Source organism: Phalacrocorax aristotelis, chromosome W (genome assembly GCF_949628215.1).
Source record: "Phalacrocorax aristotelis chromosome W, bGulAri2.1, whole genome shotgun sequence".
NCBI classification, from domain to species: domain Eukaryota; kingdom Metazoa; phylum Chordata; class Aves; order Suliformes; family Phalacrocoracidae; genus Phalacrocorax; species Phalacrocorax aristotelis.
In genome coordinates, this window is record NC_134310.1 from 9,615,714 (window position 1) to 9,759,892 (window position 144,179).

Consider the following 144,179-nt stretch of genomic DNA (forward strand, 5'->3'; position numbering starts at 1 on the left):
ACATACACGCTCAGTGTCTCCTGGATATCTCACCCTACAGTTTGTTGAACTTTTTCTGGCTAGAAAATTAAAAAAAAAAGGCCTATATTGGGTTTTTGGTAATAGTGTTGCCTTGAGGTGAATGCTTACATGCAGTTATTTTAGCGCAGGTTGGGTAGTGCATATATTTCTGGTTTCTTGCACTACACTGGCTGTTTAGGATGTAAAACCCTGTAATATTTCTTTTTAATGGCAGCTTTTTGATTATCGATTAACAAAACAGAGTATTTCGTATATGCTTTCATTGTTTGGCATGTTATTTGTAGTACGTTCACGGGTAAATAAGCTGGCTAAGCAGCAATGTGCCGCTAGTGTTTGAAATCTAGACATACCAGCAGATCCAAATATTTGTCCAAAGCCTGCAGAGATGGTGCCTTTTTCCATTTCCAAAAATAATCTCTGATGTTTTTAAAAAAAAATATGTGTAAGGGCTGCATCTTCAGGAAAGGAGGACATTAGTATTAGTCTAGAAGAGAACAGGAACTATGATCAGAACTATCATCAGAGGTCCAGAAGACATCAGCAACAAGGAAAGATTAATCTTCAGGTATTTTATCTAGAGTGTGGTTTCCCAGCTGGCTGGCAGGACATGAAGCAGTGTCACACGAACAAGCTCTTTGGCTTTTCGGGTTAGGCTCTATGCCAATGCTTCTACGCAGGATGGAGAGAGAAAGGATGAGAAAAAAGTGAAGGTGGCTCAGAAAGTATGAGAAGACAGTGAAAAAGAATGGCAGTGGAAGAGTTTACTCCAAAGGGGTCTGAAACTACTACTCCAAAGAAAAGACCTAAGGACATGTATGATGAACATCCAAAAATCTGAAATGCTACTGCAGATTGGAAAAACAAACTATTTTTTTTCTGTTTCAAGTAGGGATGACATTAGAATTAATGACATTAGAATTAATAGATTTAAAATACAGTAAAGGAATTTTGGGGCTGGTGGTAGAAAAACCTCTAAGAATGGGAAGCACATGTAAACCTCTGTGGGGTAGGGCTAGCGCAAATGCATGCTATTGCTGAGCTCATATTGTTCTGTGTGCTGGTTTTGGCTGAGAAGGGGTTAATTTTCTTCACTGTAGTGCCTGTGGTGGTAAGGGATCATTCCAGCTTCACGTGCTCTGTCACGTGGGCAGGGCGCTGGGAGGGGCAGGGCCATGGCCGGGGCAGCTGACCCCGACTGGCCAATGGGATGTTCATTCCATACCATGTGACACCATGACCAGTATATTAATGGGGGCAGTTGCAGCTTGGGGACTGCTGGTGTTGGGTTGGTGAGTGGCTGTGTCATGTGTGGTTTGTTTCGGTGGTTAATTGCCCTTCCCCTCCGACCCTGCCCCAGGTTTCGCGCCTCTCATTGTTTTCCTTTACATTGCATTTTTGTTGTTTTATTTTAATTATTAAACTGTTCTTATCTCAACCCACGAGCGTTACCCTTCTGATTCTCTCCCCCATCTACCGGTGGGGGAGTGAGCGATCGACTGTGTGGGGCTGAGCTGCCGGCTAAACGACAACAGTCCTTTTTGGTGCTCAATGTGGGGCTCGAGGGTTGGAGATAAAAACAGCTGCTGGTCACAGCACCATGTTGTCCTTTTTGCAGTTGGTGTTAAAGATTGATGTTGGTTTGTTTAGTCTGCTGTGTTCTGCTGTGATTAGTAATGTTTTGCCTAAGAGATTTGTTATGCAAACACTGGTTTTCAGCTTTATCTGGTATTTGGGGTTTTTGCTGAAACCGTTACTGTACTTTGGATACCACCTTGTTGAGGCAATTAGCAATTATACCTCATCCTCTGAGAGATTTTATATGGAGGAAATAGAGAATAGTACCTTTGCAACTTTGTTCTATGATGTCTGTGCCTTTATTACGACAACCTTTTTGTATCTTGAACATCCTTGGGTGGTTACGGTGCACTTACTGTTAGTTTTTGGGCATGTTGTTTTGGTTTTGACTAAGCAACTCAAGAATATCACCCAGAAAACTGCCCCAAGGCTTGATAGTTACGAGTGGCAGGGCATGTGGGATAGCATGGGCAAATGCCTAGGGCAGTGGGCACCCCCAGTGTTTTGGAGTTTCACCCCGAACAAGTGCAGAATCCTGAAAAACTAGTAGATTATTTGGACAAAGTATGTTGTTACGCTGGGAACTCCAGAGAGACACAGATAACTGCAACATGCTGGGGCCTGGCCCATGCATACCGAGCCCTGCTCAACAGTATTCAGTGCTCCCAAGAGGAACAGAAGGTCTCTGGATTAAAAGGCAAAGTGACAGGCACTGCGGCCACTCAAACCCCCACAACAAGTACTGGAACTGGTTCAGAAAATAAACCCGTGCCAGTATCAGTTGCCCCCATACACAAGATGAAATATTGGAAGCAGATGTCAACTCGTTTAGAACGGGATGATGAAAAAGCAGGTTCGTCACAGGGAGAGGAGGAAGAACTCATAAATGAAAGAAGGACCAACCGATCCCTGTCCTTGAGCGAGTTGCGAGATATGCGAAAAGATTTCAGCCATCGTTCAGGTGAGCACATTGCCACCTGGCTGCTCCAATGCTGGGATAATGGGGCCAGTAGCCTGGAATTAGAGGGAAAAGAAGACAAACAACTGGGATCCCTTTCTGGGGAAGGGGGCGTTGACAAAGCACTTGGGAAAAAACCACAAGCCCTCAGCCTCTGGAGGCGACTCTTGTCTGGAGTGAAGGAAAGGTATCCCTTTAAAGAAGATGTTACATATCGCCCAGGAAAATGGACAACCATGGAGAAAGGTATCCAGTATCTAAGGGAATTAGCTGTGCTTGAGGTGATTTATGGTGACCTGGACGATCAACAGTCATCCAAAGATCCAGATGAAGCCGAGTGCACACGACCCAAGTTTGTATGGAGCGCACCATCCTCATATGCAAACTTATTGGCAGTAATGTCCTGGAAAGATGACAAGGCACCAATGGTGGCGGAGGTGATTGATAAACTCCGGGAGTACAAAGCAAATATCTCTTCCTCGCTCGTCTCTGCTGTGGAGAAACTGTCCTGGGAGTTCCAGCAACTCAAAGAAGATATGTCCTGCTCCCCGCCTCGACAGAGTAGTGTCTCAGCTGTTAGGAATAAGCGTCCTTTGGCTCAAAGATGGGGATACACACCACGGGCCACCCTATGGTTCTACCTGCATGACCACGGAGAGGACATGAGGAGGTGGGATGGCAAGCCTACCTTGACCCTACAGGCACGAGTGCGTGAACTGCAAGGAAGAACAGTCACTCAGGGAGGCTCTTCCAGGAAAGCTGCTGCTCCAACTTCCAATGAGCAAGTCCCCAGACAGAGGAGTAGAAGAACTGATTTTATTTCTAAGCGTAATAGAGGGACTCCTGATTCACATTTACAGGAAGTGAGTTGTGACTGCCATGATCAAGACTAGAGGGGCCCCGCCTCCAGCCAGGTGGAGGAAAGGGATAACCGGGCTTACTGGACTGTGTGGATCCGATGGCCTGGCACATCCAACCCACAGGAGTATAAAGCTTTAGTGGACACCGGCGCAAAGTGCACCTTAATGCCATCAAACTATAAAGGGGCAGAACCCATCAGCATTGCTGGAGTGACAGGGCGATCCCAAGAGCTAACTGTATTGGAGGCCAAAGTGAGCCTAACTGGGAATGAGTGGCAAAAGCACCCCATTGTGACTGGCCCAGAGGCTCTGTGCATCCTTGGCATGGACTGCCTCAGGAGAGGGTATTTCAAGGACCCAAAAGGATACAGGTGGGCTTTTGGTGTAGCTGCCTTGGAGACGGAGGAAACTAAACAGCTGTCTACCTTGCCTGGCCTCTCGAAGGACCCTTCTGTTGTGGGGTTGCTGAAGGTCAAAGAACAACAGGTACCGATCGCCACCACAACAATGCACCAGCGGCAATATCGCACCAACAGAGACTCCCTGATCCCCATCCATAAACTCATTCACCAACTGAGGAACCAAGGAGTCATCAGTAAGACCCACTCACCCTTTAACAGTCCCATATGGCCAGTGCAGAAGACTAACGGAGAGTGGAGGCTAACAGTAGACTATCGTGGCCGGAATGATGTCACGCTGCCACTGAGGGCTGCTGTGCCAGACATGCTAGAACTTCAATACGAACTGGAGTCAAAGGCAGCCAAGTGGTATGCCACAATTGATATCGCTAATGCATTCTTCTCAATCCCTCTGGCAGCAGAGTGCAGGCCAGCCACAGTTTGCTTTCACATGGAGGGGCATCCGGTACACCTGGAATCGACTGCCCCAGGGGTGGAAACACAGTCCTACCATTTGCCATGGACTGATTCAAACTGTACTGGAACAGGGAGAAGCTCCCGAACACCTACAATACACTGATGACATCATTGTGTGGGGCAACACAGCGGAAGTTGTTTTTGAGAAAGGAGAGAAAATAGTCCAAATCCTTCTGAAAGCTGGTTTTGCCATAAAACAAAGTAAGGTGAAGGGACCCGCACAAGAGATCCAGTTGTTAGGAATCAAATGGCAAGATGGTCGTCGTCAGATTCCAATCGATGTGATCAACAAAATAGCAGCCATGTCTCCACCAACAAGCAAAAAGGAAACACAGCCTTTCTTGGGCATTGTGGGTTTTTGGAGAATGCATATTCCCAATTACAGTCTGATCGTAAGCCCTCTCTATCAAGTGACCCGGAAGAAGAATGATTTCAAATGGGGCCCTGAGCAACGACAAGCCTTTGAACAGATGAAACAGGAAATAGTTAATGCAGTAGGCCTTGGGCCAGTGCGGGCAGGACAAGATGTAAAAAATGTGCTCTACACTGCAGCCGGGGAGAACGGCCCTACCTGGAGCCTCTGGCAGAAAGCGCCAGGGGAGACCCGAGGTCGACCCCTAGGGTTTTGGAGTCGGGGATACAGAGGGTCCAAAGCCCGCTATACTCCAACTGAAGAAGAGATATTGGCAGCATATGAAGGGGTTCGAGCTGCTTCAGAAGTGGATGGTACTGAGGCACAGTTGCTCCTGGCACCCCGACTGCTGAGGGTGGGCTGGATGTTCAAAGGAAACATCCCCTCTACACACCATTCAACTGATGCTACATGGAGTAAATGGGTTGCACTGATCACTCAGGGGGCTCGAGTAGGAAACCCCAGTCGCCCAGGAATCTTGGAAGTGATTATGGACTGGCCAGAAGGCAAAGATTTTGGATTATCACCAGAGGAGGAGGTGACACGTGCTGAAGAAGCCCCACTGTATAACAAACTGCCAGAAGATGAGAAGCAATATGCCCTGTTCACTGATGGTTCCTGTCGCCTTGTGGGAAAGCACCGGAGATGGAAGGCTGTTGTTTGGAGTCCTACACGACAAGTAGCAGAAACTGCTGAAGCAGAAGGTGAATCGAGCCAGTTTGCAGAGGTAAAGGCCATCCAACTGGCCTTAGACTTTGCTGAATGGGAAAAGTGGCCAGTGCTCTGTCTTTATATTGACTCCTGGATGGTGGCAAATGCCCTGTGGGGCTGGTTACAGCCGTGGAAGCAAAGCAACTGGCAGCACAGAGGCAAACCCATCTGGGCTGCCACATTGTGGCAAGATATTGCTGCCCAGGTAGAGAACCTGGTTGTAAAGGTACGTCATGTGGATGCTCACGTCCCCAAGAGTCGGGCCACTGAAGAACATCGAAACAACCAGCAGGTAGATCAGGCTGCCAAGACTGAAGTGGCTGAGGTGGATCTGGACTGGCAACATAAGGGTGAACTATTTCTGGCTCGGTGGGCCCATGACACCTCAGGCTATCAAGGGAGAGATGCAACATACAGGTGGTCCAGTGATAGAGGGGTGGACTTGACCATGGATGTTATTGCACAGGTTATCCACGAATGTGACACATGCGCTGCAATCAAGCAAGCGAAGTGGGTAAAGCCTCTGTGGTATGGGGGACGATGGCTGAAATATAAATATGGGGAGACCTGGCAAACTGACTATATCACACTCCCACAGACCCGCCAAGGCAAGTGCCATGTGCTTACAATGGTAGAAACAACGACTGGCTGGCTGGAAACGTATCCTGTGCCCCATGCCACTGCCTGGAACACTATCCTGGGTCTTGAGAAACAAGTCCTGTGGCGACATGGCACCCCAGAGAGAACTGAGTCAGACAAGGGGACTCATTTCCGAAATAGCATCATAGACACCTGCACCAAAGAGCATGGTATTGAGTGGGTGTATCACATCCCCTATCGTGCACCAACCTCTGGAAAATTGAACGGTACAATGGATTGTTAAAAACTACACTGAGAGCAATGGGGGGCGTGGAACATTCAAGCCCTGGGATACACATTTAGCAAAAGCCACGTGGTTAGTCAACACGAGGGGATCTGCCAACCGAGCTGGCCCTGCCCAGTCAGAAATCCTACATACTGTGGAAGGGGATAGAGTCCCTGTAGTGCACATAAAAAATATGCTGGGCAAAACAGTCTGGGTGCTTCCTGCCTCAGGCAAAGGCAAACCCATTCATGGGATTGCTTTTGCTCGAGGACCTGGGTGCACTTGGTGGGTGATGCGGGAGGATGGAGAAATCCGATGTGTGCCTCAAGGGGATTTGATTTTGGGCAAAAACAGCCAATGAACTGAATGGCATAATGCGAACTGCTATATAATATTGTGTGTCACCTCTGTGTTGTATCAATGATATCATAGTACAAACCTCCCAATCCATGGAAGATGAACTGTGAAACAAACAAAGTGCAGCAGTGATGGAACGGTGACTGACTTGGTATGCAGCAACCCAACTCCACACACACCATCTCTCCCACCCTGAAAGACTGATACGACAGATGGAGCCCAGAGTCATGGACTGCGTGAACTCAATGGACATTTTAACGGACATTTTATAGGGAAAGTCCATGAACTAAGGGAATGATGTCTGTGTATTATGTTAAAGGATGGGAAGGGGAGGGGTGGTGGTTGGTAAGTTTGTATTGGATGGTATGGGACCTGGGCATGGTGTAGATGGTATGGAATAAGGGGTGGAGAATGTGCTGGTTTTGGCTGAGGAGGAGTTGATTCTCCTCACTCTAGTGCCTGTGGGTGTCAGGGACCTTTCCAGCTTCCTGTGCTCTGCTACGTTGGCAGGTGGGTGGGAGGGGCAGGGCCATGGCCAGGGCAGCTGACCCCGACTGGCCAATGGGATGTTCATTCCATACCATGTGGTGCCATGACCAGTATTTTAATGGGGGCAGTTGCGGCTTTGGGACTGGGAGCATCGGGTTGGTGGGTCTTGAGTGGCTGTGTCATGTGCTGTTTGTTTCCGTGGTTCGTTCCCCTTCCCCCCCCCCCGCCCCGGGTTTTGTGCCTCTCATTGTTTTCCTTTCCATTGCCTTTTTGTTGTTGTTGTTTTATTTTAATTATTAAGCTGTTCTTATCTCAATCCCAGAGCGTTACCCTTCTGATTCTCTCCCCCGTCGCACTGGTGGGGGAGTGAACGAGCGGCTGTGTGGGGCTGAGTTGCTGGCTAAACCACGACAGTAAAGAGTTGAACCACATAGACAAGGGCCACTTGCGTTAACGGCTGGCAAACAAGCCCTAGCCTGCTTCAGTCCAGGTGTGGTGTGAGCTTTTTGTAATAGAGTGCGTGAATCACAGAATCCCAGGTTGGAAGGAACCTCAGGGATCATCTAGTCCAACCTTTCTAGGAAGAGCAGAGTCTAAACAAGATGGCCCAGCACCCTGTCCAGATGATTCTTGAAGGTGTCCACCGTGGCCAGGTCAACCACTTCCCTGGGGAGATTATTCCAATGGTTGACTGTCCTCAGTGTGAAAAATTTCCCTCTGGTGTCCAATTGGAATCTCACCAAGAGCAATTTGTGTCCATTCCCCCTTGTCCTTTCCATGTGACTCTGTGTTAAAAGGGAGTCTCCATCTTCTTTGTAACTACCCATTAAGTACTGGTACACGGTGATGAGATCCCCTCTGAGCCTCCTTTTCTCAAGGCTGAACAAACCCAGTTCTCCCAGCCTATCCTCATATGGCAGGCTTCCCAGTCCTTTGATCATCTTGGTGGCCCTTCTCTGGACCCCTTCCAGCCTGTCCACATCCTTTTTGTAGAGCGGGGACCAGAACTGTACACAGTACTCCAGGTGTGGCCTGACAAGCGCTGAGTAGAGTGGGATAATGACTTCTTTATCTCTGCTGGTGATGCCCTTTTTGATGCAACCCAGCATCCTGTTGGCCTTCTTGGCCGCAGCAGCACACTGTTCGCTCATGTTGAGCTTTCTGTCCACCAGGACCCCCAGGTCCCTTTCCACAGAGCTGCTCTCCAGCCAGGTGGATCCCAGTCTGTGCTGTACTCCTGGACTATGTTTTCCCAGGTGCAAGACCTTACACTTGTCCTTGTTGAACTTCATAAGGTCCTTGCTGGCCCACTCTTCCAGCCTATCCAGATCATCCTGCAGAGCAGCTCTCCCTTCTGGAGTGTCTACTTCCCCACTCAACTTGGTGTCATCAGCAAACTTCATCAGGCTACACTTGATGCTGTTATCCAGATCACTTATAAAGATGTTGAATAACATTGGGCCCAATATCGATCCCTGGGGGACTCCACTAGTGACAGGTTGCCAGTTTGAGAAAGAGCTATTTACCACCACCCTTTGGGTGTGGCCTGTCAGCCAGTTCCCCACCCACTGCACAGACCACTTCTCTAGGCCGTAACACATCAATTTCTCCAGGAGGAGACTATGGGGGACCGTATCAAAGGCCTTGGAGAAGTCCAGGTAAACAATGTCCACTGCCCGCCCCATGTCAACCAGGCAAGTCACTTTGTCATAGAAGGCCACCAGGTTTGTCAAGCACAATCTGCCCTTAGTGAAGCCATGTTGGCTTTTCCCAATCACGTGCTTCATTTGACTTGTGATGGCCCCCAGGAGGATTCGTTCCATAACTTTCCCAGGGATTGAAGTAAGGCTGATGGGCCTATAGTTACCCGGATCCTCCCTCGAGCCTTTCTTGTAGATAGGGGTAACATTTGCCTTCCTCCAGTCCTCTGGGACGTCCCCCGTTCTCCATGACTTCTCGAAGATTATGGAGAGTGGCCTTGCGATGATGTCAGCAATCTCTCTCAAGACCCTCAGGTGGATGGCGTCAGGGCTCATTGATTTGTGGGGGTCAAGCTCCTGTATAGTTCATATACTAACTCTTCCTTCACTGATGGTGGGTCGGTGTTTGGTTCAATTGGCAATTTTGTTCCCAAAGCCTGGGACCCTACAGTGCTGGTAAAGACCGAGGTGAAGAAGGTGTTGAGGACCTCTGCCTTTTCAGCATCATTGGTGAGTGATTCTCCTTTTCCATTTAACAATGGGCCTATGTTTTCCTTCTTTTTCTGCTTGTGGTTGACATGTCTGAAGAACCCTTTCTTGTTATTTTTTATGTCTACAGCCAGTTTCAATTCAAATTGGGCTTTTGCTTTTCTGACTGCGTCTCTGCACTCTCTGGCTATGCCCTTGTAGTTCTCGGTGGACAATCCCCCACTTCTCCATCTCTGGTATGCTTCCCTTTTGGATTTGAGTAGACCCAGGAGGTCATGATTGAACCAAGGGGGCCTCTTGCTCTGCTTACTTCCTTTTCCTTTGTAGGTGATAAATTGGCTTTGTGCTTCCAATAGAGAGTTCTTGAAGAATTCCCAGCTCTCACTAGCTCCTTTGTATTCCATGGAAGCCTCCCATCAAATCCCTCCCAATTGAGCCCTGAGCGCACTGAAGTTTTCTCTTCTAAAATCAAGAATCCTTGTCTTAGAGCTGACCTTCAGCACACTCAGCAGGATCCCGAACTCCACAATATTGTGGTCACTGCAGCCAAGGCTATCACTAACCGAGATATTACAAATCAGGCTTTCTCAGTTTGTGAATAGCAAGTCCAGCAGTGCCTCCTTCCTGGTTGGCACAGCTAACATTTGTATCAGGAAACAATCCTCTACACATTCCAGTATATGTTATCAGTGCTGGAATGGAGTTTCGCGAGCGTTGTGACTGACAGTTCAGATCTTCTATTACAAACACTCTCTTGGCTTTGTTTTGCGAATTTAAAGATTATAAACCCTGTGGAAAGAAACTACATGTTAAATAGATGCAGTGTTCCTTCTACTGAGATAAATTTTTTTTAAAATGTTTAATTTGTTGAATTGTGTTTAATGTTTCTGGCACCCTGGAATGTTTTCGGAATAAGACAGCCTTGTGTGCTATCAGAAGCTTCCTTTGGCACTGGCACAAGAGAATAGTGTCTTCACTGATCCACTGTATCTTTTACCTTTATCATTTATATGCTCTTCTGTGAGCGGTTCAACTTTGCCTTTTGCTCTTGAAGTTTTTTTAGGTAAATATTCAACTTATGTGGAGTAAAGATGAGGTTTTTGCCATCTGTAGATTAGTGATAGTTGATAAATAATGTGCTTAAATTGGATTTTCTGGAATTGGGAGCTAGTATCTTGTGCACAGAGTCATCTGTAATTTCAGGAAGTAGTAGAGGACTTTGTGTGATGCAGTGACTCCATTTTGGTTCTGTTTTCCCAGCAGTTGTTGGGGATATTAAAACTCTTGGTCCTGTTGTTGATCTGCTGGTAGCCCAGGGTTGCAAGTGCCCATGCTCCTGGGATAATTTGAAGCCACCTTTCTTAGCTGAAGGCAGCATCACAGTTTATCAAGTCTCTCACAGTATTTGCCTGCATGTTAGCGTTCAAGTTGAGCTCCAGATGGCAAACTTCATTCTTTGAGATTACCTGTAGGCTAGAAATTTTTGGTTGGGAGCTGCTCACTGCTGGCACACACGCACTGTATGTTGTGAGCTTTCTTTGGGTGTTTGATGGAAACATTGGTTAGCTGGAAATATGCAGAGACATGGTCTCAAAGTAAACAAGCTCATCGTATCTCCTAAAAATAACAATTGGTGACTTGAGCTGGTCGGGTGCCCTGCAGCACCAGCTAAACACCACCTGATAGTCAAGTACTGCTGAAAGGTTCCCAGTGCTGAGAGTGTGATGCTCTTTATGGACAGCAGAGCCCTGTTCAGACTGTGCAGTGAGTTCAGTGGTGCTTCCAGGAGACCAGCCCTTCAGTGGTGGGCTGTACACAAGAGCCATAGCTGATACTGTTTCCAATACAATAACCTTTTCCTTAAGCCAGAAGTTTGTAAAGGCCAGAATAGCTCTTTTCATCTTAAAGGTGTAGCTGTAGTCAGGAAAATGCCATAAACCTGCTGCTTCTCCATTGTGGATCCAAGCTTTAAATGGCCGGGATGGTCGGAAGCTGGCGATGTCTGGGAGGAGCATGATCCTTGACATGCCTTTTCCACAGCAAGAAGCCAGTTGGGTTTTTTGTTTGTTTGTTTTTCTATTATTATTCTGCTCTGACTGAAGTTGTTCACATTGAACAAAAACCACAAAAAAGTGTTTCAGGTTTAGTTTAACAAAAAAACCACAGTCACGCAGTTCAGTCTGGTTTGGGTCAGAATTTTTTCATAGCCGACAGTGGAGATCTCAAGAAAAGGAGCATGTCACGAATGTTATCACAGACATCTGTGGTATCATGGCAGCAAGCCTGCAGGGGGATAGCCTGATTTCTCTCTAATTGCTGGTTAATGGCAATGACCTCCATGTGCTGGTGTGAACATCTATCGCCTGTTTGTCTTCAGCTCGTGCTTTGTTGCTTGTCCTCTCCAACAACCTTTTGACTCTCAAACTTTCATAGAGTCAGCAGAGGCTGTGGGGGGAGCAAAAAGAAACCTCTGTTTCATAGTGCACTTCTAGTGCTGTCTGAAAAGTGTGCGACTGGGAATCTGTCACTGTAGCCCAGCCTGCCGCCTGGATCGCGTGTTGCATTCATCATGGGGCAGGTGTCACATTTTAACACTAAAAATTAATCTTTTTGATCCTAGAAGTTGCTGACAGTAAGTATGAGCTCTGGTACTTTCAGCATGGCAACATACAAAAGCAAAACATAACTGTTTAAAGAAAAATACCGCTTTAAGGCCCTGACCATGGATGGTCTGCTCATTTTTAGCCATGTTCCTTCGGTTTCCATCCAGCCCAGTGCTGGAGGAACTGGGACGCTAGCAACATCCTGGCAATGTGCAAGTCCTGTTTGAATGACGCTAGTGTTACTTTACTGAAACTGAATTAGTGGTGCCCTGTATGTGGATCAGATGGGAGGCTGGAGGCAGACGTTTAGAGCAGTATAAAGAGGATTTATGATATGATTTGCTTAATGCTAGTTTCTCGGATGCTTGATAGTAGTTGCTTTTAGTGAGGAAGTTTATTCTTGGGAGGTAAGAAAGAGAAGTAGAACAGTTTTAAATGTCTGATGTCTTTGTGGAAGGACTTTGTAATAATGTTCAAGTAATGGTGTATAGGCTAGTGTTATAAAGAGTGCAAACTCTAAAGGTTGTTCATTTTAGCACTTGCAAATACATAAGTAAGTTGAACTCTGGATATGTACGCATGAGGAATGAACTTTAAGCCCACTTCATACGGTGCTGAAGGAAGGATTTTCTTGTGATCCAAAACCTATGGTATATTTGTGCTATTTGAAGATCTTCTATGCAGTTTGGCCCCTTAATTTAAAAAAAAAAAAACCAAAACACCAACACACTCAACAACAGCGAAGAGAGTTGGCCAGTGTAGGAAGACTGGTGTGAAAACTCAGTTCAAGTATTTTTCCTGCACAGGGGCTACTAATGCCAAACAAACCAAAGCTGTGGAAATGAAGTGCAGGCGGGATGTAAAGACTGAGGGATTTGATTCTCTGTAAGGGTGTAGTCGGTCATCAACAGCTGTGTCAGGGATGCTGATAAAATGAATACCCATCTCTGATTCCCTGATTTTTATCTTGCATCTCCTTTCCCTTGTCAGTTAATCAGTTGATCACATACACTGTGTGTATTAGTTTCATAGTTTCAGTTCACTGAATTGCTCAATTGCAGACCCCCTTGCGTGAGGAGGGTAACTCCTTTCGCACAGGCTGTAGAAGGTGTATGTGCTAGGTGATGACTTGCAAAATTGGTGCATGGTATCTACAAAGATATATAAATCAGTATTTTGTGACGTTTAACAATGATAGAAGTATCATATCTATGGTACAAATAAGATTATTTTTAGTTGTTATCATTTGCAAGTAATAACAAAGAACTGAACATGTCACCCTACTAATATCTTCCTGCGCTGACAATAGGATAGAGCCAATGCAAAGACCAAGAGAAAAAGCAATGTCGTTTCCAAGTAGTAAAATATGTTTTTGGTAAACATTCCTGTTTTTCCAAAACTGTAGGTCTTACTGTAATACATGCATCAGATTTTCAGTTCAGTCTGGGTGGGTTCTTTCTGCCCTATGTCTGTAGAGCTCTTCATGGGTTTGATATCAGCCCTCCCTCTGACAGAATTACAGCCTTGTAGCCAATTGCACAGCATTGCATTATATATATATGTAAATACATTGTAATACATAGCATTTCCAGTGACCAAATGTAGATTTGCTTTTTTCCTTCTGTGATGTAATGTGGGGGGAAAACCTATTTCAAAATTAACAGTGGGAGGAACAGACTCTTAGGACAAGAGATGAGAAATATCCCAAGGGTTTCTGCAGAGTGAATTTTCCATGGAGTAATTAAGCCTATTTCAAGCATACATAGATATGGTGAAAGAAAAACTTGAAAATTATCAGTCTGCAAATTGCAGTGAAATTGCAGTGTTTTGGGATTTTTTCCCCCTTCTGGTTTTGTCGTGGTTCAGCCTCAGCTGGCAACTGAACACCACGCAGCCGCTCGCTCACTCCCCCCCCACACCCCTGTGGGATGGGGAAGTGGGGAAGAGAATTGGACGAGCAAAAGAACTTGTGGGTTGAGATAAGCACAGTTTAATGATTACAATAAAATAATAATAATAATAATAATGATATTAATGACAATAATGTTAATATAATAAAATGGAGAAGGAAGGGAAAGGGAAAATAAAAGGAAAAAAACCACAGAAACACGAACAATACAGACGCTCACCACCCGCCGACTGATGCTGCCCGTCCTCGAGCCGTGATTGTTGCCTCCCTCCCCCGGCCAGCTCCTCTCAGTTAACATACTGGGCAAGACGTTACATGATATGGAATATCCCTTTGGTCAGTTTGAATCCGCTCTCTTAGCTGTGCCCCCTCCCCTCCCGGCTTCTTGTGCACCCAGCAGAGCACGGGAAGCTATAAATGTCCTTGACTAGTACAATCGCTACCCAGCAACAGCCCAAAACATCTGTGTGTTATCTCAACATTTTTTTTTCCATGCTAATTTCAAAGCACAGCACTATACCAGCTAGACTGAAGAAAATTAACTCTATCCCAGCTAAAACCATGACAGTTTTGCTTTTAAAAAACACTGGAATCTACTTTCCTTTAGCCTGTTTTAGTTTAAAACTGTAAAAATTTTCTAAAACTGTAAAATAAAGATACTTAATTTTGGAATTGAATTTTGCTCTTTTGTTGTACCACCTTTCTATTTTAAATCCAGTTGTTTACTACTTTTTTGTTTGCACCAGGATGTGATAAAATGTCTTTCATGATCTCGACGATCCCTGCACGCAGCTTCTGTCTTGAGCTGGATTCCACATAAAATTCTTAAAACTTGCCCATGGCCTTTTCAAGTTTTCCGTTAACAGGCAAGACTCGCTACCAGAAAGTGTTTCACATCCCCAAGTCGACTGCTTTCCCTGCTTTTATAACTCTGGTGTTGTCACCAAAATCAGGAATAAACTTCGTAACACCAATGTAGTGTTAAAAGGGAGGCATTCTTTATTTACAGTGCTGGATGCACAGGGGATTCCTCCTACTAACGTGCATACTGTCAGATCTAATTGTGCCAGTTAAGTACATGCTCCATATGCATATTCATTAGTTTTCCAATAAAAGATATACATATTCATCATATGCAGATGTCATTTGCGCATGCCTGTTGGTGTCTCCGGGTGGTCGTCAGGGGTCTCTGGATGAAGGATATACTCTTCCTCACTGTGTCTGCTAGTTAACCCTTGTGTTCACGCAAACTCAGTTCTGAGATTACATATGTACTGCCCTTGAGGGATGGTCTGTTCTGGTTTAGTGTTTGCTCTGCAGTTCCTTATCTTTATGGCTCTGTATGTCTGCTTTTCTTAAGGCCAAATGTCATCGTATCTTTGTTTAGGTACTTCGAATCTTGAGGCCTCTTTGACTCCCTAAAGCAACAAGGTTTAGTCATTGTGCAGGCTGTTCTTGTTTTGGCTGCCTCCTTATCTTGGCTAAGTTTCGGCTCTGGGTCCCAGCCTTAGTTGAGCTACACTAGATTGTATTTGTAACTGCCAACCATTTATACCCTGAATCATTACTACCTTCAAGACACCTTCAAGAGTCATCTGGACAGGGTGCTGGGCCATCTTGTTTAGACTCTGCTCTTCCTAGAAAGGTTGGACTAGATAATCCCTGAGGTCGCTTCCAACCTGTGATTCTGTGATTCTGTGAAATGCAGCTTTAATTTAATCCTTAAAACAGAGGTTTGGACCCTAAGCACTAGGAGTGAGGGGTTTGGGATCTAAAAATTAGGCTTTGAGCCTTAAGAGAGGGGTTCTGACAGAAACACATTGTCTAGTGCATTAATAATTAAAGAATACACTGATTGTCCCCAGACTTAATGTTCAGTTGGATGATATAGCAGCAATCATGTTTGGTTAACTTCATCACCCTGGTTACATTTCCCCCCCTTTGAAAGTTTTGAGATTAATTTTCTCAATACTTTCACTACAAACTAGTACTCAATATCCTACCTATAATATTACTGCTCATTAACCTCTAAGCAATAGGGATTTCTCTATCAAAATTTTCTGGACCATATTTTCCATTTGCCAATGCAAGAGTGACCTTTCGATCTATTACCATCGCCTTTGTAAGAACCCTCTTTAAGCAAGAATAAACAAGGAGGATTATCAAAACTACAATCAGCAAGAGCAACACCGTGCCCATGATAGATCTTACCCACGAGTTGAAGTTTCCACAATCCTAATCGTTAACATTATCCATACCCCTTTCCCTGTCATTTTATAAAAATGATCACCTCCTCTCCTATAGAAAAGTTTCCACCCCAAGACAAACACCCATTTACAGAAAGACTTATACATATTTTAAAGTCAATTTAGCAGTCTCAGGGTCTCTATTGATGATTTTCCATGATGGTGCTTTCTTCACTCGAGTGTAGTGTATCCATTGTTGCAGTGTAGGTTGTTAACAGTATCTGTGAAGGTCCTTTCCACGTCTCCTGAAGTAGTTCAGAGTTCCAGGTCTTTATGTACATGAGATCACCTGGCTGGTACTGATGTATAGGTCTATCCAAGGCAAGCGATCTAGCCAACACAATATATCTCCAGAGAGCTCCAAGAGTTTTTCCTAAAGAAGCCAAATACACTTTTAAATCTGTTTCCCCTGCTACCTTCATATTCCCTGGGATGAGAGGAATTTGATAAGGTTTGCCATACAAAATCTCATATGGGCTTACACCATCTTTAGATCTTGGTTGAATTCTAATTCTCAAGAGAGCCAATGGTAAGGCCTGTGGCCATTTTAAAGACACTTATTGACAGATCTTACTTATTTGCCTCTTTAGTGTTTGGTTCATCCTCTCAATTGTCCCACTTGATTGTGGTCTCCAGGGGGTATGTAGGTCCCATTTTATACCCAAAATTTTACTAATCTGTTGGACTACATCTGCCACAAAATGTGGTCCTCTATCAGAGGACATTCCCATTGGCACCCCAAACCTTGGTATTATTTCCTTCAGCAATATTTTAACTACTTCTCTAGCCTTGTTGGCGCAGCAAGGGAAAGCTTCTGGCCATCCAGAAAATGTATAAATCAACACTAACAAGTGTCTATATCCCTTTTGTCTGGGTAACTCAGAAAAATCAATTTGCCAATAATCACCAGGAGAGTTTCCTTGTTTTGTTACTCCTAAAGGTGGCTTCTTTTGGTTCAGGGGATTATTTCTAGGACAGATTGGACACTTAGCTACTATGGATTTAACTATTCTTGTCATGCCTACACACACTACAGATGTTATTAAACTTGAAACCATAGCATCTACAACCCAGTGTGTTTGCTCATGCTTTTCTTTTGCAAGTTCTGTCATAACTTGCGGGGTTATTACCTGTTTTTCTGGCGTTACCCACCATCCTTCTGTATTTTGTGATGCTTCCTATAGTTCTGCTAATTGCTCATCCAATTTATTATATCTTGGTTTCAAGTTTGGAATTTTTATCTGTTTTACTGGTACTAGTGCAAGGATACCTTGTTCTGCAGCCTCCTTTGCAGCTTTAGCTGCCAATCGATTACCTATGTTTACAACCGTCTGACCAAATTGATGAGCTTTGCAATGCATTACCACCACTTCTTTTGGTTTCTGCACATCTTCCAGAAGTTGGAGAATTTCTTCTTTATGTTTTATCGATGATCCTTGGGCTGATAGCAGTCCTCTTTCCTTCCAAATAGCTCCATGAGCATGGATCACACCAAGTGCATATTTGGAATCAGTCCAGGTATTTACCCTTTGTCCTTCTGCCATTCACAGAGCCTGCTTCAATGCCACCAATTCTGCTTTCTGTGCTGAGGTGTTTGCAGGCAGCATCCTTGACTCCATTACCTTGGTGGAGGTAACAACAGCATATCCAGCCATTTGCTTCCCTTCTTGCACAAAGCTGCTTCCATCTGTAAACAATTCCAGATCAGGATTTTCCAGAGGTTCATCTCTCAGATCCGGTCTGCTGGAATAGACTTGTTCAATAGTTAGCAGGCAATCATGTTCTAAATTTCCTGTTGGATTTTCTGCTGACAAGAACATTGCTGGATTAACAATTTCTGTGGTTTTAATTCTACATCATCTTGTTCCAATAAGACAACCTGATATTTCAGCATTCTACTGGAGGATAACCAATGACCCCCCTTTTGCTCTAAGACAGTTATTACCATGTGTGGTACATATACCACCATTTTTTGACCCATGGTCAGTTTTCGAGCTTCTTGGATCAGCAATATTCTTGCTGCCACAGCACGCAAACATCCCGGCCATCCTTTACTCACATTATCAAGTTGTTTGGAAAAGTATCCCACCGGCCGCCTCCAGGATCCCAACCATTGTGCCAGCATTCCAAGGGCCAGATGTTGCCTTTCATGTACAAACAACTCAAAAGGTTTGGTCAGATCAGGTAAACCCAGTGCAGGGGCCCTCATTAGTGCCTTTTTAAGTTCTTTGAATGATTTCTGACACTCAGGTGTCCAAGTCAGATACCGATCTTTAGATTCTCTTAAAGCTTCATATAGTGGCTTCACATACAGTCCATAGTTCAGAATCCAGAGTCGACACCATCCAATCATCCCCAGAAAAGCTCTCAGTTTCTTCGGGCTACTAGGTTCGAGACTTTGACAAATAGCTTCTTTCCTTTCATTTCCTAATTGTCTTTGTCCTTGGGATATCTCAAATCCCAAATAAGTAACTGCTTCTTTTCCTACTTGGGCTTTGTTTCTGGAAACTCTGTATCCTCCTTGGCCCAGAAAATTTAATAAGCTGATAGTAATTTCAGAACATTTTTCTTTACTTTCTGCCGCTATCAGAATGTCATCCACATACTGTAACAATATGCCTCTCCCTTGGTTCTGTTTTTTCCATATCTCTAATTCTTTTGCCAGCTGATTCCCAAATATCGTAGGACTATTTTTGAATCCTTGTGGAAGTACAGTCCATGTTAGCTGCGTCTTTCATCCTGTGGTGGGGCTTTCCCATTCAAAAGCAAATATGCTTTGACTTTTTATGTCCAGAGGTATGCAAAAGAAGGCATCCTTCAAATCTAGTACAGTAAAGCATTTATGCTCCTCTTTTAAAGAGGTCAGTAAAGTGTACAGATTAGCCACTACTGGATGTATATCTTGGACTGTCTGATTTATAGCCTTTAAATCCTGAACTAGTTGATATTCCTTGCCTCCAGATATCCTTACTGGCAATATAGGAGTATTATATTCTGATTCACATTCCACCTAAAGCCCATATTTTAAAAATTTTGTAATTATTCCCTCTAACCCTTTTTGAACCTCCCACTTAATAGGATATTTTTAGTCTTACTGGCTTGGCTCCAGTTTTTAATGTTACTTTTACCGGCTCTGCCAATTTAGATCACCCCAGAACTCCACTCGTCCAAACCAAAGGAATTACTGCATTTTCCACTTCTTTGGGAATCTGTTCCTTCCTGGAGGGATCCTGTAATATAAACACTCTCGCCTCTATGGCTTTTGATTCTGGTATCAGTAATTTAATCTCTCCTGCTTTAAGTTATTTGTTCATCTAATTTACTTAATAGATCTTGTCCTAACAGAGTGTCAGAGAAATTTAACTCTATCCCAGCTGAAACCAGGGCACAGAGGTAGTGGGCATTCAGGCATATACAGAAACTGGTGACTTACCCATTGTTTCCCCAATATGAACTGTAATGGCTCTAAGAAAGGCCAATTTTTGTTCTGCCCTGTCGCACTAACAACATCTACTGATTTATGACTAAATTTCCCTTTACATGTATGTAATACCGAATAAGTGGCCCCTGTATCTACCAAAAATTCTATTTCTTCATTCCCTAGCTTCAAGGTAAGCAGGGGTTCAGCTAGGGTTGATTTCCCTGGTCTCCTTCATGCCAAGCTACTTCAAGCATTTTACCCAAATCTCTAGGTTCAGGTCCTTCCAATTTCTGAAGTTTCTTTCTAATATCTAGGGCTGATTGTCCCATGAATATAGAGGCTAATTGTATTGCTGCTTCTGGTTTTTCTGGGTCCAAATTAGTATATTTTCTGGCAGTCACCTTCAGTCTTTCCATAAAGGCTGAAGGGGACTCATTTAATTCTTGTCTCACTTCATAAATTTTTGACCAATTTATTGCTTTTGGCATTGCATGTCTTACTCCAAATAAATCCACTTCTGATATCTAGTCAACATTCCCCTGGGTCCCGTTTGATTAGGGTCCCACTCGGGATTTGTAGTTGGAAGATTCTGATCCACTGTCCCCTGTAAATTCCCATTAGCATGTGCTCCCTGCACCTGCCTTCTGGCTGTATTCAATACCATCTTCTTGTCTGTTTCATCAAGCAAAGTATCCAATATCACAAGTAGAACAACACTTTTTCAAGTTCTCACCACATTTTCCTCCTTTCAAAACCATTGCCATAGAATTTTGTGGCCATATCCCACACTGTTTCTGCCACTCTGGATGATTCCACAGTGTAAAGAACAAATCAACATATGCCACTTCCTCCCATTTGCCTTCCCTTTTTACAAAACAACATTAACTGCAAGATGGCATTATATTGCAATGTCTCATTTTCTGGCCATTTCTCCCCACTTTCCAATAGATACATTGGCCGCCAATGATTGCAATATTCAATTGTTTCCGAGTTAAAGGATCACCCCCTAGATCTTTCCAATGTCTTAAGATACATCCCAAAGCTGTCTTTTGTGGGATGGGTTTCTTGCTCGGAAAAGTTCCCATCTTCCCAAGAGACTAGTGGTTGTGATCGTGCACTATCACAGGCACTAGTCAGAGGGACCCCAACCCCTGTTGAAGCTCCCTCTGGGATTCCAGCCGCAGGACCTCAGCCCTTTGCCACAAATCCCTCCCCAATTGCCCGGGACCCTAGCCCAACCCTGTGAGGCTTTCTGCCGTGTCTTATAGGCAGGCACCACTTATGGGGCTTCCTACCCCGTAGAGGTACCTCTCAGCCCTACTCTGCGTAGCTTTCGCCGTGTCTTATAAGCAGGCTGGTGGGCCTTGCCCACATTACTCCCTTAAAAGAATGCCTTATTACCTTTCCAGGGGACTTGCTTGGAATTCTTTGGTCCGGGGGTCAGAGGTTCTCCCCGAGAATCCCTCAGTGCCAGCTGGAGGTCCCGTGATCCCGCGGATCTGTTGAGATTCACAAGCAGGGTCCCATCTGGGTCACCAAAAACTGTCACCAAAATCGGGAATAAACCTCGTAACACCAATGTAGTGTTAAAAGGCAGGCATTCTTTATTCACGGCACTGGATGCACGGGGGATCCCTCCACCTAATGTGCATACCTTATACACCCTTCCCATGTAATTTATATAGACCAAAAATATACATATTCATTTTATCCATACTTATTCAATATTATTCTCTTTGGTGATTGGAACAAACTTGCTCAGTTCACATGTAAATTATTGCGCAGAGTCAGTTGTCCTTTCCCATTGTTCTCTTTTGAGTAGGTGGTATTACTTGGGTCGGTGGTCCGTGAGTCGGTGGTTGCGATCTCCTCCTGCCGGAATTACCTTTTACTTACTTGGTTCTTAATCCTGGCAGTCTTGGCCAGTTTTCTCAGTCCACTACATGAAATCACATTTTGTCATCCTCTTCTGACAGAAGCACATTGTCTATTATTTCATTTGCATTAATGATTATCTAGAGACTAAAATACAGATCAAAGAATACACTGATTGGTATACTCCATGTCCCCAGACTTAATGTCCAGTTGGATAGGGCTGTACAAGGAGTATAGCAACATCCCTGGTTGGTTAATTCCATCACCCTGGTTACATTATCAAAACCAGCTTCAGAGAAGTCTGTGTGATCATTTTATAATTTAAAAATCTCATGTTCTTTCCTTGCTTTGCTCTTTAAACACACTGCTGAAGTTTGCCGGTGATGTTGAAGCTTCTTAGGCTCAGAAGTGGTAATTGGGTGAGAGCTGTGTCGAAAAATTCAAAATTCAGATTAAAGCAAAAGCAGTTCTCAGTTTTTCATGTGGTTGTTTTTTTCTTTTTTGTCTTTTCAAGATGGCAAAAGGGTAATTTGTGGGCTCAAATGCCAACTTCAGCACAATGAACCCTGCCCAGTTTTGGACTGTGCCGTAGGTGTATGTGATGTTAGACAATCCCTGCCAGTCCCTGGGCAGCAGCTAGGATGTTTTCCTTGCACCAAGATTGTTATGATGATACAGTGTGGACTGTAGGGGCCATGGATGGCTGACTGAGGAAATGAGTGGCTTTTTGCAAAAGTGCTCCCCTTTACAGTTTTCTGTGTGCATGGGCCAGTGCTTGTTAACCCATCGCCCACAGGGTTATACTGTGGGGCTGACAAGTTCTGGTGAACGGGGTGAATTCAGCACTGCTGGCATGAATCACCAGCACTTCAGGCAGCAATTTTGCTTTCTGTCCTGCTGGTGGAACGCTGCTGAAGTGGATGGGAGCTGCACAGTGACTGCAGCACCCGTGCCATGGGCTGGGGAGAGGCAGGAGCTGGGGTGTCTCCCCTCGACTTTCCAATGCAGGCAGCTGGGATGGGGGAAAGTGCTTAAACCCAACGGCCGGTAAAGGAACAAACCAGGTGAATCCTTTCTGCGTCTCAGCCTGTGCCTTTAAGCTCCCTCCGCAACCTCCTCTGTTCTCCCCCCTCCCCTCTGGCTGCCCCGGGTGGGGGCCCGCGGGCGACACCCACTCCCCGGGAAGAGGCTTCTGGAGAAACCACCAGGGTGGTGATGGGAAAAGCAAAGCAGGTGAGTTCCTGTTCCTTCTTAACAGTCCTTTTTATTTCTTTCAAGGTGTCGGGCTCTCTTGTCTCTGGGAGGGGGGAGAAAAACCTGCACCTTGATGACTGCACCCACCCCTTCTTGCCCCTGTGGTTTCTGAATTTATTACCTGTTTGGGGAAACATCTAACCTTTTATTTAAAGTCATAGATGCAAATAGCTTCAGTGCTTCCTTTTTAGTCACTTATGGATAAATAATTCTCCTTACGTGACCCTGGAGTGCTTTTTAGTGTTTTTCGGTTCCGTGGGGCTCCCAAATGATGGGGGGTGGGGGGTGGGGTTAGGAGCGCTTTGCACAAACGAGGTGATGCTGGAGGGGATTTGTTTTGCTCATCAGACCAGAGGAGCCAACACTGGCCACAGAGATGGGCTCCCCATTGCCTGCTGTGCCCTGCGGGCTTGATTTCTGTAGGGCATTTCATCTTCTGTCAATGCACCGGTGGGTCTTCAGCTACCCCAAATGTGCAATCGTGTGGATGAGCCTTGGTGGAAGGTGATCTCTGGACCCTCTTCTCTGCAAGGTCTGATTAGGGAGGAATGTCTTCGTTTCTTTAATGCTCTGGAAACCAAATGCAGAGAATGATCTACAGTATTTAAAAGCTGTAATGAATTATGAAATATTCGAGAAAGAAAGTTCAGGGCACTTCATGGGAAATAAACAGTGCAGCATTTTACTGCTTATTTATATATGTATAAATATACAAACAATATTTCAATTTTATAATTTAATAATAAAGATAAGTATTATAACATACTTATATTTGTATATACTAATATATAACCTATACTTTATATAATACTAATGTTTACATTTTAATACTCATGAATAATGCAGTAATGCAGACCTAGATGCTAAAATAAGCAGCATTATCTTTACACGAAATATGCTAGTGGCACAGCCGTGGCTGTGAGCAGTTTTGACCTTGGCATGCGACAAATCTTGTAGCAACCTCCATGGGCTTGGACCAATACCATCATTGGAGCTAAACTAAGTGTTTCTGCAGCTGGGTGGTGCTTTGCTCCCACGGTTGAAGGAAAAGGCTTGAGAGTGCTGTCACGCTGCTTTGCACCCATTTGCGTTCCAGCCGTGAGGCTGCCCTGCAGAGCCCAGGCACATCCCCTGTATCCTGCTCCAGGGAGGGCCCCATGGGGGAAAGTGCCACATGAGGCAGCCAGGCCAGTGTGGGATTTGAGCCGTCCGTGTGTGCCAGCGCCCCACAGCCTGTGCTTGGGGATGGTCTCCTCAGGCAGGAGGGACTGAGCGAAGCTGTATGTGGTCACACAGCCTCAGCGCTTGAGTTTAGCAGATGGCACCATCCCGTATGGATGTGTGTAGAGTTTCATTGTGCAGCCTCTGAAGTCCATGACAAAAATCCCATTGACACAGACAATGCGAGTTTCCTGCTTGACAGATATCTTTCATCACTGGCTAGTTTCTCTATGTGAATTCTTCCTTTGAGGGCGCATGCATTGCAGATGACTGGTTTCAGGGCAGCGTGGGGGGTTTTGTGCCTGTGAACATTAATGCCTACCCATCACACTGTAGTAAGGGCTGAAGCTAGGTACAAAAAAATGTAATTTACATATTGCTTCTGTTGTGGTTCAGCCTCAGTTAGCAACTAAACACCACGCAGCCGCTCGCTCACTCCCCCCACCCCTGTGGGATGGGGAAGAGAATCAGAAGAGCAAAAGCACAAAAAAAAAACCCCACTTGTGTCCTCTAAATTTCAGCTAACTAATTGGTTTTTAAGATTTCTGCATTGCTATGAGTGTGGTATTTCTGTTCTCACACTTACTGGTGACCTTACCCCTAATGTTATTCTTGCCTCAGTTTTGTCAACTTGACACTTGTGCTGGTTTTGGCCAGGATAGAGTTAATTTTCTGGGCACCAATCTTTAACACAAACTGCAAAAACAAGAGCATGGTGCTGTGACCAGCAGCTGTTATTATCTCAAATCCTCTGAGCCCCACGTTGGGCGCCAAAAGAGACTTGTGGTTTAGCCCCAGACGGCAACTCAGCCCCACACAGCCGCTCGCTCACTCCCCCACCAGCAGGATGGGGGAGAGAAACAGAAGGGTAATGCTCGTGGGTTGAGATAAGAACAGTTTAATAATTAAAATAAAACAATAATAACAGCAACAACAATAATAATGTAATAAAAAGGAAAATAACAAGAGAGAGGAGAAACCCTGAAACCCTGGGGTGGGGGGAAGGGGGAATGAACAACCAAAAAAACACATGACGCAGCCGCTCACCACACACTAACCCCATGCCACTAGTCCCCAAGCCGCAACCGCTAACCCATCCATCTGCAGGGGAACTCCCCCACTTAATATACTGGTTATGGTGTCATATGGTATGGAATATCCCGTTGGCCAGTTTGGGTCAGCTGCCTTGGCTGTGGCCCCTCCCCTCCTGGCTTCTTGCCTATGTGGCAGAGCATGGGAAGCTGGAAAGGTCCCTAACTACTATAGGTGCTACTTAGCAACACTTAGCTGCTACATGCAGTTGGCATTATAGCAGCTACAGTGAAGAAAAATAACTCTATCCTGGCCAAAACCAGCACAACACTCTGCTACATTCAGGAGTAACCAGGGGGCTACTTGTCCATTCTCAGATCTCTTCAACACTCTGGTAGAAGTGATAAAATTTACCACTGTTGTAGCACTTCTCAGAGTTTTTTACCAACAGTGAATTAAACTAACAGCATGGAAAATTATGACATTTGAAAAAGCCAAGCGAAAGGGCTGAAGATACTGGCTCTTGCAGGAGAAAATCTAAAGTCATGGCAAAGTCTTTTTTTCATTCCAAGTACAGGATATTGGGAATTTATCACCTAGGATTCACCTAAATGCATTTACCTTAACAGCTCGTTTCACAGAAGTGGATATGATTTTTGTATGTAGGTGGATTTTAGGTTGGTTCCTGCATGATAAATATAGTGCAGATAAAGGGGCTAGGAGACCATGGTAATCTGTAGTTTATCAAATATATATTTCAATACTACAATAACAGTGATTCACTCTATTGTACCCCAGAGAAAGACTGAAGCTTGACTTCTTGTTTTACCTTTCAGGCCATAAATGGATGCTGACAGTAATTAGTAGACAGTAGGTAGTTTCTGAGCATGCCTAGTGGGAAGGCTTGCTTTTTCTGAAGCACAGTTTCTATCTTGAGGAGAGAAGGAGGGAACTGAGTTGTGCTGCATCACTATCCTTGCAGTCTGTTCTGGCACAGCTCCCTGTGCTGCGTGAGGGAGTTCAGCCATCCTCCAGCATTGCCTTCAGATAGGAGTTAGGACTAATGAAGACTGAGGACTGAAAGCATTACAGCAGAAAGAGGTGAAAATATTGTAATGTTTTTAGGAGGTGAAGGATGAAAATACTGTAATATATAGCCCCTTGTTTTGTATGAGGAATGAATTACTAACCTATTTTCATAGCAAGATACATGTGAGAAGCCTCGAGGTCCCCCATTTCCCTGGTCCAGATAAAATGTGAGAAAAGCAAAAAATACAAAGGAAATATTAAGAGCTACTGTTTGAGACAAGCAACCTTCCTTGCCTACATTGAAGAGATTACTCTCCATGTAGCTTATCTGATTGTAACCTTTGCTTTATCATCACTGCTGAGCCTCCAGTTGGATGGGATCCTAGAGCTAAAAGCCTGAAACTTCCAGAGAAGGAGCACATTTGGCAGCAGTCGCTGATCGTATAGCATCTTTCAGGGCAGCTTGCTTCTGAGCAATCAAACTGGAAATTTCTTCAGAGCCTGGTGGTACAGACTGTGCTTGTCTTTGTAGCCACCTGTAGAGCTCTGGTTTTAAACCAGCTTTTGAGCCCATGATGCCACCAAGGACAGTAGCACAGTGGGAAAATATTAATTTATCTTCTTTTTTTCACTCCTTCCCCCTTTATACTTTATAGAAAACTCCATGGATGGCATTTTCCATTGATCTTACAATAGCAAATTAAAACAAAGCAGGGTTTGCTGTGTTTGTCTGTGCTCTTCAGTGTTACACTGCATGCTGAACATTTTGTTAACAAGAAGCAGAGGCCATGTTGGGCTGGCAGCAGTATAGTCACAGGCCACGTTTCTTCTAAACTGCAAGGGAAGCAAAAGGAAGCATAGCTATTCAGGGCAGGGCCAAATCTGGGAAAAGGAAAACTGTGATAGGTCCACTTGTCTTGTTTAGCTTGGCTCTTGGAAACACAGTTCCCAAGCCTCTGATGACAGTGTTACAATGCCTTGTGCCACTTGAGCTTTTACTGCAGTCAGCAACTTGCGTGAATAAACTCTGCCAAAGGATTTCTGCTGTTTTCGCTAAGATGGAGGGTTTATATGACATGTAAGTATACATTCAAAGGCTCTCCTTATTAATCTTTACATAGAAATTTTTCAGGTTCCTGTTTTCTCAAAGTAGAATGTCAGCTCTGCTAGATTTTTTTTTCCTTCATGAGATTGATTTAAATACTGTACTCCCCCAACTTGTGTATGGGCTCAGAACTCTGCCTGCAGCACTTATCTATTTTTACTACAGCCCAATTATTGATCAGTATTATGCTGATTTTTTTTTGCCATGGAATTTTTTTACTAAACACTACATCAAGTACAATACAAGCAAACCAACAGACCAGATAGTTACAGGTGAGAAATCAATCTTCTGTCCCCAGCTGGTCCCTCTGCTGTATTCCACCTAAGGCATGTGCAGGAACGAGTCATTAGATGGCCACCTAAACTGGTCTTTCGCTGAGCCAGGCAACTAAAATTACCATTACATGTTACAAATTCCCTTCTGTTTTTCAGTAAATTGCAGAGACTTGTGGAATTCAAGCTGTGTTTCCAGCTGGATCTCGAAGGGCATGGGACTGGTGTAATCAAGCTGTCTGTCTGTTGGCTTCCCTCCTTCCTCCTCCTTGTGACTAATGGACAGGTTTCAACCAAGTTTGAAAGAGTGGAAGATGTCACAACTATATTTAAACTTCTGGCATATATTATGAACACTAGTGGCAGGGTAGAGAGAGCCAAAACAGCACCTCCTGTTTCAGAGAAAGTCAGTAAAATGTGATTCTTATTGTCGTGGTTTAGCCCCAGTCAGCAACCAAGCACCACGCAGCCGCTTGCTCAATCCCCCCTGGTGGGATGGGGGAGAGAATCGGAAGAGTAAAAGTGAGGTAACTAATGATTTGAGATAAAGACAGTTTAATAGGTAAAGCAAAAGCTGCACGTGGAAGCAAAGCAAAACAAGGAATTCATTCACTACTTCCCATGGGCAGGCAGGTGTTCAGCCGTCTCCAGGAAAGCAGGGCTCCATCAAGTGTAACAGTTACTTGGGAAGACAAACACCATCACTCCGAACATCCCCCCCTTCCTGCTTCTTCCCCCAGCTTTATATACTGAGCATGATGTCATATGGTATGGAATATCCCATTGGTCAGTTTGGGTCAGCTGTCCCGGCTGTGTCCCCTCCCAGTTTCTTGTGCACCCAGTAGAGCATGGGGAGCTGAAAAAGTCCTTGACTAGTGTGAGCACTACTTAGCAACAACTAAAACATCTCCACATTATCACCACTGTTTCCAGCAAAAATCCAAAACATAGCCCCATACTAGCTACTATGAAGAAATTTAACTCTATCCCAGCTGAAACCAGGACACTTATACACTGTTTGGCAGTAATCTGTGGCTAGTCCACAGTTGTATCATGCTCAGCTGTACGTATAACACTTGGCTAGACTCAGTAGGCACACTCAGATGGCAGCACCACATAAAACATAGGGAGGGAAAGCTAGTCTGATTTAGTAGGATCAAAATAAAGAAGGCAAAAGATGCCAACAGGGACTGAAATAATTCTTAGACTATTTAGCTTTTTTTTAAAGGAAAGTACCTGCTCCTGGAATCCTGTGAATATGAGACTCTTTGCTTTCATTTAACAACAATTTCTAGCTGTTGTGATTTAGCCCCAGTCAGCAACTAAGCACCACACAGCTGCTCACTCACTCCCTCCAACCCAGTGGGATGGGGGAGAGAATTGGAAGGGCCAAAGTAAGAAAACTCATGGGTTGAGATAAGAATAGTTTAATAATTAAAATAAAATAGTAATAGTAACAATGGTAATAATAATAATTAATAATAATATAATTAAAAGGAAAATAACAAGAGAAAGAGGCAAAACCCAGGAAAAAACCCCAAGTGATGCAACTGCTCACCACCCACCAACTGACACCACCAGTCCCCGAGCTGCAATCACTGCGTCCCCCAGCCAACTCCTCCCAGTTAACATACTGGGTATGATGTCATGTGATATGGAATATCCCTTCGGCCATTTTGAATCCGCTCTCTTAGCTGTGCCCCCTCCCCTCCCGGCTTCTTGTGCACCTGGCAGAGCATGGGAAGCTGAAAAAGTCCTTGACTAGTGTAAGCACTGCTTAGCAATAACTGAAACATCTCCACATTATCAACACTGTTTTTAGCACAAGTCCAAAACATTGCCCCATACTAGCTACAGTGAAGAAAATTAACTCTATCCCAGCCAAAACTATGACAGTATCTTGCATGCTTTTTGAGAAAAGCTTGGAAACAAGACTTCTAATTTCAAAAGGCAAATTAAAAAAAACTTTAAAATTTTCTTTTTAAAATCTCAAAATATTGAAAAAAAAGTTATAATCTGGGGTGAGAGGACAGAACTTATGCCTAATACGGTAAATACACTTGTTTTACCTTCATAAGACAGGATTGTTAATGCTCTGCTAAGTATGGTAATGCATCTGCAATCAAACTGTTTGTCCATTTACTTCCTTGAGCTGAAATCTGCTGTCCTGTGTGGTGCTCTACAAGTAGAATAATTCATATCCAAGGAGCTGATCATATGAGAAGAAAAATTTAAAGCAAGTAGTGAGCGTGTTTTTCAGAGACTGTGGTTCTAAAAATAAATTTTAAAAATCAGTTTAATGAGTTGGTGGAAAGCAAGTCAATAACCTTTATACATAAAATATTGGGATAATGCTTATGGTTAACAACTACTGTATATAGATGTAATAATGAACTAAAAATTAGAAGTTTGGGCTCTAAAGACAAAAACAATATTTTACTGTATTTAAGCTTCAGTTAACTTCATGTTTGGAAACAATATTTTGCTTGCATGTGAGCTGCTTTTAAGTTACAAATTTTAAAAATCTTTCCAGCTTTCAAAGTGTGTTATCTGAAGACTGAAGGTGCTGAAAGGGGTATGCCTTGTTTATAGTTTTTATGTACACTTAGAAATACAAAGCCATCACTGATAAAAGCAAAGTGCATATAAGTTTAAAGCAGTGAAAAAAAAAAGGAGTTTCCTTTATAACATTAATTTTTCAGTGGTATTTCCTCTCCATTTTGCTACTTAAAATTGTTTTATTAGAAGAACAAAATTTATCATGCAATTCAGATTTAGAAAACCACATCAAACTAAGGAAGAAAATCGTAGGGAAAGCATTGCTACCAGAAGGAACAAAGTGTACTATTCATTATCTCTGCTGACAGCATAGTTGAAGTGTGAAGTTCTTATTAATATCTTGAAGATGGCTGAGACAGAGTCCCAAAAGACTGCAGGTGCACAAAACCCATGGACACAAACCCATTCCCTCACTGTTTACTGATGCTTCTGTGGTGGGTTGCACCTGGTAGACACCAGGTGCCCACCAAGCTGCTCTGTCACTCCTCCTCAGCTGGACAGGGGAGATAAAATATAACAAAAGGCTCATGGGTTGAGATAAGGACAGGGAGATCACTCAGCAATTACCATCACAGGCAAAACAGACTCGGCTTGGGGGACATTAATTTAATTTATTGCTAATTAAACAGAGCAGGATAATGAGAAATAAGACCAAATCTAAAAACACTTTCCCCCCAGCCCTCCCTTCTTCCCAGACTCAACTTCACTCCCTACTTCTCTACCTCCTTCCCCCGAGCAGTGCAGGGGGACAGGGAATGGGGGTTGTGGTCAGTTCATTATGCATTGTCTCTGTTGCTCCTTCCTCCTCATGCACTTCCCCTGCTCCATTGTGGGGTCCCTCCCACAGGAGACAGTCCTTCATGACCTTCTCCAATGTGGGTCCTTTCCACAGGCTGCAGTTCTTCACAAACTGCTCCAGTGTGGGTCTTTTCCACGGGGTGCAGTCCTTCAGGAACAGACTGCTCCAGTGCGGGCTCCTCTCCACAGGGTCACAGCTCCTGCCAGGAGCCTGCTCCAGCATGGGTCACAGCTTCCTTCAGGGCACATCCACCTGCTCTGGTGTGGGGTCCTCCACAGGCTGCAGGTGGATATCTGCTCCACCATGGACCTCCATGGTCTGCAGGGGGACATCCAGCTTCACCATGGTCTTCACCACAGGCTGCATGGGAATCTCTGCTCCAGCACCTAGAGCACCTCCTCCACCTCCTTCTTCACTGACCTTGGTGTCTGCAGGGTTGTTTCTTTCATATATTCTCACTCATCTCTCCCAGCTGCTGTTATGCAGCAGTTTTTTTCCCCTTCTTAAATATGTTATCACAGAGGCACTACCACCATTGCTGACTGGCTCAGCTTTGGCCAGCAGTGGGTCCATCTTGGAGCCAGGTGGAACTGAGTCTGTCCAACATGGGAGTAGCTTCTGGCATCTTCTCACAGAAGCCACCCCTGCAAGCCCCCCGTGCCCCCCCACCCCACTTCCCCCACTACCAAAATCCTTGCCACAAAAATGCCACAAAAATGCAGCTTCTTTCATGGTCATGGTCCTGCAGACGTTTGTCAGTGATTGTCCATTCTGCATGTTGGGTTTTCCCCCTTGAGGTTCACTGATCACGCATACAGTTAAGCCCATAGAGAATAAGACCAGGGCTCCAGTCAATAACTAAGTACTTTGGTATGTTGTTATATTATGGGTTAAACATCAGGGAGGGTGTATAGCAAATGGCGGACAATTGCAAAAATGTTCCCATGCTTGGGTTGAATATGTGACCCAGCAAGCTGGGAAGGTTCAAATGTTGGTCTGCATTTCAGTTGCATTGTATTGTGTAATAAGTGGGGATTTATATTTCTCTACATTTTATTTGGGAATTATCTTGATTTACTATACATTCCTTTGTGGATCTATGGCATACCTACTATTACTCTGTTACTTAGTGCTGTGTTCATTTAAATCTGAAAAACAGATTTACAAGATTAGAAAATATAATGCAGGGAGACAACTGTTTTGGCAGTGGGATATATTAGATCTGTGGTCTTTTCTGATTTTAGTGTCTGTAACTGTGTCATGGTTTTAGCTGGGATAGAGTTAATTTTCTTCACTGCAGCTGGCATAGCGCTGTGCTTTGGACTTAGTATGAAAACAATGTTGATAACACACAGATGTTTTGGTTGTTGCTGGGTAGTGCTTGTACTAGTCAAGGACTTTTCTAGCTTCCCGTGCTCTGCCGGGTGCACAAGAAGCTGGGAGGGGAGGGGGCACAGCTAAGAGAGCGGATTCAAACTGACCAAAGGGATATTCCCTATCATGTAACGTCATGCCCAGTATGTTAACTGGGAGGAGCTGGCTGGGGGAGGGAAGCAGCAATTGCGGCTCGGGGATGGACAGCGTCGGTCGGCGGGTGGTGAGCGGTTGTATCATTTGTGTTTCTGTTTTTTCCCCCTTTTTTTCCTTTTCCATTTTATTATATTTTCATTATTGTCATTATTATCATAATCATTATTATAATTATTATTTTATTGTAATTATTAGACTGTGCTTATCTCAACCCACAAGGATTTTTTTTGTGCTTTTGCTCTTCCAATTCTCTCCCCCGTCCCACAGGGGTGGGGGGGTGTGAGCAAGTGGCTGCGTGGTGTTTAGTTGCCAACTGAGGCTGAACCACAACAGTCCATTTTGGCACCCAACGTGGGGCACGAAGGGTTTGAGATAATAACAGTTGCTGGTCACAGCATTGATTCATCTGCTCTCAATATTAGTTTGTCCAGTCTATACCATACTGACTGTAAAGTACATGTTAAAAATTGCTGTTGTTTTTTGTAGTTTGCTATGCTCTGCAGTGATTAGAGATGTTTTGCCTGGGAGATTTGTTATTAAAACACTGGCCTTGACCGTTATCAGTTATTTAGGTCTTGCATGGAAGCCATTACTGTACTTCGGCTACCACCTCATGGAGACAATTAGCAATTATACCTCCTCCTCTAAGAGGTTTTTTTATGGAGGAACTACAGAATGGCACCTTGGCTACCATCTTATATAATGTCTCCTCCTTCATTACAACAATTTTTCAGTATCTTGAACATCCTTGGGTCGTTAAGATACATCTGTTGGTATTGCTTTGGCAGACGGTTTCAGTTCTGTCTAAGGTTAATAAGCAATTTAAGACTATAATCCAGAGATCTGCCCCAAGGCTCGATAGCTATGCGTGGCAGGGTATGTGGGATAGTATGGGCAAATGCCTAAGATGGTGGGCACTCCCAGTGTCGTGGGACTTCACCCCTGAACAAGTGCAGAATCCTGAAAAATTAGAAGAATATTTGGAGGAAGTATGTTGTCACCCTGGCAATTCCAGAGAGATACAAATCACTGCAATGTGCTGGGGCCTGGCCCATGCCTATCGAGCGCTATTTAACACTATTCAGTACCTCCAAGGGGAAGAGAAGGCCTCTGGATGTAAAAAGACAAAGACAAGGAAAGCGACAAGCACTGTGGCCACTCAAACCCCCATGACAGACACTGCAGCTACTCAAACCCCGGTAACAAGTGTTGCAGCTAAATCAGAGGACCAATCCGTGCCAGTATCAGTCGCCCCTATACTCAAGAAGAAATCTTGGAAGAGAAAGTAAACTCGTTTAGAAAGAGATTATGAAGAACCAGGGCCATAACAAGAATAGGAGGAGGAAGAGGAAGAACTTGTACAAGAAACAGAAACTACCTGATCCCTATCCTTGAGTGAGTTGCAGGGTATAGGGAAAGATTTCAGGCATCGTTCAGGTGAGCACATTATCACCTGATTGCTCCAATGCTGGGATAATGGAGCCAGTAGCCTGGAATTAGAGGAGAAGGAAGCCAAACAACTGGGATCCCTCTCTAGGGAAGAGGGAACTGACAAAGCAATTGGAAAAGGAACACAAGCCCTCAGCCTCTGGAGGCGACTCCTGTCAGGTGTGAGAGAAAGGTACCCCATCAAAGAAGATATTGTATTTCGCCTAGGAAAATGGGTGACCATGGAGAAAGGTATCCAGTACCTGAGGGAACTAGCCATGCTTGAGGTGATTTATAGTGACCTAGATGATCAGCGGTCATCCAAAGAGCCAGATGAAGCCGAGTGCACACGACCCACGTGGCGGAAGTTTGTACGGAGCGCACCACCTTCGCATGCAAACTCATTGGCAGTAATGTCCTGGAAAGATGACAAGGCACCAATGGTGGCGGAGGTGATTGATAAACTCTGGGAGTACAAAGCAAATATCTCTTCCTCGCTCATCTCTGCTGTTGAGAAACTGTCCTGGGAGTTCCAGCAATTCAAAGAAGATAGGTCCTACTCCCCACCAATACGGACCAGTATCTCAGCCATTAGGAGTAAGCATCCCTTTGCTCAAGAGAAGGGATACACACCATGGGCCACCTCATGGTTTTACCTGCGTGACCACGGAGAGGACATGAAGAAGTGGGATGGAAAAACTACCTCGACCCTAGCGGCACGGGTACGTGAGCTGCAATCACTCAGAGGGGTTTCTCCAGGAAGGCTGCTACTCCAGTTTCCAGTAAGCAATTCCCCAGACAGAGGAGCAGAAGCACTGATTTTATTTCTGAGCTTAATAGAGACACTTGTGACTTGTATTTACAGGACATGAGTGACGAATATTATGATCAGGACTAGAGGGGGCCTGCCTCCAGCCAGGTGGAGGAAAGGGATAACTGGGCTTACTGGACTGTGTGGATCCGATGGCCTGGCACGTCCGACCCACAGGAGTATAAAGCTTTAGTGGACACCGGTGCACAGTGCACCTTAATGCCATCAAACTATATAGGAGCAGAACCCATCAGCATTGCTGGAGTGACAGGGGGATCCCAAGAGTATTGGAGGCCAAAGTGAGCCTAACTGGGAATGAGTGGCAAAAGCACCCCGTTGTGACTGGCCCAGAGGCTCCGTGCATTCTTGGCATTGACTATCTCAGGAGAGGGTATTTCAAGGACCCAAAAGGGTACAGGTGGGCTTCTGGTGTAGCTGCCTTGGAGACGGAGAGAATTAAACAGCTGTCTACCTTGCCCGGTCTCTCGAAGGACCCTTCTGTTGTGGGGTTGCTGAAGGTCAAAGAACAACAGGTACCGATCGCCACCACAACAGTGCACCAGCGGCAATATCGCACCAACAGAGACTCCCTGATCCCCATCCATAAACTCATTCACCAACTGAGGAACCAAGGAGTCATCAGTAAGACCCACTCACCCTTTAACAGTCCCATATGGCCAGTGCAGAAGACTAACGGAGAGTGGAGGCTAACAGTAGACTATCATGGCCGGAATGATGTCACGCTGCCACTGAGGGCTGCTGTGCCAGACATGCTAGAACTTCAATACGAACTGGAGTCAAAGGCAGCCAAGTGGTATGCCACAATTGATATCGCTAATGCATTCTTCTCAATCCCTCTGGCAGCAGAGTGCAGGCCAGCCACAGTTTGCTTTCACATGGAGGGGCGTCCGGTACACCTGGAATCGACTGCCCCAGGGGTGGAAACACAGTCCTACCATTTGCCATGGACTGATTCAGACTGTACTGGAACAGGGAGAAGCTCCAGAACACCTTCAATACATTGATGACATCATTGTGTGGGGCAACACAGCGGAAGTTGTTTTTGAGAAAGGAGAGAAAATAGTCCAAATCCTTCTGAAAGCTGGTTTTGCCATAAAACAAAGTAAGGTCAAGAGACCCGCACAAGAGATCCAGTTGTTAGGAATCAAATGGCAAGATGGTCGTCGTCAGATTCCAATCGATGTGATCAACAAAATAGCAGCCATGTCTCCACCAACAAGCAAAAAGGAAACACAACCTTTCTTGGGCATTGTGGGTTTTTGGAGAATGCATATGCCCAATTACAATCATAAGCCCTCTCTATCAAGTGACCCGGAAGAAGAATGATTTCAAATGGGGCCCTGAGCAACGACAAGCCTTTGAACAGATTAAACGGGAAATAGTTAATGCAGTAGGCCTTGGGCCAGTGTGGGCAGGACAAGATGTAAAAATGTGTTCTACACCCCAGCCGGGGAGAATGTCCCTACCTGGAGCCTCTGGAAGAAAGCGCCGTGGAGGCCCCAGATCGCCCCCTAGGGTTTTGGAGTCGGGGATACAGAGGGTCCAAAGCCCGCTATACTCCAACTGAAGAAGAGATATTGGCAGCATATGAAGGGGTTTGAGCTGCTTCATAAGTGGTTGGTACTGAGGCACAGTTGCTCCTGGCACCCTGACTGCCGAGGGTGGGCTGGATGTTCAAAGGAAACGTCCCCTCTACACATCATGCAGCAGATGCTACATGGAGTAAATGGGTTGCACTGATCACCCAGCGGGCTCGAGTAGGAAACCCCAGTCGCCCAGGAATCTTGGAAGTGATCATGGACTGGCCAGAAGGCAAAGATTTTGGAATATCACCAGAGGAGGAGGTGACACGTGCTGAGGAAGCCCCACTCTATAATAAACTGTCAGAAGATGTGAAGGAATATGCCCTGTTCGCTGATGGGGCCTTTTGCCCTGTGGGAAAGCACTGGAGATGGAAGGCTGCTGTATGGAGTCCTACATGACAAGTAGCAGAAACTGCTGAAGCAGAAGGTGAATCGAGCCAGTTTGCAGAGGTAAAGGCCATCCAACTGGCCTCAGACTTTGCTGAATGGGAAAAGTGGCCAGTGCTCTATCTCTACACTGACTCCTGGATGGTGGCAAATGCCCTGTGGGGCTGGTTACAGCCATGGAAGCGAAGCAACTGGCAGCACAGAGGCAAACCCATCTGGGCTGCCACATTGTGGCAAGATATTGCTGCCTGGGTAGAGAACCTGGTTGTAAAGGTACGTCATGTGGATGCTCACGTCCCCAAGAGTCGGGCCGCTGAAGAACATCGAAACAACCAGCAGGTAGATCAGGCTGCCAAGACTGAAGTGGCTGAGGTGGATCTGGGCTGGCAACATAAGGGTGAACTATTTCTAGCTCGGTGGGCCCATGACACCTCAGGCCATCAAGGGAGAGATGCAACATACAGGTGGTCCAGTGATCGAGGGGTGGACTTGACCATGGATGTTATTGCACAGGTTATCCACAAATGTGAAACACGCGCTGCAATCAAGCAAGCGAAGCAGGTAAAGCCTCTGTGGTATGGGGAACGATGGCTGAAATATAAATATGGGGAGGCCTGGCAAATTGACTATTTACACTCCCACAGACCCGCCAATGCAAGCACCATGTGCTTACAATGGTAGAAACAACGACTGGCCGGCTGGAAACATATCCTGTCCCCCACGCCACTGCCCGGAACACTAGCCTGGGTGTCAAAAAACAAGTCCTGTGGCGACATGGCACCCCAGAGAGAATTGAGTCAGACAATGGGACTCATTTCTGAAAAAACATCATAGACACCTGGGCCAAAGAGCAGAGTATTGAGTGTGTGTATCATATCCCCTATCACACACCAACCTCTGGGAAAATTGAACGGTACAATGGACTGTTAAAAACTACACTAAGACGAATGGGGGGGTTTGGAACATTCAAGCCCTGGGATACACATTTAGCAAAAGCCACGTGGTTAGTTAGCATGAGGGGATCTGCCAATTGAGCTGGCCCTGCCCAGTCAGAAATCCTACATACTGTGGAAGGGGATAGAGTCCCTGTAGTGCACATAAAAAATATGTTGGGCAAAACAGTCTGGGTCTTCCTGCCTCAGGCAAAGGCAAACCCATTCGTGGGATTGCTTTTTCTCGAGGACCTGGGTGCACTTGGTGGGTGATGCGGGAGGATGGAGGAGTCCGGTGTGTGCCTCAAGGGGATTTGATTTTGGGTGAAAACAGCCAATGAACTGAATGGCATAATGCGAACTGCTATATAATACTGTGTGTCACCTCTGTGTTGTATTAATGATATCAGACTACGAGCCTCCCAACCCATGGAAGATGAACTTTGATGAAACAAGCAAAGTGCAGCAGTGATGGAACGATGACTGACTTGGTATGCAGCAACCCAATGCCACACACACCATCTCTCCCACCCTGAAAGACTGATACGACAGATGGAGCCCAGAGTCATGGACTGGGTGAACTCAATGGACATTTTAATGGACATTTTACAGGGAAGGTCCATGAACTAAGGGAATAATGTCTGTGTATTATGTTAAAGGATGGGAAGGGGAGGGGTGGTGGTTGGTACGGTTGTATTGGATGGTATGGGACCTGGGCATGGTGTAAATGGTATGGAATAAGGGGTGGAGAATGTGCTGGTTTTGGCTGAGAAGGGGTTAATTCTCCTCCCTGTGGGGGGTCGGCTACCTTTCCAGCTTCCCCTGCTCTGCCGCAGGGCGGGGGTCTGGGAGGGGCAGGGCCATGGCAGGGGTTGGCTGACCCCGACTGGCCAATGGCATGTTCATTCCATACCATGTGACACCATGACCAGTATATTAAGGGGGGGCAGTTTGTGGCTGGGAGAGGTGTGGCTTAAGTCAGTGGGCGGTGAGTGGCTGCGTCGCGTGCGGTTTGTTTCAGCAGTTCATTCCCCTCCCCCATCCCTCCCCCCCCCCCCCGGGTTTCGTGCCTCTCGTTGTTTGCCTTTTCTTTGCATTTTTGTTGTTGTTTTTTAAAATTTTAATTATTACACTGTTCTTATCTCAACCCATGAGCGTTACCCATCTGATTCTCTCCCCCATCTACCGGTGGGGGAGTGAGCGAGCGGCTGTGTGGGGCTGAGTTGCTGGCTAAACCACGACAATGCCATATCAATGGTATCATGGTGGGTATCTGCTAAATTAATAAATAAATGAACTTTCATTGAACAAGGACAAACAGTGCAGCAGTGATGGAACAAGGACCGACTTCAGCATACAACAATCCAACACCACATACACCATCTCTCTGAAAGACTCGTACAATAGATGGAACCCGAAGTCATGGACTAAATGAACTCAATGGATATTTCAGAGACATTTTACAGGGGCAGTTCATAGACTAGGGGAATGATAAATGAAATCTCTATACTCTTTTAAAGGATGAGAAGGCGGGTAGGGGTTACAGAAGTTATGTTGGATGTAAATGATATGGCATAAGGGGTGGATACTTGTGGAACAAGTGAATGTGGCCTCCCGTGACAGCACTGGAGATCTCATCACCCTTGTTGGACGCAAGCTGTGGGGTAGATAAACAACCCACAAAAACACAGAACTGAGGCCTTGATAAGAGGGACAGAAGGTCAGGGGCACAGCTGGAACACCGAAGCAGGAGAGTGCGCTTATCTATGTTTATACCATATATGGAGCTAATGTGATAGAACACATTCAGAGGCGGAGAGAGGGAAAAATACTAGCTCAGGAATCAGACTATATTAAGGCTGATCTCTTGCTAATAGACAGATTTGCTTGTGCATGAATACAGAGTCCGTGTCGTGAAGCGCCACAAATGGTGCCCCGTGTGAGGAGCAACGAATCGACCTAAGAAGGTGAACCGGTGGCAAGCCCCACAGGACTGAAGTGCTGCTGAAAGGAAGCAGGAGCCGGCTGTAATCCCTCATCGACTGAGGTGAGCTGTGGGGAACTATGGGGAGTAATATATCGTCCGAGGAGAAGTCAGTACTGAGCCTAATGGAGGGACTCCTACGAAAACACAAGGCTGATATTGACCCGCAGTCATTAAAGAGAATTTTGAAGTGGGTATCGATAAACTGTGAGGGGGTTGATGCAGTTAACGTTTTTAACTCTGAAACTTGGGACGAAGCAGGAGTTAAATTGTGGGATAGAGCAACAAAGTCAGATAAAATTGCTGCAGAGCTCTTAACTCCCTGGAGACAAATATTAGAGCTTATGTGCAAGCAGGAAGCTAGTTACCGAGATGCCGGAGAGTGAGTCCGCCGCTCCCCGTGACACCGCCCTACCCACTGCCCCCCCAATGCCAGCTAAGTCCGAGGTCCCAGAAAAAAGGAAAGGCACCTGATGTAAGACTCAAGTTTACCTAGGGTTCTCGAACAGTGATGATGACCCCGATTACCCATTTGATCCTGGACCCATTGACCCAGAGAACGAACCTGATTTGTATCCCCCCAACCCACATGAACAATGGCAAGCAATCCGTAGAGAGGCATTAGCTGCTGGGGCTCATGAGCTGGCCGTGAAGATCATAGCCCCTGTCATCTATGATCCCAATCAACAACCGAGATGGGAAGGACTTAATTTTTCCATTATTAAGGAAATGTGACGAGGAGTGATAGAATATGGACTGGGATCCCCATATTCAAGGAACATGTTGGGGTCAATCATGAAATCTTTTACCCTGGTGCCCCATGATTTTCTACAACCCTGCAAGGGCTATTTTTTTTACCCAACGTTATTGATGCAGATTACTCTGGTGAAATCAAAATTATGGCCTGGACTCCAACCCCACCTTGCACTATTGTGCAAGGCTCACGAATAGCCCAGTTAGTCTACTTTAATGCCCACCCCCCACAAACCACTAACACAGTACGAGGGTGTCAAGGCTTTGGATCAACAGGGGCCCCACATTTTTTGTGGGCCCAAACAGTGAGTGCCACGCGCCTCATGCTGCACTGTACCCTGACGACAAAAGACAAGAAATCTAGCCGATTAGCCAGTATTATTGACACTGGTGCTGATGTCACCGTCATTGCTAAAGAACTGTGGCCCAAAGACTGGCCTCTGGTGCAACTTGGGGAAGCTTTAACTGGAATTGGCGGGAATGCTTTACCTTTGCAGAGTGAAAACATGATATTAATCAAAGGGCCTGACAAACATGTAGCGTTGGTGCACCCGTTTGTATTAGCAACACCAATTACATTATGGGGACGGGACTGTATGAGTCAGTGGGGGGTGCAAATTGGGTCAAATCTATCCTGAGGGCCACTGCGGCGCAAGCCACCTTAGAATTGACATGGACAACACAAACTCCAGTATGGGTGGAACAGTGGCCCCTGCCTGTTGTCAAATTGTGCCATTTACATGAATTAGTTGATGACCAATTACGTGCAGGACACACAGTACCTACCACTAGTCCATGGAATTCACCTGTGTTTGTAATTCAGAAGAAAAGTGGTAAATGGCGTCTCTTACATGACCTAAGGAAAATTAATGCTGTAATGGGGGATATGGGTGCGCTACAACCAGGCATGCCGTCGCCTGCCATGATCCCCTGCAATTGGCATCTTACTATTATTGATTTAAAAGACTGTTTCTTTACAATTCCTTTGCATCCTAACGATGCCCCTAAATTTGCGTTTTCAGTCCCTTCCATTAATACTAGTGAGCCCCACAAATGCTATCATTGGGTAGTGTTGCCACAAGGCACGAAAAATAGCCCTACGATATGTCAATGGTTTGTAGCGAAAGCCCTATCCCCAGGACGTGAACAATTTGCTGAAGCACTTATCTATCACTATATGGATGATATCCTTATAGCCGCAGAATCTGAAGAATATATGCAAATGACCTTAGCGTTTGCATCCCACCAAATAAAGCAGGCCGGTCTGCAAATTGCACCAGAGAAGATTCAACAGGCGAGCCCATGGCAGTATTTAGGGTGGAGAATAACAGAACAAAAAATCAGGCCACAACATGTAAAAATCCAAACTAATGTCAAGACACTTCATGATTTACAAAAACTCTTAGGTACTATTAATTGGGTTCGACCTCTGTTAGGTATTACGAATCATGAATTAAGCCCTTTATTTTCTCTATTGAAAGGCAACCCTGAGCTTTTATCACCTTGCGTTTTAACCCCTGAAGCGATGGTGGCACTTACAAAGGTTTCTGACGCTATCGCTTTGTGTCAAGCAGATCGCATCTGTCCTGAACTACCCTTTCAACTAGTCATCTTGAATCCATCTACCCAGCCATATGCACTGCTTTATCAGTGGGATGCAACACGCAATGACCCCTTAGTGATAATCGAATGGATATTTCTTGCTAATCAGTTACATAAGACCGTTGTGACGCGTCCTGAAAGCTTTGCCCTGCTAATTATGACTCAGAGTATTAGCAGGACAAGATATTGCCAGAATCATTGACCAGTGTTGTCACATATGTTACAGTATTTGATGCAAACTTCTCTGGACTTTCAAACAGCTTTAGTAGACTTTCCTGGTCAGCTAGATAATCATAACCCAATCCACAAGTTGAGCCAACGCAACTTTATATTATATGAAACCCTAAACAGAAGCCATATACCTCTATCAGCCCTCACCGTATTTACTGTTGGATCAGGTCGAACCGGCCGGGCAGTTATTGTGTGGAAAGATCCATGTACTCAAACTTGGTTGTCAGATGTCAGCCATGCTGATGGTTCTCCACAAATTGTGGAACTCGCTGCAGTAGCCTGAGCTTTTCAACTTTGGCAAGAACCCCTCAATATTGTAACAGACTCAGCTTATGTAGCCGGGCTAGTCTCTTGTTTAGAAAATGCATCTTTGCGGAATGTTTCTCATCCTCTATTATTCCACTATCTATTCCAGCCGTCCCATCTTTTGAACCTTATTTTATTATGCATATTAGAGCACATACGACTCTCCCCGGCCCTTTGGTTGAAGGCAACCGGCGAGCAGATGCTCTGACCATGCCTGTTCAAGTACTTCCCAATATGATGGAATCCCACTTGTTTTTTCACCAAAATGTGAAAGCATTAAAAAAAAAAAGTTTTCTTTAGACGTCTGTACAAGTCCGTGACATTATTAGTGCTTGTCCAGACTGCCAACGCTTCTTTAGCACAACATCACGCGCAGGCATTAATCCTAGGGGATTGACTGCCTTAGAATTATGGCAAACAGATGTTACCCATTTTCCAACATTTGGTCACTTGAAATATATTCATGTTTCTGTTGATACCTTCTCGGGAGCAATTTTTGCTTCTTGACATGCCGGAGAAAGAGCCCGAGACGTAATCAAACACTACCTGTGCCTTTGCATCCTTAGGTATCCCACATATAATTAAGACTGATAATGGCCCAGCCTATATCTCATATTGTCTGCTAACTTTTTTTCAAGATTGAGGGTGTGTGTGAAACACATCACAGGTATTCCTCACTCCCCCACAGGGCAAGCCATCGTTGAATGAGCACATAACACCTTAAAACGCATGTTGTTACAACAAAGCGGGGGAGCTGGAACCTTAACTCCACAAGAATGTTTAGCAAAAGCACTGTATGTCCTCAACTTTTTGAATTTTTCCGATACAAGTCCCCCCATTAGCCGACACTCTCTCTCTCTGCAAACAGATCGGCAGAGCACTGAAGGAAAGGTGCAGGTCCTCGTACGAAATTTAGAATCCGAGTTAATGGAGGGTCCCTTCCCTCTAATAACATGGGGAAGAGGTTATGCTTGTGTCTCCACAGGGTCAGGACCTTGCTGGATCCCAGCCCGTTGTGTTTGACCGTATCGGTATCAACCCTCAACAGAAAATTCCGCATCGGAAGAACCAAACCCTACTGAAGGAAAATGAAGATGCTCTGTTCGTTGATTGTATTTATAATCTGTTCATGTAACTGGGTATGTTCTTGGCCAGGGTTACCCAAGCTGCCATCGTCTAACAATGTTTGGGTAACCCTGGCAAAAGCCATAAACCAAGACTCTTTCATTCTGAATCTATTCACAAAAGTATTCAGCAGCTAGAAAAAATAAAAATGCAGAAACTGCAAATAGATAAAGATTGGAGTTGGCTTGTTCAGGTCTTTAGTGGGCTAGGCCTGGGTGGATGGGTAAAAACCCTTGTGAAGTATGTAATCTTTTGCATTGGAATGTTTTTGTGTATTGTTATCTGTAGCCCATACTTATTACAATGCTTACAACATTTAATAGATAAATCTCTGAAAACCATATTGAGAGTTGAAAAAGAAGGGGGAATTGTGGAACAAGTGAATGTGGCCTCCCGTGACAGCACCGGAGATCTCATCACCCTTGTTGGACGCAAGCTGTGGGGTAGATAAACAACCCACAAAAACACAGAACTGAGGCCTTGCTATGCGGGACAGAAGGTCAGGGGCACAGCTGGAAAGCACGCTTATCTATGTTTATGCCATATATGGAGCTAATGTGATAGAACACATTCAGAGGCGGAGAGAGGGAAAAATACTAGCTCAGGAAGCAGACTATATTAAGGCTGATCTCTTGCTAATAAACAGCTTTGCTTGTGCATGAATACGGAGTCCGTGTTGTGAATCGCCACAGATACTGTCCTGGTTTCAGCTGGGATAGAGTTAAATTTCTTTGTAGTAGCTAGTATGGGGCTATGTTTTGGATTTGTGCTGGAAACAGTGGTGATAATGTGGAGATGTTTTAGTTGTTGCTAAGTAGCACTTACACTGCTCATTAGTGGCACTTTTGGCTTTTACTGCTTGCTGTACTGCTTATCACCTTTCTCTGCTGTACCTGGGAACATTCTGATAACAGCAAAGGCCAGGTGCCTGGGCTGGCAGATGGCCAGGGCCCCGCTGCTGTACTAGACAGGCTGGAACTCCAGTGTGAACTTGAATCAAAGGGACTGAGACCTGTGGATGAGTCCATGTGGGAGCAGGACACCCCAAAGCATCTCTGTCTGTGTATAAGCCCATGCCAGAGCAGGTATATCTTGAAGCATCTGTGGTCTTGGTTATGTCTGTGACTGTGCCACAGCAGGTATACCTCTGAGGCAATTGTGGCCCAAGGATAAATCCATCTTGGAGAAGGTACACCTCAAAGTGTCTGTGGCTGTGGATGAGTCCATGCTGCAGCAGGTACACCTTGAAACATCAGTGGCTGTGCTTGAGGTCATGCCAGAGCACCTAAAAGTGCATGGCCATGGATAAGCCCACAACAGAGCAGGTTTACTTCTGAGGGACTGCAGCCATGGGCAAGGTCGTGTTGGAGCAGGTTTACTTCTGGAGGGACTGCAGCTGTGGGTAAGGCCACACTGGAGCAGGTATAGCTCTGAAAGCATTGAGGCCCATGCAGAAGGCCACGCTGGAACAGGCGCACCTCAAAGTGACTGTGGCTCTGGATAAGTCTATGCTGCAGCAGGTGTACTCCTGGAGAGACTGTGGCTCCTGGGTAAGGCTCCACTTGGAGCAGGTACAACCCTAAAGGACTGCAGTCTGTGGATAAGTCCAAGCCAGAGAAGGGGCAAGGGGAGGAGTTCATTACAATGTTAAACCTGATGGTCTGATCCAAATGGACCAGGGGTGGAGATTGTAATGGAAATACCTTTAAATTGTTGTAAGCCAGGATTTGAGTTACATGTTATGGAAATTACTATAGCAGAAAAGCCTTGTTGCTAGCCAGGCTGGGAGCAAGGGGAGGAGTTCATTGCAATGTTAAAACCTATAACCTGGCCCAAAGGGGCCAGGGGTGGAGACTGTAATGGATATACCTTTAAATTGTTGTAACCTGTGATTTGAGTTGCATGTTATAAGAATTACTACAGCAGGAACCACCTGAACCAATGCCTTTCAAGGAGCAGTGCAAGTGCAGCAGTGACCCAACCTGAGCTGGCTTTGGTGCCCAGTAACTCCACACAACACACCACCTCTCCTGTCCTGAGTGACCACAAGAACAGATGGAGCCCAGTGCCGTGGACTAAATGATATCTGTATTTTATCAAAGGATGGGAAGGGGGGGTGGAGGTTAATGAGGTTGTATTGGATAGTGTGGAACCTGAGCATGATGTAAAGGGGTGGATACTGTCCTGGTTTCAGCTGGGATAGAATTAAATTTCTTCGTAGCTAGTATGGGGGTATGTTTTGGATTTTTGCTGGAAACAGTGGTGATAATGTGGAGATCTTTTAGTTGTTGCTAAGTAGTGCTCACACTAGTCAAGGACTTTTTCAGCTCCCCATGCTCTACCGGGTGCACAAGAAGCTGGGAGGGGACACAGCCAGGACAGCTGACCCCAACTGACCAATGGGATATTCCATACCATATGACATCATGCTCAGTATATAAAGCTGGGGGAAGAAGCAGGAAGGGGGGAATGTTTGGAGTGATGGTGTTTGTCTTCCCAAGTAACCGTTACACTTGATGGAGCCCTGCTTTCCTGGAGATGGCTGAACACCTGCCTGCCCATGGGAAGTAGTAAATGTTTTGCTTTGCTTCCACGTGCAGCTTTTGCTTTACCTATTAAACTGTCTTTATCTCAAATCATTAGTTACCTCACTTTTACTCTTCTGATTCTCTCCCCCGTCCCACCGGGGGGAGTGAGCGAGCGGCTGCATGGTGCTTGGTTGCTGATCAGGGCTAAACCACGACAAACACAAACTGCAAAAATGACAACATGGTGCTGTGACCAGCAGCTGTTATTATCTCCAACCCTTGAGCCCTACATTGGGCGACAAAAAGACTGTCGTGGTTTAGCCGGCAACTCAGCCCCACACAGCCGCTTGCTCACTCCCCCACCAGTGGGATGGGGGAGAGAATCAGAAGGGTAACGCTCGTGGGTTGAGATAAGAACAGTTTAATAATTAAAATAAAAAAAAAAGACAACAACTAAAATGCAATGGAAAGGAAAACGAGAGGCACGAAACCCCGGGGGGGGAAGGAGGGGGGAGGGGAACAAACCACCGAAACAAACCACACATGAGGCAGCCACTCACCACCCCCTGACCTGACACCACACTGACCCGAGCCGCAAACTGCCCCCCTTAATATACTGGTTATGGTGTCACATGGTATGGAATTAACATCCCATTGGCCAGTCGGGGTCAGCCGCCCCGGCTGTGGCCCCGCCCCTCCCAGCCTCCCGCTGATGCAGCAGAGCAGGGGAAGCTGGAAAGGTACCCGACCACGACAGTGAAGGGAATTAACCCCTTCTCAGCCAAAACCAGCACACCTTCCTTGAGTTTTGAAGACTAAACTATGACCTTTTAAATGTGGAATCTAAAAAGTTGTTGGAATGAGCATAAATAGAAGTTGGAAAAAAAAAACACAAAAAGTTCAAGCTATCTTGGGTAAAACTGTATGAAATATTTGGAAAAGAACATTAAAATAATGCTCCTTTTTTTGCATTTGTGGAACTATATTTTTGTATTGGAAATCATACTTTTCAGCAATGGCTTTAACATTGCCACTCTACTGCATTTGCATATAACAAAGAAGAAAACTTTCTGTATTTCAGAAATATGATAGCAGCACTCTGGCATTACCCAAAGTTGTCATGCAACATCTGGCAAATGGGATACTTGACAAAATTCAGGACAATTCTTAGGAAGAAATTGTGGCGGACCCTTGCCTGTCCCCTGGCACGGTTCCAGCTCTACAAGGGCTTCTGGGGCACTGCCATGGCAGGACCAGCAGAGACTCCCATGGGAGCAAGGTAAACACCGATTGTGACCCCCTGTATATCAGAATGCACAGTGGTGGTATCTGCCTACTCCCAAAATAGGGACCCTTGAGCAAAATGCTCTGCTTGCTGCTCTCTCTGGGCAGCACTGCTGCACACCATCTACTCAGGCCATTGACTAAATTCTGTAGTGTGACCCTTAGTCAGCAAATCCCAACCTACTGCAAAATAATGATGACTAGGAATGACTTATTAAATTAAAGAGCAGATAAAGTAGAAAGAAAGAAAAGAACAGAGGAAAAACATCCTTAATCATCTTTACTTTGTATTGAGCCTATTGGAGTGCATGGTATAAACAGATAAATAGACAGAAACCAAAGGGAAGCCAAAAGCAAGCCAAAATGATGCTGCAAAATTGTACTGATAGTAATGTTGCTATTAAGCTACAATAGAAAGTGCAAGAAGGTGGAAACGAAGGAGATGGTCGGTCTTGTAGGTGGTCTGAATGAACAACTCTGGTGTTTTGCTTTGAGAAACATGTAAAAGGAAGTTTACCATTCCTGCTCTTTATTCTGTAAGCGTATCAAGTTCTATAGAAAAAGTACGAGGTTTTTTTGTAGTTGAAATGGTTAAAGAATTGGATTATTGTGGTAGTAAGACTAAAGGGTACATTTGTAGAATGACTAAAACCTGTTTAGGCAATATCAGAGTCACAAAGTATTCTCATAGAAACAGGCCACATTTCATTGTAACTTACTACACATCTTTAGGTGAAATCCAGAGTCACTGAAAGAGAACTAGAATAAAAGGTCGCATCAAGACCTTTGCAGGAATGTAGTTTGCATGCATAAAAAGTCCTGAGCAAGGGTGCAGAATAATGTACTACCCTGGTTGCAGCTACAGATTATGTGAAATCGCTGTGGCCTTGAAGAACTGGGATGTTCCCAGTGCAGGACCATGACCTGCTGGACCTGCGCAGTAGGCAGATCCAGCAGTTGCCCAGTTTCCATGTTCACAAACCTGTCAGTGCACTCTATGAAATAATGCTTGCCTGGATTTCTTTCTGCGTGTTCTCTATGCAGTAGCAATATGGCATTTCTATTGTAGCGTGCTCAAGGCAACATGAGAATGGACTCTTGTAAAATAATTAGTTTTAAATCCTACAGAACTAGCAGAGCTAGGCAACATCTGCAAAGTATTTTAAGGCAGGTCTTAAAGATAGATAAGAATATCATGTAAAATATCTACTTGCTGTTGGGTCCCCAGAAGCAGCTTTAGATGATTCAGCCAGGAAAACCAGAAAACCACCCTTTGCTCTAGAGCACCTTCATGTGCTTTTGCCACCCAAGTAGCTAGGATACAGTAGCGTGTGACCGAGAGCTCATAGATATTTTTCTCCTCTGTGCCTGCTATACCTGATATACAAGAGAGCTGATGGTCTTCCACTGGGGCCACTGATAGGGCATGCTGCAAGGGCAGATGGATTTCAAGCAGCCTGTGCCCAGGCTGAATGTAGGCTGCATGGTGGCCAACGCCACCTTGCAGGAACTCTCAGCTTCCAGCCACCCCCAAAATTAAGCAGATGATAGTGTAAATGTAGCCATTCAAAACCTATGGCTTGATTTGTCTCCCTCTTAATTTGAGGGAGCTCTAAAACTGGCTTGAAAGGAAGCATATGTTGAGCCTCTGCACAGCAGTACTCATCAGGCTGGTGTAATAGGAGAGAAATTATATTTTGTCCTTAGAAGCCAAATATAACTCTGTAACTTGTAGTCCTTCAACAAGAATTAAAAACCAGCAGAACCCACTGTCTTAAACCCAAGCTATATCCCATATCAACAGACCATTATTCTCTCTCTTGTTCAGAAGGGTTCAAAACTGCTCAAAGGAAACTCAAAAATACTGCCTGATGCTGTTTCACACTCTCTTGCCATTAGTTTTGTTGATGACAATGTTTTAATTATACATCTAGCTTTGCAGTACAATGGATAACATTACTTTCAATATCTTTATTATCATTTATCACTGATTTTTAAGTGCCATCCTCATTAGTAAACAGGATCTAATTACTTAAAACTGCTCTATTTTCTCTCCAACAGTGGAGAAAAAAATAATTTTATTTTCATGTAAAACTATGTGTTTTTCATAACAAATCTCAGGATAAATTTTTTCCAAATCATTCATTTCTAATTTGCCTTTTTATAATAGTCAAGAGGAAATTCCTTTTTATTTCCATTTCATTCTCACTGAAGTGAAATAAAGTATTTTTTCACTTTCATCCTTTTTTTTACTTCTAACTTCTTTTTCCACTGAACAAAAAGAAAAAATTACTCTGAAAAAAACAACTAACTTTTTCCATTGGAAACTAAAGCAAAATGTTACTTGGTGTTATTTTTATCTCACTTCAAGAGAGAAAGTTGAAAGTGAGAGAAAATGTTATTTTTAAAAGCAAGTGTTGCTTTCCTCACTTTTTAAAAAAAATATTTAACTCCCCCTTTTCTATGGGGAAAGTGGGAGGAGTGGGAAACAGCAGAAATACCGAACAAAATGGATATGTCACCACAAGCAAATAAAAACATTCTTGCTTTTCCTGTTTAAAAAATAGCCATTAAAATTAAAGTAATATAATTTAAAATACTTGAATGTCAGCCAAGTACTTTTTATTTAGCATGTAGTAAAACATAAAATTTGCCATCTTAAAAAGTAAAGTAATTATTTCCCTTCTTAAAATGTCTTTCCCTGAGTCTGAGTCCCTCACTGCTCGCTCAGGTACAGCACTCTCATGCCCCTGGCTTTTGCTATATCACTACTGCAGGAGAAGCTCCTCCAGCAGTGCCAGCTTGAGGGTGCTTTTGTTAGGGATGAGGATGCCTCCCTGTCTAAAAAAATGGGGGAAGGCAAGAGGAGTTGTCTTTATGAACCACACATCCTGGTTCTTGCAGGGACGTGCAGGGCTCCTGACTAATCACGTCACAGCCAGTGGCTGCAGAATGACACATCTGCTCTGCTGGGGTCAGGGCACGTGCTGATTGTCCCTCCATGCCTGCGCTGCTGCTGTGTGCTCTGCTGAATTGCTGTAAAGAAGCAACACAAGGAGGTGACTCTGGGAGGCAAAGGCTGAACTATGTGGGGATGGTGGAGCTGCTGACTGCAGGAAATGAGGAGTGTAGGGTCACATGTGAGGGAGCGGGAGTATTGAGAGTGACAATAGGTCACGCTGGGAAGACATCAGGTGAGGTACAAAATGTTATGGGTATTATTTGCTATAATATTGGTGGCATATTCTTGACTTCATCGTACATCAGGAAACACATTTTCACTGTGAGGGTGATCAAGCACTGGCACAGGTTGCCCAGACAAGTTGTGGAGTCTCCATCGTTGGAGATATTCAAAAGCCGTCTGGACATGGTCCTGGGCAACCTGCTCTAGGTGGCCTTGCTTGAGCAAGGGGGTTGGACAAGATGACCCCCAGAGGTACCTTCCAACCTCAAACATTCTGTGATATCTGGTGTAGGCTGGCAAAGCTTCATCTCTAAAATATGTTGTCTTATTGCCTCTCCTTATGAAAACCTACACACTTCATGAACCCACTTCAAGACTCATTGTGCAGTCTTCATATTAACATTTCACTCAGTGAAGACAGACTATCTAAGAGCCTTCTGAACCACTTCACTATCATTAAAGTTGTTAAATAGGTCTGAAGTAACTGTGCTGGTTTTGGCACATGGATATGTATTTCTTTTATGCTAGGAGTGACATCTTGCCTTGAACAAAGGGCCAGCCTATGGGTTTGTGCATCGCTGAAACCTCATTTAAAACTTGAAGATAGGACTTGAACAAAACCTGAATATCAGTGGGTAACAAATGGTATGCACCATCAGGAAGTATGTTCTAGTTTTAGGCTTCAAGTGCTTTATTTAAAATGGCCTGTTTACTTCAAAAAAATACCAGATCTGGAAGAAAAATACAGCTCTATGTGTAATGTTTGACTATATTAAATTGTGGGATACCAATTTGGTATTAAACATACTAAAGGAACAAAACCAAACCAAAACAAAGCAAACAAAAAGCTAGACAGCAGTGGGTATCAATCATTATCAATCTCTTTAAAATAGCAAGACATATTCCATAGTCCACATGTGTTTTGCTATTTTTTTCTACTGAAGTGGCATACCTATGTGATTTAGCTGCAGCTAGGAAGCTGGTATCACTTTCGAACATTGAGGGTCACATGACACTGAGTCAGCTTTATACAGCACATCTCCACATTTCACCCAGCAGCAGATCTGTTGATATGCTCCATACTGCAGAATAAAAATGGGTTTCCAGATATGGAAAGATGATGACAAACAAGACTACTGTAGTAAGACTCCAGCAGGGCAAGTTATAGCGTGAACACTGACCATGGAGCTGGGAACCTGCAACTTTCTCAGACACACATCCATGAGGTTAAAGCATCTTTTCTTGTCTGACTTCCATCCCAGATGAAGCAGCATATGCTTGTGAATACATGAGGGCAAAGGTCTGCATCCCTTAAAGAGTTTAGCGCAAGACCATTTTCTTCCAAAGGCACCCCCTTGTCCTTAGGGTTTTAATGTGTGAAACGTCTCCCATCACAATACAGTTTAATTGTAACAGTTCATCTTTTATCATACTACATTCTAGCTGCATATTCTTTTACAGAGCAATATAAAATAGAGGACTACCTCAGCACTATTTCAAGTATATCTGTATTACCTACCTGTATGTAAGCATTTTCTTCTTTGACACAATACATTCATTTCACCTTTTGCTTTTCAAATCCACAGGCAATTTTGCAGTTATGTATTTATTCATTTTTTCTTAAAATAAGAAAGTGCTAAAAAGCACATATAATGCATTTTGTATACTGGCATGCATTTCTCAAAGTAATAAATATAACCTGCTGTGCTTGTGAGGCAAGTAATTGTTTTACCTTTATGTCCAGGAACCACTACCAGTCTATTCTGCAACCAGTTAGCAAATGCCCTTGGAAAGCCCCTTCCACATTCCAAAGATCAAATGCTCTTGTTGGTGATTGAAATAAAGGCATATCCCAAAGCTATGTATTGCAGTGGGAGAAGCCAGAAGCTGGCTTCCTCCAGTGGGCACCATGTGGCAAATCTTGAGGGCATCTATAATTAGAATACAGACTATTAGGGTGGGGGTCATATAGGACATGACCACAGAGGAGTGGACATTATTTCTAGGTAGACATCTACACTATCTCATGGAAACTTTCAGGCTCAGCAAAGAAACGCCAAAGTCACAGCTGGGCTCAGACAAATGGGGCACCCAAAGAGCAACATTGCACCCATGAATACCTCGCCAACTTTAGAACTGCTACTAGTTCTTCTGCATCTATGCCACTGCATTTGTTCTATTAGCAGTGTCAGCTCTAGTGAAGAATGAACACTATCACTGGTGTCATCTCAGCCACCTGATCTGGCTTTAAAAATGCTTTTCCACAGTCTACAACCTTCAGTGTAACAGCAGCTCAGAAAAATAGTCTACTTTGGATGCAACATCCAAACACATCACACCATATTAGTCAAGGCTCTCAATGTTGTATTTATGCAGAGGAACTATTAATATAAAAAACACTAGGTGCTATAGGCAGATATAACATTATATAACATTTACTAGCACCTACAACAATGGGGTTTCAATTTTTGTGGGTTCCTCTAGGTAAATAAGACATGTTAATTAGAATGAGTCTAGTGTGCCCTGAAACAAAGTACATATTCTAAGAAAACAGGGCTGATGTATTGGTTCATCCAGGCAAGTACTCTGTGTTTCTGAGGAGCAGGCAGGGAATTTGAGCAGTCAGTACTGGAAGGAGCTGCACACAGTGCAGCTATGGAAGTGTCTTCTCAGTCAGGGACCAGAGGTTATCTTAAAAACCAGGCTATAAAAGTTTATATCCTTTCCTAGGTCACAATGAGATTTCTCCCACATCACTTTAGCCATATAAACAAGACGCTTAGTGTAAACCAGTGCCTGGCTTCTGTCAGTAAAGTGAGAGGAACATCTTAGCAAGGCTGATTTATCTGTCTGCTTTATCCCAATTTAGGGGAGGATAGAACACTTTTAGGAGGCGATTGAATTTCTCTCTTGAGTATCGGGGAGCAGATGTCTAACTTCTAAGTGGTAATCAAGAGGAATCAAGCCTTTGTTTTGGTAATTGTAGATGTTCTGATATCATTGCCCCCTGGAGTTGCTTGAGCCCGGTCAAAATTAGTTACCCAAAGCCCTTTGAACTTCTGGAGCCTTCAGAGTATGGGTTTTAGCAGCTTGTCCAGAAGCAGTGCTAAGTCATATAACCATGGGCCTTGAATATGTGCAGACAGCCTATGTTTGAAGTATCTTATTAAGCGAACTGCTTTCAAACAAGCAAAAAATAAAAAGGTAACAAGAATATTTAGATCGCCAGGGTGGGGGGGGGGGGGGAGGGCGAAAATATGGCTCAGATTTTGCTGCAGTGCTACAGCAAGATGCAGGAGACTTGACTCTTGGTCTTGGACAGTGGAGCTGCTTTTGTCATTCAGTATCAGGGGTGCAGCTGGAGCCCTGATGCTGGCTTTCCCAGATGAGCTCACCAGGTCTGCCAGGGCATCACCTGCAGCTCCTCATGGCACAGCCACCATGCTTCAAGGCTGAGACCCTGGGAGAGCCTCGGGGAGCAGGAAACGGCCAAGCCAGCAGAGTGAGGCCCTGGGGGTACAAGGGATGTGGGATGACCAAACCAGTAGAGTAAGACAGCAGGAGGGCACAGGGGAAGGGTGTGTGTGTGAGGGACGCAGGACCCGCGCCGGCCGGGGCAACACAGGCAGAGGGGTCACGCGGCCGGCCGGGGCGCACCCCGAAGCCGCCCTCGCGGTGGCCCCTCGAGGCATTGTTCGCACCCCGCGTCCTTACTGCTTCCGAGGGCCGCCGCGGGGAGGATTTGCCGCAGATGACATCAGCTGTGAATGCTGGAAAAGTGGCGGTGCGGGGATGCACCGCCCCCCGGTCCCTGCCCTGCACCGTCTCCGTATAAAAGCGCCGCCGCCTCCCCACCCACCCTCACTCCCTACCTCCTGCGGGGACGCCGCCGAGCGGTCCTTCTTCTTCCCCCCCCCCTCCCCCCCCCCCCCCCCGCGCCCCGGAGCCGCGGGGAGGAACGGGGCGCCCGCAATGGCCACCGTGGTGGTGGTGGAAGTGGACTCGGAGCCCTCCTGTAGCATCCCCAAAACCACCTCCCTCTCGCCCAGCCTTTCGCACCGCTTCCTGGACAGCAAATTTTACCTGCTGGTGGTCATCGGCGAGCTGGTGACCGAGGAGCACCTGCGGCGGGCTGTCGCCAACATCGAGCGAGGTGAGGCGGCGGGGAGAGGGGCCGCCGCAGGCACCGCTGCAGACCCCCAACCCCGCCGAGGCCTTCCTCTCGGAAGCGGCGCGGCGGGGCCCCCCGGCCCAGCGCGGCGCCGCGGAAGGCAGGCAGCCGCTCCCCGTTTTCTTTCCCTTCCCCGCGGGGCAAGCGGAGGCGCTGCCCGGGCTCGGCTGTAGTCCGGGCTCCGTGCGGCGTCCGGTGGCGACAGCTCCCTGATATCGCCCGCATAAAGACCTGCAGTCGGCTCGGCTCGTACCGCGCCCCGCTGTCCATCCCCAGGAGCGTCTGCCCCGCCGCTAGCAGCGGGCGAAGGGGCAAGTCCCCTCCTCACCATTGTTGGGGCGGAGGGACTGGGGCTGCGGCAGGAGCCAAGGGTCCGCAGCGCTGCCGAGCCCGTCTGCCCGGAGACTGCGGGGGGTGGGCGTGGCGCAGTCCGCACTGCGGTCCCTATGGCAGCTCGGAGCGGACAAAGGGTGTCTGCGCCGCCGAAGTAAAACCCGCGGTCGGGCTGCGGGGCGGCTGTTCGGCGTTTCCTTCGGTTCCCCAGCAAACCCCTATCCCCTACCGCGAAACCAAACCAGCGGGATTCGGAGTGTTTTCCTTCTCAGTGGTAAAGACTCCCTGAGCAGGAATGCAGCTGTGCCTATTATGTCTAACTTTCGGCAACGAGACTTCTCTTGGCTAGAAAATTTTTCAGGACCTAAGATTTATATTCACGTATATATTTCAATAAAGAAAAAGATATGGGTAATAAGGCTAATACCTGAGTGCTCAGCCTCATTATTGTCCAGCTATGTGATGCTATGACTCAGTTTATTTGACCTTTTCTAAAGACAGCAATACAGGAAGGTACCACAAGTGAAATGACAGTTTTATAAGTTCTCGATGTGGTTTCTGATACAATAGACTGCAGTGTACATGTAGAGGGGAAAAAAGCCCTGTTGCCATAATAGTGCTATGAAGCACAAAGAAAATTATTGCTGGACCCTATAGTTTGTTAAACTCAATTGATACATGATTTTGTAACATTTTTGTTCTGGGCTGGTGAAAGCAGAAATATCAGAAACCTGCCATTGTTAGAAGGGAGAAAGAGACCCTGGAATGGGGAATTGGTAGCAGCTTTGCCATGTAGGTGTGGTTCAGCAGTCCAGCTAGCACTTAATTTGTCTCTGTTGTTTTCTCAACTATTGTTGCTTTAGTTGGCTATTTCTCTTGATTCTCTTTTCATGACTGTTTGTGGTAAAGGGCTGCTGCATCACAGCTACCCAGCTTCACTGTGACCTGTTCATCTTTATTGCTACCATTGTCTCCTAGGGAGAACTACTGAGGCAGATGCTTTGTCATTCAGAGCCTCTTAAGCATTGCACTGTCCTAATGCTATCTATTTTTTGGTTGTGTCAGAAGGAAATTGGCTGCATTTAATTAAATTATTAAAATTTGTAGAGCAAATGGATAAAACTTATGCCCTCAAGACACTTGATGTCATCCTTCCTCAAGAAATGCTCTTCAATCTCTTCTTGAAGCTTCTATTATGCAGTTGCTGCTGCATAGATCTGTTGCTGCCTCTTGCCACTAAGCATAACACCCACTTACAGTTTTAGATGTTTAGAGGGAATGCTTTGGCCTTTTTATTCATCATTTTGGATTAGAAGTCACCTCCCTGCTCCTGGTGTCAGACAATCTGATTGGGATTTTGCCTGATAGGAAAAAAACCTTGATCAAATTTTGAGATTAATTGTTCTGGATTAGTATGCTGGGAGTATGAAGCTCTAGCTGTATGAGGCAAATATGGACTTGACTAATCTCTTTCTCATTGGAAAGTATGCTGTAGTCTGGAAAAAATGGCTTCTTTCAACCTTTATTCTTAACAGAGCCTTAAATGCATTTAGGGTTCTCTGGTACATCTCCTAAGTACCATCACTGAAAAGTGTGGATTCACATGCTGAACTGCAGCACAATGTGTCAAAGAAAACATCTGCTGATAACACATCAGTGGCGTGATGCTACGCAACCTGGTGGAATGCAGAGTCACTTCTTAATATATCATGAAGAGGGAATGGTGTGGCAAGCTACATTTTCAATAATTACATTTAGGATGTCACTTTGCTAAGGGGGCAATCCTCCAACCCACTGTCCCCCAAAAAAGGAGGGAGTGAAGAGAAAGCGTCAAGATTTTTTCCACTGATTTGGCAGATGCCACTGGGTGTGCCCTGTCTGCTGTCTGATAAGTCCTGTGTCTAGTGGTATTGCGCTCCTAAGCCTGCAGAAAGAAATAGCTCCAGTTCAATTATACTTCCAGTAGTTACTTCCATGCTGTTAATGATATATACATCATTGGATTGACCTTGGATTTTAGTTCCAGAATTACCTCCGTTCTACCCAAACATGATTTGGTTATACGATGTATTATATACATCGTACTACGTTATAATGTATATGCATAATTTTTGCATCCAGAATGCTGAATCATGCAGCTGCAGATTTGGGATATTCTATCCAAATTCCAACTTCAGCTTCTAGGACTAGTCTGTGGTATGTCTAGGCTGCTTTTTTTTTTGTTATTTATTTCACATTGAGTCCTGTATTTTGGACATTTCCTGGCTCAGCAGTCTGACTAATCAGAATCTTATCCCTACCGCAAATTTGGATTCACAACAAAAGCAGCTAGGGGTGGATGGTGAACCGATCCTATTATTAGCAGCATTGCTGAATCATAGTCCATATTGCTTAACTGACCTTGGGAAAGCTTTGTAGTCTCTCCACACAAGCTTGCTGTTAGAGGCCAGCAAGCTGTTTATCTTCTAGCTTCCTGAAGTTCAGCACTCATTCAACATACTCCAGCTTTGTGATCAATGTGAGTTTACTAGTCATAGTTTTCACATGCGCTGTACATGCATGGTATTATATCTTCTTTACTTTCTTGCTCTCAAATATTCCAACACCTGGAAAACATTAAAGCCTGCTGAGCTGTATTTGTTTGCCAAAACTATGCTCCAAAAATGTGCCATACAGCCAAGAGATTTTTGAGAAAAGAAAATAAGGAGACTTACAGAAGAGACTCACTGCTTATGCCTCTGAACAATGATGCATAATCCAGGAAGTGGAGGTGGCTGGTTATAGTTCAGTTATTTTTCTCTTGAGTGGTTATGAAACATACAGGCAATACTGTATTTCCAAAATTACTTAGTTTCAAATGGCAGCTACTTAACAGCTAGTAGTATATCCCAGTAAGAAGCATGCTCTGACCTTGACTGGGATGCTGACAAGGAAAAGCCCTGGATGAATTCTCCCTGAAGAGGCTTCAGGCTTTTGAAATACAGATGTTCATATTTGCATGGAGAACCTACCCAGAGCTGCAATAGGAGACTGGCAGCACAGATCTGGTTTCTCTACTCTTCCCCCCCTTTCTCCTCCTCATCCTTCAGCCCTACAACATGGCTTCTGCCAGTGTGAGGCTTGACATTCCTGCTGCCTTGAAAGAATAAAGCATGAGAGGCAGTGTTGACAGTGAAGTTTGCAGCCTGAAAACCTGACAGAGTTACCAGCAGAAGTGTTAGGGCTAGTCTCACGGTAAGGGGTTGGCCACACACCTCTTCAGGCATCTCTACCACCCCAAAGGTACCAAACCCAAAAGTGATTTAACTCAACAATTTCATGCAAAGATATGGTCAGGCATGTGGGGAGGGGCCACTAGACACTCCCTCTGCCTGCAGTCCCTTCTGCATTTGCCAGCTAATTTGTGTAAGTCTAATGATATTCCTTTAGGGAAAAAAACCAAAAATCACTAAATGTTGGTGCTCAAAATCGCAGCAGTGCCTGGACTTACTAGTAGTGCAACTGCCTACTCATTTTCAAAACAAGAGAACTATAGAAAAATATTAAAACATGTTTTCATGTTAATTTGTTGTGGGGTTTTTATTTTTTTTTTAAATTCAGTCATCAAAATCTTATGGTATGAAACTATAAATTTGTCTTTTGGCTGCAGTGATTCCCCCTGGTCAAATTTCAATCCTTAAAACTATATTTTGGAATAATACTTTTAATGATCATATATGTTAAGTGTCTCACTTTCTAAGTAGCTGGGGAGAAAAATGGTAGGGAATAGAGATGTGATATTTACTTTTTAAAAGAAAAAAATAAAGCATTGCATTTTAAAATCTCAACTAGAATTTCAATATTTCATAAATAAAAGATCACTTCAATTTTCATTTAAAATATGGGGTGCTTCAAAGCTTTTGAATGAAGAAGTCAGCGACTTAATACTTTGTGTTTAAATATTAATTTGCAACATGCTAGGTGATTCTGTCTTTTTTTTTTTTTTTTTTTGGAGGGAAAAATACAGTGGTCTTGCAATAGGGCTAACGTATCCCTTGAGTGGTTCACTCTTCAGTTTTATAAATCAGTGTATTGCTATTTTAAAGTCAATTCCAGGACATCAGTAACTTCCCATAATGTGGCTACTAGGATGTGGGTACCAGCAGTCCTAAAGCAGGGGCCTTAAAGTGTTGTTACCTTTTGGAATGGCAGATTTCCTCTTGTTTGTGACTGATCCCTGTCCAGAGTACTACTTCTGAGCACTCAGCACTTTGCAAAGGATAGCTGTGTGGCTTGAAAAGAAGAGAGGCTTGTTTTGGGTTTTAGAAATATGCAAATGACAAGAATATAAATAGAGAAATAATCAATTAAAACTTCCAGTGCTCATATATCAAGCTAGATGTGTTTTGCATTTTGAATTTTAGGAATCCGATCATGGGACACAAACTTGATTGAATGCAACTTGGATCAAGAACTGAAACTTTTTGTGTCTCGCCATTCAGCTCGATTCTCTCCTGACAATCGAGGTGAGTTTTTGGAAGTGTTTGACAAAATTTTGTTTTGCATGTTTTTTTTTTTTTTTAAGAGCAGAATTAATAAATACACTCAAGTATTGGATGGCCCACTGTCATTTGTGATTCTTTACAATGGATGCTTTTTTCTTTCTTTAAAAATATGGCTTGAAAATTATAATTTGTTTTAACTTTCTGACAACAGGAAATGTCTGAAACTTTAAAATAATCAGCCTTTTATGTTAGCTTCATGTATCTCACCATGATTACTTTGGCAGTAGATGTTAGCTTTAGGGCCCCATTAAAGTTAAGTGAAACTCACTTTTTGGCTGAACAGTTTGTTCATGTAGCACAAATCTAGTAGTCCTGGAGAATGAAGCTGTTCCTCACTGTGGTAGGTAGAGCACACACAGAAAATAATCTGAAAAGTTAGCTCTACAGTTTGATAGAGCCAGAAATGGTGTCACGGCTGTTGTATGAGTGTGGCTCAAGCCCCATGATTGTCCCCAAACAGCTTGGACTTTTCTCTTTCTTGGTATAAAAAAAAACCTGAGGGGTGGAGGGTCTACCTTGACTCACAGGAACTTTGGCTTGTATGAAGAAATTAGAATTTTACAGGACTTATGAGACTAAGTCTTCTCTTCTGCTGCCTTTCCTTCAAGCCTGTCCTTCCTTTAGAGGATTCATAAAATAAAAAACCCCAACAATTTTGTGTAAATTGTAAAAAGTGTAAAATTTTATTTTATTCTGAATGCATGGGATTCAAGTGTTTAGTAAGTTTTCTAACATCTCATTAACACAAATGCTGAGTATCTGTGAAATTAATCTTGGTTTTTTGTATAAAAATATATAGCCTTCTCCAAGGAGTATTAGGTTGCTTTCATTGGTGAAATTATTGCGGCCATGTGTACGTTGACTAGTACAACCTAGTATTGATGAATGTTATAAATTCTGGCTTCAGGAACATCTCTCAAGTATGGTGAAAAAGACTATGAAATGTTGTATCGTACTACTGCATCACATTCCTAGGGTCAGTTGCTATACACTGTTGACAAAGAGATCCTGACGTATTGCTAATATGACAGCATTGACCTGATGGTCTTGAATAATGTACCAAAATGTCTTGTGCAACTAATTCTTCCTCTTGCAGCATAGATTATAGCAGATTTTTCCATATCTCCCCATATCCATACAGAGTAAAACATTGCCAGATTTAAGAAAAAAAATATACCTCTGTGTTTCTTCCCCTGGTTTGTAAAACAACAGAACCAATACAAGAATACTCAGTATGAAGATTTAGGGTCAAGGCATGTAGTTCCTGAATTACATAGAAGTAAACTCAGGCCTAGAATACATATCTTTCATTTCATTTTAAATGTCATTAGATCAAGTCAACTTCTCAGTGACATCAGTTGCCTTGTTTTACAGAGAGGGTATTCTAATAAGTGAAATTAGCAGAATTTATCTTTAAGGAATGCAATATGCGGTCCACCTCATTTTTAACATGTATGTGTTTTAAAATAAAACTTCAGAAAATAAAAGATCTTGTGCTTCCTGTTTAGCAAAAATATTCCAGTGTGTCTAGGGTTTTTTCCTGTCTTGTTTAGATTATACCTTTTGATAGCATTGCATGAATTAAAATAAAGCAAATATTCTGCTTTCATATGATAAATGAAATAAGATTATGCACCTTTTTTTTTTTTTTCAACAGAAAGATTATAGAATCCTCTAGGATTTTTTTCTCTAGGAATTGTATTTTTGGTTGTTTTTTTCTTGTTTGTCTAGACTTGCCTATGTAGTCTGTCATTGTGTTGAACTGTAGCTTAATTGCATGTGACTAGAGTTCATCAACATATCTATGACAAGCAGTAATGAATGTGCTTTTCAGCACTGTTCAATCTTTAAACAATAAGCTGCCAAAATCTATGTTGAAAGAGCATTAAGGGAGCCTGAAACTGGGAAAGAGGGTACATCCAGGAATAAAGCTAGCCCTCTTGACCAACTTTATTTTCTCAAATTTTGTGGAGAAGCCCATTGACACCTTCAGAATCCCACTGCACAGATCAGAGGACAATATTTTAGTCTCTCTAGTCTCTCTGTGGTTCTCTGATGCTGAATCTGCATGAGGCTCCTTTGTGTCTTCTCTACTGTTTGATAGGAAGGAAAGTTTTTTCTTGCCATTTGTTAATAAAATTTCAGAATGGTTGATTTTTGTTCAACAAATGTTGAATCTTGAGTCTTTAACTAGGGAAACTGGCAACATTTATACTCCAGAGATGATTCTAAGTATGTATTCTCTTATGGCCTCAAACTCAAAAGTTCTCTGGAATTTGGGTAACTAGGTGACCTCTTGTCCAAGGAAATGACAAGATAATGGGATAGTTTGTGGAATTTAATTAAACACCCCTTTTTCAATCTTTTGAGACTGAACTCTTAGTGCGACTCAAGCATAGGGACAGTTTACTCCTGAGGAAGAGTAGAGTCATTCAGTGTGTCTGCACAGCTCTTAGTATAGTGAGGTCTGACTACCGGCTGAAGCCTTTTTGATTATAATCTTTAATTATGGTAACTGTAGTGCCAGTTCAGTACATGCTTGTATGCTTCTCAAAGCAGCTTGAGGATACACGCAGCAGCAATGTAAAGGGTAGGACTCTTTCTCCAAAAGGAAGCTTGGAGGAAACAAGGCCAACCCTGTCCCCATGCCATATGCCTGCACTGTTGAAGGAGACATGCAAGAGAATATCTGTCAAAACAGTTGTGTGTTTTCACTTGAGGAATTTGAGGTCTAATCCTTCTCCATGTGTAGTGAATAGCAATGTAGATATTGATATTGCAGGGAGCATGACTGGATCCCAACACTCTTTTTGTGCTCTTATCAAGGGAATGGATTGTCACAGTGGTATTTGTGCATTGTATATTCAGCTGCTGGGCAATTTATAGATGATTTATGATTCCCTGAAAAATAGGATTCAGAATGGAAATGCCAGCAGATCTTTTCTGATATCTTGTAAAGTAGCTGAGTTAGCAGACTCCTTAATAATACCAAATCTTGCAGAGATGTTGTCAGGTGATGGTAAAAAATAAGTAACAGAGCTTATTAACTGGTTGCCAAGACAACAGGCAACATGACTTAAAATGGGTGCTCCAGTGCTTGCCTTTTTCTGTCATGTACTGATGATAATTCCATCTTATGTTAACTTCACAAGGAAGAAAAATTCAGATAATGAGTTGTAACATGTATGTACTGGAAAAGGAACTGTGTATCTGGTAGTGAGGGAGAGCAAGTGGAGAATCTTGGAAAGAGCTTTGTTGAAATTGCAGCTGTTGCTACCAATCTTAATTTAAAAAAAAGTTTCAGCTGCATAAAGCTGACTATCCTCCTTCACAAAAGACCAAGTAAAAGGATTTTGTGTGTGGATGAAGCCATTGAGAGCCCTTCTGCAGGACTTCCACACCTGCTGTTTTGTCCCTCAGCTTTCATCTGGGGACACTTGACTGTTTCATTGGTGTGTATTCAAGTCCTTGGCTAGATTAAAATTGGTTTTATTTCAATAGCTGTGCAGTAGCTAGTCACCCTAAATTTTCTAAGAAATACTGTTCAAGCAATGCACTGTGGCTACTTTGTATTTTGTCCTGTTGTTATGAAGAACATTTATCTGCGGAAGGCATGTTTCCTATCTGAGCAGTACCAGAAAGACTCCTGTTGCCCATAAGTCAGTGGTCAGTGACTGCACTGGCTTAAGTGAGTCCTCCTTTACCTGTGCCCAAGACCTTATTTTCACCAGCCTGCATGTGGCCAGGGAGGACCTTGGCAAAGTGCAAGATGTGTTTGATGTCCCCTTGGCAGCTGCTTGCTCAGCAGCGGCAGTGAGCTTGCCTCCTTCGGGCCGTTGTTCTTTGAAACTGTCATTACCCCAAAAAGCCTTAACAGCTTTCATTCTGAAAGTTACCATTTCGAAAGTTACCATTTCAAAAGTTACAATTAAGGATTGCTAGTATCTGGGAATTTTGGTCATCAATACTGTCATGGTTTTAGCTGGGATAGAGTTAATTTTCTTCACTCTAGCTGGTATAGTGCTGTGCTTTGAAATTAGCATGGAAAAAAAATCTGTTGAGATAACACACAGATGTTTAGGCTGTTGCTGGGTAGCGCTTATACTAGTCAAGGACATGTCTAGCTTCCCATGCTCTGCTGGGTGCACAAGAAGCCAGGAGGGGAGGGGGCACAGCTAAGAGAGTGGATTCAAACTGACCAAAGGGATATTCCATATCATGTAACGTCATGCCCAGTATGTTACCTGGGAGGGGCTGGCCGGGGGAGGAGGGAGCAATTGCGGCTCGGGGACGGGCAGCGTTGGTCGGCGGGTGGTGAGCGGTTGTATAGTTTGTGTTTCCGTGTTTTTTTTTCCTTTTTTCCCTTTTTATTATATTAACATTATTGTCATTATTATCATAATCATTTATCATTATCATTTTATTGTAATCATTAAACTGCTTATCTCAACCCACAAGTTCTTTTGCTCGCCCGATTCTCTTCCCCATCCCACAGGGGTGGGGGGAGTGAGCGAGCAGCTGCGTGGTGTTCAGTTGCCAGCTGAGGCTGAACCACGACAAATACCCATAATTCCATAGTTTGCTAAAATGCTGTATAGTCTTATTGCTTTTGTCAAAGCAGATCTATACCTGGTTAATATCATGCCTAGTAGCTTGCAATATCAGCTCATGGAGTCGCTGATAAGATCCTAAAGGGCATGGTTTTAGTGCTATCTTACTGAAAACTGCAGTTAATCAAAATTCATTAAGAGGACTTAGGTACTTGGGCAAAACTTAGCTTTTTTTTTGTTGGTGTAGTTCCTTGTGATAAGACAACAAGGCCAGATCTCTCAACTGGTATCTGAGCACCATCACTAAGCACCTAGGAATTAATTCAGCTTAAAAACTCAAATAGCTTGGTATGCACATTTACAGGCAACCTATAAATATGATTCTACAGCTATTAGAGACTGTGATAGCTGGAATAGCTATTGAGTAGAGCCATTTATCAGCAGTCCTAGCTAACTGTGGAGGTCCCAGTTGACTAGAGGTTAACAAATGTGACGCCCATCTACAGGAAGGGCCGGAAGGAGGATCCAGGGAACTACAGGCCTCTCAGCCTGACCTTGGTGCCAGGGAAAGTTATGATCCAGCTCACCTTCAGTTCCATCATGCGGCATGTACAGGACACCCAAGGTGATCAAGAACAGTCAGCATGGATTTATGAAAGGCAGGTCCTGCTTGACCTACCTAATCTCCTTCTATGACAAGGTGACCCGCTAGTAGATGAGGGAAAGCGGATATTGTTTCCCTGGACTTCAGTAAAGCTTTTGATACCATTTCCCACAACATTCTCCTAAGAAAACTGGCTGCTCATGGCTTGGATGGGCATACTCTTCACTGGGTAAAAAAATTGGCTGGATGGCTGGGACCAAACACTAGTGGTAGATGGAGTTAAATCCAGTTGGTGGCTGGTCACAAGTGGTGTTCCCCAGGGCTCAGTACTGGGGACTGTTCATTTATTATCTTTATCAATGATCAGGATGAGGGGATCGAGTGCACACTCAGTAAGTTTGCAGATGACAGCAAATTGGGTGGGAGTGTTGATCTGCTTGAGGGTAGAAAGGCTCTACAGAGGGATTGAGACAGGAAGTCTCGGTGGGTGCGATATTGTTGCTGGTGCACTGTTGTGGTAGCGATTGGCACCTGTTGTTCTTCGACCTTCAACAGCCCCACAACAGAAGGGTCCTTTGAGAGACTGGGCAAGGTAGACAGCTGTTTAATTCTCTGTCTCCAAGGCAGCTACACCAAAAGCCCACCTGTACCCTTTTGGGTCCTTGAAATACCCTTTCCTGAGGTAGTCCACGCTAAGGATGCACGGAGCCTCTGGGCCAGTCACAATGGGGTTCTTTTGCCACTCATTCCCAGTTAGTCTTACTTTGGCCTCCAATACAGTTAGCTCTGGGGAATCCCCTTGTCACTCCAGCAATGCTGATGGGTTCTGCTCCTATATAGTTTGGCATTAGGGTGCACTGTGCACCGGTGTCCAGTAAAGCTTTATACTCCTGTGGGTCTGATGTGCCAGGCCATCGGATCCACACAGTCCAGTAAAACCAGTTGTCCCTTTCCTCCACCTGACTGGAGGCAGGGCCCCTCTAGTCCTGATCATAGTATTTGCTACTCACTTTTTGTAAATGTGAATCAAGTCTCTATTAAGCTCAGAAATAAAATCAGCACTTCTACTCCTCTGTCTGGGGACCTGCTCACTGGAAACTGGAGCAGCAACTTTCCTGGAAAACCCCCCCGAGTGATTGGTTTTCCTTGCAACTCACATACCTGTGCCTCTAGGGTCAAGGTAGGTATTCCATCCCACCTCCTCAGGTCCTCTCTGTGGTCACGCAGGTAGAACCATAGGGTGGCCCGTGGTGAGTATCCTGAGCAAAAGGACGCTTACACCTAATGGATGAGAGATTGGTCTGTACAGGTGGGGAGTAGGGCATATCCTCTTGGAGTTGCTGAACCTTCTGGGACAGTTGCTTCACAGCCAAGATGGGGGAGGAAGAGATATTTGCTTTTGTGATCCCAGAGTCTGTTAATCACATCCCCCACCGTTGGTGCCTCTTCATCTTTCCAGGACATTACTGCCAATGAGTTTACACGTGATGATGGTGTGCTCCGTACAAACCTCTGCCACATGGGTTGTGTGCACTGGGCTTCATCTGGATCTTTGGGTGACTGTTCACTATCCAGGTCACCATAAATGATCTCAAACACTGCTAATTCCCTCAAGTACTGGATACTTTTCTCCATGGTTGTTCACTTGCCTGGGTGATGTGCAACATCTTCCTTGAAGGGATACCTTTCTCTCACACTGGATATCCTTGGGGATACTGCATAGTGTTAAACCGGGGTCGGTAGGTATGGGCCAGGCCCCAGCACGTTGCAGTGATCTGTGTCTCTCGAGCTGCTGGGGTGACAAAATACTTCCTCCAAATACTCTACTAGTTTTTCAGGATTCTGCATTTGTTCAGACATGAAGTTCCAAAACACTGGAGGTGCATACTGTCCTAGGTATTTGCCCACACTATCCCACATGCCCTGCCACTCATAACTATCAAGCCTTGGGACTGATATCTGGATGATATTCTTAAATTGTTTACTAACCTTAGATAAAACTGCAACAATATTCCCAATCAATCGAGAGAATTGGAAGGGCAAGAGTAAGATAACTAGTGGGTTTGGGATTGCCTTCTCCTGTGCTTTTAGGAGGTGGTACTTAAAAAGCAACCAGCAGTGCTGGACCCCAGCACCTTCACAAGATTTTTCCCAGGGGACCTTACTAAGGAGTTCCCTGAGCAACCTGAAGTCTGTTCTCCTCATATCCAGATTTGAGGTCTTGCTGGCAGCTTTCCTCCTGTCACCATAGATTTTAAACTTGACTGCTTCATGGTCACTGTGGCCAAGGCTAATCCCATTGACTAACCCTTCTTAAAATTACATTATCAAGTAACAGCTTAAAATAAAGCACTGGTTAAAAATGTAACCGATGATGTAATTTTTACTCTTCTGGCTATGGCTCCTGTTTGCAACCTTCTGACCTGGACTTAAAGCGCTCTCTCTGGAGGAGGTGAGCCTGTGGCTCCTTGGGCTGTTGGCTTCCAGAGGAAATGGCTTTTCCTACCCTGAAGAGCCAGCTCCTGCTCTTTTACCCACATGTCTCAATTGCCACCCCCACCCACCCCCCTCCACTGAGATTTTTTTTTAAGAAGCCTTCTCTTTCAAGCACAGAGAACCATCTCACAGCTCTGAAATATGAATGATCAGGAAGAGTCATAGACATATTAGGGTCTTCCAGCCCCGCAAATGACAAATGCAGTAGCCCAGGCTTGCTTCTAATCACATGGACTGATTGGCAGTGAAAGTGAATTGACTTCAAGAGCACATCATATCTCAGCTCTCCATTCCTGTTCTCATAGCTTTAGGTTTTTTGTAAGCAAACATCACAGAATCCCAGGTTGGAAGGGACCTCGGGGATCATCTAGTCCAACCTTTCTAGGAAGAGTGCAGTCTAGACAAGATGGCCCAGCACCCTGTCTAGCCAAATCTTAAAAGTGTCCAATGTGGCTGAGTCAACTACTTCCCTGGGGAGATTATTCCAATGGTGCCTGTCCTCATTTTGAAAAATTTTCCTCTCGTGTCCAATCGGAATCTCCCCAAGAGCAACTTGTGTCCATTCCCCCTTGTCCTCTCCATGTGACTCTGTGTTAAAAGGGAGTCTCCATCTTCTTTGTAACTACCCCTTAAGTACTGGTACATGGTGATGAGATCCCCTCTGAGCCTCCTTTTCTCAAGGCTGAACAAACCCAGTTCTCCCAGCCTATCCTCATATGGCAGGCTTCCCAGTCCTTTGATCATCTTGGTGGCCCTTCTCTGGACCCCTTCCAGCCTGTCCACATCCTTTTTGTATAGCAGGGACCAGAACTGTACACAGTACTCCAGGTGTGGCCTGACAAGCGCTGAGTAGAGTGGGATAATGACTTCTTTATCTCTGCTGGTGATGCCCTTTTTGATGCAACCCAGCATCCTGTTGGCCTTCTTGGCCGCAGCAGCACACTGTTCACTCATGTTGAGCTTTCTGTCTGCCAGGACCCCCAGGTCCCTTTCCACAGAGCTGCTCTCCAGCCAGGTGGATCCCAGTCTGTACTGCACTCCCGGATTATGTTTTCCCAGGTGCATGACCTCACACTTTTCCTTGTTGAACTTCATAAGATTCTTGTTGGCCCACTCCTCCAGCCTATCCAGATCTTCCTGCAGAGCAGCTCTCCCTTCTGGAGTGTCTACTTCCCCACTCAACTTGGTGTCATCAGCAAACTTCATCAGGCTACACTTGATGCTGTTATCCAGATCACTTATAAAGATGTTGAATAACATTGGGCCCAATATTGATCCCTGGGGGACTCCACTAGTGACAGGTTGCCAGTTTGAGAAAGAGCTATTTACCACCACCCTTTGGGTGTGGCCTGTCAGCCAGTTCCCCACCCACTGCACAGACCACTTCTCTAGGCCATAACACATCAATTTCTCCAGGAGGAGACTATGGGGAACTGTACCAAAAGCCTTGGAGAAGTCCAGGTAAACAATGTCCACTGCCCGCCCCATGTCAACCAGGCAAGTCACTTTGTCATAGAAGGCCACCAGGTTTGTCAAGCACAATCTGCCCTTAGTGAAGCCATGTTGGCTTTTCCCAATCACGTGCTTCATTTGACTTGTGATGGCCCCCAGGAGGATTCGTTCCATAACTTTCCCAGGGATTGAAGTAAGGCTGATGGGCCTATAGTTACCCAGATCCTCCCTCAAGCCTTTCTTGTAGATAGGGGTAACATTTGCCTTCCTCCAGTCCTCTGGGACGTCCCCCGTTCTCCACGACTTCGTGAAGATTATGGAGAGTGGCTTTGTGATGATGTCATCCAGCTCTCTCAACACTTTCGGGTGGATAGTGTCAGGACCCACTGATTTGTAGGGGTCAAGCTCCTGTAATAATTCACGTACTAACTCTTCCTTCACTGATGGTGGGTCTATGTTTGGATCAACTGGGAATTTCGCTCCCAAAGCCTGGGACCAGACAGTGTTGTTAAACATAGAGGTGAAGAAGGTGTTGAGAACTGTGATTTTTGAAGGCAAAACATACAGCTGAATATTTCAGGCCCCATATGTTTATTATTATATTTCAGAATTGGCCCATCTATATTTTTGACAGCTAATTTACACTCCATAGCACCCTATTGACTTCACAAGGGTCCCACAAGGTATGAGGCCACAAACATCTTGCTTCCTTTTTTTTTTTTCTTTTGGTGTTAGCTATAAGCAATTAAAGATGTCCTGCCCCTGTGTTGTGGTTTAGCCCCAGTTAGCAACTAAGCACCATGCAGCTGCTCGCTCATTCCCTCCCCCCGCCCCAGTGGGATGGGGGAGAGAATCGGAAGGGACAAAGTAAGAAAACTTATGGGTTCAGATAAGAACAGTTTAATAATTAAAACAGTAATAATAATAATAATAATATAATGCAAAGGAAAATAATGAGAGAGAGAGGTGAAACCTGGGGTGGGGGGGAAACAAACAAATAAAAAGTGATGCAACTGCTCACCACCCGCCGACTGACGCTGCCAGTCCCCGAGATGCGATCGCTGCTTCCCCCGGCCAACTCCCCCCAGTTAATACACTGGGTATTACATCATATGGTATGGAATATATCTTTGGCCAGTTTGGATCAGCTGTCTTGGCTGTGCCCCCTCCCCTCCCAGGTTCTTGTGCACCCGGCAGAGCATGGGAAGCTGGAAAAGTCCTTGACTAGTGTAAGCACTACTTAGCAACAACTAAAACATCATGTGTTATTTTCATACTAAATCCAAAACACAGCACTGTACCAGCTGTGGTGAAGAAAATTAACTCTGTCCCAGCCAAAACTATGGCACCCTGACATTATTCTTTCCCCAAGGTAGTCCTCCATGCCAAAAAAAAATCTCCTTTAAAAGCCAGGGTGGGAAAAAATACCAAGGTCCCAAAGATTACAGGGGACACAATACCCACACAGGCCTGTGTGGATTTTGGGTGAATGGTGGGAGCTGGGCCCCCTGCTCATTGCTTAACAGGAGAGGAGCAGAGTCCATTGCTTGCATATAAACACATAGATGAGCACTGTGATAGAGTGCAGGGATACCCTCCCCTACTCTAGCAGCCTCCTAGATGTCCTCTGCCTGCAGAAAAGCCTCGGGTTTGGGGTTTGTAAATGCCACCTTCCCCATCTTTGTTGCTTTCTTCTGTCTTGCTATGCTTGACTTTTACTTTGTTCAATCCATCTTTCACTTTCTCTCAATGCTGTTTTCTTCTCTTCCCCCTTTTCTTTTTCCTAACTAGACACTTCTGAGATGCATTTTTTTAATGACAGAGCATGGGAAGCTAGAAAAGTCCTTGACTAGTATAAGCACTACTTAGCAACAACTAAAACATCAGTGTGTTATCAACATTGTTTTCATACTAAGTCCAATGCACAGCACTATGCTAGCTACAGTGAAGAAAATTACCTCTATCCCAGCTAAAACCATGACACAAGGACAATTAATAATTCTACACTGAGCTTTTGCAACTGAGTCCAAATACTCACATCATAGTGCCTAACCCTTAATAAGTAGCAAAGAGCTTCTAGAACAATTTTTAAATAAACGCTAAACTTGGCAAGTCAGCATCCCCAATCAAAATTGGGGCTGTTAACCAGGATCTCCACCAGGGGCTTTCATCTGTCATCTGGGGGCTACTCCTGGGAAAGCTCAATAAGAAAAGCAAGGCCATAGTCAGACACACACATACACGTGACATTTCCCCAGGAAAATGCCCCTCCAGCACAAAGCAGCAACAAATTAAAGCAGGTCTGGCTCTGCACAGAGTGGCCTGCAAGCCCATTTCCAGCTCACTACCTATTATCCCGCATCATTTCACCCTTACTGTCACAAAGCTCCTTGCTACACTGTCCCTTCTGATTTGCCTCACTGTTCAAAATGTCCATGGAAATAAATACATGTGTGACGCCTTTCACTGTCCCTGGCATCACGGAGATGAAAGATGCCCTTTCTCAGCAAGCAGCCCCACTGCTGCAATTTCAAACCAGTGGAGCAAAACAGAGGCTGACCAGCTTAAAACTCTTTCCCATAGTTCCAGTTCTTTCAGAGTTGTGCTAACTGAAATGCTGCTTTTCTAGCTTTGTTACTGGGCTTGCATCCAATGTTTACATTGCATTACCAGTATCTCCTCTCTATTGCTTCTGTCACAGTGTTTCAGATAGCATATGTTTTCATTTTATAGCTCTCCTGCTTCCCTTTAACTTATGACCTTTACTGAAAATGAATGCATTTGCAGACTGTCAGGCAAAAGGGTTGAATCACAGGGGCTTGGCATCTATGAAATGCTTTGAAATCCACTGCAGCTGTATCAGGAAAGCACTGGTGGAAAACCATAAACTGCCTAAGATTAGAAGTTTATTCTGGAGGACCCCAACTTTCCTTTGGAAAGCCAAGCACATTTCAAACCCTCACCAAAATAAAAACAAAGGCCTGTTGGGAATGGACATTTTGATGCTCCCCTAATGCATTTAATTATTGACTTTTCAATCTTTTAAAAGCATTTCTGTCCTTTTCTTCATACCTTTACTGCTCATGCAACTCACAGTCCTCCTTAGTGGATCCTAGGTGCTTGCACAAAGTGTTTCAGAACCCAAAAGGGGACTGGTTGAATTTCAGAACTCATCAGTGTTTGGCAGCGGGGACTCAACAGCAGCGCCGGGACAGCACATGCTACAAAACAGAGGCAAAAAGCCATTTTGCTTTTATTTGAACAATTCACTACAACCTAATCTGCATTGTTTCCTAGCAACTTAAAGGATGCTCTCAGTTTAAGAAATGCATACTCTGCATGCATCTTGTGTTCAGAGCGGAGCAGGGTGAGCTCTGCACCAGTGCCCCTGACAAGAAGGGTTTAGCACACTTGCTAGGAGGAAGATGGGATATGTATGTCATTGCTGCAGCTATTCCCCCTAACAGTCTCTTCACACCCAGAGAGAACTAAGCAAGCCCTACCTGAGATCGCTGTTTAGGAGACTGTGCAGCTTCCCAGGGTTTTAGGTGGAATCTGACACTAGATTAAGTAATTTGTGGAGGGCAACCACAGGTAAAGCTAATCTTCTGCCTGCTGTCCCCCACCCCACTGGTAACGCTCTGGAAGTGTGCAGTAGCAAGGCCACATGCAGTTGCTTGCATCAGGGGCCACAGCTCCTTCACTCCTCTGAGTGCAGCAGAACAGAAACCCCCTGGCAGCTTCCCCTAAATGGGCACAGCCTTCTCTTGTGGTTTATCTGGAAACTCAGCCCCACACAGCCTCTCGCTCACTCCCCCACAGGTGCAATGGGGGAAGAGAATCAGAAGGGTAAAGCTCATGGGTTGAGATAAGAACAGTTTAACAATTAAACCAATAACAACAAGAGCAACAATAATGCAATGAAAAGGAAAACAATGAGAGGCATGAAACCCAAGGAAGGGGGAAATGAGCAACCAAAACAAACAACACATGATAACAACTACCACCCTACACCCCAACTCCCCCAGTTAATATACTGGTCATGGCATCACATGGTATGGAATGAATATCCCATTGGCCAGTTTGGGTCAGCTGTTTTAGCTGTGGCCCCACCCCTCCCGGCCTCTTGCCCATGTGGCAGAACATGGGAAGCTGGAAAGGTCCCTAACTACTATAGGCGCTACTTAGCAACACTTAGCCGGTTCTTAACAGTAACTAAAGTGTCAATGTGCCATCGGCACTTTACCAGCTACAGTGAAGAGAATTAACTTTATCCCAGCCAAAACCAGCACACCTTCAGAGTGGCAAAGGGCTGAAACATGAAAAACAGGCAATGAGGTCAGTGGAACAGGCCTTCACTTATTTACCTGGCTACTGAGCTGGTGCTTATGCTCTCCTGCTAGCTATTGACAATTCATAGAAGTTCTAATGGCCTTGGCACCAGTCAGAAAAACAACAGCATCTTTACAGAAGCTGAAGGCTTGGAGTTGGAAGGCTTTGAGATTCTGAGATAGGTATGTTTGGAGCATGTTTCTGAAAAAATAAAAAATAATGAAAAAAAATCAACAACCACAGTGAAGAAGTTGACAGTGGCATTTATGTGTGGTCCATACAATTGAGAGTTAAGGTTACATCCCAGTAAAACGTGCAATTCATTGAAGAATTTAACTCAAAAAATGTGTGGAGCCCTCAGGATTCTTCTATCTGTTTATGTGAGTTCTCATTTGCCTCAGCAGGTTACCTCAGACAATGGTCTGTTCTAAAACAAACACCACCAAAAAAAACCCCACTAAAGCCCCATAATAGACAATTGTGATCTAATCTGCCTTAAAGGGACATGTATTCTTACCTCTCAGATCCCGAGATCCATCCTCAAGGAAGAAGGGCAGTCTGGTAGAGAACCTAGACACGTCACCTAGACTGGCCCATTGGCAAAGAAGGATTGAGATCTCAGAAGCAGACAGGATTTCTGAAGTGTGTAAACTGCATGTTTATGTGGAACATTCATCCTCAGAGCTCAGCTGTGCTGTTAGAGCCAATGCTAGTCATCCATTAGAAAACCGTGTGGGTTGTTTGAATTTCCCCTTCAGTCTTCAGAGAGAAGGTATTCTCCCTCTCTTCCTGCCAGAATCATCACATCACATCACATCACATCATCTGCTTCCTCTGCAGATAGGTTATTCTGAATTTAATTTGTGTGGGCATTGATTGGGAGCAAGTGAACACTGGTGTCCATCTGGGGTGGCAGGAAGGGCTGATGGGAATCCCTCTGTTGAGTAACTTGTTGCCTATAGCATACATCCCCGTGGGCTGGTGTTGCATAAGCATACCCTGTAAGGAGAAGTGTGTAAGTAGTGATCCTTGGTTAAACAAGACTTGAAGCAGGGCTTGCTTTCTTTCCCTTGCTATTTGTTTACATTTTGTTTTTGCACAAAATTAACTGCAACATAATCACCATAAAAAGTGGGCCCCATGACCATGCTGCTTGATTGCCCTGAAAAGATGAGCTGTGTAATTTAGAAACCTGTTCAGTCATTTCTCTAGAAAACGTTAGTGACACCATGCCAATCTCAATAATTCTACCATAAATGTCATCAGTATTTGGCCAAGTAGGTGAACAATGGGATTCTATGGTCATGGGAACTAAGATGATACACATGGAAATCACCTTTAAGCGACTATCACATGGTGTTTATTTCTTCTCTCTATTGGACTGATTCTGAATTAAGCAGCTGCCAAGGCTCTTCATTCATATCTGGTTTTAATTTGAAACTTTACTTAATAAAATTGAGGATGAGCAGATACTTAGATTTCTTCCAAACAGGATAAATATTTATTTCCAGAAGTCTTTAGATAGGATTTTGACCTACTTTCCAGAAACTAGAGCTGGGCAAAATCTAGCTACCCAACCACTTCTGTGCAACCTGGAAGTTTCTTCCTTTCTTCCTCTGACACCACTAAAATGTTCTGTCCAATGTGTAGAGATATGCTGTAAAAATCTATAGAGTTAATTTAAAGCAACCCCAGCTCTTCTATGCAAGTCTCAGATTCTCCCACTTGATCTGTAGTTTAATGTCACAGTCTCTTGCCAGTTTGTGAAATGCTGTTGCTACTTTCTGCTCCCACACTGTAATACTTCATTCCTGTTTTATCAAACTCTTCCCGTGGGAGACTTACCTTCATTCCAGCTGAGCATCTGAGTATCAACCTGAGAAGTAAGCCTGTGTTGCTCTTACAAAATTGTCAGCAGTTTTAATAAATGCAGGATTGTTTTGTTTGTTTCTCAAGCAGTTGACATAGGACCATGTTACTGATACCAGCAAGTAGAGACCCTTCTGAAGTTTTACATGGGATGGGAGCCCTTGTAGTGACTCACACCTTACCAGTGCTGGGTCCCCACCCTGTAAGATAAGCAGTAACACTTGTTGATGCCAAGGAGTCAAAAAGGGAGGCAGTCACACATGCAACTCTAAACAGGCACGTGTACATGGTGCAGAACATTACACTTCCTCTGGAAATCTATTTCAAGTTGCATGAAACCATGCAACCACTGGAGCTGGGCATCTGGTCTACGGAAGCATAGGATGTATGTAACCACCATCAGTGCTGGTCAGTGAGAGTTGCAACTCCACAGGTCAAATCCCTTCCAGCCACACAGATACATAACTTGGAGCAGCTTCAGTAAAGTCCAAAGTCAATGCTTTGAGTCAGGTGGCCACTATACATCTTTGTCTAACTTTGAATGTGGATAATTGTATTTCTTTTCTATGTTTAATGTGCTAATATCTAATCATATATGAGGCTTAGTCTGGCCTGAAGCAAAGTGTGTTCTGTGTCACCAACTATTAAGCGAGAAATTTCTGTGTCAACTGAAGGGTGATAATTTTTTTTGTTTCCTTCCTAATACTAAAGACTAGATTCAATAAACTCTGCCTAATGTCTTCATTTGAGGGAAATCTGCAGAATAACTAAAATATCAGATCACAGGGCATCTCCTGAAGGAGTCTGTGGTAACAGAGCCATCTAGATGTTTTATTGAATGTAGTCTTATATATGTATTCCTGTTAGGCAAGGAAGCAAAGCTATTAAATTGAATTACAAAGGGTAATGCCAGAACTGAATGCTGCAGAGGGAGACTTGCCCTCCTCCCCTTTCATAATATACAGTTTGTCTCCTTTCAAGTAAATAGATCAAAAAGAATATGTGTTAGAGAAAACTAGGTTTCTTCAAATGAATTAGATTATTATCCACAAGTCTCTCAGCATTTTCATGCACAAGAGAGTAAACTACAACCCCATCTCTCATTTTACCTGAGAACATTCTTTTCTTCCTTCTCCTTTACTTTCTATCATTCGATTAAAAGCTCTTATGCTTCCTAGGGTCCGCTGCCGGGGAAGGGCCTGGGGCAGCAGCGAGCCTGCCCCAAGGCCAGGGCAGTGTGGGAAAGGCTGGCTACCCACCCTCCCAGACTGCCTCCACCCCACTCTTGTGTTTTCAGGAATGCAGACCTCTCTTCACCATTGCCATTCTTGTCCTGGTCTCTTTACAGGAGAATTTTTCTAAGTTAGCAAATAGGTGACTTGTTCTGTGTCCCTTGTACTTCCTTTTAAGCGTAATTAATTATTTTATTTGATTAATATTGCAGTTTGCTCGGAAGGGACAGCACTTCTGGTTTTTGGACTAATTACCAGTCTGGATTTCTGAATGACAGTACAGCTGCTAATTAATCTCACTGAAGTTCTTTCTTACAGAAAGAGACACTGATAAGACCTTGCTAATTACCACAGAAAAAAATCAAGAGTCCTGTTGTGTTTTTCTGGCATCCACTCCCAGTCAGATCACTGTTAAATACAGAGAACAGACTAAGTGTGAAAGCCAATGGACTGTGAGGGTGCTCCAAAATTGCCCAGACGTTATTCATTCAGGAGCTTGCTGTATTTTGTATGTCTGTTCACTCTTGTTGCCTAACATTACTTGCTATAGTTTTTGTAAGCAGGAGAAAGATCATAGAATCACAGAATCATTAAGGTTGGAAAAGACCTCTAGGATCATCAAGTCCAACCGTCCACCCAACACCACCATGCCTCCTAAACCATGCCCTGAAGTGCCAGGTCTACATGTTTTTTGAACACCTCCAGGGATGGTGAATCCACCACCTCTCTGGGCAGCCTGTTCCAATGCCTGACCGCTCTTTCAGTAAAGAAATTTTTCCTAATATCCAATCTAAACCTCCCCTGATGCAGCTTGAAGCTGTTTCCTCTAGTTCTAGCACTAGTGACTTGGGAGAAGAGACCAACACCCACCTTGCTACAACCTCCTTTCAGGTAGTTGTAGAGAGTGATAAGGTCTCCCCTCAGCCTCCTCTTCTCCAGGCTAAACAACCCCAGTTCCCTCAGCCGCTCCTCATAAGACTTGTTCTCCAGACCCTTCACCAGCTTCGTTGCCCTTCTCTGGACATGCTCCAGCAACTCAATGTCCTTCTTGTAGTGAGGGGCCCAAAACTGCACACAGTACTCGAGGTGCGGCCTCACCAGTACCGAGTATAGGGGCACTATCACCTCCCTGCTCCTGCTGGCCACACTATACCTGATACAAGCCAGGATGCCATTGGCCTTCTTGGCCACCTGGGCACACTGCTGGCTCATGTTCAGCCAGCTGTCAACCAGCACCCGAAGATGAAGCAGGGCAGCATGGCAAGTGTTTGACCATCCTGATAGGGAATTTCTCCCAGTGTCCCAGTGTTAATCAATATTAGTAGAAGGCTGGATGGGGAGTTTTGGCAGGGTGGGTCCCAGCTTTCGCCTAGTTTGTTTGGTGTGGCTGTGGACCTGTGGTCTGTGTGGGGTGCTGCCTGGCTTGAGAGCACTCCCACAGTGTGTGACAGGGAGCACGTGTGCTGTGCAGGACATTGCTGGCGGTGGTGGGGAGCAGGGATATTCCTGGACTCCTTTGCTTGTCTCACAAATTGTGCTTGTTAGCCATGATGGGCAATGTTGGCGTATGGCCCATGTATTCACTTTGCTTCTTGCAGGGGAAATTTGCAGCCCATTCTGACTTTCCTCCTGCTGTGGCTAAGCCACCAATAGTTCCTGGAAAAGCTCATTTAAAACCACCTAGGCATGTTACAGGACTGTGTAACCTCAGCTGTATCTGTGGTGTAGATATGTCCATGAAAATCACTGGGCTGTCGCATAGTGGAATGTATAACTAGCTCAGTTTAAACCATACTGGTTGAATTTAATGTCTTTTCTTTTTTTTTTTTTTCTCTCTGTGCTTGCAGGTCAGAAAATTCTTCACCACAGAAGTGATGTCTTAGAAACTGTAGTCCTGATCAATCCCTCAGATGAAGCAGTTAGTATTGAGGTAAGTCAGTCAGAAATACTTCACTGGACGTGTTATAAAAGCTCCATTAAGTGGACAGGTTGAGAGCAGCTCTTAACTGGACGAAAGGACATGTTAGGAGCAAATATCATGAAAAACGTCACCTATCCTTTGATTTTCTTCCTGGTTTCCCGGACTCCTGATAAAGCATCAAAGGCATAGGACAGAAACACACCACTTATCCCAGCACTCATTTCCCCATAACACACCAAATTCCTTTCCTGATGAAGTGAAGGCAGCTGTGGTGAAACTATATCTGCTTTTCTTCTGCTCCTCCATTGTTTGGTAGCTCTGGATGTCTATTTTACATATGAAAAAGTGCCTGAAAATAAACCAGGTGCCCTGAGATAAATTTAGGTCTTTGAGAAGAATTACCATCTATGTGATGGTGACTCTAGGTTGATTTATGTGATCTGTCCTTCAAAAAGCATGTGACGTGATCAGTGGGCTCTGGAGAGTTCCCCAGAAGAGGATTGTCAGTTCCTCATGAACTCGCTAGAGTGGCGTCAAAGAACTGAGCATGTAGCTCAAAGACAAAATTGACAAATTTAGCTAGTGAGACTGAAGGTTGTAAAAAATAGGGCCAATTAAATTGCTAGCCAGTGCTGGGAAGCACTGACACAGTACAAGTTCTTTTGGGAAATGAAGTGGCTCTGCTTGCAGTACTTTGTAAAAAATCTATTTTGTTACCAACCTTAGATGTGACAGAGTTGGGATCTTCTTTCAGATAGATACTCTTCAGTGGCTCTTCTCTACTTATACTAAAAATATGAGTTGTTCAGCGGAGATTTAGGTCAAGCCTTCTTGGCTCAGCCTCGCTGGCGTGAGCAGGAATTGTTTAGAACAACTGATTGCTTAACTATCAATATAAAAATTTGAAAGAATGGCTTGCTAGGAGAGCTGAGGTGATTATGTCATCTCCATGGAGATGGAGTTTGGATGCAATATCTACATGTGGAGTTGTTCCAGATGAACTCTGCTCATTTAGTTTAATAAGTGGATAACCTTATTCTAGAATCACTATTCTGGTTTAACTTAATTCTCCCTGAACAGAGGAATTAGTGCACTTGAAATTAATACCTTACCTTAATTTGAATTGATTTTTCAGTGTTGGACAAGACTTTTGAAATATTTGCTGTATTGGGTCTGGCTGGGATAGAGTTAACTTTCCCTATAGCAGCCCTCATAGTGCTGTGCTTTGTATTGGTAGCTAGAAAGGTGTTGATAACACATCGGTGTTGATAACACATCAGTGTTTTGGCTACTGCTGAGCAGTGCTCCCACGGCATCAAGGCTGTCTCTCTAAACCCCTCACCCCAAAGGCCAGTAGGTGGAGGGTGGGCAAGAGGCTGGGAGGGGACAGAGCCAGCACGGCTGATCCAAAGTGACCAAAGGGATATTCCATACCATATGACATCATGCTCAGCAATAAAAGCTAAGAGAAAGGAGGAGGAGGGGGACCATTCACTATTAAGGTGCTTGTCTTCCAAAGCAGCCACTACATGTACTGAGGCCCTGCTTCCCAGGAAGTAGCTGGACATTGCCTTCCAGAAACAGTCTGACACATGTAGTTGGCCCTCATTAGCATGTGGGACACAGTTGGCCAAGGCTGTCCTGATACAGTGCTATTAAAATTCAACAAGAGTTATACAATAAATGTATTTATTAATTGAAAATATTGGTTTTTTCATTCAATTTTTGTTCTCTTCTGCCTTTGCTCTCTTTTACCCCATGTCATGAGTTTGGTTTATTCATCAGACTTTCTCTTTAATTGCTTCTTGTGCCTCCTTTTATCCCTTTTGCTCCTTTCTTGTTGTCTTTTGCGAACCACTACAATTTGAAAATGTTTTGACAGTCCTAGGAGTCTCTGGTGCAAAATATGTTTTAAAACATCTCAGCCCCCAGTGGAAAGAGAAAAAAATCTGGAGAAGGGGGGACTTCCCCTTGGTTGAGGAGAATTGGGCTAGAGATCACCTAGGCTAACTGGATCCTCGCAAATCCATGGGCCCTGATGGGATGCATCCACGAGTGCTGAAGGAGCTGGTGGATGTTCTTGCCAGGCCACTCTCCATCATCTTTGAACGGCTGTGGAGGACAGGAGAGGTGCCCAAGGACTGGTGGGTAGCAAATGTCACTCCAGTCTTCAAAAAGGGCAAGAAGGAGGACCTGGGAAACCATAGGCCAGTCAGCCTCACCTCCATCCCTGGAAAGGTGATGGATCAGTTCATTCTGGAGGTCACCTCCAGGCACATAGAGGAAAAGAAGGTTATCAGAAGTAGTCAACACAGATTCACCAGGGGGAGATCATGTTTGACCAACCCGATAGCCTTCTGTGATGGCGTGACTGGCTGGGTAGATGAAGGGAGAGCAGTGGATGTTGTCTGTCTTGATTTCAGTAAGGCATTCGACACTGTCTCTCATAGCATCCTCATAGACAAGCTAAGGAAGTGTGGGTTGGATGAGTGGACAGTGAAATGGATAGAGAACTGGCTCAACAACAGAACTCAGAAGGTCGTGATAAATGGAGCAGAGTCTGGTTGGAGGCCTGTAACTAGTGGTGTTCCCCAGGGGTCTGTACTGGGTCCAGTCCTGTTCAATCTATTCATCAATGACCTGGACAAAGGGATAGAGTATAACCTCAGCAAGTTTGCTGATGATGCCAAGCTGGGAGGAGTGGCTGATACACCAGAAGACTGTGCTGCCATCCAATGAGACCTGGACAGCTTGGAGAGCTGGGCTGAGGGGAACCTGATGAAATTCAACAAGAGCAAGTGCAAGGTCCTGCACCTGGGGAGGAACAACCCCATGCACCAGTACAGGTTGGGGGGGCTGACCTACTGGAAAGTGGCTCTGCTGAGAAGGACCTTGGAGTGCTGGTGGGCAGCAAGCTGACCCTGAGCCACCGATGTGCCCTTGTGGCCAAGAAGTCCAACAGTATCCTGGGTTGCATAAGAAGGAGTGTGGCCAACAGGTCGAGGGAGGTTATCTTTCCCCTCTACTCTGCCCTAGTGAGACTGAATTTGGAGTACTGTGTCCTGTTCTGGGCCCTCTAGTTCAAGAAGGACAGGGAACTGCTTGAGGAAGTCCAGCAGAGAGCTACCAAGATGATCAGGGGACTGGAGTATCTCTCTTATGAGGAAAGGCTGAGAGACTTGGATTTGTTAAGCCTAGAGAAGAGAAGACTGAGGGTGGATCTCATCAATGCTTATAAATATCTAAAGGGTGGGTGTCAGGAGGATGGGGCTAGACTCTTTTCAGTAGTGCCCAACGACAGGACATGGGGCAATGGGCACAAGTTGGAACACAGGAAGTTCCAGCTAAGCATGAGAAAAAACTTCTTTACTGTGAGGGTGCCAGAGCAGTGGAACAGGCTGCCATGAGAGGTTGTGGAGTCTCCTTCCCTGGAGACATTCAAAACCCACCTGGATGCAGTCCTGTGCCTCTTGCTTTAGGTGTGCCTGCTCAAGCAGTGGGGTTGGACTAGATGATCTCCAGAGATCCCTTCGTACCCGTACCATTCTGTGATTCTGTGATATAGTAGCTTCCTGCTTCACCGGTAAGACAGCCTGAGCATAGAACAGCTACTATGTCTTGGTATGTGCTGATTCTCCAAATCTCAGGACCACTTTTGCATGGCTCCCTGTGTGACCTTAGCTTTTATAATCATGCATATCTGAGACTTTTGAAAAGCTCGCCTTCTTAACTTGGAAAATAATACTGACATTTATTGAATGGTTGGACTAGATGATCTCCAGAGGTCCCTTCCAACCCTTATTCTGTGAAATTAGATGAGGTAGACTGTGTGATCTCAGAGGAATGTACAAACATGTGCTAACTCCCATTATTGATGTGTTTCTCTCCTTCACTCTAGGTGCGCTTAATGATCACAGATTCTGCAAGACACAAGCTTCTTGTACTAACTGGACAGTGCTTTGAAAACACGGGAGAACTCATTCTTCAGTCAGGGACCTTCTCCTTCCAGAACTTCATTGAGATCTTCACGGATCAAGAGGTCTGTTGAGAAAAGTGTCTTCCATATGTTGTCATGTGATGGCACAGGTTTTTAGAAGAGTAAAAATGACCCTCTGTGGTGTTAGAGTTAGCATTGGCTAACTAATGCTGATGCTCTTTACTCTTCATTATAGGCTTTCTTTCAAGATATTTAATTTACTTTAGTTTTGATGTAAATTGCTTAACAAAGGAATTACATTTTAATGTGGGGAATTAACCTGTAACTTTGAGAAACTGAAAACCAAGGAACATTTTGACAATGGAAGGAGATAGTGTTCTGTTTAAAATATACATCTTGTTTATCTAAGGTGCACGTGCAAAGCAGTCAAATTGAATTTGACACCAGGTTCTTGCCTGGTAGCAGCTAAGTAATAGGTGACATTAAATAAGACAGAGGCTATCTGTTGGAATGGCTGTAGTTTTTTGCACCACCTACCTGCTTGGCTTCTTTACTGTAGTGTTTAAAATTTTGCTAGTGAAATCTGTAAATCTTGTGATTTTTACATACCAAAAAGATAAGTATGAAGTATACCAATATTTAATGCTATTTCCTTCATAACTTGTTAGTTTGCTGTCTTGCTTAATGTACTGTGTCTGAAAGCTCCCATAGGGCAGGAACCCATAGTAAACAAGCTGTCACACTTAATTTGGCTGCTTTGTAAAATATATATTTAAATAAACTATATGGCTGCGTCCCCAGGTATTTAGTTTCCGAAATTAATTAGGTATACTTCAGTGGAGTGAGATTTGAAAGTTCAGCACTGAAAAAGCAAAGTTTGTATGAGGTCCAGTGTGACCTTATCGTATCCATTTGACCCTTTTCTCAAAGCCTCTCTGTTCAACATATGGTTGTAGGGTTGGGAAAAGAACTGGATTCCTGCTCTCTGAAACGTGTGTGATGCCTAAAAGTCACTGTCAGTTCACAGTTAGTTTTCTGTGAAATTGCAAACCCAAGGTTCTTGCATCACTAGCTAATTAGTGACACATAATTATTTTATCACTACATGCAAAACTAGGGGAAAATCCTACCATTACAGTTAAGAAGCCAAACCATTGGCTGGAAAACAGAGCAGTGGTGGTTGTCTATGGGTTACAGCCACCAAGGGATTGCTGCAGTGGTGGGCATGCAGGGCGTACTCCCATGGTCTCTGAGTAAAGCTCACTTGGTTTGTCTCTGCTGCTGGCAGCATGCTCGCCAGCCAGCCAGCATGGCTGTTTTAAAGGGCTGGCTTCCAGCTTATTGTCTCTGAAACCTTGGGCTCCCACTGCTTCTAAAAGATTTCACAAAAGCAAAGAAAGATTATATTTGCCATACTGCAGTCTGTGTGACATTTTTTAAAGGGTCCCATTTATGGCCAATTTTTAGGTGGTCTACAAATTGGAAAAAAGGTTAGAAAAAATTTCAGTCTTTAATAATACTGATATATCTTGGGCTGCCCAGTCCCCTGAGTTGGAGGACCATGACTGCAGGAACAGTGACTTTCCATTTGTGGGCACTGAAATTGTAAGGGACCAGCTGTATCAGCTGAATGTTCATAAGTCCATGGGGCCTGATGGGATTCATCCCAGAATACTGAAGGAGCTAGCAGATGTTACAGCAGGACCCCTCAATCATCTACCAAAGGTCTTAGGAGTTTGGGGAGGTCCCTGCTGACAGGAAGCTAGCCAATGTTATTCCAATTTAAAAGGAAGAGCGTGAGGGAAGACCCAGGGAGCTACAGACCTGTTAGTCTAACCTCAGCACCTGGAAAAATTATGAAGAAGATCATACTGGGTTCTACTAAAAGGCATTTAAAGAACAATGCAACCATCAGCCACAGTCATCATGGGTTCACAAATTTTTAACTAATTTGATATCCTTCTATGATAAGGTCACCTGCCTAGTGGATGAAGGGAAGGTGGTGGATGGAGTTTTTCTGGATTTTAGTAAGGCTTTTGATACTGTCCTTCACAGCATCCTTCTGGACAAGTTGTCCAACTGTGAGATGAGCAGGTTCACGGTGTGCTGGGTGAAGGACTGGCTGAAGGGTAGACCTCAAAGGGTTATAGCGAATGGGACTACATCTGGCTGGTGACCAGTCACCAGCGGTGTGCCTCAGGGCTCAATTATAGGGCCAGATCTGTTCAATATGCTTATCAATGATCTGGATGCAGGAGTTGAGTGCACCATTAGCAAGTTTGCTGATGATACCAAACTGGGAGGTGCTGTTGTCTCTCTTGAGGGACAGGAGGCCTTGCAGAGGGATCTAGATAGATTGATTGGAGCATTGGGCAATGATTAATGGCATGAAATTTAACAAGTCCAAATGCTGGATTCTGCACCTAGGATGGAGTAATGCTGGGCACAAGTATAGTTTGGGAGAGGAGTGGCTGGAGAGCAGCCCTGCAGAAAGGAATCTGGGGGTGCTGGTTGACAGCAGGCTCAACAGGAGTCGGCAGTGTGCCCTGGCAGCCAGGAGGGCAAACCACATCCTGGGGTCCGTCAAACACAATATAACCAGCCAGTCAAAAGAGGTGATTGCCCCACTGTATTCAGCATTGGTGCATCCTCACCTTGAGTACTGTGTACAGTTCTGGGCCTCACAATTTAAGAAGGATATGAAAGTCCTTGAATGTGTCCAGAGGAGGGCAGCAAAGCTGGTGTAAGGGCTAAAAGGCATGTCCTATGAGGAGTGGCTGAGGACTCTGGGCTTGTCTAGTTTGGAGAAAAGGAGGCTGAGGGGCAACCTCATTGTTCATATCTACAGCTTCCTCAGGAGGAGCAGTGGAGAGAGAGGTGCTGATCTCTTCTCCCTGGTATCCAGTGACAGGATGCAGGGGAATGGTTCAAAGCTGCATCAGGGGAGGTTTAAACTGGACATTAGGAAACGTTTCTCTACTGAGAGTTTGGTCAAACACTGGAACAGGCTTCCTAGAGAGTTGCTTGATGCTCCAAGCCTGTCAGTGTTTGAGAGGCCTTTGGACAATGCCCTTAATAACATGCTTTAACTTTTGGTCAGCCCTGAATTGGTCAGGCAGTTGGACTAAATGATTGTTGTAGGTCCCTTCCAACTGAAACAGTTCTATTATTCTATTCTATTCTATTAAGAAATGGCTAGAAAGAAGTGGTTAGTGGTTTCTTAACTAGTGATTAGAAGAAAGAATTCCCGTGGTGTCCTGACCCATAAGCATGTATGGTTTGATGAGTACTGTAGTAAAGTTGGTATTTCTGGTCTCTGTCCATTTTTATTTCACTGGACCAAAACTGAACTATGTCATGGGGTGTGCTTACAAATAAGTAAATACTCTTTGAGGTATAATCTTATTAAGTCCTATTCAGAAATCCATCTCTAGCTTGCAGAACTCCCAGCAGGCAATGTGTAAAAGTGTTGTTTTCAACTTCTTCCATGCCAGAAGATTGAAGATGTCCCATTCCACTGCCTCTGCAACAACAGCTAGCAGAGGAAGATCTTTCTTTTTTACCTTTGTGGTCCAGGGTATGAAACAATCTTGTATTTTCTCTGAGCACCCAACTTGTTGTTTGCCTTTACCAGCTGTAACACCTTTAAAACTTGAGAATTCCTCAACAGATGTATCTCAGTGCTTGAAAAGATGATCAGGTTCACAGATATACTTCTTTGCTCCCAGAGTGAGTTTGAATCCAGAGAAGAGAATGAGCAGTTACATCTCTGCGTTATCAAATACCATAAGCAATGGAATTGTCAATATCCTTTGTGCCACCATTTGAAATGCAAATCTATTAAAGCATTTTCTAGGGCATTCTTGAACTAGCTACTCCTAACAGATATGATCTACATCTGGAATAATTTTTCTCCAACATTTCATTGGCCTGTGCTACCAGTGGCCCAACACTGTCTGCATTATGTATGCCAACTTTCAGGAGCAAAGAAAGTAATAATTTAAAAGTATGAAACAGCAATCCAAATATGGTATAATATAAACTGGATAGGACTAACCCCAAACCTTGGCCCAGTATATTCATTAGCCCATGTCATGGTTTAACCCCAGCCAGCACTCCCCCCACAATGGGATGGGGGAGAGAATTGGAAGGGTAAAAGTGAGAAAACTTGTGGGTTGAGCTAAAGACAGTTTAATAGGGAAAGCAAAAGTCGCACGCACAAGCAAAGCAAAACAAGGAATTCATCCACTAATTCCCATTGGCAAGCAGGTGTTCAGACGCCTCCAGGAATGCAGGGCTCCATCACATGTAACAGTTACTTGGGAAGGCAAACGCCATCACTCTAAATGTCCCCCCTTCCTTCTTCGCTCAGCTCTATATGCTAAGCATGATGTCATATGGTATGGAATATCCCTTTGGTCAGTTGAGGTCAGCTGTCCCACCTGTGTCCCCTCCCAGCTTCTTGTGCACCCCCAGCCTACTCACTGGTGGGGTGGTTTGAGAAGCAGAAAAGGCCTTGACTTCTGTGTAAGCACTGCTCAGCAATAACGAAAACATCTCTGTATTATTGTGCTGGTTTTGGCTTAGTTTTCATCACAGTAGCTAGTATGGGGCTATGTTTTTGATTTGTGCTGAAAACTGTGTTGATAGGAACTGATCTTTTACTACTTTTGTCTCTCCCTAATAATGTGTTTTCAACCCTGACCAGAGACACTGCATAAAGTAGTATGCTTGAGGTCCTAAATCTATTTCAGCGATGTGGTCTGTGCTGCCCCTCTTTTCTTATTTTTGTGGTAAGCAACAGGAATGGTTCTCCTATTTTCCTTATCTTTCATCCTTTTTTGCCTTTACTCCTGTTATTTTGTTTTGCTTTGTTTTCTTCTTTGCTCTTTTTCAGACACAGCTATGTCTGACATAGGGATGAGATTTATACTCCTATCGGATCGTTTGAATACAAAGTAAGGCCAACAAAGATAGATAGAAAATATTTATTTTCTGCTTTATTTAGGTATTTGATGGATTGTTTTTGTTTAGATAACAGCCACTGTATCTTTGTTGAGTTTTATTTTGGTAAATGCTGAAAATAAATTATGTAATACAAAGAAAGAAAATGAGACATACACACACAGAGGCCCACAGAGATTATGGCAGTCAAACATCATTAATTTTTTACATATCCATTTCTTCTGCTGATTCTGCTTGTGGTCCAAGACTTTCAAATTATTCAGCTGTAGCCTAATCTATATCATCTTTATGAAAACTGTTCCTATAGCTTGAACTAACAATTGAGGCTCTGCAAAGAAATTTGTGGTATTTTGCATGATACTGTGCGGGCATATTTTGCACTGACATTTTATGTCTGAATTACTTCTTTAAAGTTTACATAACTTTGTGGTCTCTCTGTTAATAGCAAATAGAACAGAAATGGGCTACATTTAACCTAATTTCCTGTAAAAAAAGTCAAATGAAAGTATCTGTGGAACTGGGAGAAGGTATAAAATATATCATACTTCTTCATGTTTGATGTGTACTAATCTGGAACCACCAGATATTGTTTTTTATTTCAGATTGGAACAGAACAATAGCTCTTCATACTATGGCATAGAACTTTTTGTTTTCTGTGCCTTTATTTCAGTATCTGGTTTTGGTACTAGCATGTTATCAAACACTGTCAAAATTAATGGAGTTATTCCAGATTTTCACTTTTGTGATCCATGAGTTTAAAATCAAAATAATGACAAGAGCATTTTTAACCTTAACACTTTTTTTCTGGCTCTTTCTTCAGCCCTGAGTTTATATTTTTATTTATAAAACTATATATAAAAACACATTGTAAATATATCATATATTGCATAATATGATATAATATGTATTTTTTATATGTTTGTCATGGTTTAACCCCAGCTGGCAACTAAGCACCACACAGCTGCTCGCTCATTTCCCCCACAGTGGGATAGGGGAGAGAATTGGAAGGGCAAAAGTGAGAAAACTCGTGGGTTGAGATAAAGAGCGTTTAATAGGTAAAGCAAAAGCTGTGCACGGAAGCAAAGCAAAACAAGGAATTCATTCACTGCTTCCCATCGTCAGGCAGGTGTTCAGCCATCTCCAGGAAAGCAGGGCTCCATCAAGTGTAACGGTTACTTGGGAAGACAAACGCCATCACTCCGAATGTTCCCCCCTTCCTCCTTCTTCCCCCAGCTTTATATAATGATCATGATGTCATATGATATGGAATATCCCTTTGGTCAGTTTGGGTCAGCTGTCCTGGCTGTGTCCCCTCCCAGCTTCCTGTGCACCCAGCAGAGCACGGGGAGCTGAAAAAGTCCTCGACTAGTGTGAGCACTAATTAGCAACAACTAAAACATCTCCACATTATCACCACTGTTTTCAGTGTAAATCCAAAACATTGCTGCATACTAGCTACTGCGAAGAAAATGAACTATCCCAGTCGAAACCAGGACATGTATATAAATATATGTACCTCACAATCTCACAAATACAAAACGCAACTGTTTTTGGAATTTTGATGCGGTAAATAATTTCTTAGTGTTCTGGAAAACTATCCTGTAGTCAGTCATGCAAATCTGGGAGTCAGGAGCCAGCCTGCAGAAAGAACTGTAGTAATGATGGTGTCGTGGAATACATCCTGTGTGAGGAGGGGGTGGGGAAGGCAGCTGCCCCGGAAGGATGCTGGCCTCCTCTGGGCTGCAGCTATTCTCAGCCTGTTAAGAGGGTGTGCTGTTTCCTTTAGATATTTGGCTGGCTTTTCTGGATGGGCAGGGGTAGCAGGGAGACTCATGAGCCAATGGCTGAGATAGTGGCAAGTCTGGCAGCGTTAGCCTCATAGTCCTCATCCCCTCTAAATATAAAAGCTTGTACTTTCCTCCTATAAAGGGTGGAGGACAGAAGTAACCTTGGGGTACTTTCCTCCTTTGGTCAGTGAGGAAGGGACCTTTCCGCATAAGCTGCTCCGTTGTATTAAAAAAATACAGTAGTAAACTAATTGTGCTAACAGGTTCCTTTACCTTCTAGGATGGGTACTCAACGGTGCAGAAGCAAATGAAAAAGGTTTTATCTATCTGATCAGGGAATATTATGTTCTGACATTAATTGTAATTTAAAAATGAATTTACATGCATTTTCTTTCATTTTTGTTTTACAACCCTAGATTGGTGAATTATTGAGCACCACACACCCTGCCAACAAAGCCAGCTTAACTCTTTTCTGCCCTGAGGAAGGAGACTGGAAAAATTCCAACCTTGACAGACACAACCTTCAAGACTTTATTAACATTAAACTCAACTCAGCTTCCATGTTGCCCGAAATGGAAGGACTCTCTGAATTCACAGAGTATCTGTCAGAATCAGTAGAAGTGCCATCACCCTTTGACATTTTGGAACCTCCAACTTCAGGAGGCTTCTTGAAACTCTCCAAACCCTGCTGTTATATTTTCCCAGGTGGAAGAGGAGACTCTGCATTGTTTGCAGTGAATGGATTCAACATGCTTATCAATGGAGGATCTGAAAGAAAATCTTGCTTTTGGAAACTTATCCGTCACTTGGACAGGGTAGATTCCATTCTACTCACTCACATCGGAGATGATAACCTGCCAGGAATCAATAGCATGCTTCAGCGAAAGATAGCTGAATTAGAAGAGGAACAGTCCCAAGGGTCTACTACCAACAGCGACTGGATGAAAAATCTGATCTCACCTGATTTAGGAATTATATTCCTTAATGTACCTGAGAATCTGAAGAACCTGGATCCTAACTTCAGAATAAAAAGGAGTGTAGAAGAAGCTTGTTTTACTCTCCAGTGTTTACATAAATTGTCTATGAAACCAGAACCTCTTTTCAGAAATGTAGGAAATACCATTGACCCCATCATTTTATTTCAGAAAATGGGAGTTGGCAAACTTGAGATGTATGTGCTTAATCCTATCAAAAATAGCAAAGAGACGCAATATTTTATGCAACAGTGGAGTGGTACTAGCAAAGATACAGCTGAATTCCTGCTACCAAATGGCCAGGAACTAGGCATTCCATTATCCTATTTCACGTCTGTCTCATCCCTGATTGTGTGGCATCCAGCTAATCCTGCAGAAAAAATAATCCGAGTTCTGTTTCCTGGAAACAGCACCCAATATAATATTCTAGAAGGACTAGAAAAGCTCAAACACTTAGACTTCCTTAAACAACCAATGGTTACACAGAAAGACCTAACTGGGAACATTGCTAGTCCAGCTGTGAAACAAGCAAAGTTGAAACAACGAACAGACAGCAAGGAGAGTCTGAAGCCTGCTGCAAAGACACCACCAAGCAAGCCTGTCAGAAAGGAATCTAAGGAAGAAACACCAGAGCCTGCAAAACCTAGTCCAGCACCAGAAAAGCTTCAGAAATTGGAAAGCAAAGAAAAAGTTCCAGTTAAAAAAGAGAAACCAGCAAAAGTGGAGACCAAACCTATAGTGGCAGAAAAAGATGTAACAAGTAAAGAAGAGCAATTAGTAAAATCTGAAACTCCTGAAAAACAAGCTACAGATGTAAAACAAAAAGTGGCAAAGGATAAGCCAGTGAAAAAGGAAGCCAAAGCAAAACCTGAAGAAAAGAAAGAGGAAAAAGAAAAAACAAAGAAAGAGGTTTCTAAAAAAGAGGAGAAAACACCCATCAAAAAAGAGGAAAAACCCCAAAAAGAAGAGATCAAGCAAGAAGTTAAAAAAGAGGTGAAAAAGGAAGAGAAGAAGGAAACTAAGAAGGAAGTAAAGAAAGAAGCTCCACCAAAGGAAGCTAAAAAAGAAGGTAAAAAAGAAGAGAAGGAAATTAAGAAGGAAGAAAAAGAAGTGAAAAAGGACATCCAAAAGGTTCCTAAAGAAAAAAAGAAGACAGCTGCTCCTTCAACTGAAGTAAAAAAACTAGCAGCAAAGCCTAAACCACGAAAGAAGGAGGAACCTGCTAAAAAAGAAGCAGTAACTGCTGGAAAGCCAAAGGAAAAAGGAAAAATTAAGTCTGTGAAGAAGGAGATCAAGGTCAGTGGGCCGCAAGCTGCCCTTGCAGCAGCTGGAGCCGCCACCACAACTGTAGCAGCTGCAGAAATTACAGGTAGTGGAAAAGAACTTGAAGTGGAGAGATCCCTTATGTCTTCACCAGAGGATTTAACAAAAGACTTTGAGGAATTAAAAGCTGAAGAAGTAGAAACAATAAAAGAAACAAAACCTCAAGTTGCACTTATAGAGGATGAACTGAAACTCCCTGGCACAGAACAAAAAGAGGCCTTTGAAGTCCAAAAAAAAAAATTAGATAATGAAGGACCTGCCGAGTCCTCTGATGAAGGCATAACTACCACAGAGGCTGAGGGTGAGTGTGAACAAACACCTGAAGAATTGGAGCCTGTGGAAAAGCATAGGGTTGATGACAATGAAAAGTTTGAAGATGAGGGATCTGGCTTGGAAGAATCATATGAAGCAGGACGTTATGAGGAAAAGGCAGAGACAGAAGAAGCTGAAGAACGAGGTGAAGATGAGGAAGAAAAGACACCACTGGACACCACAAAACCATATATGGAGGAAGCAAGAAAAATGGAAGAGAGTTCAGAAGAAATAATGGCTGAAGCAGATGCTAACATTAAAGCAAAAAAATATATTGAAATGGCAGATGATGAGGCATCAGATGAACGGGCTGAGGAAGACAGGGAAGAAGCAGTAGAAAAGGCAGAAACTGAAGAGACTGAAGAAGAGGAGGAAGACAAAGCAGAAGACATCGGAGATGAAGAGGAGACTGAAAAAATAGAAGCTGAAGAAGATGACGTGATGGCTGTGGTAGACAAAGCTGGAGAAACTGGTGAAGTTGAAGAGAAATATGGCCTACTCATAATTACACCAACAAAATGCTCAGAGCCTCAGTCTCCAGCAGTTGAACCAGCCTCTTCTATCCATGATGAAACATTACCTGGTGGTTCAGAAAGTGAAGCCGCTGTTTCTGATGAAGACAGAGAAGATCAACCTGAGGAATTCACTGCTACTTCAGGTTATACACAGTCTACCATTGAAATATCCAGTGAACCAACGCCAATGGATGAAATGTCTACACCCCGGGATGTCATGAGTGATGAAACTAACAATGAAGAAAGCGAGTCACCTTCTCAGGAGTATATGAACATTACCAAGTATGAGACATCACTGTATTCTCAAGAATTTGCTAGACCTAAACTTTCTCCACTTCTGGATGCTTTTAATGGATTATCAGAAGGATCCAAAACAGAGGCCACAGAAGGTAAAGACTATAATGCCTCAGCTTCTACCATCTCACCACCTTCTTCATTAGAGGAAGACAAATTCTGCAAATCTGCATTCCAAGATATATATTGGCAAAAAGGAAGTGAAATCCAAGGCACTGCCAAATTAGAAATCAAAGAACCCTATCCAGACGATGGTGGAAAACATAGTCCAGCCAGGAGTCCAGCTGAGAGTTTGTCCCCTCCATTACCTGTTGCCAAAACACCCCTGAATGAACGTAGTGTGAACTTTTCACTCACTCCCAATGAGATCAAGGTTGCAGCTGATCCTGTCCCCATTGCTACATTGCCTGATGTACATCAAGAAGTTGCCAAAGAGCACTGTGCAAGCCCTGAAGATAAAACATTAGAAGTAGCATCTCCCTCACAGTCTGCTGCTGGTAGTGCTGGCCACACACCTTATTATCAGTCTCCCACTGATGAAAAATCCAGTCAGCTTCCCTGTGAAACCGGTGAAAAGTCAACAGAAGCTCCTGTTAGCTTTGAACTCAGTGAAGTCAAAGATGAGTCTGCAAAACCCAGAATAAGCCCTATGGATGAGCCTGTACCAGATTCAGAATCTCCTATTGAAAAGGTTCTCTCACCTCTACGGAGTCCACCACTGATAGGTTCAGATACCACTTATGATACATTTTTGAGTGCTGATGTAAAGTCTCCCACCAGAGATTATGGAAGTCCTTCTGAGAGGAAACCTGAAAAAGAAAAATCACCTGTTCAGATGAGCCCAGCTTCTGAAGCCAGCTCTGTGGGCCTTTTCCAAGAAAAACAAGATGAAAAAAGCATGGAGTTTATGGTAATTAAGGAAGGCTTCAGCCTAGAAAGGAAAATGGAGGATACAGAACCCAGCAGCTCCCAATCTTCACTGGTCTTGGATGAGCAGAAGTTAGCAGGTGATCTCTCACCTACTCAAATAGATATCGGTCAGTTTGTTTCTTTAAAAGAAGACACCAAAATGTCAATTTCTGAAGGCACTGTTTCTGACAAGTCTGCAACTCCAGTTGATGAGGTTGTAGCAGAAGACACCTATTCCCATATAGAAGGAGTAGCTTCTGTCTCTACAGCATCTGTTGCTACTAGTTCATTTCCAGAACCAATTACTGATGATGTATCTCCTTCTTTGCATGCTGAGGTTGGATCCCCCCACTCTACTGAAGTTGATGATTCCCTTTCAGTGTCAGTTGTACAAACACCAACAACGTTTCAGGAAACAGACATGTCTCCATCTAAGGAAGAGTGTCCAAGGCCCATGTCAATTTCTCCACAAGATTTCTCACCTAAAACTGCAAAATCAAGAACCCCAGTGCATGATCACAGATCTCCTGAACAGTCAACTATGTCAGCAGAATTTGGTCAGGAGTCCCCTGAGCAGTCTTTAGCAATGGACTTTAGTAGGCAATCTCCAGACTATCCTACTGTAGGCACTAGTATACACCATATATCTGAAAATGGACCAACAGAAGTAGATTATAGCCATTCAGATATACAGGAGCCTAGTTTTGCACAGAAGGTTTCCCCTGTGGAGCAGTCATCTTACTCTCAGGAGAAGGATATTTCAGAAATTATTTCAGTTTCACAAATTGAAGCTTCATCCTCAACTTCATCAGCTCATACACCTTCCCAGTTAACTTCGCCACTGCCAGAAGAAACTTTTTCAGGTTCTGTTCCGCCCACAGATATGTCACTACATTCTTCTTTTACCTCAGAAAAGGTGCAGAGCCTAGGAGAAAAGCTGTCACCAAAGTCTGACCTATCTCCATTAACTCCAAGGGAATCTTCTCCTCTGTACTCTCCTAGTTTTCCAGATTCACCTCCTGCAATCACAGAAGTGGTGTCAGCTAGTCACACATCTTCGTTGTTGCTGCAAGTGTCCTCTGTCAAAGCATTTGGTTACCAGGAACCCCTAACAAAGCACAGTCCAGAACCTTTAATCAGACCAGAAAAAGATCCAGAGAAAAGCAGCAGGTCACCAGAACAACTTAGTTATTCTTACAAGGCCACAGAGAAAACTACTAGGTCACCAGAGGATAGTAACTACTCCTATGAGGCAGTTGCAAAATCTAGATCACCTCAGGCCACAGATTATTCCTGTGAGATAACAGGGAAAGCTACTAGGTCACCTGAGGCCACAGACTATTCTTATGAGATGACAGGGAAAACCACGAGGTCACCAGGAGTCACAGATTTCTATTCCTATGAGATAATTGGGAAAGCCACCAAACCACTTGATATCGCAGATTATTCCTATGAGAGAATTGGGAAAGCTGCCAGATCACCTGATGCTATGGATTACTCCTATGAAACAACAGGGAAAGCCACCAGCTCACCTGAAGCCACAGATTACTCATTTGAGACAAATGGGAAAACTGCCAGGTCATCCAAAGCTACTAGCTATTCCTATGAAGCAAGTGCACATTTTACTCCAGGAAAATCATTAGCAGAATCACGTCAAGATGTTGACTTATGCCTTGTGTCCTCCTGCGAATATAAACATCCTAAAACTGAACTTTCACCCTCATTTATCAACCCAAATCCCCTTGAGTGGTTTGCAAGTGAAGAACAGTCTCAAAGTCAAGAGAAGCGTTTAACTCAATCTGGGGGAGCCCAGCCACCTTCTGTGGGAAAGCAGCAAGGGTGGCAGCATGACGAAACCCCTCCCACGTCTGTGAGCGAGTCTGCCCCATCTCAGACTGATTCAGATGTTCCCCCTGAGACTGAGGAATGCCCTTCCATCACTGCAGATGCTAACATTGACTCAGAAGATGAGTCAGAAACCATTCCAACGGACAAGACAATTGCATACAAACAAATTGACCCGCCACCTATCCCGATGCAGGATCACAGACCTTCCCCTAGGCACCCTGATGTCTCCATGGTTGATCCAGAGACTTTGCCCGTCGATCAGACTTTAGGTAAACCTTTGAAGAAGGACCTCAAAGAAAAGGCAAAGACAAAAAAGCAGGGTGCTAAGACCAAGTCATCTTCTCCTGTTAAAAAAAGTGATGGCAAATCAAAGCAAGTGGCTTCACCAAAACCAGCTGTAAAAGAATCTTTAGACAAAATTTCCAGAACAGCTTCTCCAAAAAAAGAGTCTGTGGAGAAGGCAACCAAAAATATCTCTAATCCAGAAGTGAAGTCTCGAATGGAAGAGAAAGATAAGGACACCAAGAATGCAGCAAATACAACATCATCTAAGTCAGCAAAGACTGCAACCACAGGTAAAGACAGATAGGAGTTCCCTAATGTTAAGATTTTCTTAGTTGTTGCAGTGAAGTTAGGCTGCCTTTATATCACCTGAGAATGTGGTTTGTAGCAAACCCCCAAAGAAAGCCCATGTTTTAAATATAAATCTGGTGTGTTAAGACCACGTTTAAATGATTGAAATTCACTGAATTAACTTTTGCAATCTGAGAAATTTGATGTGTCAGTTTGTGGCAGTCAGCAACGAACGCAGCAGCAGCAGCAACAGTAAGTTCTGCAGCTGGGCGCTAGATTGGGGCAGACAAGGGGGTTCCCGGAGCCAGGGAAGCCCGAGAAAGAGCAGAGCAGTCCACCAGGTCCCAGAAGCTCTTGCAAGCAAGGCTGATGAGGCCTGGACATTGCCAGGAGCAACTGCAGGAGATTTAAACAGCCCCAGGGAGCACGAGTGACCAGGAGCACAGTGAAAAGGACGGGCAACCAGGGTGTGGCACATCAGCTGGGGTGTGGTGCTGCAGTTTGTGCAGGCAGGGTGAGGAGGGAGGGTGCTGCATCCTGCTTGTAGGCCCACAGCCCAGGGAAGTTCTCTAGGTCTCTGCCAGGATGGTGGGCACTCACCTCAGACTTAAAACCAGTGTCCCCATAGCAAAAGCCCCAGAGATGTCTGATGCATCCACCCAGATGGGACTGGTAAGGAAGGAGGCTTCAGTACAGGCAGTAGGTTGCAACAAGTACCCCGACCCTTCTCCTAGTATGAAGGTAAGTACCTGCACAAGGTGTGTACAGGTTGATGATCTGTTGCGCCAGGTGGCTGAGTTGCAGAAAACAGTTAGAAGGCTGCGTGGTATTAGTGGAGCTGAGGCGGAGATAGGTGGTTTCAGAACCACGTTCCTGTAGCGGACACCACTGAGAATGAGGCACCTTGGACCCTGGTGACCCACAAAAGAAGGGCTCTGCTTCAGCCCCCACCTTCCATCATCACTACCAACAACAGATATGAAGCTTTAGCAGCTGCAGACACTGACGAGCAAGGGCTGCAAGGTGCATCTGTACCAGCAACACAGAACAGATACCGTAAAAAGAAGAGATGAATGCTCGTAGTGGGTGACTGTTAAAAGGCACTGAGGCACCCATCTGCTGACCTGACAGGGAGTCACGAGAGGTTTGCTCCATTCCAGGAGCAAGATCCGAGACATCGCAGAGAGGGTGCCACAACTTGTCAAGAGCACAGACTACTATCTGCTGTTACTCTTCCATGTGGGCAAAAATGATGCTGTAAGCCAGAGCCTGGGCAGAACTAAGGAAGCCCTGGGGAAGCAAGTGAAAAATATTGGTGTCCAAGTTATCTTCTCCTTCATCTTACCTGTTGGAGAAAAATGGGCAACTAGAAATAGGCGAATAATACAAATCAACTCCTGGTTACGTGGCTGGTGCCAACGTGAGGGTTTTGGCTTTTATGACAATGGGACATTCTTCAGCAACCATAGCCTGCTAGGGAGGGATGGAATCCACCTGTATGGAAGGGGCAAGGGAATCTTTGGCAGCAGGCTGGCCAACTTGGTGAGGAGGTCTTTAAACTGAGAAAGATGGGGGGTGGGGGCCAAAGTGGCACTGCTAATGACATCACATCCAACAGGGGAATAAGCCAGGTCAACCAGAGCAGCAACAAAGGTGCCTTATCTGCCTCACTAGATGACACCCAGGGGACCAGCCACCTCAAGGGTGTGCATGGCTATAGTGGGCCCTCATGTACCCCTCCAGGGAAACCTGCACGCTCAAGTACCTCTCTGAAATGCCTGTACACCAACACACGCAGCGTGGGGAATAAACAGGAGAAACCAGAGATCTGTGTGCGGTCGCAGGGCCACGATCTGATTGCAATTACAGAGGCATGGTGGGATAGCTCACATCACTGGAATGCTGTCATGGATGGCTACAGGCTTTTCAGGAAAAATAGACCAGAGAGGCAAGGTGGGGGAGTTGCTCTTTATGTGAGGAAGCAAATTGAATGCATCAAACTCTGCCTAGGAGCGGAAGGAGAACAAGTTGAGAGCTTGTGGGTAAAAATTAAGGGGCGGCCAAATATGGGCAACACTGCTGTGGGCATTTGCTACAGGCCACCTGATCAAGAAGAGGTACTTGATGAAGCTGTCTACAGACAGCTGGCAGTAGCCTCACAATTGCAGGCCCTGGTCCTCATGGGGGACTTCAACCACCCTGATACTTGGTGGAAAAGCAACACAGCAAGGCATGCACAGTCCAGGAGGTTCCTGCAGAGCATCGAGGATAACTTTTTGACACAGGTGGTGGAGGACCCAATGAGGCAAGATGTGCTGCTGGACCTTATACTAGCAAACAAAGAAGGTCTGGTTGAGGATGTGAGGGTTGGGGGTAGCCTTGGCTGCAGTGACCATGAGATGGTGGAGTTCAGGATCCTGCGAAGTAGAAGCAGGAAAAAAAGTAGGATTACAACCCTGGACTTCATGAGAGCCAACTATGGCCTCTTCAAAGACCTGCTTGGAGGAATCCCATGGGCTAGGGCTCTAGAAGGTAGGGGAGTCCAAGAGATCTGGTTAATATTCAAGGACCACTTCCTCCAAGCTCAAGATTGGTGCATCCCTGTGAGGAAGAAGTCAAGCAGAGGAGCCAGGAAACCTGCATGGATGAGCAAAGAGCTTCTACAAAAACTCAAATGGAAGAGGGAGGTTCACAGTATGGAAAAAGAGACTGGCCACTTGGGAGGAATATAGGAATGTTGTCAGGGTATGCAGAGATACAACAAAGAAGGCCAAGGCCCACTTGGAACTAAATCTGCAAGGTATGTCGAGGATAACAAGAAGGGCTTCTTTAAACACATCAGCAGTAAAGGAAAGACTGGGGAAACTGTGGGCCCACTGCTGAACGAGGTGGGTACCCTGGTGATGCAGGATGCAGAGAAGGCAGATTTACTGAATGCGTTCTTTGCTTCAGTCTTTATTGATAAGGCTGGCCCTCAGGCATCCCAGCCCCCAGAGGAGAGAGAAAAATTCTTTAGAAAGGAGGCCTTCCCCTTGGTTGAGGAGGATTGGGTCAGAGATCACCTAGGCAAACTGCATCCTTGCATATCCATGGGCCCCGATGGGATGCATCCACGAGTGCTGAAGGAGCTGGTGGATGTTCTTGCCAAGCCACTCTCCATTATCTTTGAAAGGATGTGGAGGACAGGAGAGGTGCCCGAGGACTGGAGGACAGCAAATGTCACTCCAGTCTTCAAAAAGGGCAAGAAGGAGGACCTGGGAAACTATAGGCCAGTCAGCCTCACCTCCATCCCTGGAAAGGTGATGGTACAGTTCATTCTGGAGGTCACCTCCAGGCACGTAGAGGAAAATAAGGTTATCAGAGGTAGTCAACATGGATTCACCAGGGGGAGATCATGCTTGACCAATCTGATAGGGACAGAGTATAACCTCAGCAAGTTTGCTGACGATGCCAAGCTGGGAGGAGTGGCTGATATACCAGAAGACTGTGCTGCCATCCAATGAGACCTGGACAGCTTGGAGAGCTGGGCTGAGGGGAACCTGATGAAATTCAACAAGAGCAAGTGCAAGGTCCTGCACCTGGGGAGGAACAACCCCATGCACCAGTACAGGTTGGGGGGGCTGACCTACTGGAAAGTGGCTCTGCTGAGAAGGACCTTGGAGTGCTGGTGGGCAGCAAGCTGACCCTGAGCCACCGATGTGCCCTTGTGGCCAAGAAGTCCAACAGTATCCTGGGTTGCATAAGAAGGAGTGTGGCCAACAGGTCGAGGGAGGTTATCTTTCCCCTCTACTCTGCCCTAGTGAGACTGAATTTGGAGTACTGTGTCCTGTTCTGGGCCCTCTAGTTCAAGAAGGACAGGGAACTGCTTGAGGAAGTCCAGCAGAGAGCTACCAAGATGATCAGGGGACTGGAGTATCTCTCTTATGAGGAAAGGCTGAGAGACTTGGGTTTGTTAAGCCTGGAGAAGAGAAGACTGAGGGTGGATCTCATCAATGCTTATAAATATCTAAAGGGTGGGTGTCAGGAGGATGGGGCTAGACTCTTTTCAGTAGTGCCCAACGACAGGACATGGGGCAATGGGCACAAGTTGGAATACAGGAAGTTCCAGCTAAGCATGAGAAAAACTTCTTTACTGTGAGGGTGCCAGAGCAGTGGAACAGGCTGCCATGAGAGGTTGTGGAGTCTCCTTCCCTGGAGACATTCAAAACCCACCTGGATGCGGTCCTGTGCCTCCTGCTTTAGGTGTGCCTGCTCAAGCAGTGGGGTTGGACTAGATGATCTCCAGAGATCCCTTCGTACCCATACCATTCTGTGATATAGTAGCTTCCTGCTTCACCGGTAAGACAGCCTGAGCATAGAACAGCTACTATGTCTTGGTATGTGCTGATTCTCCAAATCTCAGGACCACTTTTGCATGGCTCCCTGTGTGACCTTAGCTTTTATAATCATGCATATCTGAGACTTTTGAAAAGCTCGCCTTCTTAACTTGGAAAATAATACTGACATTTATTGAATGGTAATTGAGTAATCACGGCCCTGTGTAGTAATTGTTGGATAATAGTAGTATATTACTGGGAAAGTTTCAGTCAAATGTTGGTTATGTGTTAGTGAGTTTTTAATGTATTGTATAGTTAGTTACTTTTATTCCTTTTTTTTTTTTCTCCCAGTACAATTGTAATTGGCACACAACAAAGCTGGAACATGTCATTAGATGTAGGAGTGTAGTGCCATAATTGTTTCAGGAGACACAGAAGAAATACAGTTATAGCTCTGTAATGCTTAACCAACACTAGCAATTTTAAGAATATCATCTCAGCAGTTATAATGGTAATTAATAAATGCATGTTTTTAACGAGCCTGTGATATATTCTTCTATTGTTTGATTTCCAAAGGACCTGGGAATAGTAAGTCAGTAAAATCTACAGCGGTGCCTCCAGGACCTCCAGTGTATTTGGATCTGGTATACATTCCCAACCACAGCAATAGCAAGAATGTCGACGTTGAGTTTTTCAAGCGGGTGCGGTCATCCTACTACGTGGTGAGCGGGAACGATTCTGCAGCCGAGGAGCCAAGCAGGGCTGTTCTGGACTCCCTGCTAGAGGGCAAGGCCCAGTGGGACACTAACATGCAGGTAGGCTCTTCACTAGTATTTCTACCTGGAAATGTAATCTTCTCTGGGAAGAAACTACCAGAAGCCAGAGCACCTCTCGAGTGGGCAGCAGCTGCTGGGGACAGGAGTTCCCAGCCTAGGCACCTTGTTTCACCAGTAATGTGAGAGGACACCCAAGTGACACACAGAGCTGCACCATATTCAGCTGCTCCCCCATTTCTGGCCTTTATGATCTATCTCTGGAGGACAGCAGTTGGGAACTGGTTTACAGGGCCATTTGGCTATTTCATCTTGTTGCTATACCATATATGATCCAAGTTTGGAAATTTTGCAGTTTGTAAGTAGGAAAGAAAAGTGAATGGTTCATGGTTTATATGGTAATCACATACACTTGGAAACTTCATGTGCCTTTCCAACATAATAAATAAGTGAAATAAATAATTTGAGGGTGCCAGAGCAGTGGAACAGGCTGTCCAGAGAGGTTGTGGAGTCTCCTTCCCTGGAGACATTCAAAACCCACCTGGATGCGGTCCTGTGCCCCCTGCTCTGGGTGTGCCTGCTCAAGCAGTGGGGTTGGACAAGATGATCTCCAGAGATCCCTTCCAACCCCTACCATTCTGTGATTCTGTAAACAAAATATTTGGTCATAATCTGAAGAGCTATCGGTGCAGGCTACAGACTGCTACTTCTCTGGAAAGTTGCATCTCAGCACCTTAGAGAACCAAGGTTTTATTTTGATAAACTGCTTCTTTACAGTAATTTTATCTTATCTACATGTTTGTTTATTTCCTTTATTTAAGTATTTATTGCATAAAGATCCACTCTTTCCAAAAAGGAATCATACTTGTTGGCCAGGACTTCTTACAAAGATATTTTTCTTATCAGTTGTTTCTGTTGTCCATTCCTCAGGAGTTCTCCTGTTTTGTGTTGCAGGTGACCTTAATCCCAACCCATGACTCAGAAGTGATGAGGGAATGGTACCAAGAGACGCATGAGAAACAGCAGGACCTCAACATCATGGTTTTGGCAAGCAGCAGCACTGTTGTTATGCAGGATGAATCTTTTCCCGCATGCAAGATTGAACTGTAAGAATGAGACCATGCACCACAAGATTTAACTTTGTTTCCTGAAATTCTTCAGTTTGAAAATACCTTTTCTAAAAATTCAACCCATCTATTTCAACTGCTGAACTGTATACCTGCAAAATGCTATACTGTATCATGGTGATGCAAGTCACTAGTATTTTTCAGTCTTTGCTGATTGCTAAGGGAAATAACAGTATTCCCATAGTAGGGTTCAAAATTACTGCGAAAATACAGATCCAGTTTCATCTCCGCTGAATGTTTGGAAAGCATGTACTAGCAATCTCAACTGACTTCTGCCAGGTAGAGGTATTTGCCCTCTAAAGAAACACAAAGAGAGAGAAAGAGAGAGAGGGGTAGGAGGAGAAAGTAATAATTATACCTCCAGTAGTCTCATGGCAATAGCTGTATCACTTACTGCAGTCTGTTTATGCATTCACATGAAAAGGAGGTTTTAAATTTGTATCAATCATCTGAGCTATCACAAAGGAGGTCCTTACTTTACAGAATTAAGTTAGTTAGAAAATAAGAAGTAGAATGTGGCTAGGAAGGAACAGACAACCTAAACGCTCATTAGCAGTTTTCCACTTTAATTTGAACTCTGCATAATGACATACCATAGCAATCATAGGCCAAATATGCACGTAGTCTGAACCCCATGCAGAATTCTAAAACCTTTCTTTCGACATGCAGAATTGTTGGTCTAAGGCATTCTCCCAGTAAAAATCCACTCACTCCAATCAGAGCTGACCAGTCCATATGCTTGAACACCCATATCCACTGTCAATTAACTGAAGCAAAATACCAAACAGTTGGGAGTACATACAGTAGACAATTTGCCTTAGAAAGTGACTTGGATGTACAAAGAAACTTGATGCACTTATTTTTTAATGTTGAGACAGCAAATTTATAAAACATCTGTGTAGGATCTTAGTTACACCAGTAAAGAAGTGTGAGTGTGCATGTGTGGTGCTAGAAACCTATCTGACTGGTCAAACAGCTTGGTGCTATGACTTATGTATGTTAGTTCTGTGAACAATTCATTGATGCATCAGGACAGCTCAACAAGGCAAGATGAGCATATTTTTTTTTTAAAGCTTCTTTTGTACTTTGGAAGCAAGATTGGAGTGGTGTCCAGTATCAGAGTTGCAAAACTTAGTGAAACATTCAGGATGATGAAAAAGGTTACCTGCGAGTCTGTACAGTATTCAACCTTCCTTTATCTTACCTTATTTTATGTGTTTAATTTAAGGCTAAATATGGGAACAAATGTACAGAAACCTTTTATTTTTAGTGATGTGTGAACTTTTAATAGATTTTTAACAAAAATTTTCATTTACAGGAAAATGCAAAGAAAAATTTTTCAGGTGAAGGCAAATTTTTAGTAGTTTTGTAAGATACCTTAATAATGTTGCTTAAGGTTCTAGTGAGAATGGATGTTGAGGTAAGATTTATTGAAAATAGTCAGCTGCTGATACCTTTTTGGGGTGGGGGAGAGGCATCCTGGTAGTAAAATTAATCTATTGATGATGACAGAAAATGGGATTTGAAATGTTGATTGCCTAATATTTACAAGGGTGTAACTTACATTCTCAATCCTTACAAGATCTTGAAAAAAGATAGAATAAGCAATAAGCCAAAATCAGTCTCCCTTCCCCTTCCTTCCCTCCCCTCCCTTCCCTCCCTTCCTTCCCTCCCCCTCCCTCCCCCTCCCTCCCCTTCCCTCCCCTTCCCTCCCCTTCCCTCCCCTTCCCTCCCCTTCCCTCCCCTTCCCTCCCCTTCCCTTCCCTCCCCTCCCCTTCCCTCCCCTCCCCTCCCCTTCCCTCCCCTCCCCTCCCCTTCCCTCCCCTCCCCTCCCCTCCCCTCCCCTCCCCTTCCCTCCCCTTCCCTTCCCTCCCCTTCCCTTCCCTCCCCTCCCCTCCCCTCCCCTCCCCTCCCCTTCCCTCCCCTCCCCTCCCCTCCCCTTCCCTCCCCTCCCCTCCCCTCCCCTTCCCTCCCCTTCCCTTCCCTCCCCTCCCCTCCCCTCCCCTCCCCTCCCCTCCCCTTCCCTCCCCTCCCCTCCCCTTCCCTCCCCTCCCCTCCCCTCCCCTCCCCTCCCCTCCCCTTCCCTTCCCTTCCCTCCCCTTCCCTCCCCTTCCCTTCCCTCCCCTCCCCTTCCCTCCCCTTCCCTTCCCTTCCCTTCCCCTTCCCTTCCCTTCCCTCCCCTTCCCTCCCCTTCCCTTCCCTCCCCTCCCCTTCCCTCCCCTTCCCTTCCCTTCCCTTCCCCCTCTCTCTCTTCCTTTCCTTTCTAGACTGCTTGCAGTGGAACAGCATGTAGAACAGTTCCGTCATTTAAGACAGTTTGGATTTTTTTAGTCTCAGAAGTTTTATCCCAATAAAAAAATCTTGTTACATTGTAGAAGGTTTGCAAATCTGAATTTAAAGAAGGTGTAAATGCCTCCAAAATGAAGATATGTGCTGGTCTCTATGATTCACCATTATGGCTGGTATTACGTTCCACGGTGTAGTGAACTATGACCTAATTTTATTTTCTCTACTTATAATTTATTTCAATTTTACATTGCTAGGATCTTTTTGTTTAATAGGTATATGTTTGCACTCCTAATTTTGATGAGGGTTTTTCTTATACTGCTTTAGGGCCCTTTAAATGTGGGCTCCTGAGGCCTATTTAATGCTGTGAATTACTGTCAGTTGTTGAGGATTTTGATTTATTTTTAATGTCTTCTCTTTTTTTAGGTATCTCTAGCAATGCTTTTTTATTTATTATTATACTTTTTAAGTCTTTAAGAATAACTCGGAATGACTGTGGCAGAAAAGGCAGATGGAAATATATTGTGAAAACAAGCACGTTTGCTGAGCTCATAATCACTCACTTGAAAATTGCTTTTGTAATACATAGTCTTCAAAGTTATAGGCAAAATGTTTGGCAGAATAATTGTACCATTTCTACAGTTCTGCTTTGTCTATTTTCTTATATAGGTCAAATTTCAAACTTTTTGAGTGGGTGGGAACAGGTTTTCTGACAATATCTGAAATGGTTTGTACCTCTGCTTTGGTAGAAAATCTAAGTACAGCAGTGGTCCTGAGACTAATCTCACTTATGCCACTTTCGTGAATCAGGAGCAATTTCAGTACAATCAGGGAAGTTACAGTCATTTGGCCCTACTGTAAATGAAGTTAGAATCAAGCCTTAAATCTCCCCAAATATGTTTGTGATGGCTCAAGCATTTGTTTTACTTTAAAAATAATAATAATGAGGCAGTTACAGACAATCTTAAAATGTTAATTCATTTTTTTTTCTGCTACAAGAATATTAAAACCCCAGTCTGGCTATTCTGAGATATTGTAATGCCTCTTCCATCCATTCCCTTTTAAATGGTAATCACGCTTGGGTATAACACAGCAATCAACTCCTCCATTAGCTCCTCTTGCCCTTAATGCCTTTCCTGCCTGTGGAACTAATCTAATCTAATCATAATATTACACAATTAGTTTAGTAACAGTCATCAACATGTACTGTGTACATTAATGATGAGTGCTGTTGGTCAGCATAGATTTCTAGGAGCATGGTTTGTTATTGATTAATTATAAAGATTCAATATCTGAGTGTAAAGGACAGTCTATTTAAATGATGGTATTACCCATAACAGCATCCCCAGTCATGATCTTTATGCTATTACTATACTGCTTCATGAAATTCAATGAAGAATTAACTTTAGAGATCACACCCCTCTCCTGAACTTGGACAGGGCTTCTCTTGCATGCCTTTTCAAAGTCCTGTGGTGGGCCTGACTTCACTTATCTCTACTTTTTACTCCATCTTTCATAGAATTCACTTGATTTTTTTATTATCTTACATACTGTGGTGAATGGAGCTAACAGCGTATATGAATGGGTTTTTTTAATTGTCTATGATAGCTTATACATTTTAGGAGAGTTCTGGTACTCAATTACTAAGATTTAATCAATTTGTTAATTGAATTTTCAACCCCTCCCACCACAAGCAAGTCAGCTCCAAACAGCACTTACTGTGCATTTAGGACATTTCTGTCATATGCTTCTCTTTGTTCATCTGTCACAAAGGGGTTCTTGCTCAGTAATGATGTTTTAACAGAAATAGTAATTTTGTTGGTCTGGATTTATTAGAAAAGGAAAAAGTATAATGTTTACACTTGTAAGAAACTAAGATTTTCACTTAATTGAACAAAACACTAAAACCAACTAGGGGTAAGCATTTGTAAGAATGCAGTTATATTATTCAGCTGGTTTAAAAATGTTTGCTATCTAGAAAAAAAAAAAGTATGTTGTGACTTTAAAAAAAAACCTAAAAAATAGGTAACTAAATAAAGCAATGGCATAAAAACATTGAAAGGAGAAAAAAAAAAAGAAGGAAAAAAAGGCTTCTCTGCACTAGACTAGCTAGGAGCTCCAGACGGCAGAGCTACCTCTTCAAGACTGGGCTGTAATCACAACTGTAAAAGAGGCAATCTGAAATATGCTTTCACACATTTGATGCGGCCATCATCTTCCAAACTATGGAAAGAAACAGTCTTGTTGCTGGCTGAGAAGCACCTCACACACCTCCTCTCTCTTGTTCTGAATGGTGTTTGTGTCAGTCTGCAGCTGTGTATGGTATTATGTCTTATAATCCTGCATCACTTCTATCCAGTCATATCTAATGTAGAAAATTAGTTTCCAGTGAACGTAATATGTAGTGCTTTTATGATATTTGTGTGCAATGTCCCCTCTTCCATTGAGGATATTTGATGTAAAGGAAACAAACTCAGTTCCACAATAAAATACAAAAGTGGTAAAGTGTTATTGACATTTCTTGTCTTTGTGTACATACACATAAGTTTTCCTTTTCCTTCAATCATGATTACCTACTATATGACCTTTTTCTCAAAAGATCAATTCCTATTTAAATATTAGATAAGAAGCAATCCTTATTTAGAAATTGAAAAATAAATGCTGAAGATTACTTCTACCTCTTGTGGTGCAAAACATTACCATGATGTACCATGATGTGACTTCTTTTTGTTGTTCTCATTTCTGTATCACTCAGCACCATGAGAAAACACCTCATTTTCAGTAAGTACACATTCAAGGGGCTATCTCAGAGATAATACCCAATAAAGCTATATTGCCGAGGCGAGCAGCTCTGGTGCCAGCAGGATCCGCAGCAGATCGCACTAGTGAGTGTTGTGGTTTAGCCAGCAACTCAGCCCCACACAGCCACTTGCTCACTCCCCCACCAGTGGGACAGGGTAGAGAATCAGAAGGGTAAAGCTCATGGGTTGAGATAAGAACAGTTTAATAATTAAAATAAAACAACAACAAAAATGCAATGGAAAGGAAAATAAGGAGAGGCGCAAAACCCGGGGAGGGGGAAAAGGGAATGACCCACCAAAACAAACCGCACGTGTCACAGCCACTCACTGCCCACCAACCCGATGCTGCCAGTCCCCAAGCCACAACTGCCCCCCTGCACACCAACCACCCCCATTAATATACTGGTTATGGCACCACATGGTATGGAATGAACATCCCATTGGCCAGTCGGGGTCACCTGCCCCAGCCATGGCCCCGCCCCTCCCAGCCTCCTGCCCACATGGCAGAGCATGGGAAGCTGGAAAGGACCCTGACTACTACAGGCACTACAGTGAAGAGAATTAACCCCTTCTCAGCCAAAACCAGCACATTCTCCACCCCTTATTCCATGCCATTTACGCCATGCACAGGTCCCATACCATCTAATACAACCTTACCAACCACCACCCCTCCCCTTACCATCCTCTAACATAATACACAGACATTATTCCCTTAGTTCATGGACCTTCCCTGTAAAATGTCCATTAAAATGTCCATTGAGTTCACCCAGTCCATGACTCTGGGCTCCATCTGTCGTATCAGTCTTTCAGGGTGGGAGAGATGGTGTGTGTGGCGTTGGGTTGCTGCATACTGAGTCAGTCATTGTTCCATCACTGCTGCACTTTGCTTGTTTCACAGTTTATCTTCCATGGGTTGGGAGGCTCGTACTATGATATCACTGATACAACACAGAGATGACACACAATATTATATAGCAGTTCGCATTGTGCCATTCAGTTCGTTTACTGTTTTCGCCCAAAATCAAATCCCCTTTAGGCATACATTGGACTTCTCCATCCTCCCACATCACCCACCAAGTGCACCCAGATCCTTCTGTGATGGTGTGACTGGCTGGGTAGATGAAGGGAGAGCAGTGGGTGTTGTCTATCTCAACTTCAGTAAGGCATTCAACACTGTCTCACATAGCACCCTCACAGACAAGCTAAGGAAGTGTGGGTTGGATGAGTGGACAGTGAAATGGATAGAGAACTGGCTCAACAACAGAACTCGAGAGTCGTGATCAACAGGGCACAGTCTGGTTAGAGACCCGTAACTAGTTGTGTTCCCCAGGGGTCTGTACTGGGTCCAGTCCTGTTCAATCTATTCATCAATGACCTGGACAAAGGGATAGAGTATAACCTCAGCAAGTTTGCTGACGATGCCAAGCTGGGAGGAGTGGCTGATATACCAGAAGACTGTGCTGCCATCCAATGAGACCTGGACAGCTTGGAGAGCTGGGCTGAGGGGAACCTGATGAAATTCAACAAGAGCAAGTGCAAGGTCCTGCACCTGGGGAGGAACAACCCCATGCACCAGTACAGGTTGGGGGGGCTGACCTACTGGAAAGTGGCTCTGCTGAGAAGGACCTTGGAGTGCTGGTGGGCAGCAAGCTGACCCTGAGCCACCGATGTGCCCTTGTGGCCAAGAAGTCCAACAGTATCCTGGGTTGCATAAGAAGGAGTGTGGCCAACAGGTCGAGGGAGGTTATCCTCCCCCTCTACTCTGCCCTAGTGAGACTGAATTGGAGTACTGTGTCCTGTTCTGGGCTCCCCAGTCCAAGAAGGACAGGGAATTGCTTGAGGAAGTCCAGCAGAGAGCTACCAAGATGATCAGGGGACTGGAGCATCTCCCTTATGAGGAGAGGCTGAGAGACTTGGGTTTGTTTAGCCTGGAGAAGAGAAGACTGATATTATCAATGCTTATAAACATCTGAAGGGTGTTTGTTAAGAAGATGGGGCCAGACTTCTTTCAGTGGTGCCCAATGACAGGACAAGGGGCAATGGGTACAGTCTGAACCACCGGAGACTCTGTCTGAACAGCAGAAAACACTTTTTTTCCTGTGAAGGTGACTGAGCACTGGGACAGGTTGCCCAGCGACGTGGTGGTGTCTTCCTCCTTGGAGATAATCAAAAGCTGTCTGGACATGGTCCTGGGCTACCTGCTCTAGATGGCCCTGCTTGAGCAGGGCAGTTGGACTAGATGATCTCCAGAGGTCCCTTCCAACCTCAACCGTTCTGTGATTCTATGATACCAATACCATTATTGCCCCAGTCAAGCCAGAATAATGGAGAGCCTCAATGCTTACTGTCCAAATTTGTCCAAGATGCAAAGAATCTTAAGAGAAAGAGTAAGGCAAGGCCTGCCCACATGATCAATGCACCATCTAACAAAACCATAGGAAATCATCCAAGCAAACACTGCTCTCCCAGAAAAGCAACTATTTCTAATTGCTGATAGAAACATGTCAAGAGATGGAGCTGTGGTTTGACCCATGACAGACATTCTGTCACTAAGATCAATAAATGAGGTAGTGCAAACTAAAAAAGCTTTTCTTTCTTTTTTTCTTTTGTTCTAGAAAGGTGAAACAAATCAGGATAACAGCCTGTTGCGGTTGAACTCGGTAAGCATCTAAACACCACATAGCCATTCGCTCACTCCCTGCTCTCGCCACAATGGGATGGGAAAGAGAACTGAAAAAAAAAAATAAAATTCGTGGGTTGAGATAAGGACAGTTTAATAGGACAGAAAAGGAAGGGAAAATAATAATAAAGAATATACAAACTAAGTGATGCGTAATGCAATTGCTCACCACCCACTGACTAGTGCCCCGCCAGTTCCAAGCTGCAGTTGCTGCCCACCCTGGCCAACTCCCCTCAGCTTATATATTGAGCATGACATCACATGGTATGGAATATCCCTTTGGCCAATTTAGGTCAGCTGTCCTGGCTGTGCCCCCTCCCAGCTTCTTGCTGGCAGGGCATGAGAAGCTGAGAACCCCTTGACTAGTGTAAGCACTACTTAGGAACAACTAAAACATCAGTGTGTTATTAGCATTATTTTCATACTAAATCCAAACACAGCATTATACCAGCTATTAGGAGGAAAATTAACTCTATCCCAGCCAAAACCAGGACAGTATCCTCCCCTTATTCTATGCCATCTATGTTATGCCCAGGTCCCACACTTTCCAACACATCACAACCACCTTTCCTGTCTTCTTATATAAACACAGATATTATTCCCTTAGACTGTGGGCCATCCCTCTCAAACATGAATTGAGTTCATTTAGTCCATGACTTTGGACTCCATCTGTCATAGCAGTCCTTCAGGGCAGGAGAGCTGAAGCCAGCTCTGGTTCCAGTGCTTGTCCAGTTCTATCATCGCTGCACTTTGCTCAGTTTCATCACAGTTCATTCTTCATTAATCTGAGCAATTCTTACTGTAATACCATTGGTATGGCATATAGCTACTATAGAAGTGATTCTATAGCAATTAAGATCATACAATTTAATTAATTGGCAGTTTTCACCCAAAATCAAATCCCCTTGAGGCGCACACAGACTCCTCCATCCTCCCGCATCACCCACCAAGTGCACCCAGGTCCTTGAGCAAAAGCAATCCCATGAATGGGTTTGCCTTTGCCTGAGACAAGAATAAGTGAAAATGTCTTCCCCAGCATATTTCTTATGTGCACTGCAGGGACTTTATTCCCTTCCACAGTACATAAGAGGTCTGATTGGGCAGGGCCAGCTTGATTGGTACATCCCCTAGTGTTCACTAACCAGGTTGCTTTTGCTAAATGTATATCCCAATGTTTAAATGCCCCACCCCCATTGCTCTCAGTGTAGTTTTTAACACACCATTGTATCTTTCAGTTTTCCGAGGGGCTGGTGCATGATAGGGGATGTGATACACCAACTCAGTGCTGTGCTCTTTGGCCCAGGTGTCTATGAGGTTGTTTCAAAAATGAGTCCCACTGTCTGACTCAATTCTCTCTGGGGTGCCATGTCACCACAGGACTTGTTTTTCAAGACCCAGGATAGTGTTCCGGGCAGTGGCATGGGGCATGGGATATGTTTCCAGCAATCCACTGGTTGCTTCCACCAATTTAAGCACATGGCACTTGCCAGGTGGATGGCCTTTACCTCTGCAAACTGGCTCGATTCACCTTCTCCTTCAGCAGTTTCTGCTACTTGTCGCGTAGGACTCCATACAGCAGCCTTCCATCTCTCGTGCTTTCCCACAAGGCAACAGGACCCATCAGTGAACAGGGCATACTGCTTTTCATTTTCTGACAGTTTGTTATGGAGTGGGGCTTCCTCAGCACGTGTCACCTCCTCCTCTGGCAATATTCCAAAATCCTTGCCTTCTGGCCAGTCCATAATCACTTCCAAGATTCCTGGGCAACTGGGGTTTGCTACTCGAGCCCCCTGAGTGATCACTGCAACCCATTTACTCCACGTAGCATCAGTTGAATGGTGTGTAGAGGGGATGTTTCCTTTGAACATCCGCCCCAGCCCTGTCAGTCGGGGTGCTAGGGGGAGCAGCTGTGCCTCAGTACCATCCACTTCTGAAGCAGCTCAAACCCCTTCATATGCTGCCAATATCTCTTTTTCAGTTGGAGTATAGTGGGCTTCGGACCCTCTGTATCCCCGACTCCAAAACCCTAGGGGTCGACCTCAGGTCTCCCCTGGTGCTTTCTGCCAGAGGCTCCAGGTAGGGCCATTCTCCCCGGCTGCAGTGTAGAGCACATTTTTTACATCTTGTCCTGCCCAGACTGGCCCAAGGCCTACTGCATGAACTATTTCTCGTTTAATCTGTTCAAAGGCTTGTCATTGCTCAGGGCCCCATTTAAAATCATTCTTCTTCTGGGTCACTTGATAGAGAGGGCTTACAATCAGACTGTAATTGGGAATATGCATTCTCCAGAAACTCACAATGCCTAAGAAAGCTTGTGTTTCCTTTTTGCTAGCTGGTGGAGACATGGCTGATTTTGGCTGGGATAGAGTTAATTTTCTTCACTGTAGCTGGTATAGTACTGTGTTTTGGATTTAGTATGAAAACAATGTTGATAACACACTGATGTTTTAGTCGTTGCTGGATAGTGCTTTATACTAGTCAAGGACTTTTCCAGCTTCCCATGCTCTGCCAGGTGCACAAGAAGCTGGGAGGGGAGGGGGCACAGCCAAGATAGCTAATCCAAACTTGCCAAAGGGATATTCGATACCATGTGATGTCATGCTCAATATATTAACTGTGGGGATTTGTCTGGGACTGGGGGGCAGCAATCGCTGCTCAGGGACTGGCGGCATCAGTTGGTGAGAAGTTGTATAACTTTTTTTTTTCCCTGGGTTTCACTTCTCTCTATCTCTAGTTGTTTTCCTTTTCATTCCAATATTATAATTATCTTTATTATTATTACTACTACTATTTTTTTAAATTATTAAACTCTTCCTATCTCACTCTATGAGTTTTCTTACTTTTGCCCTTCCAATTTTCTCCTCCATCTCACTGGGGTGTGGGGAGTGTCTGTGCGGTGCTTAGTTGCTGGCTAGGGTTAAACCAGGACATGGAGACTTGACTGTTATTTTTCTGATCATATTCCTGGCTGGAACATGGTATTTCCTGCAAAATTTTACATCTATAAAAGGTGAGCACCAGAAGACCTTGGAAGACTTGATAATGGCTTCACTTTTAACAAAAGCTGTCACTCCATGATGAAAAAAAAAAAGAATCCTAAGATTCATGGGTAGGCTCAGCTAGTTCCTTCTGAAGGAACATATGCAGAATTGCCCCTTCACCTCCTTTTTTTTTAAGATGCCTTTAAATAATACCTAGTCACCACTGTCAGTGTTGTGAACTGGGACACCCCTGAACACAAAAGAAAATGTCCACATCAGTAACTGTCTCTCACTGATGAATGCCATTATGCCTCCACATCAGGGAATTAACACCCAGGCAGGGACCACTGAGGAAAGAAGCAGTTCAAATGGCATGACAATTACATGGTCAGCAAAGTGCTGCCTATAAAACACTCCCTCTTGATCACACAATTCAAATGAACTGAAACAAGCTCAGGTAGAGAAATTGCAAAGGTGAAGTAATTCACCAGGCTTGAGCAACAGGCAGTACCTAAACAAGGACTATACATCTCAAAGGTGGAATAAAAAAATTAAACTTCTGTTTCAGAGTGTACTGGTTTTGGCTGGGACAGAGTTAATTTAGTTGATAGTAGCTAGTATGGGGCTATATTTTGGTTTTGTACTGAAAAGAGTGCTGATAATACAGGGATGTTTTCGTTATTGCTGAGCAGTGCTTACACAGAGACAAGGCCTTTTCTGCTCTTCATGCCACCCCACCAGTGAATGGGCTGGGGGTGCACAAGAAGCTGGGACAGCTGACCCCAACTGACCAAAGGGATATTCCATACCATATGATGTCATGCTCAGCAATAAAAGCTGGGGGAGGAAGGAGGGACAGCATTTTATCTTCCCAAGTAACCATTAGGCATGATGGAGCCCTGCTTTCCTGGAGATGGCTGAACACCTGCCTACCCATAGGAAGTAGTGAATGAATTCCTTGTTTTGCTTTGCTTGTGCGTGCGACTTTTGCTTTCCCTATTAAACTGTTTTTATCTCAACCCATGAGTTTTCTCACATTTACCCTTCTGATTCTCTCCTCTGTCCCAGTGGAGGGGAAGTGAGCAAGTGGCTGTGTGGTGCTTAAATGCCCACTGGGGTTAAACCACAACAGTGGTTTCACAGAATCATAGAATTATTAAGGTTGGAAAAGACCTCTGAGATCATCAAGTCCAACCATCCACCCAACACTACCATGCCTCCTAAACCATGCCCTGAAGTGCCACGTCTTCACAATTTTTTGAAAACCTCCAGGGATGGCGACTCCACCACCTCTCTGGGCAGCCTGTTCCAATGTCTGACCACTCTTCCAGTGAAGAAATTTTTCCTAATATCCAATCTAAACCTCCCCTGATGCAGCTTGAAGCTGTTTCCTCTAGTTCTAGCACTAGTGACTTGGGAGAAGAGACCAACACCTGCCTCGCTACAACCTCCTTTCAGGTAGTTGTAGAGACCAATAAGGTCTCCCCTCAGCCTCTGTGAAACGATTACGGGGGGTGAGATTACTGAGTGTCGTGGTTTATCCAGCAACTCAGCCCCACACAGTTGCTTGCTCACTCCCCCACCGGTGGGACAGGGGAGAGAATCAGAAGGGTAAAGCTTGTGGGTTGACATAAGAACAGTTCAATAATTAAAATAAAACAACAACAAAAATGCAATGGAAAGGAAAACCCGGGGCAGGGGGGAAATGAACCACCAAAACAAACTGCACATGACACAGCCACTCACAACACACTACCACCAGTCCCCAAGCCACAACTGCCCCCCTGTGTGCCAACTGCCCCCATTAATATGCTGGTCATGGTGTCACATGGTATGGAATGAACATCCCATGGGCCAGTCGGTGTCAGCTGCCCTGGCTATGGCCCCGCCCCTCCCATCCTCCTGCCCACGTGGCAGAGCATGGGAAGCTGGAAAGGTCCCTGACCACCACAGGCACTACAGTGAAGAGAATTAACCCCTTCTCAGCCAAAATCAGCACACTGAGGTTAAACTTATTGAGTCTAAAGTTATGCTCACATTTCATAAAAGTTAACTTGCAGAGTGGAATGCGGTTGGCATGCTGGAAATTGTTCCAGTGATTTTTCCCTAAGCAATATAACCTGCACTCTTAGATGTTAGGTACACTGGGGGAGCTCGGTGTACTTATCCTAAGGTAGATAATTGTAGGAGGGAGTGAAGCAAAGGCTCCACAGCCAACCGCATCCATAAATCACTGCAGATCCAGGGACTGGATGGAACCATGGATCCATGCCCTGACCTGTGCAGTAACATTGTGCCTTGTGGGTGAACTTTGCTCATTATAACCTTATTATAATACTAAACCACACACCTCCATCAGAAAGTTACCCGCCTCCATGGTACGACCACCCCTCACTGAGTGTGTGCTCTGAATTTCTCTTAGTCTATACCTTTAAATCGAAGCGAGGATTTCCTACAACAATCAGTGACAAAATTATGTATGACTAGGGTCACTCAAGCTCCACCTACACATAAAATGGTATAAAAATGACCCCAAGAGAGAGGGACATTAGGGAAGGTATCATAGCAAACTACTGGGATTACTCGATGGGCTGAACTTCTCTCCCTGCCCCAGGGACACCTACTGGGTAAGACTCGAACACATGGTTATACCAAGTGTTTCCCTGGGATATTTGGAGAACAAACTTGTTATTTTTTGCTTTGTGTTTTAGCACTTTATACCTGCATGTGATTTGCAGACAGTGCATTTGTCACTGGCAATCCAATAAGAACCTGTATTTCTGTTGCTTCAATAAACCGCACTACTAGTGAATCTGGATGTGAAGGGTTATTGGGCATGATTAAACTAATAGTGGTCGTACTGTTAGTGAATCCCTCGCGGACTAACAGTGCTTATTTGTGTATCAAACAGAATCTAAGACCAGCTGCCCCTAGTCCCTCTGACATATGCGGATCAACTGGATTGCAAGGGGGTTTATTTTCTGCCAAATTTCTTCCCCTATGAATGCAACAGCCTCCTCTTCTCTGGGCTAAACAACCCCAGCTCCCTCAGTCACTCCTCATAAGACCTGCTCTCCAGATCCTTCACCAGCTTCATTGCCATTCTCTGGACATGCTCCAGCAACTCAGTGTCCTTCTTGTACTGAGGGGCCCAAAACTGAACACAGTATTCAAGGTGCAGCCTCACCAGTGCTGAGTACAGGGGCATGAGATCACTTCCCTACTCCTGTTGGCCACACTATTCCTGATACAAGCCTGGATGCTGTTGGCCTTCTTGGCCACCTGGGCACACTGCTGGCTCATGTTCATGTCAACCAACACCCCCAGGTCCTTCTCCTCCAGGCAGCTTTCTAGCCATTCTTCCCGGAGCCTGTGGCGTTGCATGGGGTTGGTGTGACCAAAGTGCAGGACCTGGCACTGGACCTCATACAACTCGCCTTGGCCCATCTATCCAGCCTGTCCAGGTCTCTCTGTAGAGCCTTTCTACCCTCAAGCAGATCAACACTCCCACCCAACTTGGTGTCATCTGCAAACTTACTGAGGGTGCACTCAATCCCCTTGTCCAGATCATTGATAAAGATATTAAACAAGACTGGACCCAAAACTGAGCCCTGGAGAATGCCGCTTGTGACCAGTCACCAACAGGATTTAGCTCCGTTCACCACAACTCTCTCGGCTCAGCCATCCAGCTAGTTTTTAACTGAGCGAAGAGTACACCCATCCAAGCCATGAGCTGCCAGCTTCTCTAGGAGGATGCTGTGGGAGACAATGTCAAAGGCTTTACTAAAGTCCTGGTAGATAACATCCACAGCCTTTCCCTCATCCACTAGGTGTGTCACCTGGTCATAGAAGGAGATCAGGCTGGTCAGGCATGGAGCCATGCTGACTGGGCCTGATCCCCTGGTTTTCCTGCACATGCCCGGTGAGTGCACTCAGGATGAACCACTCCATAATCTTCCCCAGTACCAAGGTCAGGCTGACAGAGCTGTAGTTCCCCGGATCCTCCTTCCGGACCTTCTTGTAGATGGGTGTCACATTGGCAAGCCTCCAGTCATCTGGGACCTACCCTGTTAACCAGGACCTGATAAAAGATGGAGAGTGGCTTGGCAAGCTCCTCTGACAGCTCCCTCAGTACTCTTAGGTGGATCCCATCCAGCCCCATAGACTTCTGAGTGTCCAGGTGGCTCAGCAGGTCGTAAACTGCTTCCTCCTGGATTATGGGGGGTTTGTTCTGCTCCCCATCCCTGCCTTCCAGCTCAGGGGGCTGAATACCCTGGGAAGAACTGGCCTGACTATTAAAGACTGAGGCAAAGAAGGCATATAAGTACCTCAGCCTTCTCCTCATCCTTGATGATGATTTTCCCCCCTGCGTCCAGTATAGGATAGAGATTCACCTTGGTTGTCTTTTCGTTGTTAATGTATTTGTAAAAACATTTTTTGTTATCCCTTACAGCAGTGGCCAGGCTGATTTCTAGCTGGGCTTTTGCTTGCCTAATTTTGTCTCTGCAAGAGAGAGAACGTGAGCTCTGTACTGTCCTTGAGTTGCCTGCCCGTCCTTCCAAAAGTGGTAAATTCTCCTTTTTTTCCTGAGTGCCAGGAAAAGCTCCCCATTCAGCCAGGCCGGTCGTCTTCCCCACTGGCTCATCTTGCAGCCTATGGGGACAGCCTGCTCCTGTGCTTTTAAGTCTTCCTTCCTGGAGAATGCCCAGCCTTCCTGGACCATTTTGCCCTTCCGGACTTCCTCCCAAGGGACTCTCCCAACCAGTGCCCTGAACAGGCCAAAGTCTGCCCTCCGGAAGTCCATGGTAGTGGTTCTGCTGACCCCTCTTCTTACTTTGCCGAGGACTGAGAACTCAGTCATATCGTGGTTGCTAAGCCCAATACGGCTTCTGACTGCCACATCTCCCACCAGTCCTTCTCTGTTTGTAAACAGGAGGTCAAGCAAGGCACCTCTCCTGGTAAGCTCTCTTACCAGCTCCACCGGGAAGTTATCTTCCACACACTCCAGGAACTTCCTAGACTGTTTCTTCTCTGCTGTATTGTATTTCCAGCAGACATCTGGTAAATTTAAGTCCCCCACTAGAACAAGGGGAACTGATTGTAAGACTTCTGCCAGCTGCTTGTAGAATGCTTCATCTACCTCTTCATCCTGCTGGGTGTTCTATAACAGACCCCCAGCAGGATATCTGCCTTGTTGGCCTTAACAGCCAACATTAAATAGATTAATGAAATTATAAGGACAGTTTAATAGGTAAAGCAAAGGCCGCGCATCCATGCGAAGCAAAACAAGGAATTCATTCACTCCTTCCCATTGGCAGGCTGGTGTTTGGCCATCTCCAGGAAAGCAGGGCTCCATCACGCCTAACGGTTCCTTGGGAAGACAAATTATATCACCCCGAACGCCTCCCCCCTTCTTCTTCCCCCAGCTTTATATACTGAGCATGACGTCATATGGTATCGAATATCCCTTTGGTCAGTTGGGGTCAGCTGTCCCAGCTGTGCCCCCTTCCAACTTCTTGTGCACCTCCAGCCTTCTCACTGGTGGGGTGGTGTGAGGAGCAGGAAAGGCATTGACTCTGTGTGAGCACTGCTCAGCAATAACTAAAACATCCCTGCATTATCAACACTGTGTTCATCACAAATCCAAAACATAGCCTCATACTATCTAATATGAAGAAAAATAACTCTAACCCAGCCAAAGCCAACACACTTGGGTAGTTAAAATGCTTCTACTGGTATTTCTTAGGAATATTGCTTCATTTTTTTCTAAGGTTAACAAGCAGTTTAGGAATATGACCCAGGCCCCACAACAATATCTTCATGGGTTGCAAGGCATGTGGGAGAATATGGGCAGGTAGCTAGAGAACGTCTCACCTCCAATTGTCTGGAACTTCACTCCCGAACAACTGCAGGTTCCTGATGAAGTGATAGAATGTTTGAAAACAAAAAAAATCTGTGCCTGTTCCAAAGACCTTCTCATCTCCAGGCTAAACAACCCCAACTCTCTCAGCCTTTTCTCACAGGAGAGGTGTTCCATCCCTCTGATCATTTCTGTGGCCCTCCTCTGGACCCACTCCAACAGGTCCATGTCTTTCTTGTGCTGAGGACTCTAGAGCTGGATGTAGTACTCCAGGTGGGGTCTTGCACTGAAGACTCCAGAGCAAAGAAGAGGGGCAGAATTACTTCCCTTGACATGCTGGACATCCTTAACACCACAATAATATTAATCATGTAAAAGGAAGAAGCAGGTCTTGGGATATCTAAGCAATAACCATTGCAGCCTTCGATACCAAAAACTTGGGGAAGGCTTAGTTTCATGGGTAAAAACTTAAAGAGTCTATGAAATGTATACTCTGGCTGGATACACCTATGCAATGAGTTTACCGCCTCAGGAGATTACTTGCCATGGTTCTGCCAGCCATTCACAAAGCTGCCTGAATATGTAAGGATATGTGGAAGGAAAGTGTCTGCTCCTTTAAGGGTATCTGGTCAAAGGAGCCATAAACAAGAAGATACAAACTGATACATGATAAGGGAAGTCATGATGAGAATAAACCTGTTGGTCGCACTAATTGGTAAGGATATGTGGAGTGTGAGGATGTTCATTTTTTTCAGTTGGGAGCATAAGGGAAGGGGTGGATACTTGTGGAACAAGTGAATGTGGCCTCCCGTGACAGCACCGGAGATCTCATCGCCCTTGTTGGACGCAAGCTGTCGGATAGATAAACAACCCACAAAAACACAGAACTGAGGCCTTGATAAGAGGGACAGAAGGTCAGGGGCACAGCTGGAACACCGAAGCAGGAGAGTGCGCTTATCTATGTTTATACCATATATGGAGCTAATGTGATAGAACACATTCAGAGGCGGAGAGAGGGAAAAATACTAGCTCAGGAATCAGACTATATTAAGGCTGATCTCTTGCTAATAGACAGATTTGCTTGTGCATGAATACAGAGTCCGTGTCGTGAAGCGCCACAAATGGTGCCCCGTGTGAGGAGCAACGAATCGACCTAAGAAGGTGAACCGGTGGCAAGCCCCACAGGACTGAAGTGCTGCTGAAAGGAAGCAGGAGCCGGCTGTAATCCCTCATCGACTGAGGTGAGCTGTGGGGAACTATGGGGAGTAATATATCGTCCGAGGAGAAGTCAGTACTGAGCCTAATGGAGGGACTCCTACGAAAACACAAGGCTGATATTGACCCGCAGTCATTAAAGAGAATTTTGAAGTGGGTATCGATAAACTGTGAGGGGGTTGATGCAGTTAACGTTTTTAACTCTGAAACTTGGGACGAAGCAGGAGTTAAATTGTGGGATAGAGCAACAAAGTCAGATAAAATTGCTGCAGAGCTCTTAACTCCCTGGAGACAAATATTAGAGCTTATGTGCAAGCAGGAAGCTAGTTACCGAGATGCCGGAGAGTGAGTCCGCCGCTCCCCGTGACACCGCCCTACCCACTGCCCCCCCAATGCCAGCTAAGTCCGAGGTCCCAGAAAAAAGGAAAGGCACCTGATGTAAGACTCAAGTTTACCTAGGGTTCTCGAACAGTGATGATGACCCCGATTACCCATTTGATCCTGGACCCATTGACCCAGAGAACGAACCTGATTTGTATCCCCCCAACCCACATGAACAATGGCAAGCAATCCGTAGAGAGGCATTAGCTGCTGGGGCTCATGAGCTGGCCGTGAAGATCATAGCCCCTGTCATCTATGATCCCAATCAACAACCGAGATGGGAAGGACTTAATTTTTCCATTATTAAGGAAATGTGACGAGGAGTGATAGAATATGGACTGGGATCCCCATATTCAAGGAACATGTTGGGGTCAATCATGAAATCTTTTACCCTGGTGCCCCATGATTTTCTACAACCCTGCAAGGGCTATTTTTTTTACCCAACGTTATTGATGCAGATTACTCTGGTGAAATCAAAATTATGGCCTGGACTCCAACCCCACCTTGCACTATTGTGCAAGGCTCACGAATAGCCCAGTTAGTCTACTTTAATGCCCACCCCCCACAAACCACTAACACAGTACGAGGGTGTCAAGGCTTTGGATCAACAGGGGCCCCACATTTTTTGTGGGCCCAAACAGTGAGTGCCACGCGCCTCATGCTGCACTGTACCCTGACGACAAAAGACAAGAAATCTAGCCGATTAGCCAGTATTATTGACACTGGTGCTGATGTCACCGTCATTGCTAAAGAACTGTGGCCCAAAGACTGGCCTCTGGTGCAACTTGGGGAAGCTTTAACTGGAATTGGCGGGAATGCTTTACCTTTGCAGAGTGAAAACATGATATTAATCAAAGGGCCTGACAAACATGTAGCGTTGGTGCACCCGTTTGTATTAGCAACACCAATTACATTATGGGGACGGGACTGTATGAGTCAGTGGGGGGTGCAAATTGGGTCAAATCTATCCTGAGGGCCACTGCGGCGCAAGCCACCTTAGAATTGACATGGACAACACAAACTCCAGTATGGGTGGAACAGTGGCCCCTGCCTGTTGTCAAATTGTGCCATTTACATGAATTAGTTGATGACCAATTACGTGCAGGACACACAGTACCTACCACTAGTCCATGGAATTCACCTGTGTTTGTAATTCAGAAGAAAAGTGGTAAATGGCGTCTCTTACATGACCTAAGGAAAATTAATGCTGTAATGGGGGATATGGGTGCGCTACAACCAGGCATGCCGTCGCCTGCCATGATCCCCTGCAATTGGCATCTTACTATTATTGATTTAAAAGACTGTTTCTTTACAATTCCTTTGCATCCTAACGATGCCCCTAAATTTGCGTTTTCAGTCCCTTCCATTAATACTAGTGAGCCCCACAAATGCTATCATTGGGTAGTGTTGCCACAAGGCACGAAAAATAGCCCTACGATATGTCAATGGTTTGTAGCGAAAGCCCTATCCCCAGGACGTGAACAATTTGCTGAAGCACTTATCTATCACTATATGGATGATATCCTTATAGCCGCAGAATCTGAAGAATATATGCAAATGACCTTAGCGTTTGCATCCCACCAAATAAAGCAGGCCGGTCTGCAAATTGCACCAGAGAAGATTCAACAGGCGAGCCCATGGCAGTATTTAGGGTGGAGAATAACAGAACAAAAAATCAGGCCACAACATGTAAAAATCCAAACTAATGTCAAGACACTTCATGATTTACAAAAACTCTTAGGTACTATTAATTGGGTTCGACCTCTGTTAGGTATTACGAATCATGAATTAAGCCCTTTATTTTCTCTATTGAAAGGCAACCCTGAGCTTTTATCACCTTGCGTTTTAACCCCTGAAGCGATGGTGGCACTTACAAAGGTTTCTGACGCTATCGCTTTGTGTCAAGCAGATCGCATCTGTCCTGAACTACCCTTTCAACTAGTCATCTTGAATCCATCTACCCAGCCATATGCACTGCTTTATCAGTGGGATGCAACACGCAATGACCCCTTAGTGATAATCGAATGGATATTTCTTGCTAATCAGTTACATAAGACCGTTGTGACGCGTCCTGAAAGCTTTGCCCTGCTAATTATGACTCAGAGTATTAGCAGGACAAGATATTGCCAGAATCATTGACCAGTGTTGTCACATATGTTACAGTATTTGATGCAAACTTCTCTGGACTTTCAAACAGCTTTAGTAGACTTTCCTGGTCAGCTAGATAATCATAACCCAATCCACAAGTTGAGCCAACGCAACTTTATATTATATGAAACCCTAAACAGAAGCCATATACCTCTATCAGCCCTCACCGTATTTACTGTTGGATCAGGTCGAACCGGCCGGGCAGTTATTGTGTGGAAAGATCCATGTACTCAAACTTGGTTGTCAGATGTCAGCCATGCTGATGGTTCTCCACAAATTGTGGAACTCGCTGCAGTAGCCTGAGCTTTTCAACTTTGGCAAGAACCCCTCAATATTGTAACAGACTCAGCTTATGTAGCCGGGCTAGTCTCTTGTTTAGAAAATGCATCTTTGCGGAATGTTTCTCATCCTCTATTATTCCACTATCTATTCCAGCCGTCCCATCTTTTGAACCTTATTTTATTATGCATATTAGAGCACATACGACTCTCCCCGGCCCTTTGGTTGAAGGCAACCGGCGAGCAGATGCTCTGACCATGCCTGTTCAAGTACTTCCCAATATGATGGAATCCCACTTGTTTTTTCACCAAAATGTGAAAGCATTAAAAAAAAAAAGTTTTCTTTAGACGTCTGTACAAGTCCGTGACATTATTAGTGCTTGTCCAGACTGCCAACGCTTCTTTAGCACAACATCACGCGCAGGCATTAATCCTAGGGGATTGACTGCCTTAGAATTATGGCAAACAGATGTTACCCATTTTCCAACATTTGGTCACTTGAAATATATTCATGTTTCTGTTGATACCTTCTCGGGAGCAATTTTTGCTTCTTGACATGCCAGAGAAAGAGCCCGAGACGTAATCAAACACTACCTGTGCCTTTGCATCCTTAGGTATCCCACATATAATTAAGACTGATAATGGCCCAGCCTATATCTCATATTGTCTGCTAACTTTTTTTCAAGATTGAGGGTGTGTGTGAAACACATCACAGGTATTCCTCACTCCCCCACAGGGCAAGCCATCGTTGAATGAGCACATAACACCTTAAAACGCATGTTGTTACAACAAAGCGGGGGAGCTGGAACCTTAACTCCACAAGAATGTTTAGCAAAAGCACTGTATGTCCTCAACTTTTTGAATTTTTCCGATACAAGTCCCCCCATTAGCCGACACTCTCTCTCTCTGCAAACAGATCGGCAGAGCACTGAAGGAAAGGTGCAGGTCCTCGTACGAAATTTAGAATCCGAGATAATGGAGGGTCCCTTCCCTCTAATAACATGGGGAAGAGGTTATGCTTGTGTCTCCACAGGGTCAGGACCTTGCTGGATCCCAGCCCGTTGTGTTTGACCGTATCGGTATCAACCCTCAACAGAAAATTCCGCATCGGAAGAACCAAACCCTACTGAAGGAAAATGAAGACGCTCTGTTCGTTGATTGTATTTATAATCTGTTCATGTAACTGGATATGTTCTTGGCCAGGGTTACCCAAGCTGCCATCGTCTAACAATGTTTGGGTAACACTGGCAAAAGCCATAAACCAAGACTCTTTCATTCTGAATCTATTCACAAAAGTATTCAGCAGCTAGAAAAAATAAAAATGCAGAAACTGCAAATAGATAAAGATTGGAGTTGGCTTGTGTCGTGGTTTAGCTGGCAACTCAGCCCCACACAGTCGCTCGCTCACTCTCCCACCATTAGATGGGGGAGAGAATCAGAAGGGTAACACTTGTGGGTTGAGATAAGAACTGTTTAATAATTAAAATAAAAAAACCCAACAAACATGCAATGGAAAGGAAAACAAAGAGAGGCACGAAACCCTGGGGGAGGGGAAATGAAGCACTGAAACAAACCACACGTGGTGCAGCCGCTAACCACCCACTGACCCAACACAGCCCCTCTTGAAGCCGCAACTGCCCCTTTAATGTACTGGTCATGGTGTCACATGGTATGGAATGAACATCCCATTGGCCAGTCGGGGTCACCTGCCCCAGCTGTGGCCTCGCCCCTCCCAACCTCCTGCCCATGTGGCAGAGGGCAGGAAGCTGGAAAGGTTCCGGACCACCACAGGCACTACAGTGAAGGGAATTAACCCCTTCTCAGCCAAAACCAGCACATTCTCCACCCCTTATTCCATGCCATTTACGCCATGCACAGGTCCCATACCATCCAATACAACCTTACCAACCACCACCCCTCCCCTTCCCATCCTTTAACATAATACACAGACATTATTCCCTTAGTTCATGGACCTTCCCTATAAAACGTCCATTAAAATGTCCATTGAGTTCACCCAGTCCATGACTCTGGGCTCCATCTGTCGTATCCGTCTTTCAGGGTGGGAGAGATGGTGTGTGTGGCATTGGGTTGCTGCATACTGAGTCAGTCATTGTTCCATCACTGCTGCACTTTGCTTGTTTCACAGTTTATCTTCCATGGGTTGGGAGGCTCGTACTATGATATCACTGATACAACACAGAGATGACACACAATATTATATAGCAGTTTGCATTGTGCCATTCAGTTCGTTTACTGTTTTTGCCCAAAATCAAATCCCCTTTAGGCACACATCGGATTTCTCCATCCTCCCGCATCACCCACCAAGTGCACCCAGGTCCTCGAGCAAAAGCAGTGATACACCCATCCAATGCCATGCTCTTTAGCCCAGGTGTCTATGAGGTTATTTCAGAAATAAGTCCCATTGTCCGACTCAATTCTCTCTGGGGTGCCATGTCACCACAGGACTTGTTTTTCGAGACCCAGGAGAGTGATCCGGGCAGTGGCGTGCGGGACAGGACATGTTTCCAGCCAGCCAGTCATGGTTTCTACCATTGTAAGCACATGGTGCTTGCCTTGGCAGGTTTGTGGGAGTGTGATATAGTCAGTTTTCCAGGCCTCCCCATATATAGATTTCAGCCATCGTCCCCCATACCACAGAGGCTTTACCCGCTTCGCTTGCTTGATTGCAGCACATGTGTCACATTCGTGGATAGCCTGTGCAATAACATCCATGGTCAAGTCCACCCCTCTATCATGAGCCCACCTGTATGTTGCATCTCTTCCTTGATGGCCTGAGGTGTCATGGGTCCACCGAGCTAGAAACAGTTCACCCTTATGTTGCCAGTCCAGATCCACCTCAGCCACTTCAATCTTGGCAGCTGGTTGTTTTGATGTTCTTCAGTGGCCCAACTCTTGGGGACGTGAGCATCCACATGACGTACCTTTACAAGCAGGTTCTCTACCTGGGCAGCAATATCTTGCCACAATGTGGCAGCCCAGATGGGTTTGCCTCTGCGCTGCCAGTTGCTTTGCTTCCACTGCTGTAGCCAGCCCCACAGGGCATTTGCCACCATCCAGGAGTCAGTATAAAGATAGAGCGCTGGTCACGTTTCCCATTCAGCAATGTCTAAGGCCATTTGGATGGCCTTTACCTCTGCAAACTGGCTCGATTCACCTTCTCCTTAAGCACTTTCTGTGACAGTGAACAGGGCATACTGCTTTTCATCTTCTGACAGTTTGTTATATAGTGGACCTTCTTCAGCATGTGTCACCTCCTCCTCTGGTGATATTCCAAAATCTTTGCCTTCTGGCCAGTCCATAATCACTTCCAAGATTGCTGGGCGACTGGGGTTTCCTACTCGAGCCCGCTGGGTGATCAGTGCAACCCATTTACTCCACGTAGCATCAGTTGCATGGTGTGTAGAGGGGACGTTTCCTTTGAACATCCAGCCCAGCACTGGCAGTCGGGGTGCCAGGAGCAGCTGTGCCTCAGTACCAACCACTTCTGAAGCAGCTCAAACCCCTTCATATGCTGCCAATATCTCTTTTTCAGTTGGAGTATAGTGGGCTTTGGACCCTCTGTATCCCTGACTCCAAAACCCTAGGGGTCGACCTCAGGTCTCCCCATGTGCTTTCTGCCAGAGGCTCCAGGTAAGGCCATTCTCCCTGGCTGCAGTCTAGAGCACATTTTTTACATCTTCAGAGAATCACAGAATCACAGGTTGGAAGCGACCTCAGGGATCATCTAGTCCAACCTTTCTAGGAAGAGCAGAGTCTAAACAAGATGGCCCAGCACCCTGTCCAGATGACTCTTGAAGGTGTCCAATGTGGCCGAGTCAACCACTTCCCTGGGGAGATTATTCCAATGGTTGACTGTCCTCAGTGTGAAAATTTTCCCTCTGGTGTCCAATCGGAATGTCCCCAAGAGCAATTTGTGTCCATTCCCCCTTGTCCTCTCCATGTGACTCCTTGTAAAAAGGGAGTCTCCATCTTCTTTGTAGCTACCCCTTAAGTACTGGTACATGGTGATGAGATCCCCTCTAAGCCTCCTTTTCTCAAGGCTGAACAAACCCAGCTCTCCAAGCCTATCCTCATATGGCAAGATTCCCAGTCCTCTGATCATCTTGGTGGCCCTTCTCTGGACCCCTTCCAGCCTGTCCACATCCTTTTTGTAGAGCGGGGACCAGAACTGTACACAGTACTCCAGGTGTGGCCTGACAAGCGCTGAGTAAAGTGGGATAATGACTTTTTTCTCTCTGCTGGTGATGCCCTTTTTGATGCAACCCAGCATCCTGTTGGCCTTCTTGGCCGCAGCAGCACACTGTTCGCTCATGTTGAGCTTTCTGTCCACCAGGACCCCCAGGTCCCTTTCCACAGAGCTGCTCTCCAGCCAGGTGGATCCCAGTCTGTGCTGCACTCCTGGACTATGTTTTCCCAGGTGCAAGACCTTACACTTTTCCTTGTTGAACTTCATAAGGTTCTTGCTGGCCCACTCCTCCAGCCTATCCAGATCTCCCTGCAGAGCAGCTCTTCCTTCTGGAGTGTCTACTTCCCCACTCAACTTGGTGTCATCTGCAAACTTCATCAGGCTACACTTGATGCCATTATCCAGATCACTTATAAAGATGTTGAATAACATTGGGCCCAATATCGATCCCTGGGGGACTCCACTAGTGACAGGTTGCCAGTTTGAGAAAGAGCTTGTCCTGCCTGGACTGGCCCAAGGCCTACTGCATGAAATATTTCCTGTTTAATCTGTTCAAAGGCTTGTCGTTGCTCAGGGCCCCATTTGAAATAACTTTTTTTCCGGGTCACTTGAGCGAGAGTTTACAATCAGACTGTAATTTGGAATATGCATTCGCCAAAAACGCACAACACCCAAGAAAGCTTGCGTTTCCTTTTTGCTAGTTGGTGGAGACATGGCTGCTATTTTGTTGATCACATCCATTGGGATCTGACGACGACCATCTTGCCATTTGATTCCTAAGAACTGGATCTCTTGTGCGGGTCTCTTGACCTTACTTTGTTTTATGGCAAAACCAGCTTTCAGAAGGATTTGGACTCTTTATTCTTCCCTTTCTCAAAAACATCTTCTGCTGTGTTGCTCCACATGATGGTGTCATCAACGTATTGAAGGTGTTCTGGAGCTTCTCCCTGTTCCAGTACAGGCTGAATCAGTCCATGACAAATGGTAGGACTGTGTTTCCACCCCTGGGGCAGTCGATTCCAGGTGTACTGGACGCCCCTCCATGTGAAAGCAAACTGTGGCCTGCACTCTGCTGCCAGAGGGATTGAGAAGAATGCATTAGCGATATCAGTTGTGGCATACCGCTTGGCTGCCTTTGACTCCAGTTCGTATTGAAGTTCTAGCACGTCTGGCACAGCAGCACTCAGTGGCGGAGTGACTTCATTCAGGCCACGATAGTCTACAGTTAGCCTCCATTCCCCATTAGACTTCCAGACTGGCCATATGGGACTGTTAAAGGGTGAGTGGGTCTTACTGATGACTCCTTGGTTCCTCAGTTGGTGAATGAGTTTATGGATGGGAATCAGGGAGTCTCGGTTGGTGCGATACTGCCGCTGGTGCACTGTTGTGGTGGCGATCGGCACCTGTTGTTCTTTGACCTTCAGCAACCCCACAACAGAAGGGTCCTTCGAGAGGCCAGGCAAGGTAGACAGCTGTTTAATTTCCTCCGTCTCCAAGGCAGCTACGCCAGTGTCCACTAAAGCTTTATACTCCTGTGGGTCGGACGTGCTAAGCCATCGGATACACACAGTCCAGTAAGCTCGGTTATCCCTTTCCTCCACCTGGCTGGAGGCAGGGACCCTCTAGTCCTCATCATGGCAGTCACAACTCACTTCCTGTAAATGTGAATCAAGAGCCTCTCTATTATGCTCAGAAATAAAATCAGCGCTTCTACTCCTCTGTCTGGGGACCTGCTCACTGGAAACTGGAGCAGCAGTTTTCCCAGAAGAACTTCCCTGAGTGATTGTTCTTCATTGTAGCTCACGTACCTGTGCCTCTAGGGTCGAGGTAGGCTTGCCATCCCACCTCATCATGTCCTCTCCGTGGTCACGCAGGTAGAACCATAGGGTAGCCCGTGGGGTGTATCCTCTCCTTTGAGCCAAAGGACGCTTATTCCTAACAGCTGAGACACTACTCTGTAGAGGTGGGGAGCAAGACATATCTTCTTTGAGTTGCTGGACCTCTCGGGATAGTTTCTTCACAGCAGAGACTAGCTAGGAAGAGATATCTGTTTCGTAATCCCAGAGTCTATCAATCACCTCCGCCACTGTTGGTGCCTCGTCCCCTTTCCAGGACATCACTGCCAATGAATTTGCATGTGAAGATGGTGCGCTCTGTACAAACTTCCACCACGTGGGTCGTGTGCACTCGGCTTCATATGGATCTTTGGATGACCGTTGATCGTCCAGGTCACCATAAATCACCTCAAGCACAGCTAATTCCCTTAGATACTGGATGCCTTTCTCCATGGTTGTCCATTTTCCTAGGCAATATGTAACATCTTCTTTAAAGGGATACCTTTCTCTCACACCTGACAGGAGTCGCCTCCAGAGGCTGAGGGCTTGTGGTTTTTTTCCAAATGCTTTGTCAACGCCCCCTTCCCCAGAAAGGGATCCCAGTTGTTTGGCTTCTTTTCCCTTTAATTCCAGGCGGCTACTGGCCCCATTATCTCAGCATCGGTGTAGCCAGGTGACAATGTGCTCACCTGAATGATGGCTGAAATCTTTTCGCATGTCTTGCAACTCACTCAAGGACAGGGACCAGGTGGTCTCCGTTTCATTTATGACTTCTTCCTCCTCTCCTTGTGACGGCCCTGCTTTTTCATCATCCCGTTCTAAACAAGTTGATGTCCGCTTCCAATATTTCGTCTTGTGTATGGGGGCGACTGATACTGGCACGGGTTAATTCTCTGAGTCAGCTCCAGTACTTGTCCTGGGGGTTTGAGTGGCCACAGTGCCTGTCACTTTGCCTTTCAATCCAGAGACCCTCACCTCCCCTTGGGAGCACTGAATACTGTTGAGCAGGACTTGGTACGCATGGGCCAGGCCCCAGCATGTTGCAGTTATCTGTGTCTCTCTGCAGTTCCCAGCATAACAACATACTTTCTCCAAATATTCTACTAGTTTTTCAGGATTCTGCACTTGTTCGGGGGTGAAACTCCAAAACACTGGGGGTGCCCACTGCCCTAGGTATTTGCCCATGCTATCCCACATGCCCTGCCACTCGTAACTATCAAGCCTCGGGGCAGATTTCTGGGTGATATTCTTAAGTTGCTTAGTCAAAACCAAAACAACATGCCCAAAAACTAACAATAAGTGCACCTTAACCACCCAAGGATGCTCAAGATACAAAAACGTTATTGTAACAAAGGCACAGACATCATAGAACAAAGTTGCAAAGGTACTATTCTGTATTTCCTCCATATAAAATCTCTCAGAGGAGGAGGTATAATTGCTAATTGCCTCAACAAGGTGGTATCCGAAGTACAGTAACGGTTTCAGCAAAAACCCCAAATACCAGATAAAGCTGAAAACCTGTGTTTCTATAAGAAATCTCTTAGGCAAAACATTACTAATCACAGCAGAACACAGCAGACTAAACAAACCAACACCAATCTTTAATACAGACTGCAAAAAGGACAACATGGTGCTGTGACCAGCAGCTGTTATTATCTCCAACCCTTGACCCCCACGTTGGGTGCCAAAAAGACTGTCGTGGTTTAGCCGGCAGCTCAACCCCACACAGTCGCTCGCTCACTCCCCCACTGGTTGATGGGGGAGAGAATCAGAAGGGTAACGCTCGTGGGTTGAGATAAGAACAATTTAATAATTAAAGTTAAAAAAACCACCAACAAAAACACAATGAAAACGAGAGGCGCAAAACCCCGGCGGGGGGGGGGGTGGCGGGGGGAAGGGAGTGGGGAGGGGAATGAACCGCCAAAACAAAACACACGCGACACAGCCGCTCACCTCCCACTGACCCGACGCTGCGCCTCAACGAGTTGCAAACTGCCCCCCCTCAATATACTGGTCATGGTGTCCCATGGTATGGAATGAACCTGCCATTGACCAGTCGGGGTCAGCCACCCCGGCCGTGGCCCTGCCCCTCCCAGCCTCCCACTGACGAGGCAGAGCGCGGGAAGCTGGAAAGGTAGCCAACCCCCACAGTGAAGAGAATTAACCGCTTCTCAGCCAAAATCAGCACAGCTTGATCAGCTCTTTAGTGGGCTGGGCCTAGGTGGATGGGTAAAAACCCTTGTGAAGTATGTAATCTTTTGCATTGGAATGTTTTTGTGTATTGTTATCTGTATCCCATGCTTATTACAATGCTTACAATATTTAATAGATAAATCTCTGAAAACCATTTTGGTAGTTGAAAAAGAAGGGGGAATTGTGGAACAAGTTAATGTGGCCTCCCGTGACAGCACCGGAGATCTTATCGCTCTTGTTGGATGCAAGCCGTGGGATAGATAAACAGCCCACAAAAACAAGGCACTGAGGCCTTGATATGTGGGATAGAAGGTCAGGGGCACAGCTGGAGCACCAAAGCAGGAGAGCGCGCTTTTCTATGTTTATACCATATGTGGAGCTAGTGTGATAGAACACATTCAGAGGCGGAGAGAGGGAAAAATACTAGCTCAGGAATCAGACTATATTAAGGCTGCTCTTTTGTTAATAAACGCCTTTGGCTTTGCTTGGGCATGAACAAGGAGTCCGTGTCATGAATCGCCACAGACGACAAACACGCAGAGACTTAAAACCTGACCAATTAACGTTAACAAAGATAATAACCAGAAACAAACCTGGTTAGTCACACTAATTGATGGGCTATCAAGAAACTTCGGGCAAGATGGGACTTTGCAACTGATAAGCATGCAAACCTGAGGGTCCAGGATGTTGGGGGGGCGTGTCAGTGGGATTATTCTAGTTGATGAGGCAATGTGCAGGGGAAGGGGGAGCAGGAAGGAACAAAGAGGGGGAGTAAACATAAAAGAGTACAAAAGGGGTCGGCCCTGTGCAAAACTGCATTCATCTAGGGCCTGTCAGAATGCTTGTCTGGCTAAGCCCTGCACCTTATCACTGCAATCTGTGCTATCTTCTTATATCTTCTTATTAGATCTTTTCTTAAATATCTGTGTAATCTCACTCTCTATACTGTGTGCATGTTTGTTATGAGGACTACATGTCAGCTACTGGTGAGACCTGTGTGTGTGTGTGAGTGAAAATTGGTGCCAGCTACTGGAGTCAGACCTGGGGTGTAGGCCTGTGATGTCAGCTACTGGAGCAAGTGGGGGTCTTTAATTTCCAGACACTAGGGTGGGAACAGCGTGTGTTCCCAAAACCAGCTACTGGGGTGGGACCGGCATGAGTGAGGGGCTCAGCGCTGGTGGCTGGAGCAGGACTGCAGGTCACAGCCTGCTGCTGGCAGAGGACCAAGTGTCTGTATCTCCCCTAAACCTGGTGTGCATGGACTGTGCATGAATAATTCACTAGCTGGAGAGTAGAGGGGCCTCGGGTGCAGGCTGGGGTATCAGGCAGGCAAGGGTCCATGCCGGTATGCCCAGGAGGACTTGTGAGTGTGGAATGCCTGTGGGATAAGTGTGTGAGTGTGTGTGTTTGCCAGTGGGCATCAATTTGGACTAGCCAGGGAGTAGGGGACCCATGAAGTAGGTAAGAGGGATCAAGATCTGGCCAGGGAGACAGAGAGGCTGTGCCAGTACTCGAGAGCTCTGTGAATGTGTGTGTGCTTGTGAACTAGAGTGTTGTGTGTGCGCTTTCACTAGTGAACTTTTATCTCTACCAGCCAAAGAAGAGGAAGGGAACTTGGCTGTCTATGCTTATGGTTGAGTCCTAGATGTAAATGCTGTTGAAGGCAGCACCTTGTCTGTGTCAGTCTGTGTGACTGGCCACATCAGTGTTCTTTGTGTGTGTGTGCGCGTGCATGCACGTGTGTCTGTCTGGAACACATGCTCAGCTTCACTACTGATTGAACCTGCAAATAGAAAAGTAGCAGCCACATCTCTCAGCTTGGGCAGAGATTCTAGGTCCCCAGGGCACTGGGCTGGACTACAGTGGCTGGGCAGGAAATATTACTGGGGCAGAGCTGCCACACTCTTAACATCTGTCATGGTTTTAGCTGGGATAGAGTTAATTTTCTTCACTGTAGCTGGCATAGTGCTGTGTTTTAGATTTAGTATGGAAATAATGTTGATAACACACTGATGTTTTCGTTGTTGCTAACTAGTGCTTATACTAGTCAAGGACTTTTCCAGCTTCCCATGCTCTGCCGGGTGCACAAGAAGCCTGGAGGGGAGGGGGCACAGCCAAGATAGCGGATCCAAACTGGCCAAAGAGATATTCCATAACATGTAATGTCCTGCCCAGTTTATTGACTGGGGGGAGTTGGCTGGGGGAAGCAGCGATCGCGGCTTGGGGAAAAGCATCATTGATTGGCGAGTAGTGAGCGGTTGCATCACTTCGGTTTTATTCTCCTGGGTTTCAGTTCTTTTTCTCGCTATTTTCCTTTTCATTATCTTATTGTTATGCTGATTTTGGCTGAGAAAGAGTTAATTCTCTTCACTGTAGTGTCTGCAGTAGTCAGGGACCTTTCCAGCTTCCCATGCTCTGCCACGTGGGCAAGAAGCCAGGAGGGGCAGGGCCACAGCCAAGATACCTGACCCAAACTGGCCAATGGGATATTCATTCCATACCATGTGACACCATGACCAGTATATTAACCGGGGCTGTTGGTGCATGGGGGGGTGGTTGTGGCTTGGGGACTGGCAGCATTGGGTTGGCAGGCAGTGAGCGTCTGTCACGTGCAGTCTGTTTTGTTCGTTCATTTCCCCCCCGCCCCTGGGTTTTGCGCCACTCTCATTGGTTTCCTTTCCACTGCATTATTGTTGCTGTTGTTGTTATTGTTTTATTTTAATTATTAAACTGTTCTTATCTCAACCCATGAGCTTCACCTTTCTGATTCTCTCCCCCATCCCGCCGGTGGGGGAGTGAGCGAGCGGCTGTGTGGGACTGTTGCTGGCTATCATTATCATAATCGTTGTTATTATAATTACCATTATTATGGTTTTGTTTTAAATATTAAACTGTTCTTATCTCAACCTGTGAGTTTTCTTGCTTTTGCTCTTCCAATTCTCTCCCCCATCCCACTGGGGTGGGGAGAGTGAGCAAGTGGCTGTGTGGTGCTTAGTAGCTGACTGGGGCTAAACCACAACAGGGTTTAACAAAAAACACATGGGTATGATGGTGTCACGAAATGGATATCAGACAATCATAGAGCAGTTTGAAAATGCATGGATTATGACAGTTAACAAAATGATAGCTCCCACCATAAAATGGCAGCTGAAACAAAATGGTGGCCCCCTGTGTATGTAGGGAGGAGGGACTTCTTGGTCACATGTACTTCCAGTTTTAACTGGAGGGAGTGGCTGGTCCTGCCTGCCAATCACAACAGATCACATAGCCATAAAAGGGCAATGACTTCCAGGGCAAATGAACCACTTGGCTGTCGGGAGGGGGCCGGCGGTGGTGGTGGTGGCAGCGGCGGCGGCCACCGCCTCACCAGTGCCAAGTACAGGGGCATGAGATCACTTCCCTACTGCTGGCCACACTATTTCTGATACAAGCCCGGATGCTGTTGGCCTTCTTGGCCACCTGGGCACACTGCTGGCTCATATTCACCTGGCTGTCAACCAACACCCCCAGGTCCTTCTCCACCAGGCAGCTTTCTAGCCACTCTTCCTGGAGCCTGTGGTGTTGCACGGGGTTGTTGTGACCAAAGTGCAGGACCTGGCACTTGGCCTTGTTAAACCTCATACAATTGTCCTCAGCCCATCGATCCAGCCTGTCCAGGTCCCTCTGTAGAGCCTTCCTACCCTCGAGCAGATTGACACACCCACCCAACTTGGTGTCGTCTACAAACTTACCTGATACACTATTTAACATATTCACAGTTTTGACATAACTGTTCTCTTTTCCTTGACTTTTCAGAAAACTCTGCCAGGAATTAAGCCATAACCATACCTTTGATACAATAAGCAGGTCTGCCTGTGCCACTTGTCAGCTCCCTTCTTTTCTATTCAACCATAAGTTGCACAACATGCCCAGTTACCATCCTCTTTCAGACGTCTTCAGTTTATAAGGCTTGCTCGTTTCTTTGCATTAGCTGCTGCTCAAATGCAGTTCTGAAGGCATCTGCCATTATATGTTTCATTTTTGCTCTTCTTCAGCAGTTTGATCTGGTTTTAATTCACAGAAAATTTAAAGTATATTAGGCAATTTGGAAGCAATAGCAGATTTCAGATGTAGATTAAGAGACAGACTGAAGCCATTAACATAGTTCAGAACTTTTGCTGTCAGATCACTATGGGGATGCTGAAGGCAGGCCTGTGCAGGTAAAAGGGGATTGAAGAGAAACCAGACAAATTTTAAATATACCTAATCAGGGAAGTGGTGGAAACCAATGCTTTCTTCCTACATGAATACATTTTGACATGTAACTTGAAGACCTTACCTTTCATTTTCTATGCATGCATGCTACAACACCCATCTACACAGTGCATTAGCTAAGCTGCCAGTTGTGCTATTTATCTCTGCCCATGTAGAAGAGCTTGAAGAGGGCAGGAATGTCCCTTATCAGTTTGGTCTATGCACAGGAGCAAAAGAATGGTATCTCTGTCAAGGATAACAACCTTGGTACAACAGAGACATGAATACTTATTTTCAAAATTCGTATTTCAGTTAGAACCTCTGCATTAGGACCATGAGAAAGGATGCCACATTTGCAGAGTAAAATGAAAATTAAAAGAAAAAAAATTTCTAGTATCTTAAACTATAGGTGTCACTAGATTAAATACTTTAAAAGCTTGAAAATAATTTTATTCACTTAAGCATGTTATAAATATATAGTTTTTAGCAAGATCAGCTCCATGATCTGGCTGGCTGAGAAGTCTTGTGAATGCTGATGCCAACACAAAGGAGGGGTGGAATGCATTGCCGTCCCTTTCAGTGGTAGCCTGCACTCAGAGGGGGCTAAGAGACACTGGGAAAGAAAGAAACTAAGAGATTAAGAGGGGGACACTAACAGAGGGAGAGGGAGAGCAGTGAACAGGGAGAGATGAAAAGAAAGCGGGGGAGAGACAGGGGCGAAAAGACAGAGACAGTGTACTGGGAACTGCTAAATAAAGGAAGAATGGCAAGGAGGAGTATGTCAGGTTGACCGATTCACCCAGTTCTCTAAAGAAATGTGTGCAGACGGATGTCCCACTGCTTGAGGGCTTAGCAAACATGCAAACAAAAGAAATAATATATACCTATGCACAGATGTATGGAAAAAGTATAAAGTAGCCTATATTTAGTGCCTATATTTAGTACATACATAAATCACTTCCGCTGGAATCGCAGGAATTGCCCCTGCTTCTTGGCCCCCTTCTTCATCTACTCCTTTGGCAGTTCAGAAGGAGCAGCCCTATGGGCCATTTGGTGTTTCCATACCTGGCTCACCTTCAACTTGGTGGACTTCGTGAACAGGCAGGAATAGTAGTGTTCCACCACTTCGCTCTCTCCCTCTTTCTCTCTCCGCTCTCCTTTTCAGTCTGTGACTCTTCATCTCCTTTCTCTCTCTCCCATTTTATCCATCTCCCTTTTTCTCCCATTCTCTCCCTCCTTCCTTCTATCTTCTCTCTCTCACTTTTTCTCTTCCTCCTTCCCTCTTTCTTCCATTCTGTCTCTATCAATCTCCTTCCTCTCTCTGTTTTCTTGCGCTCTCTCCCTTTCTCTCTTTCTTCCCCTCCCCTCTTTCTCCCTCTCCCTCTCCCCTCTGCCTCCCTTTCTCTGTCTCCTTTCTCTTTCTCTTGTCCCCCTCTTTCCTCGTTTTCTCTACCCTTTCTCTCTCTCCTTGTCTCTTACCATTTCTCCCTCCCTTCTTCCCCTCTCCCTGTTCTCTTTCTCACTCTCTCTCTTTGTGTCACTGAAATTGGGAATAAACCTCGTAACACCATTGTAGTGTTAAAAGGCAGGCATTCTTTATTCACGGCGCCGGATGCACCTTACACACCTTTCCCTTGTGATTTATGTAGACCAAAAATATACATATTCAATATTATTCTCTTTGGTGAATGGAACAAACTTGCTCACTTCACGTGTAAATTATTGCGCAGACTCAGTTGTCCTTTCCCATTGTTCTCTTCTGAGTAGGTGGTATTACTTGGGTAGGTGGTCCATGAGTCGGTGGCTGCGATCTCCCCCTGCCAGAATTACCTTTTACCTACTTGCCTCTTAATCTTAGCAGTCCTGGCCAGTTTTCTCAGTCCACTACATGAAACCACATTTTGTCATCCTCTTCTGACAGAAGCACATTGTCTATTGTTTCGTTCACATTAATGATTACCTAGAGACTAAAATGCAGATCAACAAGTAAACTGATTTGTATACTCCATGTCCCCAGACTTAATGTCCAGTTGGATAGGGCTGTACAAGGAGTATAGCAACATCCCTGGTTGGTTAATTCCATCACTCTAGTTACATTTTCCCCCTTTGGAAGTTTTGAAATAATCATATTTTCAAAAATTCCATCTTAAATCAATAATATTCCATTATATAAATTTAGTGTTTGGTTCATCCTCTCAGTTGTCCCACTTGATTGTGGTCTCCAGGGGGTATGTACGTCCCATTTTATACCCAAAATTTTACTAATTTGTTGGACTACATCTGCCACAAAATGTGGTCCTCTATCAGAGGACATTCCCATTGGCACCCCAAACCTTGGTATTATTTCCTTCAGCAATATTTTAACTTCTCTAGCTTTGTTGGTGAGGCAAGGGAAAGCCTCTGCCCATCCAGGATATTTATCAATCAGCAGTAACAAATAACTATATCCATTTTGTCTGGGTAACTCAGAAAAATTAATTTGCAAATAATCTCCGGGAGAATTTCCTTGTTTTGTTACTCCTAAAGGTGGCTTCTTTTGGTTCAGGGGATTATTTCTAGGACAGATTGGACACTTAGCTACTATGGATTTAACTATTCTTGTCATGCCTACACACACTACAGATGTTATTAAACTTGAAACCATAGCATCTACAACCCAGTGTGTTTGCTCATGCTTTTCTTTTGCAAGTTCTGTCATAACTTGCGGGGTTATTACCTGTTTTTCTGGCGTTACCCACCATCCTTCTGTATTTTGTGATGCTTCCTATAGTTCTGCTAATTGCTCATCCAATTTATTATATCTTGGTTTCAAGTTTGGAATTTTTACCTGTTTTACTGGTACTAGTGCAAGGATACCTTGTTCTGCAGCCTCCTTTGCAGCTTTAGCTGCCAATCGATTACCTGTAGCTGTACGCTTCTACGGGAGAACTTATCTTGGGCCGCATATCTCCGGGACACAGGGCTCTACCCACCCTGGGGACAGTGATGCACAGACATCAATATGATGGATACAAAATCTCCGTTTATTTAGCTGCGTCACACGCTTATATCGCTCTTGCGCTTCCTGTTCCTGCCACTCCTATGGGGAGGAGTCTATCTTTCCGTCACATCCCGTGATCTTCCGGTCGCCGATCCCTGTCTATTCCCCTACAATTACCTATGTTTACAACCGTCTGACCAAATTGATGAGCTTTGCAATGCATTACCACCACTTCTTTTGGTTTCTGCACATCTTCCAGAAGTTGGAGAATTTCTTCTTTATGTTTTATCGATGATCCTTGGGCTGATAGCAGTCCTCTTTCCTTCCAGATAGCTCCATGAGCATGGATCACACCAAGTGCATATTTGGAATCAGTCCAGGTATTTACCCTTTGTCCTTCTGCCATTCACAGAGCCTGCTTCAATGCCACCAATTCTGCTTTCTGTGCTGAGGTGTTTGCAGGCAGCATCCTTGACTCCATTACCTTGGTGGAGGTAACAACAGCATATCCAGCCATTTGCTTCCCTTCTTGCACAAAGCTGCTTCCATCTGTAAACAATTCCAGATCAGGATTTTCCAGAGGTTCATCTCTCAGATCCGGTCTGCTGGAATAGACTTGTTCAATAGTTAGCAGGCAATCATGTTCTAAATTTCCTGTTGGATTTTCTGCTGACAAGAACATTGCTGGATTAACAATTTCTGTGGTTTTAATTCTACATCATCTTGTTCCAATAAGACAACCTGATATTTCAGCATTCTACTGGGGGATAACCAATGACCCCCCTTTTGCTCTAAGACAGTTATTACCATGTGTGGTACATATACCACCATTTTTTGACCCATGGTCAGTTTTCGAGCTTCTTGGATCAGCAACATTCTTGCTGCCACAGCACACAAACATCCCGGCCATCCTTTACTCACATTATCAAGTTGTTTGGAAAAGTATCCCACCGGCCGCCTCCAGGATCCCAACCATTGTGCCAGCATTCCAAGGGCCAGATGTTGCCTTTCATGTACAAACAACTCAAAAGGTTTGGTCAGATCAGGTAAACCCAGTGCAGGGGCCCTCATTAGTGCCTTTTTAAGTTCTTTGAATGATTTCTGACACTCAGGTGTCCAAGTCAGATACCGATCTTTAGATTCTCTTAAAGCTTCATATAGTGGCTTCACATACAGTCCATAGTTCAGAATCCAGAGTCGACACCATCCAATCATCCCCAGAAAAGCTCTCAGTTTCTTCGGGCTACTAGGTTCGAGACTTTGACAAATAGCTTCTTTCCTTTCATTTCCTAATTGTCTTTGTCCTTGGGATATCTCAAATCCCAAATAAGTAACTGCTTCTTTTCCTACTTGGGCTTTGTTTCTGGAAACTCTGTATCCTCCTTGGCCCAGAAAATTTAATAAGCTGATAGTAATTTCAGAACATTTTTCTTTACTTTCTGCCGCTATCAGAATGTCATCCACATACTGTAACAATATGCCTCTCCCTTGGTTCTGTTTTTTCCATATCTCTAATTCTTTTGCCAGCTGATTCCCAAATATCGTAGGACTATTTTTGAATCCTTGTGGAAGTACAGTCCATGTTAGCTGCATCTTTCGTCTTGTGGTGGGGCTTTCCCATTCAAAAGCAAATATGCTTTAACTTTTTATGTCCAGAGGTATGCAAAAGAAGGCATCCTTCAAATCTAGTACAGTAAAGCATTTATGCTCCTTTTTAAAGAGGTCAGTAAAGTGTACGGATTAGCCACTACTGGATGTATATCTTGGACTGTCTGATTTATAGCCTTTAAATCCTGAACTAGTTGATATTCCTTGCCTCCAGATATCCTTACTGGCAATATAGGAGTATTATATTCTGATTCACATTCTACCAAAAGCCCATATTCTAAAAATTTTGTAATTATTCCCTCTAACTCTTTTCAAACCTCCCACTTAATAGGATATTGTTTTTGTCTTACCGGCTTGGCTCCAGTTTTTAATGTTACTTTTACCGGCTCTGCCAATTTAGATCACCCCGGAACTCCACTCACTCAAACCAAAGGAATTACTGCATTTTCCACTTCTTTGGGAATCTGTTCCTTCCTGGAGGGATCTTGCAACAAAAACACTCTCGCCTCTATGGCTTTTGATTCTGGTATCAGTAATTTAATCTCTCCCACTTTAAAAGTTATTTGTGCGTCTAGTTTACTTAATAGATCTCGTCATAACAGAGGTAGTGGGCATTCAGGCATATACAGAAACTGGTGAGTTACCCATTGTTTCCCCAATATGAACTTTAATGGCTCTAAGAAAGACCAATTTTCCTTTGCCCTGTCGCACCAAAAACATCTGCTGATTTATGACTAAATTTCCCTTTACATGTATTCAATACCGAATAAGTGGCCCCCGTATCTACTAAAAATTCTAGTTCTTCATTCCCTAGCTTCAAGGTAAGCAGGGGTTCAGCTAGGGTTGATTCCCCCGGTCTCCTTCATGCCAAGCTACTTCAAGCATTTTACCCAAAACTCTAGGTTCGGGTCCTTCCAATTTCTGAAGTTTCTTTCTAATATCTGGTACTGATTGTCCCATGGATATAGAGGCTAATTGTATTGCTGCTTCTGTTTTTTCTGGGTCCAAATTAGTATATTTTTCTGGCAGTCAACTTCAGTCTTTCCATAAAGGCTGAAGGGGACTCATTTAATTCTTGTCTCACTTCATAAATTTTTGACCAATTTATTGCTTTTGGCATTGCATGTCTTACTCCAAATAAATCCACCTCTGATATCTAGTCAACATTCTCCTGGGTCCCAGTTGATTAGGGTCCCACTCGGGATTTGTAGATGGAAAATTCTGATCCACTGTCCCCTGTAAATTCCCATTAGCATGTGCTCCCTGCACCTGCCTTCTGGCTGTATTCAATACCATTTTCTTGTCAGTTTCATCAAGCAAAGTATCCAATATCACAAGTAGAACAACACTTTTTCAAGTTCTCACCACATTTTCCTCTCTTCAAAACCATTGCCATAGAATTTTGTGGACATATCCCTCACTGTTTCTGCCACTCTGGATGATTCCACAGTGTAAAGAACAAATCAACATATGCCACTTCCTCCCATTTGCCTTCCCTTTTTACAAAACAACATTAACTGCAAGATGGCATTATATTGCAATGTCTCATTTTCTGGCCATTTCTCCCCACCTTCCAACTGATACATTGGCCACCAATGATTACAATATTCAATTAATTGTTTCCAAGTTAAAGGATCACCCCCTAGATCTTTCCAATGTCTTAAGATACATCCCAAAGCTGTCTTTTGTGGGATGGGTTTCTTGCTCGGAAAAGTTCCCATCTTCCCAAGAGACTAGTGGTTGTGATCGTGCACTATCACAGGCACTAGTCAGAGGGACCCCAACCCCTGTTGAAGCTCCCTCTGGGATTCCAGCCCCCTGCTGGAAATCCCAACCTCCTTACACCTGTGGAGACTCTAACCCCTTGGGGACTTGAACCCTTTATCCTTGCCTGGGATCCTAGCCCAACCCTGCGAGGCTTTTGCCGCGTCTTATAGGCAGGCGTTACCTGTGGGGACTTGAACCCCGTTGAGGTAACTCTCAGCCCTACTCTGCGTAGCTTTCGCTGCATCTTATAAGCAGGCTGGTGGGACTTGAACCCACGTTCCATTAACCCCTTAAAAGAATGCCTTGTTACCTTTTGTGCTGGTTTTGGCTGAGAAGGGATTAATTCTCCTCACTGTGGGGGGTCGGCTACCTTTCCAGCTTCCCGCGCTCTGCTGCGTGGCGGGGGGGGGGGGCTGGGAGGGGCAGGGCCATGGTGGGGCGGCTGACCCTGACTGGCCAATGGCAGGTTCATTCCATAACATGGGACACCATGACCAGTATATTGAGGGGGGGCAGTGGCAGCGGGGGGCGCGGCGCGGTGTGGCGCGTGCGGTTCGTTTCGGCGGTTCGTTCCCCCTCTCCCCTCCCTTCCCCCCTCCCCCGGGGCTTTGCGTCTCTCGTTGTTCTCCTTTACATTGCATTTCTATTGTTGTTTCTTTTAATTTTAATTATTAAACGGTTCTTATCCCAACCCACGAGCATTACCCTTCTCATTCTCTACCCCATCTACCGGTGGGGGCGTGAGCGAGCGACTGTGTGGGGTTGAGCTGCCGGCTAAACTACGACAGTCTTTTTGGTGCCCAACGTGGGGGTCAAGGGTTGGAGATAATAACAGCTGCTGGTCACAGCACCATGTTGTCCTTTTTTGCAGTTGGTGTTAAAAATCGGTGTTGGTTTGTTGAGTCTGCTGTGTTCTGCTGTGATTAGTAATGTTTTGCCTAAGAGATTTCTTATAGAAACACAGGTTTTCAGCTTTATCTGGTATTTGGGGTTTTTGCTGAAACCGTTACTGTACTTCGGATACCACCTTGTTGAGGCAATTAGCAATTATACCTCCTCTTCTGAGAGATTTTATATGGAGGAAATACAGAATAGTACCTTTGCAACTTTGTTCTATGATGTCTGTGCCTTTGTTACAACAACGTTTTTGTATCTTGAGCATCCTTGGGTGGTTAAGGTGCACTTATTGTTAGTTTTTGGGCATGTTGTTTTGGTTTTGACTAAGCAACTTAAGAATATCACCCAGAAATCTGCCCCGAGGCTTGATAGTTACGAGTGGCAGGGCATGTGGGATAGCATGGGCAAATACCTAGGGCAGTGGGCACCCCCAGTGTTTTGGAGTTTCACCCCCGAACAAGTGCAGAATCCTAAAAAACTAGTACAATATTTGGAGAAAGTATGTTGTTATGCTGGGAACTCCAGAGAGACACAGATAACTGCAACATGCTGGGGCCTGGCCCATGCATACCGAGCCCTGCTCAACAGTATTCAGTGCCCCCAGGGGGAAGAGAATGTCTCTGGATTGAAATGCAAAGTGACAGGCACTGTAGACAATCCAGCCCTGACAACAAGCACTGCAGCCACTCAAACCCCCACAACAAGTACCGGAGCTAGCTCAGAAAATAAACCCGTACCAGTATCAGTTGCCCCCATACACAAGACGAAATATTGGAAGCAGACGTCAAGTCGTTTATAACGGGATGATGAAGAACCAGGGCCATCGCAGGGAGAGGAGGGAGAAGTAATAAATGGAATAGAGACCACCCGATCCCTGTCCTTAAGCGAGTTGCAAGATATGCGAAAAGATTATAGCCGTCGTTCAGGTGAGCACATTGCCACCTGGCTGCTCCGATGCTGGGATAATGGGGCCAGTAGCCTGGAATTAGAGGGAAAAGAAGCCAAACAACTGGGATCCCTTTCTGGGGAAGGGGGCGTTGACAAAGCAATTGGAAAAAACCACAAGCCCTCAGCCTCTGGAGGCGACTCCTGTCTGGAGTGAAGGAAAGGTATCCCTTTAAAGAAGATGTTACATATCGCCCAGGAAAATGGACAACTATGGAGAAAGGCATCCAGTATCTAAGGGAATTAGCTGTGCTTGAGGTGATTTATGGTGACCTGGACGATCAACGGTCATCCAAAGATCCATATGAAGCCGAGTGCACACGACCCATGTGGCGGAAGTTTGTACGGAGCGCACCATCTTCGCATGCAAACTCATTGGCAGTGATGTCCTGGAAAGATGACGAGACACCAACGGTGGCAGAGGTGATTGATAGACTCCGGGACTACGACACAAATATCTCTTCCTCGCTTGTCTCTGCTGTGGAGAAACTATCCCAAGAGGTCCAGCAACTCAAAGAAGATCTGCCCTACTCCCCACCTCGACAGAGTAGTGTCTCAGCTGTTAGGAATAAGCGTCCTTTGGCTCAAAGGTGGGGATACACACCACGGGCCACCCTATGGTTCTACCTGCATGACCACGGAGAGGACATGAGGAGGTGGGACGGCAAGCCTACTTCGACCCTACAGGCACGAGTACATGAACTGCAAGGAAGAACAGTCACTCAGGGAGGCTCTTCCAGGAAAGCTGCTGCACCAGTTTCCAGCAATCAAGTCCCGAAACAGAGGAGTAGAAGCGCAGATTTTATTTCTAAGTGTAATAGAGGGACTTTTGATTCACATTTACAGGAAGTGAGTTGTGACTGCCATGATGAGGACTAGAGGGGCCCTGCCTCCAGCCGGGTGGAGGAAAGGGATAACTGGGCTTACTGGACTGTGTGGATCCGATGGCCTGGCACGTCCGACCCACAGGAGTATAAAGCTTTAGTGGACACTGGCGCACAGTGCACCTTAATGCCATCAAACTATATAGGGGCAGAACACATCAGCATTGCTGGAGTGACAGGGGGATCCCAAGAGCTAACTGTATTGGAGGCCGAAGTGAGCCTAACTGGCAATGAGTGGCAGAAGCACCCCATTGTGACTGGCCCAGAGACTCCATGCATCCTTGGCATGGACTACCTCAGGAGAGGGTATTTCAAGAACCCAAAATGTTACAAGTGGGCTTTTGGTGTAGCTGCCTTGGAGAAAGAGGAAATTAAACAGCTGTCTACCTTGCCCAGTCTCTCAAAGAACCCTTCTGTTGTGGGGTTGCTGAAGGTCAAAGAACAGCAGGTGCCAATCGCCACCACAACAGTGCACCAGCGGCAATATCGCACCAACAGAGACTCCCTGATTCCCATC

At 44.8% G+C, this 144,179-nt stretch overlaps 1 protein-coding gene and 3 long non-coding RNA genes across 4 annotated transcripts; 3 read left to right on the top strand and 1 right to left on the bottom strand.

Annotated features, from left to right (window-relative positions):
* The first annotated feature begins 9,599 nt into the window (after nt 1–9,599).
* On the top strand, nt 9,600–11,543 carry LOC142049780 (uncharacterized). The gene is made up of 2 exons (XR_012657822.1): nt 9,600–11,374; nt 11,415–11,543. It is a non-coding gene; the product is annotated as an uncharacterized LOC142049780 (long non-coding RNA).
* Nucleotides 11,544–36,692: 25,149 nt separating this feature from the next.
* LOC142049297 (uncharacterized) lies at nt 36,693–43,320 on the top strand. The gene is made up of 2 exons (XR_012657672.1): nt 36,693–39,376; nt 43,191–43,320. It is a non-coding gene; the product is annotated as an uncharacterized LOC142049297 (long non-coding RNA).
* Nucleotides 43,321–54,215: 10,895 nt separating this feature from the next.
* LOC142049296 (microtubule-associated protein 1B-like) lies at nt 54,216–103,071 on the top strand. Its single transcript, XM_075076838.1, has 7 exons — nt 54,216–54,479; nt 59,234–59,335; nt 77,757–77,839; nt 81,729–81,869; nt 88,936–95,269; nt 100,160–100,398; nt 101,311–103,071. The coding sequence occupies exons 1-7, from the start codon at nt 54,299–54,301 to the stop codon at nt 101,464–101,466; spliced, it is 7,236 nt and encodes a 2,411-aa protein (XP_074932939.1). The 5' UTR covers nt 54,216–54,298; the 3' UTR covers nt 101,467–103,071.
* A 33,323-nt stretch (nt 103,072–136,394) lies between these two features.
* Nucleotides 136,395–138,427, bottom strand: LOC142049278 (uncharacterized). Its single transcript, XR_012657663.1, has 3 exons — nt 137,739–138,427; nt 137,438–137,482; nt 136,395–136,548 (listed from the first exon to the last, which is right to left on the bottom strand). It is a non-coding gene; the product is annotated as an uncharacterized LOC142049278 (long non-coding RNA).
* Nucleotides 138,428–144,179: the final 5,752 nt, after the last annotated feature.

Excerpts from the sequence above, each read along its gene's own strand:
- LOC142049296 (XM_075076838.1), top strand. The coding sequence starts at position 54,299 with ATGGCCACCGTGGTGGTGGTGGAAGTGGACTCGGAGCCCTCCTGTAGC. Across the intron at positions 59,336-77,756 it reads ATTCTCTCCTGACAATCGAG|GTCAGAAAATTCTTCACCAC; the intron begins GTGAGTTTTTGG and ends CTGTGCTTGCAG. Across the intron at positions 95,270-100,159 it reads AGCAAAGACTGCAACCACAG|GACCTGGGAATAGTAAGTCA; the intron begins GTAAAGACAGAT and ends TGATTTCCAAAG.